Source organism: Stegostoma tigrinum, chromosome 45, assembly GCF_030684315.1.
Source record: "Stegostoma tigrinum isolate sSteTig4 chromosome 45, sSteTig4.hap1, whole genome shotgun sequence".
Lineage (NCBI taxonomy): Eukaryota > Metazoa > Chordata > Chondrichthyes > Orectolobiformes > Stegostomatidae > Stegostoma > Stegostoma tigrinum.
This window is the reverse complement of record NC_081398.1, coordinates 2,120,382-2,262,962: the sequence shown is the minus strand read 5'-3', so window position 1 is coordinate 2,262,962 and position 142,581 is coordinate 2,120,382. Positions and strand designations below refer to the sequence as shown.

Genomic DNA, 142,581 nt, shown 5'->3' with positions numbered 1-142,581 from the left:
AGTCACATCAGTAAGAGCTCAGACTCTTGGTCATCACCCACTTCCAACAGTAACCTGCGCCAGGCTGGGAGGTGCGGAGGGTCGGGGCGGAGGGTGGGGGGGAGTCGGTGGGAGGGTCGGGGCGGTGGGTGGGGGAAGTCGGTGGGAGGTGCGAAGGGGGGGGAAAGTTGGTGGGAGGTGCGGGGGTTCGGGGCGGTGGGTGGGTGGGGGAAGTCGGTGGGAGGGTCGGGGCGGTGGATGGGGGGAGTCGGTGGGAGGTGCGGGGGTCGGGGCAGTGGGTGGGTGAGGGGAGTCAGTGGGAGTTGCGGGGGGTTGGGGCAGTGGGTGGGTGAGGGGAGTCAGTGGGAGTTGCGGGGGGTCGGGGCAGTGGGTGAGGGGAGTCGGTGGGAGGTGCGGGGTGTCAGGGTGGTGGGTGGGTGGGGGGAGTCGGCGGGAGGTGCGGGGTGTCGAGGCGGTGGGTGGGTGGGGGGAGTCGGTGGGAGGTGCGGGAGGGTCGGGGCGGTGGGTGGGGGGAGTCAGTGGGAGTTGCGGGGGGTCGGGGCAGTGGGTGGGGGGAGTCGGTGGGAGGTGCGGGGGGTCAGGGCGGTGGGTGGGGGGAGTCAGTGGGAGTTGCGGGGGGTCAGGGCAGTGGGTGGGGGGAGTCGGTGGGAGGTGCGGGGGGTCAGGGCAGTGGAAGGGAGGGAGTCGGTGGGAGGTGCGGGGGGTCAGGGCGGTGGGTGGGGGGAGTCAGTGGGAGTTGCGGGGGGTCGGGGCGGTGGGTGGGGGGAGTCAGTGGGAGTTGCAGGGGGTCGGGGCAGTGGGTGGGGGGAGTCGGTGGGAGGTGCGGGGGGTCAGGGCGGTGGGTGGGTGGGGGGAGTCTGTGGGAGGTGCGGGGGGGTCAGGGCGGTGGGTGGGTGGGGGGAGTTGGTGGGAGGTGCGGGAGGGTCGGGGCAGTGGGGTGCTGTGGATTTGGACAGAGGATTACCAGCTGGATTGGAATAAAGCCTTCAGTGAGGAGAAATACCGGGACATGTCTCACATTCAGCCGGTCAGATCCACACAGTTCACCAGAAACAACATGGTGCAGGGAGCTTTACTCTGTACCTAACCCCGTGCTCTCCCCAACCCTAGGGAGTATTTGATGGGGTCAGTGTAGAGGGAGCTTTACCCAGTGTCCAACCCCGTTCTGCCCCTGTCCCTGGGAGTTTTTGATGTGGGGGGACAGTGTAGAGGGAGCTTTACCCTGTATCTAACCCCATGCTGTCCCTGTCCTGGAAGCGTTTGATGACATTTACTGACAGTTTACTTTCAGTTTAAAAGTGTTCAGGTGCATTACAACCAGGAGGAGGCCATTCGGCCCCTCAAACTGCTCCCCCATTCAGTAAGATCCTGGCTGACCTTTTCATGGACTCAGCCCCGTTACCATCCCACTCACCATAACCTTAACTCCTTCACTGTTCAACAGTCTATCTCAGCCTTAAAAACATTTAATGAGGAAGCCTCAACTGCTTCACTGGGCAGGGAATTCCACAGAATCACAACCCTTTGGGTGAAGAAGTTCCTCCCCAACTCAGTCCTAAATCTGCTCCCCTGTTATTCTGAGGCTATGCCCCCCACCCCCACCAGTTCTAGTTCCAACCACCAGTGGAAACAACCTCTCTGCTTCTATCTTATCAATTCCCTTCGTAATTTTGGATGTTTCTATAAGATCCCCTTCCATCCTTCTAAATTCCAATGAGTACAATCCCAGTTTGCTCAATCTTGCCTCATAAACCAACCCTCTCAACTCAGGAACCGACCTGGTGAACCTCCTCTGCACCCCCTCCCAGGGCCAGTAACATCCTTTCTCCAGTAAGGAGACCCGAACTGTACACAGTCCTCCAGGTGTGGCCTCACCAGCTGCAGCAAAACCTCCCTGTTTTTAAACTCTATCCCTTTGGCAATGAAGGACAATATTCCATTTGCTGCCTTAATTACCTGCTGCAGCTGCAAACCAACATTTTGTGATTCATGCACAAGGACACCGAGGTCCCTCTGCACAGCAGCACGCTGCAATGTTTCACCATTTAAATAATCATCCATTTTGCTGTTATTCTGACCAAAATGGATGACCTTGCATTTACCAACATCGTACTCCATCTGTCAGACACTTTCAGTTTAAAAGTGGAGTAAGCTTTACAATATTCCCGACTCCCGAGCGGTCGCCTCAGACTTTGTTCCGGTCAGTCGGCGTAAGAGGCAGCGAGAGAGAAACCGGTTCACTCACCGATTTGCTTTCTGCTGTTGGATATCGGACCCGCAACCTTATCTCCAGCTTTGCCAACGCACAGACTGTTTGGTTGTTGGTCACATTGTAGCTTCCACTGTTGGAGGAGGGAGCAGGGCTCGGGTGCACACTGGTGGGCCACACAGTGTGGGTGGTGTGATTGGCCGGGGCGTGGGTGGTGTGATTGGCCGGGGCGTGGGTGGTGTGATTGGCCGGGGCGTGGGTGGTGTGATTGGCCGGGGCGTGGGTGGTGTGATTGGCTGGGGCGTGGGTGGTGTGATTGGCCGGGGCGTGAGTTGTGTGATTGGCCGGGGCGTGGGTGGTGTGATTGGCCGGGGCGTGAGTTGTGTGATTGGCCGGGGCGTGGGTGGTGTGATTGGCCGGGGCGTGGGTGGTGTGATTGGCCGGGGCGTGGGTGGTGTGATTGGCCGGGGCGTGAGTTGTGTGATTGGCCGGGGCGTGGGTGGTGTGATTGGCCGGGGCGTGGGTGGTGTGATTGGCCGGGGCGTGGGTGGTGTGATTGGCCGGAGCGTGGGTGGTGTGATTGGCTGGGGTTGGAGGAATGGTGGTGGTCACTGGACCAATTACAGTTGGTGGCACTAGAGTAGCTGGTTTCCTTGGACTGATGACAGTTGGAGGGAGGAGAGTAGCAGGTTTTGGTCTTGGTGGACAGTGAGACCCATCACACTCTGTGTTCCCATTTGCTGTGAACGGAGAATCCAACAGTTAGTACACGAAGCTCCAGTGCCCTGCAAGATCATGTCGACAATGCCAAATCTCTTTGCTGCTCTCACAAGCTGCTCGGGTAAGGAATGATCTCTCTGAGGACTTGGCTACAAACTGGGCTTGGGCAGCAGCAGGCAAGGACCCGATCCTGCTGACCAGGCTAGGACCAGAGGAGGTGACCACAACGCCAGGCTGGAGAGGCCAGGACAACTCTAAAAGGATCTCACGACTCGGTAACTGGTTACCAACAGATTTATTTGGTTCCCCTACAATTCTTCTCTACCTTTCAAAATTTTATATCTAACCCTGCCCTGCCCCTTGTCCTGGGAGTGCCGGATGGAGACATTTAAGACTATAAGCTATAGGAATAGGATAAGGCCTTTTGGCCCTTCAGGCCTGTTCCACCATTCAACAGATCATGGCTGATTCAACACTCCTCATGTTCACTTTCCTTCTCTTTCCCCATTACGCTCACTGGTCGAGAATCTATCTCAGCCCTAAATGTACACAAGGACTCTGCTCGCACAGCTCTCTGCAGCAAGGAGTTCCAAAAACTTTTAACCCTCAGAGAAGAAATTCCTCCTCGTCCCGTCTATTCTGGGACTGTGCCCTTTGGAGCGAGACTGTCCCCTGAGGGGAAACATCCTCCTCACAACTGGCCCTGCCAATGTTTCAGTGAGGTCACCTCTCATTCTCCTGAATCCCAACCTGTTTAGCTGTTGCTCATGAAGCAATCCCTCCAAACCCATGATCATCCTAATGATCGGTCTCTAAGCTAAATAAGGGGACTACAGTAGTGGTCTCTGTATCTAACCCCGTGCTGTCCCTGTCCTGGGAGTGTTTCATGGGGGACAGTGTAGAGAGAGCTTTACTCTGTATCTAACCCCGTGCTGTCCCTGTCCTGGCAGTGTTTCATGGGGACAGTGTAGAGGCAGTTTTACTCTGTATCTAACCCAATGCTGCCCCTGTCCTGGGAGTGTTTAATGGGGGACAGTGTAGAGGGAGCTTTACTCTGTATCTAACCCCATGCTGTACCTGTCCTGGAAGCATTTGGTGGGGAACAGCGTAGAGGGAGCTTTACTCTGTACCTAACACTGGATTAGCACAAAAGTGATCTTACAATATGATTCAACTCAGCAATGCGAACGTTTGAGTCATCTCATCTGGGAAGGTTGCCCTTTCAGCTTCAAGAGGAAGTGGTGTTTGAGGTTTGGAGTGGGATTTAGAGGAAATAACTGCAGACATGTTGGGGTTGGGGGCATTCAGGCTCCTCATGGTGGCCATTACCTGATTATGACTGCAACAGATTCGGATGATGGGGCTACTTTGGAGAGGTTACAGACTAACGCCATTTGGCAGTGGTTTGGGTGGGAAGTGGGAACATCTCGATGATGCACCTTGCTTTGACAGAGGTTTTTGTTCCTTTGAAACTGTTTAAAATGCCTCGTTACCTTCCTGTAACTGTAATCAAACAGCATGCTACATGGGGAGGGTCAGGGCTCAGAAAAAGATGCCAGTTTTCAGGAACGTCTATAAGGAGGAAACACACAGAGGGACAGGAGGAGCTTTAGGGAGGGGGGGGTTCCAGAGCTTTGGGCCCAGGCAGCCAATGGGGGAGCGATGGGAATCAGGAGATGGTCAAGGGGCTGGAATTGCAGGAGGCGACAGAGATAGGGAGGGGATGTAGGGGCCGAAGGGAGTGACAGAGATATGGAGGGGGTGTAGGGGCTGGAGGGGTTGACAGAGAAAGGGTCTGGAAATGGAGAAGGTGACAGAGATAGGGAGGGGGTGTCGAAGCCAGAGAAGGAGGTGACCAGGAAAGGGAGGGGTGTGTAGGGACTGGAGGAGGAGGTATGAAGGATGGGGAAGGGGGGCCAGGGTTAGGGAGGTGAGTGCGGGTGGGGGCCGAGAGAGGAGGTGACGGGGATAGTGAGGAGGGCCAGGGTCGGGGAGGGGAGCACAGCAGGAGCCGAGGGAGGAGGTTACGAGGATAGTGAGGAGGGCCAGGGTTAGGGAGGGGAGCGCGGGAGGTGGGGGGGTGCAAGAGAGGAGGTGACGGGGATAGGGAGGAGGGCCAGGGTTAGGGAGGGGAGCGCGGGGAGAAGGGGTCGAGGAAGGAGGTGACGGTGTTAATGAGGAGGGCCAGGGTTAGGGAGGGGAGCGCGTGGGGGGCCGAGGGAGGAGGTGACGGGGATAGGGAAGAGGGCCAGGGTTAGGGAGAGGAGCGCGGGGAGGGCTGAGGGAGGAGGTGACGGGGTTTGGGAGGAGGGCCAAGGTTAGGGAGAGGAGCGCGGGGAGGGCTGAGGGAGGAGGTGCCGGGGTTTGGGAGGAGGGCGTGCTATGATTTGTAAACACAATAAGAGTTTGAACATCGAAGGGGTTGGTTCAGCCTGAGGCTGTGAGAATTAGTGAGCGGGAGGATGCTGGGTGAACAGGGTACAGGGGGAAGAGGTAACAAAATGTGGAGCTGGATGAACACAGCAGGCCAAGCAGATTTTAGGAGCAGGAAAGCTGACATTGTGGGCCTAGACCCTTCATCAGAAAAGCTTTTGTGCTCCTGAGGTAATGGGAACTGCAGATGCTGGAGACTCCAAGACAACAAAATGTGAGGCTGGATGAACACAGCAGGCCAAGCAGCATCTCAGGAGCACAAAAGCTGACGTTTCGGGCCTAGACCCTTCATCTGATGAAGGGTCTAGGCCCGAAACGTCAGCTTTTGTGCTCCTGAGATGCTGCTTGGCCTGCTGTGTCCATCCAGCCTCACATTTTGTTGTCTTGTGCTCCTGAGGTGCTGCTTGGCCTGCTGTGTCCATCCAGCTCCACACTTTATTATCTCGATTCTCCAGCTTCTGCAGTTCCCATTATCTCTGATACAGGGTGAAGAGGTTTGGATGAGTTGGTGTTTGCAGATGGTATAATGAGGGTGGATTGTTGTTAACTATCTAATCCCCTGAGGTGAGTGAGAGAGAGAAGACAGAAGGCAGGTTAGTACTGGGGGGAGATATGACATTTATAGATTTAGAGTTGGTTACTTGTGGTAGTTAGAGCAGAAGAGAAAATTGTGACCAAACTGTGTCCCGTGTTGCTTAAATACACCAGGCTGTCACAAATTGTTATGTTGCAACATCTTGGCAATCAGTGTTAACATCAGCGCCAGCAAATCATTCCAACCACACAGATAGCACGAGCTGCTGATGCTGGAGAATCTGATATAACACGGTGTGGAGCTGGATGAACACAGCAGGCCCAGCAGCACCAGAGGAGCAGGAAAGCCTGATGTTTCGGGTCTGGACCCAAGGGTCCTCTGATGCTGCTTGGCCTGCTGTGTTCTTCCAGCTCTGCACCGTGTTATCTCATTCTAACCACACTTGGCCATCCTGCTTCCTGTTTGTCCTTCAACCCTCATCCAGGCTAAATTCCAATGTTCCGGGAAAGGTGGGAGTAGAAAGAGAGAGGATAGACAGTGAGCGAGAGAGTACGCAACAGCAAGAGTGTGGGAGACAGTGTGACGGAGATGGAGAGAGAGAGGGAGTGTGGGAGACAGTGTGACGGAGATGGAGAGAGAGAGGGAGTGTGGGAGACAGTGTGACGGAGATGGAGAGAGAGAGGGAGTGTGGGAGACAGTGTAACAGAGAGGGAGAGAGAGAGGGAGTGTGGGTGACAGTGTAACAGAGAGGGAGAGAGAGAGGGAGTGTGGGAGACAGTGTGACGGAGATGGAGAGAGAGAGGGAGTGTGGGTGACAGTGTAACAGAGAGGGAGAGAGAGAGGGAGTGTGGGAGACAGTGTGATGGAGATGGAGAGAGAGAGGGAGTGTGGGTGACAGTGTAACAGAGAGGGAGAGAGAGAGGGAGTGTGGGTGACAGTGTAACAGAGAGGGAGAGAGAGAGGGAGTGTGGGTGACAGTGTAACAGAGAGGGAGAGAGAGAGGGAGTGTGGGTGACAGTGTAACAGAGAGGGAGAGAGAGAGGGAGTGTGGGTGACAGTGTAACAGAGAGGGAGAGAGAGAGGGAGTGTGGGTGACAGTGTAACAGAGAGGGAGAGAGAGAGGGAGTGTGGGTGACAGTGTAACAGAGAGGGAGAGAGAGAGGGAGTGTGGGAGACAGTGTGATGGAGATGGAGAGAGAGAGTGTGGGAGACAGTGTAACGGAGAGGGGGAGAGAGAGTGTGGGAGACAGTGTAATGGAGAGGGGGGGAGAGAGAGAGTGAGAGTGTGTGGGAGACAGTGTAACGGAGAGAGGGGGAGAGGGAGAGACTGTGGGAGACAGTGTAACGGAGTGGGGGGGGAGAGAGAGAGTGGGTGTGTGGGAGACAGTGTAACGGAGAGGGGGAGAGAGAGAGACTGTGGGTGGCAGTGTAACGGAGAGAGGGGGAGAGAGAGAGACTGTGGGTGACAGTGTAACGGAGTGGGGGGGGAGAGAGAGAGTGAGTGTGTGGGTGACAGTGTAACGGAGTGGGGGGGGGGAGAGTGTGAGTGTGTGGGAGACAGTGTAACGGAGTGGGGGGGGGGAGAGTGTGAGTGTGTGGGAGACAGTGTAACGGAGAGGGGGACAGAGAGTGTGGGAGACAGTGTAACGGGGAGGGGGAGAGAGAGAGACTGTGGGTGACAGTGTAACGGAGAGGGGGAGAGATGCCTTCACAAAGGAAGCCACAAATGTATCTCTCAGAAATGTTCAGGAACCAGGCGTCGAGTGGCAGGAAGAACCTTTAGAAAATCCGTTCCTACAGATAGGACAGCAATAAGTGTCATGTCATTATTTAAGAACAGAGGGAGGAGAGAGATTTAGTGAGCAGTTAACCCAGCAGCAGCAGCACTGCCCGAAAGGCTGAAGGGTGACAGGAGAACATCTGGAAAAGATCGGGCAAGGCCAGCGTAGATTTATCAAAGGCAAACTGTGCATAACAAATTAGCTGGGGGTTTTCAGAGGCTGTGACAAGTAGGAACGATCGGGGGAACCAGTGGATGTGAGCTATTTGGATTTTCTGAAGTTTCTGACATCATTCCTCACGAAAGGTTAGTGGTGAAGATGGTAACAGATTAGCAATGGATGGACAGTTGGTTAACAGACCGGAAACCAGAGAATGGTCTTTTACTGCGTGGGAGGCAGTGACTTGTGGGGTCCAGCGGGGATCGGTGCCTGGACCCCAGCTCCTCCCAATATACAGAAATGACCAGGATATGGGAACTGAATGCAGTGCTGGTGAGTTTGGCATGTACACAGAGCCGGGTGGGACTGAGAGCCCGAGTGGGAGGAGGGGGAGTCACTGAGCCTTCTCAGGGAGTCAAGACAGGCTGAGTGAATGAGCAAACCTATGGCAGACACAGTCGAGCGTGGCGAAATGTGAAGTGATACATTTGGGCGTGAAAAACCAGAATGGCAGGGTCTCACTTAAATGGGTGATCGTGGATCTACAAAGAGACCTGGGCCTCAGGCAATGCAAGGCGAAAGGCCGATGCAGCAAAGCCGCTGGGAATGGAATACCGGCCTCGACTGTAAGACAGCTGGGGTTCAGAAGGCAAACTGTCTTCCTGCCTACAGGTGCGACCCCCTGGGGGTGTGCTGTGTACACGGCTGGTCTCCCTATCAAGGATGTCAGCATTGTCATATTCGGAGAGCTGCGATCAACTGGGCCTGGCTTCACTTGAGTTTCATAGAACATAGATGGTTTAAGGAACAGTTGTTGGGAGTGATGAGTAAATATGTCCCTCTGAGACAGGCAAGACGGGGTAAGATAAAGGAACCTTGGATGACGAGAGCGGTGGAGCTTCTAGTGCAAAGTAAGAAGGTAGCTTACATAAGGTGGAGGAAGCTAGGGTCAAGTTCAGCTAGAGAGGATTACATGCAGGCAAGGAAGGAGCTCAAAAATGGTCTGAGGAGAGCCAGGAGGGGGCACGAGAAAGGCTTGGCAGAAGGAATCCGGGAAAACACAAAGGCATTTTACACTTACGTGAGGAATAAGAGAATGGTCAAAGAAAGAGTAGGGCCGATCAGGGATAGCATAGGGAACTTGTGTGTGGAGCCTGAGGAGGTAGGGGAAGCCCTAAATGAGTTTTTTGCTTCTGTCTTTACGAAAGAAACGACCTGTGTAGTGAATGAAACCTTTGAGGAGCAGGTGTGCATGCTGGAATGGATAGAGATAGAGGAAGCTGATGTACTGAAAATTTTGTCAAACATTAAGATTGACAAGTCGCCAGGCCCGGATCAGATTTGTCCTCGGCTGCTTTGGGAAGCGAGAAATGCAATTGCTTCGCCACTTGCGAAGATCTTTGCATCCTCGCTCTCCACTGGAGTCGTACCTGAGGACTGGAGAGAGGCAAATGTAATTCCTCTCTTCAAGAAAGGAAATAGGGAAATCCCCGGCAATTATAGACCGGTAAGTCTCACGTCTGTCGTCTGCAAGGTGTTAGAAAGGATTCTGAGGGATAAGATTTATGACCATCTGGAAGAGCATGGCTTGATCAAATACAGTCAACACGGCTTTGTGAGGGGTAGGTCATGCCTTACAAACCTTATCGAGTTTTTTGAGGATGTGACTAGTAAGGTTGATGAGGGTCAAGCTGTGGATGTGGTGTACATGGACTTCAGTAAGGCATTTGATAAGGTTCCCCATGGAAGGCTCATTCAGAAGGTCAGGAGGAATGGGATACAGGGGAACTTAGCTGCTTGGATACAGAATTGGCTGGCCAACAGAAGACAGCGAGTGGTAGTAGAAGGAAAATATTCTGCCTGGAAGTCAGTGGTGAGTGGGGTTCCACAGGGCTCTGTCCTTGGGCCTCTACTGTTTGTAATTTTTATTAATGACTTGGACGAGGGAATTGAAGGATGGGTCAGCAAGTTTGCAGACGACACAAAGGTCGGACGTGTCGTTGACAGTGTAGAGGGCTGTTGTAGGCTGCAGCGGGACATTGACAGGATGCAGAGATGGGCTGAGAGGTGGCAGATGGAGTTCAACCTGGATAAATGCGAGGTGATGCATTTTGGAAGGTCGAATTTGAAAGCTGAGTACAGGATTAAGGATAGGATTCTTGGCAGCGTGGAGGAACAGAGGGATCTTGGTGTGCAGATACATAGATCCCTTAAAATGGCCACCCAAGTGGACAGGGTTGTTAAGAAAGCATATGGTGTTTTGGCTTTCATTAACAGGGGGATTGAGTTTAAGAGTCGTGAGATCTTGTTGCAGCTCTATAAAACTTTGGTTAGACCGCACTTGGAATACTGCGTCCAGTTCTGGGCGCCCTATTATAGGAAAGATGTGGATGCTTTGGAGAGGGTTCAGAGGAGGTTTACCAGGATGCTGCCTGGACTGGAGGGCTTATCTTATGAAGAGAGGTTGACTGAGCTCGGTCTCTTTTCATTGGAGAAAAGGAGGAGGAGAGGGGACCTAATTGAGGTATACAAGATAATGAGAGGCATAGATAGAGTCGATAGCCAGAGACTATTTCCCAGGGCAGAAATGGCTAGCACGAGGGGTCATAGTTTTAAGCTGGTTGGTGGAAAGTATAGAGGGGATGTCAGAGGCAGGTTCTTTACGCAGAGAGTTGTGAGAGCATGGAATGCGTTGCCAGCAGCAGTTGTGGAAGCAAGGTCATTGGGGTCATTTAAGAGACTGCTGGACATGCATATGGTCACAGAAATTTGAGGGTGCATCCATGAGGATCAATGGTCGGCACAACATTGTGGGCTGAAGGGCCTGTTCTGTGCTGTACTGTTCTATGTTCTATGTTCTATGTTCTATAGAACATAGAAAAGTACAGCACAGTACAGGCCCTTCGGCCCACAATGTTGTGCCGTGGAATAATCCTAACCCAAAACTAAAATGACCAAACCTACATTCCCCACAATTCACTGCTGTCCATGTGCATGTCCAGCAGCCGCTTAAATGTCACTAGTGACTCCGCTTCCACGACTGGCAAAGCATTCCATGCGCTCACAACTCTCTGGGTGAAGAACGTCTAGCATCAGAGGAGCAGGAAGGCTGACATTTCGAAGGAAGAAAGGGGCAGTCTGATTGAAGTGCATAAAATTCTAACAGGGCTGGACATTACGAGATACAGGGAGGCTGTCTCCCCTGGGTGGGGGTGGGGAGGGGGTGGAGTCTAGAACCAGGAGAAACAATCTCAGGCTCCAGGGCTGGGCCATTTTGGACTGAGATGCAGGAACAGCTGTTCACTCAGTGGTAGTGGCCTCTGTGAAACTCTGTCCAATGGGACGCTGTGGAGGCTGGGACACTGAGTACATTCAAGAAAGAGATGGATCCATTTCTAGATTTGAAGGGCACCGATGGGTGTGGGGAGGAAGGATCCACCATCGGGCTGTAGAATGCAGTACGGGCTCAAAGGACCAACTCTTCATTCATGATGAAACAGAAATGGAGTCAAACAGAGCAAGTGATGGAACTGAAAATAGAGACGGAGAGTGAAAGCACAGAACTAGGGGAAAGTAATACAGAAAGACAGCGAGAGATTCCACCGCAAAAGTTACAAAGCGGTCATGTCAAAGTTTCAAAAGTCCCGTAAGAACGAGCAGGAGGAGGAGGCACCCACTGGAAGAGACTGGGGACTGTAGACAAAGCAAACAATATCCATTCAGAACCAATGTGAACAATCCTGACTTTTAATCTAACACTTTGATCACAAACCGCTTCCTTATCAATGTGTACCAGCCCCAAACCCGTGCCACACATTATATCACACTTGCACAGAATGCCCTGAACTCAGAATGTGCTTTCTTGTTCTAGGTTGGCGTGGGGCATCATTGCAGCGCATACAGCAGGGAAATCAGGCCCTTCGGTCCAACTGGTCTGTGCTGACCCCAAACTAAACTAGTCCCATTTGCCTGCATTTGGTGCCTATCCCTCCTAAAAAACACAGCACCATTCAACAGGAGATAATGCGGTGTGGAGATGGATGAACACAGCAGGCCAAGCAGCATCAGAGAAGCAGGAAGGCTGATGTTTCGGGCCTAGACCCTTCTGAAGAAACGTCAGCCTTCCTGTTCCTCTGATGCCGCTCGGCCTGCTGTGATCATCCAGCTCCACACCATGTTATCTCCAGCATCGGTAGTCCCTACTACCTCTGAAACAATTCAACAGGAACTTTTCAAAGGGGAATAGGGAGGAATAATCAAAGAGCGAAAAGCCTGGAGGGTTGAGGTGTGAGACGAGGTGAGAGAATGGGTTCTCATGAACAGTCCTTTCAGAGAGCCAGCATCTATGGCCAATACTCCAGTCTGTAGGCTGGATAGCTGTTATTTCTTGGTGCTAGTTTGGAGACGTGCAACACATCATGGACAAAAGCTAAAGGTGAGCATCACTGTGAGGAGAAACACCACAATTAATGGTGTGAACACCACAGGGAGACCTGTTTTTCCTGAGGTTCCTTTACCCCAGCCAATAGTTGGGGGGGGGTGGATGGGGTGGGTTAGGGGTTTAATTAAGAAACGAAAACAGAAATTGCTGGAAAAGCATCTACGGGGACAGAAAAAAGGCCATCGAAAAGGGTCCCTGAGCACCCGAAACATGAACTTTGCTTTTCCAGCTGTTTCTGATTCCCAGTTCTCTGTTCTGTTTTCAACTTTAGGTCTCAATTAAGGCGAGGAAACGGGCTGGGGGTTTGGCACGACTGCCAGACGCGCTTTCGAGTTGGACAGCACGGGTCGAATGGCCTCCTCCCGCCCGGAGATTTCCTAAAGATCCTAAAGCACTTCGTTTACCGAGTTAAATCAGTGACCAAAAGCAACCCCCTCCAAATAACTTAAAAATAATCCTAAAACCACTTCCTCCTGCACTTCCACAACGTGCAAGTAAATCCCACTTTTAAGTATCTCTCTCTTGTGAAAACGTCCAGAGAGTTCACTTCGGTAAAGAGAGAGAGTGGGGTAGGGGGGAAAAATCCCCAGTCTGGCTTTTTCTTCCCTTTTGCTGCCTTTAAGAACCGATTGTAAAGCGCCTCTCGCCCTTCCCATTGCAAACCCACCTGCAGAGATGGTGGCTAGGAGAATGCAACAGAGCACGGAGGAAGGATACATGGTCCCCCAGGCGCTGGTTTTCAGCCTCTTGCTCCCGGGAATAGAGAGGTACAAGCCCCTGGCTGGTGGCACAAATTGGGAATTTCCTGGCTTCCTTTGTGCACACCCTAAACCGTTTGCTGCCTTGTCGGTGACAGGAAATGAAAGTTGCTCTGAACCCTTGCAAGCCAATCGCACTGGGGAGCCTGATTCTCAAACGCAAGACGTGACCTTCATAAGATTTCGCTTTCGTTTCCCTTCCCAGAGAGTGAGTCACTGGGGCAGGAGTTCTCAATGATCTCATTGAGAAGCTGCATCGTCGAATCCTGCAACCCCCCCCACCTGTTAGGTGACCACTCACCGCCCCACCCCAGTTAGCCCCCTTTTTAGGATTTGCAGGCTGGGCCCAGCATTTATTGCCCGGTCCCCAGTTGACCCTCACCACCGCCCCCCAACCTTCAGAAGGTGGGGGGTGAGCTGCCTTCTTGAACCCCGGCAGTCCATGTGCTGTAGGTTGACCCTCAGGGAGGGAATTCTAGGATTTTGATTCAGCTGCACCGAAGGAACAATATATTTCCAAGATCAGAGATAATGGGAACTGCAGATGCTGGAGAATCCAAGATAATGAAATGTGAGGCTGGATGAACACAGCAGGCCAAGCAGCTTCTCAGGAGCACAAAAGCTGACGTTTCAGGCCTAGACCCTTCATCAGAAAAAGGGGGATGGGGAGAGGGTTCTGAAATAAATAGAAAGAGAGGGGGAGGCGGACCGAAGATGGAGAGAGGAGAAGAGAGTATGGGTGGGGAGGTAGGGAGGGGATAGGTCAGTCTGGGAGGTGCTTGAGATGGGGTGGGAGGAGGGGATAGGTGAGAGGAAGAACAGGTTAGGGAGGCAGGGGTGAGCTGGGCTGGTTTTGGGATGCAGTGGGGGGAGGGGAGATTTTGGAGTTTGTGAAATCCACATTGATACCATTGGGCTGCAGGGTTCCCAAGCGGAATATGAGTTGCTGTTCCTGCAACCTTCGGGTGGCATCATTGTGGCACTGCAGGAGGCCCATGATGGACATGTCATCTAAAGAATGGGAGGGGGAGTTGAAATAGTTTGCCACTGGGAGGTGCAGTTGTTTATTGCGAACCGAGTGGAGGTGTTCTGCAAAGCGGTCCCCAAGCCTCCACTTGGTTTCCCCGATGTAGAGGGAGCCACACTGGGTACAATGGATACAGTATACCACATTGGCAGATTTGCAGGTGAACATCTGCTTGATGTGGAACGTCATCTTGGGGCCTGGGATGGGGCTGAGGGGGCAAGAGAGGGGGAGGCGCACTGAAGATGGATAGAGGAGAAGAGAGTATGGGTGGGGGGGGAGGTAGGGAGGGGATAAGTCAGTCTGGGAGGACGGACAGGTCAAGGGGGCGGGATGAAATTAGTAGGTAGGAAATGGAGGTGCTTGAGATGGGGTGGGAGGAGGGGATAGGTGAGAGGAAGAACAGGTTGGGGAGGCAGGGGGTGTGGGGGCAAGTGTAGCACTTCCTGCGGTTGCAGGGGAAGGTGCCGGGTGTGGTGGGGTTGGGGGGGCAGTGTGGAGCGAACAAGGGTGTCGTGGAGAGAGTGGTCTCTCCGGAAAGCAGACAAGGGTGGGGATGGAAAAATGTCTTGGGTGGTGGGGTCGGATTGTAGATGGCGGAAGTGTCGGAGGATGATGCGTTGTATCCGGAGGTTGGTGGGGTGGTGTGTGAGAACGAGGGGGATCCTCTGGGGGCGGTTGTGGCAGGGGCGGGGTGTGAGGGATGTGTTGTGGGAAATGTGGGAGACACGGTCAAGGGCGTTCTCGACCACTGCGAGGGAAAGTTGTGGTCCTTGAAGAACTTGGACATCTGGGATGTGCGGGAGTGGAATGTCTCATCGTGGGAGCAGATGCGGCGGAGGCGAAGGATTTGGGAATAGGGGATGGAATTTTTGCAGGAGGGTGGGTGGGAGGAGGTGTATTCCAGGTAGCTGTGGGAGTCGGTGGGCTTGAAATGGACATCGGTTTCTAGTTGGTTACCAGAGATGGAGACAGAGAGGTCCAGGAAGGTGAGGGATGTGTTGGAGATGGCCCAGGTGAACTTGAGGTTGGGGTGGAAGGTGTTGGTGAAGTGGATGAACTGTTTGAGCTCCTTGTGGGAGCAAGAAGCGGTGCCGATACAGTCATCAATGTAACGGAGGAAGAGGTGGGGTTTGGGGCCTGTGTAGGTGCGGAAGAGGGACTGTTCCACATAACCTACAAAGAGGCAGGCATAGCTTGGGCCCATGTGGTACCCATGGCCACCCCCTTTGTCTGTAGGAAGTGGGAGCAAGTGAAAGAGAAGTTGTTGAGGGTGAGGACAAGTTCAGCTAGGCGGATGAGGGTGTCAGTGGGGGGACTGGTCGGGCCTGTGGGACAGGAAGAAGTGGAGGGCCTTTAGGCCATCTGCATGAGGAATGCAGGTGTATAGGAACTGGATGTCCATGGTGAAAATAAAGTCTTGGGACCGGGGAATTGAAAGTTCTGGAGGAGGTGGAGGGTGTGGGTGGTGTCACGGACGTGGGTAGGGAGATCCTGGACTAAAGGGGAGAAAATGGAGTCCAGATAGGTGGAGATGAGTTCGGTGGGGCAGGAGCAGGCTGAGACAATGGGTCAACCAGGGCAGGCAGGTTTGTGGATTTTGGGAAGGAGATAGAAACGGTCCATGAGGGGTTGGGGAACAATGAGGTTGGAGGCTGTGGGTGGGAGGTCTGCTGAGGTGATGAGGTGATGAATGGTGTTGGAGATGATGGTTTGGTACTCGGGGGTGGGGTCATGATCAAGGGGGCAGTAGGAGGAGGTGTTGGAGAGTTGGCGTTTGGCCTCGGCGATGTAGAGGTCAGTGCGCCATACTACCACTGCGCCTCCCTTGTCTGCGGGTTTGATGGTGAGGTTGGGGTTGGAGCGGAGGGCTGCCCATTCTGCGGGGGAGAGGTTGGAGTGGGTGAGAGGGGTGGAGAGGTTGAGGCAGTTAATGTCTCGACGGCAATTGGAGATGAAGAGGTCGAGGGAGGGTAGGAGGCCTGGGGGTGGTGTCCAGGAGGAGGACTTGTGTTGGAAGCGGGCGAAGGGGTCAGTGGAGGGAGGGTTAGGCTCCCGGTTGAAGAAGTAGGCGTGGAGGCGAAGGCAGCGGAAAAACTGCTCGATGTCCAGACGTGACTGGTATTCGTTGACGTGTGGGTGGAGGGGGACAAAGGTGAGCCCCTTGCTGAGGACTGACCGTCTGTCTTCCGTCAGAGGGAGGTCATGTGGGGTTTGGAGGGGAACGTGCAGGGGGGTGATGTTCCCATGTACCTGCTGCCCCTTGTCCTTCCGGATGGGAGTGGGTCGTGGGTTTGGAAGGTGCTGCCTGAGGGTCTTTGGTGAGTTTCTGCAGAGCATCCTGTAGATGGTACACACTGCTGCGACTGAGCGTCGGTGGGGGGAGGGAGCGGGATGTTTGTGGATGTGGGGCCAATCGAGCGGGGGGCTGCTTTGTCCTGGAGAGAGAGCTATTCAATTAGATCCATTATCCTGCTTTTTCTCGGTGGTTTATACAGGGGTTAGCCAGCACAACGTCCCCGCTTTTGTGATATTTATGTAAGTCTTTTTCTCCTGTTTTCAGGTGCAGACTGTTGCATCAGGAGGTTATTTACTGGTCTCTTGGCTATCTTGACACTGACACGGTACAGAGCAGCACAGTCAGACCTGGCAGTAGGAGGGGTGTGGGTGAGGGACATTGGGAGGGGAAGGTTTCCTTTTTGACAGACCTTCACAGAGTGCTGAAGGAATCACAGAGCTTCACCATTCTGCTTCCAAGGCTGGCTGACACAGCGAAAGTCAATGAGGACCCAGTTCCTTCTTGTGACTAACTCATGATGCGCTGACTCATGAGCAGAAACATCAAATATGATCAAACTCACAGTCATACAGCTCGGAAACAGACCCTTCGGTCCAACTCGGCCATGCCAACCAGATATCTTCAACTAATCTCATCCCATTCACTAGCATTTGGCCCATATCCCTCTAAACCCTTCCCAATCACGTACCCATCCAGATGCCTTTTAAATGCTGCAACTGTACCAGCCGCCACCACTTCCTCCGGCAGCTCATTCCATACACGCACCACCCTCTGTGTGAAAAGGTTACCCCCTCAGGTCCCTTTTAAATCTTTCCCTTCTCAACTTAAAGCTATGCGCTGTAGTTTTAGACTCCCCTTGCCTGGGGACCTTGGCTCTTCACCTTGTCTGCGTTTTATAAACCTCTATAAGGTCACCCTTCAGCCTCTGACGCTCCAGGGAAAATAGCCCCAGGCTATTCAGCCTCTCCCTGTAGCTCAAACCCTCCAACCCCAGCACTGTCCTTGTAAATCTTTTCTGAACCCTTTGAAGTTGCACAACATCCTTCCTGTAGCAGGGAGACCGGGATTGAATACCATATTTCAAAAGTGTCCCTAACCAATGCACTGTACAGTCACAACATGACCCTCCCAGCTCCTACACTCAATGCACTGACCAATGAAGGCGAGCGTCCCAAACACCTTCCTCACCGCCCTGTCTACCTGCAACTTCAATTTCAAGAAATTATGCATCTGCAATGAAAAGCAAAACTGCCTTGAGGGGCTGAATGGCCACTCCCTGTTTCATAAGAACATAATGAGGACAGCAGTAGGCCATTCAGCCCCTTTGAGCCTGCTCCATCAACGAAGTGACCATTGCTGTAAATCCATTCCATCTCCCTGCCCTGTTTCCATAACCCTTGGTGTTCTCAATTCGTAGAAACCTATCATTTTCAGCCTCGAATATTCTCAATGACTCTCAGAGCCTTGGTGGGGGGAGATAATTCTAAAGAGTTGACAGCCTGAGAGTAGAAATTCCTCCTCATCTCATCATGGTGGTTCAGTGGTTAGCACTGTAGTCCTGTAGCACCAGGGGCCTGGGTTCAAGTCCAGCTTGGGTGAAGTTTGCACTTCTTCCTCGTGTCTGCATGGGTTTCCTCCTCCCAATCTGAAGATGAGCAAGTGGAATGGAATGGCCAAAGCACAGTTGCTCATAGTGTCCAGGGATGTGTAGGTTGAGCAATGGGGTGGGATGCTCTATGGAGGGTTGGTATGGGCCAATGGCCTTCTTTTACACTGTAATGATGCCATGAAATGGTGGACCTCTTATAGTACCCTAGAGGGGGTCACACACACCTTCCATCTCCCGCGTTGGTTTCTGCAGAGATATTGTATAATTTGACTGAATCTCTGTAAGGTCATATATCAGCCTCCGACGCTTCTTATTGCAACATCCTTGTAAATCTTTTCTGAGCCCTTTCAAGTTTCACAACATCCTTCCTACAGCAGGGAGACCAGAATTGCACGTTGTAGTCTAAACGTGGCTGTAACCAATGCCCTGTACAGCCGCAACATGACCCTCCCAACTCCTGCACTCAGTGTGCTGTACCAAACACCTTCTTCCCCGCCCTGTCTACCTGCGACTCCACCTCAAACAACTATAAACCCACACTCTAAGGTCTCTTTGTTCAGCAACACTCCCAGGACCTTACCATTAAGTGTGCAAGTCCTGCTCTGATTTGCCTTTCCACTATCCTTCATTTATTTTTCAAAATTTATATCGACATTATTTTTAATAATGGAGAGGCTTATCAATATGGCTGATCATTTCATATTCATAGTAATGAAGGGTGTTCGAATCACATACACCTCTTCCTGAAACATTAAAAAAGCAAAGGCAAGACTGGGAATATTAATCAATAAAGTAAGTAATTAATCAAACAGGATGCATGTAGTCTTTTATGGCACAATGCTACTGTCCCTACCTCTGGAGTGGGAGGCCCCGGTTCAAGTCTCACCTACTCCAGGTGTGTGTAAAGCAACCCTGAGCAGATAGATTAAAAATACATTTTATGGAGATGCCAGGGCTGGCGATATGCATCAGCTGCAGAATGCGGGGACTCAAAAACTCTCGTGCATTCACGTTAGCGACTGCAGCACAGTGTATGAGAGCTGTGGTCAGGGAGAAGAGGTTATGACTGCGACCAAGACAAGGATGCAGATCAGAATGTAGGTGTGGAAGAACAATCATTCGGGGTTCCCGGTTCACACAGGCTGTGTGGTCAAAAGTGGGGCTGCAGGGAGGAATAGTGAACTGACCATGCATCATGCTACAGAGAGCCATTCAAGTGAGCACAGTAAATTAAGGGCTGGTGTGAGACACGTTCCTCTGCAGAATACCATTTCACAGATTTCAGAAAGCTACTGATAAGATCCTATGCAGGGTTAATAAGCAAACTTAAGAGCCCAAGATTAGGGATAATACTGGCATGGATTAAGAATCACAGAATCCCCTACAGTGTGGAAGCAAGCCATTCAGCCCATCGAGTCCACACCGACTCTCCGAAAAGCCACAGATTTGAGGTAACTCCATTGCAGAAATTCACCAAAGATCCTCAGACAGCACCTTCCAAACCCACGACCACTTCCACCTAGAAGGACACGGGCAGCAGATACATGGGAACATCAGCCCCTGCAAGTTCCCCTCCAAGCCACTCACCATCTTGACTTGGAAATGTATGTCTGTTCCTTCAGTGTTTCTGGGTCAACATCCTGGAAATTCCCTCCCTAAGGGACATTGTGGTTCTATTTACAGCACACAGACTGCAGCAGTTGAAGAAGGCAGCTCACCATTCTCTAGGGGAAACTAGGAACTAGCAATAAATGTTGACGCAGCCAGCTATGCCCATAACCCATGAGTGAATGTGAGTTAACAGTGTGAAGAGTTGGAACAGTGCTGACAATCAGAGAATCTTCAGCCAGAGAGGGGTGGGCCTGTGGAACTCATTGCCACAGAGTGCAGTGGAGGCCGGGACATTAGATGCCTTCAAGGCAGAGATCGACAAATTCTTGATCTCACAAGGAATCAAAGGCTACAGGGAGAGTGCAGGGAAGTGGAGTTGAAATGCCCATCGTCCATGATTTAAATGGTGGAGTGGACTCGATGGGCCGAATGGCCTTACTTCCACTCCTTATGGTCTTACGGAGAACTCTCCAAAAGCAACTGAGCATTTATTTGGGCTCATGTACTAAGGGGAGAGATAGGCACTGTACCCCAGTGGAACGCCTTCTGAAAACCCATGTCCATGACATTTGCAAACAAATAGTGAATAGATCAGCCAGCACCATGGAATATAATTTCCTCTAAAACCTTAGATGCAATCTTAATGGTGTGGCCTATAAACAATGTAGGATTTTTATATGGAGGAAAAAAAAGTGCGGAGGAAGGAAGTATTAATCATCTGACGATGAAAACATTTCCCTCACCAGCTCTCAGCCTATTCACTCCCTTGTACTATAGATGGCACAAATAGCATACAGATGACCAGGAGAGATTTTCCACACAAGGGTCGGGGAACCCAAAAGTTGATGCAGATCAAAACATAGCGGGACATTTCTGAAGAGGGGCATTTGCCAGGATGTGTCCAAAACCTGACCACTTTTTGCGTTTGAGTGATTTAATGTCAAAATGTGGACGAGGATAGGCTGTAGGGAGAGCTGAAGGGCTGCAAGAGGTTATAATTCAGAATGATGCTACCTGCTTCACTATCAGTACTAAGGGTGCACCAGGTTATCAGACAGGTAATACAATTTAATTGGATTGTTCTATTGTCTTTCATGAGGCGCAGTAGCTTAGTGGTGAGCACTGCTGCCTCACAGCGCCAGGGACCCGGGTTCGGTTCCACCCTCGGTCACTGTCTGTGTGGAGTTTGCATATTGTCCTTCGGGTGCTCTGGTTTCCTCCCACAGTCCAAAGACGTGCAGGTTAGGGTGCACTGGCCATGCTAAATTGGCCTATAGTGTCCAGGAAAAGTGCAGACGAGGTGGGCTAGCCATGAGAAATACAGGGTTAAGGGATAGGAAGGGGGGCGGTGGTGGGAATGATCTTTGGAGGGTTGGTGTGTGCTTGATGGGCCACATGGCCTGCTCCCACACTCTGGGGATTCAGTGAAATGAAAATCTTCTCCCTGTGTCTGTGTGGGTTTTCTCCCACAGTCCAAAGAGGTTAGGGTGGATTGGCCGTGCTAAATTGTCCCATAGTGCCCAGGGATGTGCGGGTTAGGGTGGGTTGGCCATGCTAAATTGTCCCATAGTGCCCAGGGATGTGCGGGTTAGGGTGGATTGGCCGTGCTAAATTGTCCCATAGTGCCCAGGGATGTGCGGGTTAGGGTGGATTGGCCGTGCTAAATTGTCCCGTAGTGCCCAGGGATGTGCAGGTTAGGGTGGATTGGCCGTGCTAAATTGTCCCATAGTGTCCAGGGATGTGCAGGTTAGGGTGGACTGGCCGTGCTAAACTGTCCCATAGTGCCCAGGGATGTGCGGGTTAGGGTGGGTTGACCGTGCTAAATTGTCCCGTAGTGCCCAGGGATGTGCGGGTTAGGGTGGGTTGGCCGTGCTAAATTGTCCCGTAGTGCCCAGGGATGTGCGGGTTAGGGTGGGTTGGCCGTGCTAAATTGTCCCGTAGTGCCCAGGGATGTGCGGGTTAGGGTGGGTTGGCCGTGCTAAATTGTCCCGTAGTGCCCAGGGATGTGCGGGTTAGGGTGGGATTGGCCATGCTAAATTGTCCCGTAGTGCCCAGGGATGTGCGGGTTAGGGTGGGATTGGCCATGCTAAATTGTCCCATAGTGTCCAGGGACGTGCGGGTTAGGGTGGATTGGCCGTGCTAAATTGTCCCGTAGTGCCCAGGGATGTGCGGGTTAGGGTGGGTTGGCCGTGCTAAATTGTCCCGTAGTGCCCAGGGATGTGCGGGTTAGGGTGGGTTGGCCGTGCTAAATTGTCCCGTAGTGCCCAGGGATGTGCGGGTTAGGGTGGGATTGGCCATGCTAAATTGTCCCATAGTGTCCAGGGATGTGCGGGTTAGGATGGATTGGCCGTGCTAAATTGTCCCGTAGTGAGTGCCCAGGGATGTGCGGGTTAGGGTGGATTGGCCATGCTAAATTGTCCCATAGTGTCCAGGGACGTGCGGGTTAGGGTGGATTGGCCGTGCTAAATTGTCCCGTAGTGCCCAGGGGTGTGCAGGTTAGGTGGGTTAGCCATGGGAAATGCGGGGTTACAAGGAACGGGCTCTGGGAAGTGAGGTATTGGAATGATCTTCAGAGGATCAGTATAGGCCTAGTGGCCTGCTTCCACGCTCTAGGGATTCTATGATAATCTGGACTCATTTCCCACCCCCAGCTCCAAATTTAGCCTGTGGCCAATTGAGAATGAAATTGAATCGACTATATGGGGTCCTCCTCACAAACCTACTCCTGTCTTGGCGGGGTTGGGGCTCAAGTTAATGCAGTTGAACAGGACCCTATTCATTTCCCCTGCGTCCTAAATAAATGACCAGGCCAAGGTGACCTAAGTCTCTGGTGTGATGATAAAGCTTTGTTCTCATCTCCTATTTTCTCTACACTGTGATAGAATAGATTGCTAACTCACTACCTGCCATGGGTAGACATGGAACTGAAGACTGGAACATGATTTTATTTGTTATGGTCAAATGTACTGAGATACAGTGAAAAGTGTTCTTGGACATTCACTAGAGAGAGTAGGGTGATCCAGGAATTCACTATATAGAAAATGGCTGCTTGCAGAACTGTTATCTGGAGAACTATAGATGCTGTGGTATTGAGTACATTCATGAGTGAGATTGATTGATTGATTGGATTTTTTCCATGTTAAGTTTGGGTGTAGAACAGGAAATGTGAATTGGGGTCAATTACATGCCTACTCTCTCTATTATACTAAGGACGACTTGCCTTTTGGTTTTGAGTATTGTTCAGCAGTCAGTCATATAGCATGGGAACTGACCCTTCGGTCCAACCAGTCTGTGCTGACATTTCCAAACTGAACGAGTCCCATTTATTTGCACTTGGCCCATATCCCTCCAAACATTTCCTCTTCAGGAACATCATCATGGCTGATGTCAGACCTTTAATGCCATTTGTTCACACCAACCCCATCTCCCTCAGTGCCTGATCACTGACTCTCCACTGCTGCCTGGGTTACAGGATTCTGAAGATTCACCATCTGCTTTGGTGGGGTGGGGGGGGGGGGGGGGGGGGGAGTATTTTGTTTGCTTAAATGGGATCATCTTTCATTCTTCCAAACTCTCCTCAGGACAAAGCCACCATCCCTGGTAAGTCTTGGAAACCTGTACTGCCCTTCCTTATTCCCTTCGGAAAAGAGACCAAACCACAGAAAGCTCCAGTTGCGGTCTTAGTAATGCTCTATACAAGTGCAGTGAGATCTCCAACTTCCTGAGCTGGAGACCGTCCGCTCTGATCATTTTTCTTTTCTCTCTGTGTTTTCTTTTTACCTCCTGTCCTCAGGCAGCATCTGTGACATCCCGTTGAAAAGCCAGCACGCATGCCCGGCCTCAGTGAAGCCCCGTGTGTTATTGCTGGACTTGTTTATATTTTTCTAAACTTTTTCCCCTAAGAATTTGTACGTAAGAATGTGTATCTCGGTACCTTTGTACCAAGATGGTGCCAAAACTGGCAACTTGTAAACTTTTCACTGTAGTCACGTGGGTACGCCTGACACTAAAGCTAATTCTGATTCTGCTCCTGCACAAAATCTTTTTGCACTGAAGTCCAACATGCCATTTATTTCCAGTTGTTTGCTACAGAGGTTGTGAAGCCAGCTCACCACTATCTTCTCAAGGACAGCCAGATAACAACGCCCACATCTCTGACAGCATTCCTTTCTTTTAAAAAGAGTGCTTTATGAGTGAGGACACCCATGGTTCTTGTACATCGACTGCCACAAACTTACCATTTTAAAAGTGTTCAGTTTTCTTTTGTAATGCTCCATAATTTTGCACATTGAAAGACTTTAAGGAGATTTGGACATATCATTTGGAGTGATAAACATGAATATAGACTCCTTCTCACTATTTACATTGATCAGCTCAACTGGATTGGTCACAAACGTGGCTCAGCAGCAGGTCAGAGGCTGGGAATCCTGCAAGCACTTCCCCCTACATGTCCCGAGTTCGCATCCACTCACTCGAATGGGTGCTACCCAGCAACACTCAAGAAGCTCGACACCATCCAGGACAAAGCAGCCCACTTGACTGGCATTACATCCACTGCTGTTTTGCACGCTTAGAAATATTAACATTGGGGCCCCATTTTCCAATTAGCTTGGGAATAGCTGGGGCCAAGCACCCCAGTCATAGTTTTCCAGCCTATGGGTGACCCCTTTATTTCATAGATAACCAAGTGTGGGGCTGGATGAACACAGCAGGCCAAGCAGCATCTCAGGAGCACAAAAGCTGACGTTTTGGGCCTAGACCCTTCATCAGAGAAGGGGGAGAGGGGAGAGGGTTCTGGAATAAATAGGGAGAGAGGGATAGGTGGAGAAGAGAGTATGGGTGGGGAGGGGATAGGTCAGTCTGGACAGGTCAAGGGGGCGGGATGAGGTTAGTAGGTAGGAAATGGAGGTGCGGCTTGAGGGGATAGGTGAGAGAAAGAACAGGTTAGGGAGGCAGGGACGAGCTGGGCTGGTTTTGGGATGCAGTTGGGGGAGGGGACGAGCTGGGCTGGTTTTGGGATGCAGTTGGGGGAAGGGGAGATTTTGAAGCTGGTGAAATCCACATTGATACCATCAGGCTGCAGGGTTCCTACTCTATCTTCAGTCTGCCTCCCCCTCTCCCGATTTATTTCAGAATCCTCTCCCCATCCCCCTTTTCTGGTGAAGGGTCTAGGCCTGAAACGTCAGTTTTTGTGCTAAGATGCTGCTTGGCCTGCTGTGTTCATCCAGCCCCACACTTTATCTGGAATTCTCCAGCATCTGCAGTTCCCATTATTCCCTAAGCTCTTCAGTTGACTATTAACAAATTCTTAAAGGTGGCTGAGTGCTTGGTGCTTAGTGCTCATTCTTAGTCACCCAAGGGTAGAATGTATCTATAATCAAGCCTGCACGTTCTCCCTGCGTCTGTATCGGTTACCTTCCACAGCCCAAAGATGTGCAGTTTAGGTGGGTTGCTGTCACATATACCCAAGTAGTGAAAAAGTTTTGTTTTTGTGAGCAGTACACAGGTGTGCAGACAGGGTAAGTCATAGTTTCATGAGGTGCACAAAAGCAAGATCAACATTAGGTTTGAAATCAGAGAGGTCCATGCAGCAGTCTAATAATAGTAGGGTAGACTCTTGGGGGATGTGGTGCCAAGTGGGCTGCACCCATCCAGGCAAGTGGATGGCTTTGGGGGAAAAAGGGAAGACAGGAGGTGCAGGATTCCCAGCCCTGCTCTTATAGTCACCCACTTTGAGCAGAAACTCAACTGGATTGGTCACATAGTAACACCAATGATGCTGATAACAGCAATTCCATGACAGTAACACCATAGGAACAGTGGTTAGATTATCTCCCTGTGGAGACAGCATTTGTGTGATGTGAATGCTACTTGCTTTGTGTCAGCTCAATGACTGGACACTGGCCAGAGCATGATGCAGTTAATTCAGAAAATGCACTGAATATTGTTCACTGATGATTGAACACCTCCTCCCCCTGCAACCACAACCTTTTGGTGGTTTGGGGGGGGGGGGGGGGGGGGTGTTGTTAGCAGGATATTGTGAAGCAGCTGAAGACTGTAGGGCTGAGGAGACTACACTGAAATACCCCAGTACCCAGCAATTGCGGTTTTGCTAAGGCTCCTTGATGCCACAAAGGCTGATGATGTCAATGGCTATCAAACATCTTCCCACACTTTTGGAATTCAGCTCTTTTATCAGTGTTTGAACCAAGAATGTAATGAAGTCAGGAGCTGGCGACCCAGGCAGGACACAAACTAGCCATTGCTGAGCTAGGTGCTGCTTGATAGGACTGTTGATGACACCTTCCATCACTTTATGATGAGACTAGACTGATGCAGCAGATTACCTGTCCTGTACACAAAATACAGGGCAATTTTCCCCACATTGTACTAGAAGAGGTAGGGTACAGGAGTAGCAAGTTCTGGGGACCACTGGAAGAGGCCAAGATGCATCATCCATTTGGCACTACTTGCCAAAGATTGCTGTTAGGCTGAAAGGGGGCTGCGGGGCACATGCAGGGGAGGAAGAGAAGAAGACGACAGAAGGATTCAAACCCAGGTTGCCAGAGCATTAAGCCAAGTCTCCAGATAAAAACAGTAATAAACAATAGAACTAAACCATCAATACATCACCTGACTGTCAAAACACTTTCCCCAGCAGCTCAAGAAATTCAGCCCTAGGCATATCCAATCTCCCCAAAAAAATCCATTTTGGCCCATTTGTTCTAGCCTGCTGTCCCCTTTCCTTCCAAGGGGAAAAAAACAAATCACTCACACCTCAAAATGCATTTTTAGTCTTTGTACCCCTTTTTAGAAACAGGTTGGAATTATAGGGACCATGCATTCAAACCACATGTCCATTGTCTAGAAAGCAGCTACTTTAATGTGTGGCTGGAATTGGGCCTGATCTGCAGCATGCTGCTGAACAAGTAAAATAGTACCACCTTAAGAAGGTCAGTGAGGCCTCAGCTGTAGAAAAGCAAGTTGGTTTTGTCAAGGAAAATGTAAGTTGAGGTCAGCATCAGGTAGTACATGAAACCTGTAATGAAGCCCGGACTGATTATGTCAAGGGAGACCAAAGCTTCCTCTTGAGCCAGCAGGAATCGATTGAAGACTGTTACCAAGGGACAATGTATGGTCTTTGGCAACATTGGTTCAGAGCTGGCTAATTTGTTTAAAACTGGTCTGGAGGTCACATCCAAAAATTTTACCAACATCTCTAATCTTGCTCTGCACTGGAGCAGTTAGTGAAAGAATGTGAAGACAGTGCTGAATCTTATACCAAGTTTAATGTTCAATAATACATGACTTTATAAAGTGCAACAACCAAATCCAGGCGCACAAGAGAACAGATACAGAGTACTGTGGCCATGAGGAATGGAGTGGGAAGCCCCACCAACAGGCACTGTGCATATGAATCTGACAAGCACATGAGGAGTGAAGATACACAGCCCACAGCACCAACATGCAGAGTAATAGCTCTGTGCAGGCATCATCACCCACTACAGGTTTTCCCACTCTGGGTACAAATCCCACATACATGTCAATTCAACCCCTGTTCCAAAGCCCAAAGTTAAAGACCACTGAAGATTCCCAGGACCATGCATGTAAACAAATACAAATTTATTGAACAGCATTTAATAAATACTATACAGACAATGCAAGATTTGTACATGATCTCTGTCCATGATTAGCACACATTCTAAGAATGATATCCCCCACTGCTCCAAATCCCAAAAACATTATCCTGAAGTAAGCTGGCTTCACATAGTTGGCAGACTTCAAACATCTGTGATACTTCCGAGTCCGCAAATACATCGTTACATGATGAAAAATATCTAATGCTACTACATCTAAGAGAAAACTGGGCCTGAAAAAGTACTTACCCAGAATCTTTAATGACCCCATAAGTATTTCCTCTCCCCCCTTCATTTCCAGTCTGAACCTTTCAAAGAGGAGGAATGCTTCCAAAAGCAAGCTGATCACCAACAGTGTTGTACGCAATATGATCAGTTCTGAGCATCCGGGTGACACTCAACACCGAGTAAAAAGAAAAAAGAACCTGTGACTGTAAGCCAGTCAGCATTCACAGCCTCCAATACCCTATCAGATCAGATCAGCAACATTCATTGGCATCTCATCCACAGTAGTGTTGTAGAATGACTCAATGTCACGGAGTGTTCGCCTGTCCTCCTCAGTGATCAGGTTGATAGCAACCCCTTTCCGTCCAAAGCGGCCTCCACGGCCAATTCTGTGAGGGTAGGGAGTGAGCACAAGGAGGCAGAGTGATGAGAGAGTGCACAGCAAAGTGCCTGCAGTGAGGCAGAAGCACCAGCCAATTGTGGAAAATAATTGCACACACCACTTACCTGTGAATATAGTTCTCACGGTTGGAAGGCAGGTCATAGTTGATGACCAAGGATACTTGCTGCACATCAATTCCACGAGCCTAAAACAAGACCAGCAGTTCTGTCAGTTATGGCAAGCCAGAAAGCTGCACACCTTTCAGACAGAGGCCAGCAGCTCCCAAACACTTCCTTTGACTTAACCAGATTTTAGCAAACTTGTTTTAAGTCCAGAATCTATTGCAGACCACAGTCCAATATTCCAGCAGAACACCAAAATCCAAAGCATATGAAACAAAAGGCCCTCCTCAGTTCTGTTTAAAACAATCCTAGCAGATCACCCCAATAACAAGTCATAGTCCTTCTCTGGTAGGAGGCTGTTACCACTCCGAGCACTACTTGAACTCACCAGTAAGTCAGTAGTAATGAGCACGCGGCTAGATCCAGACCGGAACTCTCTCATAATGAGATCCCTCTCCTTCTGTTCCATGTCACCATGCTGTAAAGAGATGGACCATCAGTTGGACACCAACACAAACTAACTTCTCAATTCATGGGGCAGGGAAGGAGACAGCAAATACCTCAGTGGAAACAATTGCTCCCAGATTTGGTCACCAGAGGGAATGCTAGAAACAGGGGTAAGCTAGTCTAACAATGGAACACAACATTCATGAAGGGAAATGGAATTCCAAGATCATTCCAACATTTGATAATATTTCTCACCAGAGCAGAAACAGTAAAGTCTCGTGCAAGCATCTTCTCAGTCAGCCAATCAACTTTTCTCCTGGTGTTGATGAATATAACAGCTTGTGTGATGGTGAGAGTCTCATATAGATCACACAAAGTGTCCAGCTTCCATTCCTTGAAACAAAGGCAGCAGGTTTAGACAGCAGTACAAAATTAACTTCACACTACTACATTCACATACCCAGCACCGAGACACATGCTGATCTGCTAATTTTCTTGTCAACTGCATTTTAGTTGTGTAAAACCACAAACTGTAATCCACAGTGGAGAGCAGCTTGTCTCTCTACCAGAGAGCTAAAACCAAGTAGGGAACAAAGCCCATGTTGAAACAAAGCTTTCTGGACAATTTCATTAGCGCTTTCCTAGCTGAAGTATAGGTCCCAATGTGTCTCACCTCTCGCTCCACATTAATGTAGAACTGCCGGATTCCCTCCAGCGTCAACTCTTCTTTCTTCACAAGAATACGAATTGGGTCACGCATGAATTTCTTGGTCACTTCCAGCACATCAGAAGGCATTGTGGCAGACAGCAAAACCACCTACAAGAGAGATAGAAGACTATATTCAGATGCACTGACCTGCAGTCAGGGCATTCAGTGATTGTGCCACCACATCAATAGGTGAAAGCACTGGACATTAAGAAAGAGGTCCACTTCCCCCAAATCAATGTGGGTGGGGCATTAATCTATGTCCCAACAAATCCAGCTGTCATTGGTGAGAACATCAGATTTAACCAACATTCCCAGCTTCAGCAGGATGCTTGCAGAGGACAATTTATACTTCAAGAACAGAAACAGCTGGAACGAGGATGAGCAGATCTCAAGCTCTTAATGGCAAACTGATCCTGAAAACCCATGTTACTCAACTCCAATGTGCCTGATATTCCAGATTATCCTGCTCTGCACCTGGAGGGTGGGTCCCACAAATTGTCAGGAGTGCCCAATTTAATCTCCAACTTGTTTTAGAGAAGCCGCAAACATGATTTAAACCGTGCAAGTGTCTCAAAATTGGGACACTGCTCTAGCAAACAGCTGCTGTACCTGAATGGATGTGTTGAGTTTCTGGAAAATTTCATATATTTGGTCCTTGAACCCTCTGCTCAACATTTCGTCTGCTTCATCCAAGACAAACATCTTGATGTACCTTGTAGCTAAAGTAAAAAGGTAACTGTTAAAACCAACCACTCTTCCCCACTAAATGAACCCAATGATATCTCTGAACCAGATAGGAGGCTGAGCTCACCCTACCCCCAAAGCACTGCATCAATAAAGATATATCACTTCATTCAAACGAGTCACTTCACCTTACGAAGGCACAGTGCTCTGAAAGCTTGTGATTTCAAATAAACTGTTCTGTTGTGTGACTTCTGATTTTTCAGTGAAGACAACTATCTGGGCACAGCCAAAAACATGGGCCAACTGTTACTGATGAACTGCTTCTTGCACTGAAGTGTGCAGTTAGAAAGCACTTTGAGGTGTGCAATATACAACTATGCAGCTTCAGCCATTTCTAAAATCCCAATCTCAAAATTAAGCTTCCCACCCGAGTACTTACAAAGGTGCTGCCGATTCATCATATCAAATACACGGCCTGGAGTGCCAACCACAATGTGGGGAGCCTCCAGCTGAAACTTCTGCATGTCCGATCGGATACTGGTGCCACCAATGCAGGAGAAGCAGGTCCCACCCATGTAATCACCCAAAGCCACTATAACTTTCTGGATCTAAAAGTAAAGAGACAGGACTTTACCTAGGAGCTTTCTGCACATTTAGAGTACTCTGCAAAGAGGTCGATAAAGCTAGAGATCAGCAGTGATGGCCAAGTGACTGAAAACTGCACACACAGAAATAATCTCTGCACTGGCCATGGACCTCCACCAATTCAAAGTTGCATGCGCAAGCATTCTGCCAAAAACCAAAAGGAGCCTTACCTGTAGGGCCAGCTCCCTTGTTGGGGCCAACACCAAAGCTTGTGTCTCCTTCAAGCCCACATCTAACTGCTGCAAGATAGAGATGGCAAATGTGGCAGTTTTGCCAGTACCTGACTGTGCTTGGGCAATGACATCATACTCTACAAGAGGGAAGGAAGGGCACAAGTTACTGAGAATTACTTTCTACTGTTCAATGCAACTGCTCAAATCTGGGGCAGAAAGCATGCAGCTCCCATCACCAAACCTAATGTGCTCATCTCTCTTTTTGGCCCCAAACAAATTAATGGCCAGTTCTTCTGTCACTCTGACAAGATCATTCATTCCCCACTATTTTGAAACCTGCTGATTCCACTCCAATGGTTTATTCCTTTAAAAAATGATCAGCTGCTTGCATGCAACTTGTGACCATAATATGAACCAGTACAGATTCACTATTGGAACACACTGGGATGAATAATGGATTCATTAGTATACCCCAAGTCAGATTAAGTGACAGTACCACAGCAAAAAGGTACCTCCTTGCCCATTGACTGGGGATAGAGTCAAACCTCTAAACTGGAAATCAGCATGAAGCAGTGCAATACAGATGGAAATATATCACACTGCATGCTAAAGCAATTCCTCATGTCATGAAACCCAGCCCTTTGCAAGAGGTCTCTGCATAGCTAGGAATAAACTTCCAAACACATGGCAGTGCTAACTGTTCTTGAGAAGCACTCAACGCTGTGATCACCTTGTAACTAAAAATGCCCTTGTGACTGGCCAGGAAACTTCAGTGCAATCCCTACCCCTGATGCAGGGAAGAATGGCTCGCTGCTGGATGGCAGATGGCTTCTCAAAACCATAAGCGTAGATTCCACGGAGCAGGTTTTCCCTAAGGTTCATGTCATCAAAGTTGTCAACAATCTCAGTCCAGTTGCTCTGCAAATGAAGCATTCAAAAGGTCAATGGAAACAAACAGTACTTCAGCACAACTACCACCTTTCAAGCACTGATTGCACGAGAAACATGAAAACACCCCCTTTGGAAGGTACTCTCCAGGGCAGTGTTAGAATACCAACTACCAGAGGAAACAAGACCAGTTAATGTTTTACAGCATCCGTAGACATTTCTTGAAGGAAAACCAGCTTTTGATCCCACAATGGTCCATGAAGACATCGCTCAGTCACACCAAGGCAGTGGAGAGCAAGAACAAAGGGATACCAAAGAGACATTGCAATCATTCTGCTGGGAACAGTCTCCTGCTACACTGCATTTTCACGAAAAATGTTCAGCATCAAACAGATAAATATTGAGTTAGGAATGGAGAATCTAGTACTAAGGGACACATTGCCCTGGATAGGTGTTCACTATTTGGGACTGAGAAGGGAAGAACTTTCTCCAGAGGCAGTGTCTTTGAAATTCTCCTTGCCCAGGGATTACAGATTCACGATGTAACAGATTTCAGCACATATGGTTGCATGCAATAACTTGTGAGCTTAGCATGAACCAGTACAGATTCACTATTGGAACACACTGGGATGAATAATGGATTCATTAGTACACCAAGCCAGATTAAGTCACAGTACCACAGCAAAGGTACCTCCTTGCCCAATGACTGGGGGGACACAGCGTTATGCAACCCAGAGTGTTTGGAAATACCATTCGCTGAGCAAACTGGAAAAATAGTATACATTTCTGTAGCTATGAATTCAAAGCTACTCACCACCACATTCAGCCCATAGCCACGGCTTTACTTCACTCACCTCAATAACACCCTCAGGTTCCATTCTATCAGGACCGCCATGATCATTAGATCTGAAAAATAAAATCACTAACCTCGTTAGATCCTGCAACATTTCAAATTAAGATAACGTTTTAAAAAAGAGGAAAGGCTGAGGAAATGCCAAGGCCCAGAATGCAAGTCCAGACATTACTCTGAGCAGGGAAAAGAAAGCAAGTGACTGTAGCAGTGACATACACAGGGTCACTCCAGATGTCAAATAACAAATCAGCAGCTGAACTCACTTACAAAAGACAAGTATTACACAATTGTAAGAAAAGGGAAGATACTTGTCACTACTGGTCAGAGGGCTCAAATTCCTGACATACAAATGGGATGTAGAATTTAGCCTCAAACTCACCAGGCAAAGTCCACTGGCATCTCCACAGGGTTTGATCACATCTGTAAAATTCCATCACAATCCTAAATCCTGAAACCCCCCCCCCCCCCCCCACAGGATACAATAACACCCCCGTATACCTCCTCAAACCACTTAGCAGCATCACCACACCATTGCATAATTGAAACCCGCACACAATGACAATCACCACAGCCTTATGAGATTCCTTAAATCTCACACCAGGTATCATTGCACTGTTTAACTTCCTGTGGCACCCCACAGGACATCACCCATCATCCCACATCCCTTATACAATTCCTCAAGTCCAAGCTCCCCAATACCCCTATATAAATTGTCAAACCCCCCCTACACTGGGTAGTATCACATGCTGTGTGAACTCAAAAAAGCCCTGTTCACCGGGCATCATTAGGCCATTCATTAAATCCCATCCCGCCCTTGCCACTTCCTCGAACCCATGCGGAACGAATCACGCATGCGCAGAACAGGACCATGCGAAGCCAATGGCGCAGGTATCGGGGGTAAGAAAGCGAGCAGCACGGCGCCTGCGCAGTGACGGGGCACGAGAACCTGCCCAAGACCACCACCCCCCCCCCCCCCAAAATTGGAGTGGAAGCACGGATTGTACAAGAGGTCTGCGCAGGCGCAGTGCGGCGCTTCCTTTCAAAGCACCGACCTAACTCCATTGAGGATTCCCCCCCCCCCCAAATCAAGTTCTCCCCGTCCCATCCACCATCTCTCACCATGTGGCGGTGCCGGTAAATACCACGGGTGAGGGGGGTAAAGTGATTAAAAGACCCCTCCATTTTATCACATGGCGGGGGTTCACGCGCACACCCACACAACCACCCCCACCCGTCAACCTTCGGACAGTCCGCCGCTGGTTCGAAATAAAAATAAAACGACCGTTGGTTCCAACGGACCAACCGCCAGTCGCTCGCGGGCGAGACACAGACACACAGGGTAAGGCCAAATAAAAAGACTCTCCCCTTACTTTATTAAGTATTTTTGAAAAAAAATGCTTTACACCGGCTGGAAATGTAGATGGGTGTGGGATTTAAACAGAAAACCGAGACGACGGCGAAACAAAATCTCCCTATTTTCCTTTAATTCCCAGCGTCCGGCCATTTTGTGGCACGATTTTTCCCCCCTTCTCACTGGTCATTCAACAACGAATTAGGTTTATGAATGGAGACCTATTTCCACACCTAACTCCCTCCCTATCTCTGTTACCTGTATTCCGCGCCGTCTTCTGACATTATAAATACTCCGTGTTTTGGGGAAAGAATTAATATCGACAAGACTTCAATTTTTTTCTCTTTTTTTTCCACCCCCTCTTTGAACGCGCCTTCAAGCCGCCGCGCCCGCCACAGCAGAGAGAGCGGCCTCGCTGCCGACTCTCCTTCTTATAGGCGGCCGGCCGGCGCAGGCGAACCTGCTGGCTGCGCCGGCCCCGCCCAGTCCCTGCGCTCCGATTGGTCGCTGCCCCCGTCGCTCAACAAGTATCCGCGTCCTGGTTGGCCCCGCCTATGCGATGTCCCGCCCCCGCCCTGACGTCAGCACCTTTCCCCGCCCCCGTTCAGCATGTTCGGTTGAGACGTTACAAAGCGATCACTTCCGGAAAGAGAGAGGCAGACAAAAAAATGCCGTTTTAAAAATTATTTCAGGGCCGCTGGTGCGGAGAGGGGCGAAAGTTCACCGTTTTGCAGCCACCTTTTGTTTCGGGTTGTAAACTGTGCCTCTCCCCGGGTTTAGTATGTGATGGATTAACTGGGTATTCCCACTCTGAGGTGACCACGTGTCTGGGACACCTCGTCACAAAGTCCCATTCATTAGCAGACAAAGGAATGCGAGTTGACATTCAGGCCCCATTCAGGTGCAGAATGCCCTACAAATCGCGCAAAATTTACAGAAAGAAAATTTGGTACTCTTCTGGCAAGGGTAGAATTGCCTACCGGAGATGGGGGTACGGTGGAGAGATTAAGAATAATACTTGGAAATTAACATACTGAAACTCCATTTTGAAGTATGCAAGATGAGTCAGACTTGCATGTTTTTTTTCAGTCTTCCTGGTGTATTAAGCAGAGGTTCATTGAAGTTTAACCAGTTTGACTCCCAAAGTAGGGATTAGGCGTTGATGTTTGGCCTAGGAGCACCCTATATCTCGGACTGTTAAAAGGATGTGGAGACTGGCCTAATTTCTTAGAAACTTTCAGTAGGTGATCGACAGGTTAGATGTGCAGTTTCCTGCTCCTCTGATGCTGCTTGGCCTGTTGTGTTCATCCAGCTCTATACCTTGTTATCTTAGATCTGCCGTTCCAACGAAAAGTGGTCTGTCTCCTCCAGCTGTCAGTGTCAGTGCGACTGCCCCAGATTTTTGCATATATGCTACGATTTGACCCTTTGGCTAATTTAGGACCTGTTTTGTCCTGGGCAGTAATCCACACTTTGTTCAAGACCCTGGCTGGCACCCCAACACCCTGTTCAAATTCACGCCAGCATCTCTGATAGCATAGTGCCCCGTTTTCTCAGCCAGAGTTTGTCATCCAGGTCAGAGCTGTGGTGTGTTTAAAACCATGTAAATTAAAAATTAGAACTGGCCAAAATTTGGAGTTTCGATGGAATTTAACATAACAAGTGTGAGGTTATCACTTTTGGTCAGACGAACAGAAAGGCAACTTATTATCTAGAGAAGTGTTTAGAGTGCAGAGGGATCTGGCTTTCCTTGAGCATATATCAGAGAAAAGTAGCTTGCAGTTAATAGGAAAGGCAAATTGAATTTTGGCATTTACTACTAAAGGGTATAAAAGTAAGCAATTGTTGCTGCAGCTGCACAAGCCATTACTGAGAGTGGATCTGGATTATTTTGTATTAATTTGGGCCTGCCTTTAGGAGGGGTGTAATGTATTGGAGGCAGTTCAGATGAAGTTCACTAGATTAATTTCTGAGATGAGCAGTTTGTCTTACGAAGAGATTGAACAGTTTAGGCCTATACTCTGTAGCGTTCAGAAGAACAAGAGGAGATCTAATTGATGTATATATAAAATGCTAAAGGGATTCATGGAGTAAATATGGATAGGATGTTTCCTTATGGGGTAATCTACAATGAGAGGTCATAGTTTTAGGCCAAGTGGTAGCAGATTTAAAACAGAGATGAGGAGAGCGTAGTTCTCTCAAATAGTTGTGAATCTGGAATTCACTACCCCAGAATGCAGTGGATGCCAGGACGCTGAGTAAATTTAAGGTGATAGAAAGAGCTTTTAATTAATAACATATTGAAAGGTTATGGAAAGTGGGTAAAAAAAAATTGAGTCGAGGCCAAGATGATATCAGCCATGATTTTATTGAATGGTGGAACAGGCTTGAGGGGCTGAATGGCCTACCCCTGCTTTTAATTCTAATGTTCTTAGAAGTTATTTAGCCCCTCAAGCCAGCTCTGTGATTGGATAAGATCATGGTTGATCTGAAGGTACCCTCAACCACCCTGTCTTGATAACTATTGATTCCCTTGTCCATCAAGAATCTTTCTAAAGTAGAAACAAAAAGTATCAAGCAGCATCTGTGAATAGAGGAACAGTTAATGTTTCAGGTCTGTTCCTGATGGAGGCAGAAATATATTGGGGGTTTTATGTTGTAGAAGAAAAGGGGGAGGATCAAGTGGAACAAAACAGTAGCTTGTGGAGGGAAAAAAAGGCAATGGTTGTAGAGAAGCAAATTAGATCTAGAGTAGGTATTAATAGCAGAAAATTGATCGGCTCTTCTGAATGCAAAGCCACAGAAATAAAACATGGGGCTGACGTGGGGTGCTGAGTTAACCAATATGGTGGACAGAGTTCACATCTGACGTTCTTGAACTCAACACTGAATCCAAAAAGCTGTAAAATGTCCAAATGAAAAATGAGGTGCCGTTCCTCCAGCTTGGTACTGGACTTCACTGGCACACTGCTGCAGACTGAGGAAAGATGATAGCAGGATTGGACATTGAAATAGTAAGCAGCCAGAAAGTTGGGGTCATGCTTGCAGACTTTCTACAAAGTGGTCACATAGTCTGCTTCTGGGTGTGGCCAATGTTGAGGACATCAGTTTGCTCTCTGATGAAGGGTCTAGGCCTGAAACATCAGCTTTTGTGCTCCTGAGATGCTGCTTGGCCTGCTGTGTTCATCTAGCTCCACACTTTGTTATCTTGGATTCTGCAGCATCTGCAGTTCCCATTATCACTGAGAACCAAGTCCAGATCCTTCCTTTTGCAGCCCAGCACATCCAGGCATGTTTCTTCAGTCTGTGTTTAAAATCCAAGTTGGTGGTGGAATATGGGAAACAGTTGCAAAAAGACTGCTTACAGCAAACCCTTGTCCCAGGAGTCTGAAAGAGAAGTGAGAGAATATTAAGACCGTGCTGGTACATTAAAAGCAGTTCTACATAAATCCTCTCACCCTCTGAAAGGCACATGTTTGTTGTAGTACTGATGAGGGAAATGGTGATGATAATGGCTGAAAGCATGGTCTGAGAACCTCTTCTTGTGTCACCAGAGTTTGACGTACACAAGTCTCAGAGGAGAAAAACCTGTTGTTGAAGGCCTTAATTCATATCTGTGAAACCATATGATCAGGAGATGCTGCAAATATACTCACATCTCCAGAGTGTGTGGTACTGCTTACTGCGCAATTCCTGTCCACGCAGCAAGTGCTCACATTTGCACTGATTAGATGAAACAAAGAAGCAGGCGGAGACCATTCAGTCCCATAACCCTGCTTCAGCATTCTAGATCATTTTCCTGCACTGTCCATATCCTTGACAGCTTTAATAACTACACATTAATTAATCTCTGTTCTGGGTATTCTCAAGTACTGAACCCCCACAGTTCTCTGAGGTAGGGAAATCCAAAGATTCATCACCCTGTGACATTTCTCACCTTAATTCTATACAGCCTGCCCTTTAATTTGAGACTGTTGCTTGGTTCTATTCATTCTGCTTCTACTCTGTTAAACCAAACTAACTAATGACTACTGGATTAGCCTACATAGAGGCAAGGGAAGCAAAAGTTCCAAGATAAATGAGGCAAAATTGCAGCTAAACCAAGCCTTTGAGGTAGACCTGTTCATGTCTGTTGATTCCCAAGGCGATAAGAACAGTCAATTGATGTGCCTGACCGATTAGATATGGATGCTCTCTAATTACCGGTTTCTTGTATAGTACACACTTCAGCCTCAGCCTTTATCAAATTGTTTTTCCTAAAGCTATTTGGACTCAGTGAAGTGGCTCTGTTCCTCTGTCAACAAAAAAAATCAATGACTCCTCATCACAGAATCTATCAATACCTTCAGAGAAACCAAGGCTTTGTAATACAAAAGTTCATTTCATGTTATCTTTGTGAAAAAAAATTACAGCATGTGAATATCATTGAGCAGGCCAACATTTACTGCTCATACTTAATCCCCCATGAAAATGGCAGCAAGCTGTCTTCTGAACCACTACAGGCCCTGTGGTGGAAGGACACCTATGCTGCTTTTAAGAAGGGAGTTCCAGGAATTTGACCCAGTGACAGTGAAGGAACAGCTGTTATCATTTAAAGTCAGGATCGTGGGCAGCTTGAAGAGGAACTTGCAAGTTTCGGTGTTCCCATGCATCTACTATCAGAAGAGCTTTGGTGACTTGCTGAGGTACATCTTGCACAGGGTACACACTGCAGCCACTGGGCATTATGATAGAGGAAGTGGATTTTGACAGTGGTGTATGAGATGCCAACCAAACTATATGAAATTTCCTGAGCATTTTTGGCACTTTACTCAGCCAAGCCTTTAACACTAATGGTAGTCCCAGTCTATGTTTGGAAAACAAAATCTCCTACCACAACCACCCTATTAGTCTTACAAATAATTGAGATCTCCTTACAAATTTATGGTGCACAGGCTATGAGGGGACAAAAGGTGAGTTACCCACTGCAGGATTTCTAGCCTCTGACCTGCCCTCATAGGCAGAGTATTTATATTGTTGGTTCAGTTCAGTTTCTGATCAACAGTAAAGTGGGGAATTCAACAATAGTATGATAAGGGGCATTAGAGATGGTCATTGACTAGCATTTGCAGCATATGTTACTTAGCCCTTTATCAGATGAATCTGAATGTTGTCCAGATCTTGCACATGGACTCTTTAGTATTTGAGGAACTGTAAATGGTGCTGAACCATTAGTAATAAAAGCCACACTTCTGACTTTAACAGTGGAGGGAAGGTCATTGATGAAGCAGCTAAAAATGGCTGGACCTACAGTCCAACTGTTATAACGGTCTGAGGAGAAATATAGTAAAAGCCAAATTTAAAGGCAAGTAGAAACAAAGATAAGCCTTTTGTTGTCCTCAAATTAAAAATGCTTGTAGCAGAATGTTCAAGTGTTGACATACTGAGTCATTAAATGTAGGTTAATTTTAATGATTTATGGTATGCTTTGCCAGACAAAATTGAGTTTTAAAAGGATCTAAGCAATAGAAACCAGGTAACTCAGCAGAAAGAGAGACAAGTACACTGACAGATGATTACAGAACAATTTTTCTTCCCCTCACTGCAAATTGCAAGTGTAAAATGCCCACATACTCCAGGTTAGAGACCATACTTCCAGGAGGCCAGAAATTGTAAGAAAAACAGCACCTTTCACTACCCATTATCAGAAGTTGAGAAGCAGCAGTGCCATTTCAATATCAGAAGCACAGCAGCCAATTTTCAGACAAGGTCTGATAAACTATATGATGCTAACAGGTATAGTCAGGGTAAAAATAGGGAGGATGTTCCTGATGACTGGGTTGCCCAGAACTAGGGGTCACAGTTTACAGATAGAGGGTAGGCCATTTAGAACTGAAACTAGGAGAAATTTCCTCATTCATATTATTGAGTCTGTGGAATTCTCTGTCACAGAAAGCATTTGAGGCCAAAACATCATACTTTCAAGATGGAATTAGATATAGTTCTTAGACTTAAGGAATCAGAGTGCAGGGGAAAAGGTATTCATCAGCCGTGATCATATTGAATGGTGGAGAAGGCTCAGAGGGCTGAATGACCTACTCCTGCTCCAATTTTGTATGTGGCAGTGAGTTCTTGGTATCCACCACCCTTTGGGTGAAAACATTTTTTCTTCAATCTTCTTTAAAACCTCCTCCATACTTTTAATCCATGCCACCTGGAAACTGAACCCTGTACTGAGGGGGAAAAAAATTTATTTCTATCAACTGTATCAGTGTCCCTCATTTTGTGCACCTCAGATTCCAACCATCACAGCCTATGTGATCTCTCCCTTCAGAGCTGTGAGGAATATCACAACCAATTAGGACAAGAGAATGGTTTTTGTAGATTCCCAGTGACTTGCATTCCTAAGAGTCTCTGTCTCAGAGAGGAGTACTAGAGGGTAAAATGGTTCAGCAAAAACAGCTTAGGAGCACCAGAGAAGTTTTTGGGATGTGGGGAACACAATGTTCTTCCATCAGCAAAGATACCCCTCTCATCATACTGGACACTGCTAAATAGATCTCACCAGAAACCACATTTCAGATTCTTTATATGCTCAAGACTCAAATCTTTATTGTGTCAATACAAGGGATAGGAAATCCAATTCAATACAACTGTGATACTCATACATGAAGAATATTGGCAGCAGGAGATTTAAACAACAATCAACCTTCATGTCTGCATTACATCGGATATACTCAAATGTAAGAGAACCCGTGTATAAGATGAACCCACGCCATCCCACCATCTCCCACAATCAGTACTCAAACAGCATGAAAAGTAACTGATAATCTCTCACACTGACATGTCGATAGGGAACTGCATCCCAAGAAAGGGCTTCAGGTTTGTTGGGGAATAGAGAAACAGAGGATTGTTTTGAACGAGTATGAAGTGACGCTATTCAGTCTAAGAGAGACAGAGGTCAGAAGCAGATCCCTATACTCCCCACAATGATTAGAACATCTGACGACTCCTCTCCAACCCATTTTCAACACCCTATTAACCAGTTTCTCAATTTGTCGAGTAACCAATGCCAGTCTGGGATACAACCTGAACACTGGGCGTTGGGCTTACATAGACATTTTTGGCTTTGGAAACATTCCCAAGTCAAAATTTCCATCACCACTGGGAGTCCATCCATCTCGGTTTAATTTGAGCTGGCAGCAAACACATTATCACATATCAGGACGAGCAATGAGAGAATTTCTTTCCGTGGGGATGGAGGGGCTGATGGGATTAGCAAAGTGGGGTGAGAGAATTCTTCCCCTTCCTCTAGCTCCTGTTTTACTAAGCTCCTAGAGCAATGGCTCCAACATGCCAGGACTAAACTGGGTGCACTTATACCTTTGGATTGTTCAGCTTATTGTTGACTGCATCAGTTTCTGAATTCTATTAATCCTCCCTTCCAGAATCCCATTTCAGAAAATGAACAAGGTCACATGTTGTAGTGTTGGAGGGATAAAGCTTGGAACGTCATCCTTAAAATACTGGTGGAAAAAAAATCTCAGAATCCCATGGAACACAAAATTGCTGTTTGAAATCTTCAGTCTTTTGCATCTGGAGATCCAATTCCTTCAGTTAAAGGGCAGTTTTAGTGAAGAGGACTTATAGCATCTAAGCCATCTCAAGCACCATGCCAGAAACTGTTTCCATCGTTGCTTTTCTCCAGATGAAGACCTTTCAACTTGTAGCGTTCCTCTTTCTCCTCCCTTACTCCCTCTCCTGTCCCAGAAGTGAGTCAATGGTATGATTCGATTCCAGGATCAGCATGCAATTAAATCAGTCACATTTTCATCAACACAATAACAGCACATAAATCCAGACCACAATTACATTCTGGCTCTAAAGCCTAAAGAGACCAAAATATCTTTGAGAACTTGACAGAGTAAAGTGCGACTCCAATACAAAAGTAAAATTCTGCAGATACGGAAGGCTGATATCAAACAGAGATGGCTGGAAATACTCAGGTGGTGGTGGTGGGGGTGGGGGGGGAAGAGGAAAGAGAGAGAGAGGGAGAGAGAGAGTTAATCCAAAGATTATTTACCTGAAACGTTCATTCTGTTTTTCTCTCCATAAATGCTGCTGAGTATTTACATGCATTTTCTGTTTTATTAAAGTGTAATTTGAGTCGTGAGGGGGTGGCTGGGTTTTAACTCAGTGCTCCAATAGATCTTATAGGCACTTTGGAATCTCACTCCAGAGTTTCTCTGAAGTTGAGAAAGCAGCTGCTCCTACCTGCACTTTCAAACATAGAACATTCACTGACCAAGTCCAGTGTGTATGCACCGTAATCTCAAATCACCAGGCAAGTGTCTTGCTGACACTCTATAAAATCGACAGCACCAGCAACACAATATCATCAACAGTTGTTACAAATCTAACAGAACAGTGTGTTACTGTGCTTGCACAATAGTCACAAAACCCCAGAGATGTGAAGATATGTTTTTGCAACCTCCACCTTCAAAGGCCACATCAGCTGCAAACCCATCCCCCTTATCTTACAATTTTCTTGACTTCCATTTGGACAGAGATTTGACAAATAGAACAAAACAGAACATACGGTTCTCACCCTTCCAGATTCAAAGGGCAAACTCAACACAAAACAACAAGGTCCTTGACTGTGTATTTCAAAAACATATCACTCCCATCATTTAAAGTGGATGTGAACACTACAGAGCTGGATTCACTAAAGCACTCAAATGTAAACCAGGTACAAGTTACACTGCTTATTAAAAAAAATCTGACAAGACAGGTTTAATGTGAGCCAAATTTCTGCATATGATAGTAAGTGCTGGAAATCTCTCACCTTAATTAGTTTCCATGTTTGCTTGTTCCACAACAAAGTTATCACTTAACTAGAGGCAGATTCAAATGACACACGAGCTGAAAAAAATCAACTCACTTCTGTGTAGTAATTCCATTGATTCTGACAAATTAAGATGCAGTTCCACAGTAATGTGTTTCAGAGATAGTAGGAACTGCAGATGCTGGAGAATCTGAGACAAGGTGTAGAGCTGGATGAACACAGCAGGCCAAGCAGCATCAGAGGGGCAGGAAGGCTGACGTTTCGGGCCTAGACTCTTCTTTCTGGAGGAGGGTCTAGGCCCGAAACGTCAGCCTTCCTGCTCCTCTGATGCTGCTTGGCCTGCTGTGTTCATCCAGCTCTACACCTTCCTTGTTGCCACAGCAATGTATCCAGGTTTCAGTTTGAAACTCCAAAATATTATGTTTGTAAATGTGACCAGAGTTCGAGGGAGGATAGAAATGTAAGAGCAGGTGGAAGCATGCAAACCATCAGTAACCTCCCAACAATCCAGCGAGAGGTTTGACTGTTTATAGATTTTCTTCTGCATGTTCTATTTTTAACCATATGAGGATCACACTTTTTAGTGAAATGATAGGGTGCTATACAACAGCAATTAACTTACCAGACAGAGGCATGGGGAGGAAGGCTGACACAGAAATCAGTTTCACACACAAAATTCCACTGGCTTCAAAACTAATTGCTCACTACATTACATGGAGGCAATTAACATGAAACAATTCGACTGAGGCCAAGTAGATTACGGCAATCCCCCCCCCCGCCCAACCATGCCAATATTGGTGTTTACTGCCTAAACATAAAACCTTGACTCCAAACCAGGAATACTCCTGCTTGCCTCCGCGCCCCCCGCCAACAAAACATATGGTAAATAAACCAGATCAAAAGTTTGCAACAATTCAACTGTTGCTTTCTTCTACTCAGCTATAGGATTGTCATGTTCACATCTGAATTATGTTGCATGTAGTTGCAGGAGTTAAGGAAATCCTTGTGTTATGAAAATTAAGGTGACAAATGATTGCGATTGCAAATGCAGGAGAATTAAGACTTGTCCCCCAAAACCCCTATAATTAGGCAAGTGAATCTGCTGTTTAATTCTCCAATCAAAAACTAAGGTCATTAATAAAATGTCATTTAGAGTATTAGGGATGTAAGATCAGTATCAGTTTTCGCAGATTTAGCCCAAAATAAAATCTCAAGCCTTTGAATCATCTCACTTACTGAGCCTTCACCTTTCCATCTCTAGATGTAAAAAGGTTTCAAGATTAACTCAGTGTCTTTAAAAGTACCTTTTAAACCCTTCATTATATTCATGAAGCAGCCAGATAGTACAGTGAATGCACAAAACAAACATAAGGAATCACACCACAGCATGTTAAATACATGCACTGAACACTTTCCAAGAACAGCTGACACTGCCTTTCTACAATTTTAAATTTCAATGAAGTATTGAGGGGTGGAATATTTTCCCAACATCATTATCATCAACATCAAGAACTCAAGTTAGGTACAAATGGATTTATACCAAGCAAAGTTCCCTCAATCCTGTCCCAACAGAAGTCCCTTCAATCCAAACACAGAACAGTAATCCCCACTGACAGTTTCATTTCCAGTTTGAGTACGGCTGTTGATTAAGTAGCAATCTATAGTAAGAACCCATGGTCATTCATACCTGCTTTGCTCCACTAAAGTGCTTTATATTCTTGTCTGTTGTGGATTTGAACTTGAGACCGAGAGATGAAAACGTAAAGTGAGCAATGTTGCTCTGTAGCTCTGCATTTGGGAGTGACAATAGGAATAGGTGCTAGCAATGCCCAAACATCTCAAGGAACTGATGTTCAGATTGGCAATGAAGGCACCATAAAACACATTTCATAAATTAAATTTAAAGAAACTAATTTTGGGAAGGAACTTTCAGCTATCCATTACCACATACCACAAAGATGGATGAGTGCAATCATAGCTGAAATGCCACCATATCATTCTGAGTTCCCACTTTAAATAAAAGATGAAAAGCTATCCAGTATTTTATTCTTTAGACCCATACTAAGCAATGAGAGATAGAGGTACAGGCAGAAGGTAATCCATTTAATGCTTATCATGCTGAATTCATTTGATAACAAAGATTTCAAGTAAAACCGATATTCCATCAAGTTGCAACTCACTACCCCCATCCCAACTAAGTGCCCTATATTCTTCATATAGAAACACAATTACTAATAATGGTAAAACTGAACTGTGTGGACACTTAGAAGGATGCTTGGCAAGAGTACTACAGTTGTTATGACATAACCAATCAGATTTTTACCATGGGTGTTGGGAGCATCATATTGTTGCACATTGCTACTAGACACGCATTTAGTGAGGTACATGAGGTTTATGGTGTCAGGCTACTGCAGTTTACTTCTCCATTCAAAAACAAACCCAAAGGCTTTACAAATCCACATTTTGGTCACAATATTAAGTCCCAGCTTTTTCTTTAAACATACAAACTGAAAAGGACATCATATAGAACATAACATCAACGTCTTTAATAGGATTTGGTGGATTTGGACAGTGACTAACCATCACTTTCAAGTTAATTTAACTGAATTTCAATAGACGCAACCTCTTCTTATACTCAAAAGCTTCACAGGTATTGAAGACAGCCTACTCTCCTCCTAATGCCACTCCACACAGCAGTAGGCCACAACCTTTCTTTGACTATCAGGGGCAATAATGTCAGTGTAGCCATACAAAACAGGCAGCACCATGTTCCCTCCCCTAGCCATCCAAAAATGAGAGACTTCTCTGCACCAAGCCACTTGGTTTAGGCTGCTGACTGAGAGCTCCTAGAAAATAGTTCCAAGTGACAAGCAAGCCTCGGAACTAAAACCTGACAGTCCACATGGAGAGTCACCGATCCTGCATAATCACTTTCTCCCCTAATTCACAGGCCAGCTAATGGACAGCTTTAAAGATGCTAAATATCCAATGCCTTTATGTGAATCCATTGCTGCCTTTTAGTCCTGTGATCCTGGTTTAATAATACAACATTGTTAACCAGAATTTCAAATTTGAACAACACTTAAATAATTGAAAAAATATGGCATAGAAAAAAAAGTTTGCTTGTTTAAAAAAGGAAAAAGAAAACAGTTTCATGTTTCAACACATTTGAAGACTGGAATTGTTGAATCAAGCCTTCTTGTGCCATCTTTGTAATGTTCACAAAAGGATGCATTTTATCTGGTCGGTCACCCAATGTTAGGCTTGTGTCAGCCAATTTCTGGGAGCAGGCTCTTCACACAGTCAGCTTGCAGTTGCAAAGTTCCTTGTAGATCTGGCGCCGGAGCTTGGGCATGTCCTGCTGGGTGAAGCTGAACGGTTGTCCCAGAGCCAGACACTTACAGAACTGAAACAACAGACATTACTTTAGCAAAGCTGCGCATTTAGATTTTTAAGTATTTTGAACATGTTCCCTTTGGCACCAAAACTCCTATCTGTCCTCATTTAAAGTGACCATTGTAATCTTTTGCTGACGTTTCGGGCCTAGACCCTTCATCAGAGAGGGGGATGGGGTGAGGGTTCTGGAATAAATAGGGAGAGAGGGGGAGGCGGACCGAAGATGGAGAGAAGAGTATAGGTGGGGAGGTAGGGAGGGGTTAGTAGGTAGGAGATAGAGGTGCGGCTTGGGGTGGGAGGAAGGGATGGGTGAGAGGAAGAACAGTTTAGGGAGGCAGAGACAGGTTGGACTGGTTTTGGGATGCAGTGGGTGGAGGGGAAGAGCTGGGCTGGTTGTGTGGTGCAGTGGGGGGAAGGGACAAAGTGGGGAAGTTCCGCCATCTACAATCCGACCCCACCACCCAAGACATTTTTCCATCCCCACCCCTGTCTGTTTTCCGGAGAGACCACTCTCTCTTCGCTCCACACTGCCCTCCAACTCCACCACACCCGGCACCTTCCCCTGCAACTGCAGGAAATGCTACACTTGTCCCCACACCTCCTCCCTCACCCCTATCCCAGGCCCCAAGATGACTTTCCACATTAAGCAGAGGTACACCTGCACATCTGCCAATGTGGTATACTGCATCCACTGTACCCGGTGTGGCTTCCTCTACATTGGGGAAACCAAGCGGAGGCTTGGGGACTGCTTTGCAGAACATCTCCGCTCGGTTCGCAATAAACAACTGCACCTCCCAGTCGCCAACCATTTCCACTCCCCCTCCCATTCTTTAGATGACATGTCCATCATGGGCCTCCTGCAGTGCCACAATGATGCCACCTGAAGGTTGCAGGAACAGCAACTCATATTCCGCTTGGGAACCCTGCAGCCCAATGGTATCAATGTGGACTTCACCAGCTTCAAAATCTCCCCTCCCCCCAGTGCACCACACAACCAGCCCAGCTCTTCCCCTCCACCCACTGCATCCCAAAACCAGTCCAACCTGTCTCTGCCTCCCTAAACTGTTCTTCCTCTCACCCATCCCTTCCTCCCACCCCAAGCCGCACCTCTATCTCCTACCTACTAACCTCATCCCACCTCCTTGACCTGTCCGTCTTCCCTGGACTGACCTATCCCCTCCCTACCTCCCCACCTATCTTCTTTTCTCTCCATCTTCGGTCCGCCTCCCCCTCTCTCCCTATTTATTCCAGAACCCTCACCCCATCCCCCTCTCTGATGAAGGGTCTAGGCCCAAAACGTCAGCTTTTGTACTCCTGAGATGCTGCTGGGCCTGCTGTGTTCATCCAGCCTCACATTTCATTATCTTGGATTCTCCAGCATCTGCAGTTCCCATTATCATTGTAATCTTTTGTTCCCTTCCATTCACCTGAACCAGTTCCAATGGTAATGAGGTGACTACCTCACAGTGACAGTCTCTAGTTAATACTCTTCCTCACAAGAATAAGCATTCTGCTCATTGCCACTCTGTAATGATCTTGATTCTATTGACGGTCTGAGTTTAAACTATGAGTCTGACGTCAGCTTATTGCATAAAGGATTTCACGAGTGAGGCTGGTGGATCTGGCTTCAAAACAAATTGGAATGAAGGAGGCAAGAACTGAACTTAGTCAGTTTTCTACAAATAAATCGTTGGCCATTCAACATGCTCTTAACACTATGCCTCAGGCATCTTCTAACTACAGTGAAAGGGTATTAATTAGTTGGATACTGCACTCATATGACCAGATGATCCAAAAGATCCAAAAGATTCCGTGCCCATCTTTATAACGGGACACGTCACCATTGACACTTTTTATAAGCCAGGCACATTATCTGCTAATTGGGCCTCGGCATCTGAGCTGTTGTACGTGGAGTTTGCTTCCGTTTAAAAAAAAACTGAAAAGTCAGTCAATAAAGGCAGATATAATTTGCAACAGTGACCATAATATTAATAGAATAAACTTGGATTTGACAAGGGCATAAGGAAAACTTGTGGGTATTTGGAAATTGCTGCCTGGTTTGGTGGTGGAGGCCTAAGCCCACACTTTGTTTATAAGGTACCTGGAGTGGTATCTAAAAGACTGTAATGATGCCTTCAGCTGCTCCAAACCATTTCAGTGGCTCTTTGGTTGAAAGCAAGGCTGCTGAACATGTTATGCTACCACCAGATTTTAACATATGGCAACGAGTAAATTTGCAAAAAAAACAGTAGATGAGTTGAAAATTGTTGTTATAGTCCTGTAAGGAATAGTCCTTAAAGAAGAGTGGATTGACCTCAATCATCATTATGCAATAAGAAGCTAAGCATGCCCTTCAAGTAAAATCAATACATGGTCAAACCAAACCAAACTGGTCTTCTGCTAAGACAACAAATTATACGATGAAATATTTTTATTGGCTTATAGCAAGCTCTCTTCAAAAGAAAAATGGCTAGCTATGAATAGCTGCAGAAGTCAAAGCTGCTAGTCAAGAGGAAGAAGGAAGCTTACTTAAGGTTGAAGAAGCAAGGATCAGAAAGGGCTCTAGAGGTCTACAAGGTGGCCAAGAAGGAACTGAAGAATGGACTTAGGAGAGCTAGAAGGGGGTATCAAAAAACCTTGGTGGGTTGGATCAAGGAAAACCCCAAGGCGTGCTACCCTTATGTGAAGAACAAGAGGATGGCCAGAGTGAGGGTAGGGCCAGTCAGGGATAGTGGAGGGAACTTGTGCATAGAGTCAGAGTAGGTAGGGGAGGTCTTTACTGAATACTTTGCTTCAGTATTCACCAGTGAGAGGGACCTTGACGTTTGTGAGGACAGCATGAAACAGGCAGATATGCTCAAACAGGTTGATGTTAGGAAGGAGGATGTGCTACAAATTTTGAAAAACATGAGGAAAGATAAGTCCCCGGGGCCAGACGGGATATACCCAAGGGTTTCTACAGGAAGCAAGGGAACAGACTGATGCCCCTGTGGCGATGATCTCTGCATCCTCACTGTCCACTGGAGTACTACCAGATAATTGGATGGTGGCAAATGTCATTCCATTGTTAAAGAAATGGAATAGGGATAATCCTAGAAATTACAGACTGGTCAGTCTTACTTCTGTTGTGGGCAAATTATTGGAGAGGATTCTGAGAGATAGTATTTATGATTATTTGGAAAAGCACAGTTTGATTAGAAATAGTCAGCATGGCTTTGAGGGGGGCAGGTCATGCCTCACAAGCCTTAATGAATTCTTTGAGGATGTGACAAAGCACATTGATGAAGGCAGAGCAGTGGATGTGGTGTATATGGATTTTAGCAAGGCATTTGATAAGACTCCCCATGATTGTTTAATTCAGAAAGTAAGGAGGCATGGGATTCAGGGAAATTTGGCAGTCTGCAAATTTGCTGATGACATGAAGGTTAGTAGAGTTGTGGACAGCATGGAGTGCTGTTGCAGGTTGCAACGGGACATTGACAGGATGCAGAGCTGGGCAAAGAAGTGGCAGATGGAATTCAACCCAGAAAAATGTGAAGTGATTCATTTTGGAAGGTTGAATTTGAATGCAGAATACAGGGTTAATGGCAGGATTCTTGGCAGTGCAGAGGAACAGAGGGTTCTTGAGATCCACGTCCACATATCCCTCAAAGTTGCTACTCCAAGTTGATAGGGTTGTAAAGAAGGCATATGATGTGTTGCCTTTCATTGGCAGGGGAATAGAGTTTAACAGCCATGAGGATATGCTGCAGCGCTATAAAACCCTGGTTAGACCTCACTTGGAATATTGTGTTCAGGTCTGGTCACCTCATTTTAGGAAGCTTTAGAGGGTGCAGAGGAGATTTACCAGAATGCTGCCTGGACCGGAGGGCAGGTCTTATGAGGAAAGGTTGAGAGCGCTAGGGCTTTTTGCTTTGGACCAACGGAGGATGAGAGGTGACTTGATAGAGGCGTACAATATGATGAGAGGCATAGATAGAGTGGATAGTCAGAGACTTTTTCCCAAGTTGGAAATGACTATTACGAGGAGGCATAATTTTAAGGTGACTGGAGGAAGATATAGAGATGTCAGAGGTAGGTTCTTTACACAGAGAGTGGTGGGCTTGTGGAATGCGCTGCCAGCAATCCTAGTGAAGTCAGACACTTGAGATTTTTAAGCGACTCTTGGATAGGCACATGGAGGATGGCAAAATGTAGGGTATGTAGGGTAGTTTGATCTTTGTAGGGTAATAGGTCAGCACAACATTGTGGGCCGAAGGGCCTGCACTGTGCTGTACTGTTCTATATTATATGCTACTGGAGCAGCTAAAGGGAGATTGGGAAGAATAGCAATTAGACATGCTGGTAACAAAGTCATTTTCAAGCACGTTAGGGATTCATAGGCTTGCTGAGAACATGGAGTGACAGTACAGCCCTCACAAAACTAATGGGCTGTTGCCCCTGACAGATTTCACCTAGGACATTGACAAACTTTTTTTAACAGCATTACTGTTAATGGATTGACAAGGGACCTATGCGATACCTTTACTACTAAAAGACAGTCAAAACTGGGAAATCACAGGCTGCAGACAGGAGTGTGGAAGTATGCAGAAGTCACACCATGGCAATATAAGACAAGATTGATGGGCCAATATGTCTTTTCCTAAACGTTGTTATATTGTATTACAAGGTCAGGTCGCACAGACTAAACTTGTATTTCCTTGAAGATTGAAAGTTGAGGGATAAGTTAATTGAGTTTGGCAGATTATTGTTGTATAGGGGCATTGAACTAAGGTAGGTAGATGGAGTCAAAATACAGAATAGCCACTAACACTGTGGTTGAATAGATCTGAAAGGCTATTAACAAACTGTTGTTTCACACACCTGAAGTACAAAGGCTCCACAATCACTGTCATTGTTTTGCCTTGCAACATTCTGTAAAAGAAAGTGAAGAAAATGAGTTTATAGTTGCAATCCTAATGTTAAAAGTAACTTTATAACACATGCGGGGAATATTCCTTAAGTGCACATCACAAATATTAAAATGCCTCCTACTAACAGATTGATTTCTTTACTAATCAGGAACCTAAGGTTACAGGGAAAAGGCAAGAATTGAGAAACATATCAGCCATGATCAAATGGAAGAGCAAACTTGATGGGCCCAGTGGCCTAATTCTGCTCCTAAATGTGCAGAATCAGAAAGCTAACCAATCAGGCAAAAACAACAGAATTGTTCTTTCAAAACATGATTTGCTTTAAATGAACACAGTCAGTAATACACTGGATTTCGTAAACAATCTCAGTATGGGCCTAACCTTGTTCTGACAACACACTCTCAGAAATCCTCAGACACTATGGTGCATTAAAGCCCAAGGCTGCAGCCACGATTTTACATAGTGACCTCCAGATTTCACTGTCATTGTGGGCAGTTACCCAAATGGAACTTCCCAAAGGACTAATTACATAGTTCACATTTATTTCCCGCAATTGCTGAATTACCAAGTTAACAGCTCCCTTTACAAAACAGAATTCCATAAAAGACAGGAGGAATAGCTGGAGCTACAAATGTACCACAAACCCCACAAGGGGAAGTCTGATGCACTCCTTTTAATTATGGAAGCGAATGATGGAACAAACTGGCATGGGAGGTCCCAGATATAATTGAGTTATCACCAATTAGGGATATCTTCTAAACGGAATACTTGAGAACACAGTTTGTAACACAGTGCATGCTGTGCATTCCTATAGACAATGAATGTAATCATCTTGGCACCCTAATCAAAATCTCAGTATCCAGGACATTAGAATCTTCTTTTATAGTCTGACCACTTGTGACAATTGCTCTTTTTGTTCAAGAGGATGAGGTTGGGGGGGGGGGGGGGGGGGGGGGGGGGGTGAAGGGAGCAATCATGGTTCTTCCAGCAGAAGTAGTTACAATGCACTGTATAGGATGGAGAAAGTAAAACTCTATTTGACGGCGTTTAGAGTTTAGGTGTTTAGAGTTCCATCAAAGTAATAAAGCATCTGACCAACCACCCACACTAAAGTGGAAGAAGGTATTTGCTTTAAGAAGTTGACATTTTCATTTTGGGCAAAAAAATATTTAATGCAAATTTCCTGGTGTATTTTTTGCCCACATCATTGTCCAGCACTATTCTATTAATTATCATACACTGATACAGCACAGGATATCAGTCAGCCCATTATGTCTCTGCTAACTCTTTGAAAGAACATCCAATTAATCCCACGCCCCATTGCCCTGTAAATCCTCTCCCTTCAATTATTTATCCAATGCCCTTTTGAAAATTACAACAGAAACTACTTCCACTACCTTTCAGGAGTGCATTCCAGATCACACTTGCTGTATGAGACAGTGTTTCTTCAAAACTGCCCCTAGTTCTTTTGCCAATCATCTCAATCATCATAAATGATGATTTTTAATCAGAGAGTGCAGCATTAAATGAAACAGTCTGATCTTTTACAGCCTAGATTCAACAAGGTTAAAGATTGTCAGTTGGAAATGTATCACCAGTTCCTTCCAAGTCACTGGCTGAAAATGTTGCAACTCTTTATCCAAGGGCATGGTAGCAGTACCAACACTACATGCACACCATAGCAGTTTACAAAGATTGCTCATCACTTCATCCTTAAGGCCAATTCCAGATGGACAATAAATGCTGGCCATCTCATTGACAAGTCATATGCTACAAATAATTAATGATCAACAAAACTGATATACTTTACCCACATTTCAACAAGGTCAATAATTCTTTGAAGTCTTTCATGTTTGAAATGTAATTACATCATCTCTCTCTGCCAGACACCGAAAGCAGATCAGTTCACTGCAACTCTCAGTTGAGAGGTACCAAAGGACGAGAGATCCAATAAATACTAGCAGGTCCCAAGCAACTCTTTGCAGAAAATTGGAAGGGGGGGGGGGGGGGGGCGGAATTCTCTTTCAGAACTGGATCAGCTTGTAATGTGACACAAAGTGGTCCTCTCCAACAACCCACACCCAAGCCCAAAAGCACAAATGATATGAGTGTCTTTATCCTGCTGGCACACACCGATCCCAATTGGGCAGTAAAGCAACTACCTTTTACAGCATCTGCAGAATGGTCAGTTAAAGGAGGAAAGAGCAGTTTCAGAAAGAAGCAGGGAAAATACAGAAAGGAGGGATATTTGAAGGAGACCTTATAGCATTAAAGATCTTGTGTCCTCACCTAGATTTTTCAGGCTAAAAACTAAGACTTTATTGCATATTAAAAGCTGCTGTAACCATCTTGGAAGTGTTTTATCTATCCATGTGCTGTCGCTGTCCTGGGAGAATTTGATGGGCAACACTTAAATGCAGCTTTACTCTGTATCTAATCCCCTGCTGTACTTGTTTTTGAAATGAAAAACACCAACATGTCTCATCTCATTTGACAATCGTTGAAAATTCCTTTTTCGTTCTCCTGGGTACTCTGTCAACAATCTTTCAGCTAACTCTTCCTTCATATATTGCAAAGATTACCTACTCACAATCCATGACATGGAATCTGCAGGCTACCCACCATTTTGAAATATCCTTTCCAGTCATCGTAGAAGTCCTGGCGGTTCTTCTTGATGGCTTCCGCCTGGAGGTACTTCCCAATATGCTAAAAGGGAAACTGAATTTCAGATTGCTTTAAAATATCAGCCTCAGATCTGCTATTATCAACCTCAACCAGTTCACATCACTACTTAGCTTCCCAATAGTTAGACTCTGCTTGCTAGAAACTGGGTACCACTTCCAGTATATCACTGGGATATAGTACTGACAATGACAGGTCTGTCCCTGTATAACACCGGGGTACAGTACTAGCAGAGTGAAGTCTGTCTCTGTATAACAGTGGGGTACAGTACAGGCAGAGGCAGGTCTGTCACTGCATAATGCTGGGGTGCGGCAGTACTGACAGGTACAGGTCTGTCGCTGCATAACACTGGGGTACTGTACTAGCAGGGACAGGTCTGTCACTGTATAACATTGAGGTATAGTATTGACGTGGACAGGTCCATTGCTCTGTTGGGTACAGGTCCAAGACAGAGTACAGTGAAAACAGGTTTGTCATTGTAAATGCCCAGGTCCTCTTGCAACGTACTGGCCAGACAGGGACCACAGTCGACCTGGCCTGCAAGCTCCTACTCAGTCGTCATCGTCTGGTTTGTTTCAAAAAAATGGGGAAGGAATGGGGGAAGAGGGGTTTGCGGCAGCAGCATCCAAGGATTTGCCTTTTTGCTGCTTTCCATGTGGATATTGGGAAAATAAAGCCATCAACATTCAATTTTACTTTGCCACACATGAGACACTAAGAGAGTGTTTTGACTTTCACAGAGCTGGATGTTAGGAACCATTTCCTTGTCCCTGTACCTTGGGGCACCTCCTGTTCAGGGTTCGCTGCGAGTCAAAGTACGTTATTGTCTTCTCACGCACGTCAACAGAGATCAGTGACCAGTGGACCTCCAGGTGAATGGGAATCAAGAGCAGATCTTTATTAAAGATGTCAACCTACAAAAAGAAAATACAATAAATACTGTGATAAAGAGGCAAATGAATAGACCTTAGAAAAGGATCAACAATTTCCAAACTCTTCTCCTGTAAGACCCTCTGGGAAATGTACATGCCGTTAACAGGCAAGGCCATTATTGGAACTATCCCATAGCATTCCCCGCTCCTGCTAATAGCCTGGTGTCATTATCAAGTGCAGACCACTTCAATGCAATATCAAAAACGTTTCTGATTCCACGTTCTGATTGCAAGGTAAGAGTCAATGGCTTCAGATTAGGAGACAAAGTAAAGAGACTGGAAAAGAAAGCCACAAAAACTTTTATTTTCTTTATTCTTCTATGGTGTCTGGATGTCCTTAACAAAACTAGCATTCGCTGCCCATCTTTAATTGCTTGTTAGGCGAGCATATGTCCTTCCCTAAAGGACGTTTAGGGAACTAGATGGGTTTTTTACAGCAATCAATATGGATCCCTGCTCTCCCTGAATGACTCCCTGCTGATTTTAAACTTTCAAATGAACTGAATTTAAATTCCACCAACTGCAATGGTGGGATTTTAAACTCATTTGCCTAGTACATTTGTCCAGGCCTCTGGATTATGATCCCATGACTATGCCATCTTCTCCCTTGGCGTTAATGAAATGAAGCAGGATATCACATCTGAGTAGTGGGAACTCTTTTGGACGTTTGAGAAAAATCAAAATATTCCATCCAATCCATATCAGGGAATACTACAATGGGTTATAAGGAAGCTTCATCCTCCAGTCAGCCTTGCATGCAGCCGGCTTGGCAGCTGAGGGTCAGGTCACAGGGAGTTTTGCTCTGTTTTCAATCGATGCTGAACCTAAAGCTCACATTAGGTGGGAAATCTTACATTTTTAGTCCATCTCTTCACGCCATCGTACCCCTTGGTTCTCAGTTTGTCGTAAAAAAAGCTGTTGAAGAAGTGAACCTGAATATAGAAAACAGATGTGAAATTCTTATAGACAGCTTCACTTGTGATTGATCTCCCTGCATTACCAAATCCACACACTAAACTCGATCACTCACCACACTCGATCACTCACTACACCTCATCCTCACTACTATTTCTCATGTATAACATGTATGCCAAACAAATTTCTCTTTCACTTCTCCTCCAGACTAATCTACACTGCTCCCTAATGGACCTTTATAGCAGGATGTTTAGCTTCAGAATAAGGAAGCACAGGAGATTTACCAGAAGATCACAGACCTGAAATGTTAACTTGGACCTTTCCACTGATGCTGTCTGACCTGAGCTTTTCCAACCATTTTTTGGGTCTTATTTCAGACTTCCAGCATCCACATAACCAGAACGGTTCCAGGGAGGAGGGACTCTGGCTATGTGGACAGACCAGAAAAGTTGGGATTTTTCTCCTTTAAACAGCAAAGCTCAAAAGTAAGACTAGGAGGGACATTGATAGAGAAGGCAAGGAGAAGCTGTTTCCACTGGCAGGACAGTCATTAAGCAGAGACACAGACTGAAGATGGTGATTGGCAAAAGATGGAATTAGAAGATTATAACATTGCAGTTTCAAGAGGCAAAGATGGCCAATGATGTTTATGAAAAGGGATGTTTTAATTTTGGTTCTCACTCCAAACCCATTCACCTCATACAGAACTTCTAGAAGTCTATAACATCATGAGAGGCATAGATAAGATAGGTAAGGCAACAGTTCTTCCCTACAGTAGGTGAGTCTAAAATTAGGGGGCATAGGTTTAAGCTGAGGGGGGAGAGATACAAAAGGGTCTACACAGAGGCAATGTTTTCACACAGATGGTGATGTGTCTGTAGTGGTGGAGGCGAGTACAATTTTGTCATTTAAGAAATATTTGGACAGGTACATGGTTGGGATAGGTATGGAGGGATATGCATCAAACGCGGACAAGTGGGACTTGCTTAAATTGTGAAAACTGGGCATCATGGGCAAGTTGAGCCAAAGGGCCTGTTTCCATGCTGTAAACCTTTATGATTTCAACTGGTTGTAAAAGTAGACCTTTTCATTGAGAATTATCTGGGATTAGGCAGAACAATGGAAAATAGAAATCTGCATTCCCAAGATTGGGCTCTGCAAGTAGGATCCACTAACCTGAATTTCCCTTAATTTCTTCTTCCATTCTCCCTCGCTTCGGATTTTCAGAGTAAAGAGCAGGAACTTGCCAGCAATTTCTATCTTTATTTGAAATATTACTGTTGCAAGTGTTTAAACTTAACACACACCCCGCCAATTCAGACAGCTTGGGTCACTGAGTGAACTGTCTCACCTTATCAGGGACTGTGTCCATAACGAGATCTCCATACATGTTCATAACCTGAAGTGCAGAACAAGGAAGAGTACTTCATTTCTCATCTCTAACACCAAGAACTCCAGCAGCAATTACTTTAATAACATCCCCTATCAACACCCTACCATTGACCAGAAACTCAACTAGGCTAGTCATATTAATATAGTGGCTACAAGAACAGGTCAAGGTGGAGGAATCCTGCAGTCACTAACAACTCCTGACTCCCCACAACCTGTTCATCTACAAGGCACAAGCCAGGAGGGTGATGGAATACTCCCCACTTGTCCTGCATGGGGGCAACTCCAACAACACTTAAGAAGCTCAACACCATCCAGGACAAAGCAGCCCACTTGATTGACAACCATCCACCAACATTCACTCCCTCCACCTCAAGACAGTAGCAGTAGCGCGTACCATTTACTTCATGCATGGCCGCAACTCACCAAACTCCATCAAAAGCACCTTCCAAACCTGTGACCAACTACCACAAAGGAATAGAGCAACAGATACAAGGGAACACCACCCCCTGCAAGTTCCCCAACAAGCCACAGGAAATAGATTGAGCTCTTTCAATGTCACCGGGCCCAAATCCTGAAACTCCCTCCCTAGCAACAGTATGTGTGTCCCTACACCACACGAACTGCAACAGTTCAAGGACACAGCTCACCGCCACCTTCTGTAAGTCATCTCGGGATCACAACGAATGCTGGCCCAGCCAGCAACACCCACATCCCATGAACAAATTTTTAAAAAAGCTCCATTCATTCTCCTCCTCCTCACCCCAAAAAAGGGTCCCAGTTCTATTTTCTGCAGGTTCCTGTATTCAAAGCTATTTTTTCTTCCAATGGTTGTTTAGACGGGGACAAAGCACTTTCAATCATATTCTGCCAAAGATCGAGAGAGGTACCTGCCCGTTTATGAGGTAAATATAGAATGTGCTCCTTTGTGTTCTTTATTGTGTGATCCTACCACCATCATCACTACGTCCATAATAACATCAGCAAGCAAGATATTAATACCTATAATAGCATTAGTAGTTTATATCCAATCCTCCCCCTCTTTCAGTCATCTAAAGGCTTTCCTATACTTTCTAACTGCTTCCAATAGCAGGACTTAAATAATCGCCTTGCTAGTACCATAACGCAGCCAATACTTTACCTGCTGCTGCTGGCCTTGATTCATGCTTCTTCAGGAGGTACAGATTCACTGTAGTGTTTGATTTCCCAAACACTCTCTCTTCCATCTCGGCTTCTATCCCCTTCATCAGATTATTATTACATGGTCACATCACTCAGAAGCATGGCTGTTAGCCCTCTCCTAGCCAACCTCCCTGCTTTAACTTTCAGCTTTCAACTTATCCAAAAACGGTGGGAAACCACCCCGATCTTCGGAGGATGGGGTACCTGACCCAAAACGTTAAAACTGATTTCTCTCCACAGATGCTGCAGACCTGCTGAGCTTTTCCAACATGTTTCTGATCTTCAAGGAGTCAGCTCCAAGTTCTTGCCTTTCGAATTTCTCCAGGGCATTGCCTCATTTTATTTTGCTGACTCCCCCTGCCTTAAATTCCACTGCCTTCCCTAACTTTTAAAAAAAATTCATTTGTGGGATGTGGGCATCGCTGGCTGGGCTCAGTATTTATTGCCTCGTCTGTGTTGCCCTTGAGAAAGTGATGGTGAGCTGCCTTCTTGAATTGCTGCAGTCCACCTGTTGACCCACAATGCACTGGGGAAGGGACTTTGTGAAATAAATGGCATTTTTTTGAAGCAACTATCATCTTTACTTGTGACTATCTAGACCAGGTTTTACTACATTATTTAAACTCTCTAACTGGCATAAGGCGTTGGGTTTACATTATACCACAATACCACCTCGTACTGGTATTAATATATGCACAGTCATAGCCCACTGATCCTAAATAATCAACTAAAGAAATGTAACCTGGTCATTCAGCCAGTTCTGGCCATACAATGTGGAGAGGTCATCCATAGTGAGCACATGCCTCTTGTATGTGACTCGAAAATTTCGAACAGCATTATTCCCAATCATTCGGTGGTACGACTGCATCACGTGCTGAATCAGGTTCTTTCTGTGTGCAAAGCCAGGAAAAATTGCAATCAAAACTCAAACCAAATAATCCTGCTCAGTGCCAAAAAGTTCTGACTCTTGGCAATTTGCCCCCGCACCCCTGCAACCGCCAACCTCCCTTGATTTACTCGGAGTCAGACAGTGGCTCAACCTTCACACAGGTCAGGTAGTGAGCTGCCTTCTTGAACTGCTGCAGGCCACCTGCTGTGTGTTGACCCACAATGTACTCATCAACATTCACAAAGGTCCTGTCAATCTATTCATGGGCACATCTCCATTCTAGAGACAACAGCCCAGTGCCCGAAAAGCCATGGATGACTGTATTGCCTGCCTGAGAGCATCTAACTCAACCAACAGGGAATCAAACCCAGAACCTCCGCTGATCTGTCGGTACCCAGGCTGTACTTTTGGTAGTGTGTTTACCATGCAAGAACTCATGGTTAAGTGAAATTACTATTTTTGGTCCCTCTTTGTAACTTGTGAGGAACACGCTATCCACTGACTGTCTATACTTCCTGCTGCCTCGGGGAGGCAACGAACATATCAAAGTCCCTTCCTAATTGGTTATACTCTGCTTCATCCTCTTCTGTGGGGCACTACAGAAGTTTGAATACACATACAAACAGATTCAAGAACAGTTTCTTCCCCACTGTTATCAGAGTTTTGAACAGAGCTCTCAAATATTAATTCTGATCTCTCTCTCTCTCTCTCTCTGCAACACTGTATTCTGCACTCTGATGCACTTTTGAGTGGTATGATCTGCCAGTATAACACTCAAAATAACACTTTTCACTGGATCTTGGTACATGTGGCAACAATAAATCAATCAGCAGTGAGCCAGTCCTCTGATCTTGGGATGCTGAAAGGGGAATAAGAGTGACAAAGCAGCAAAAAAAAAAGGGAGCCGTGTGGTTAAAGAGTAGAAAGAAAATGGAGAGTAGTGCTCCCAAAGTAAATGGGATGGGGGAACAACAAAGTCACCGCAATAAATCTGCATTCTGTCATTTAACCCAAGGTCAAGCTTCAAACTGCCTGACAGTAATCTACCTCCAAGCTGGTAAAATTAATGTCACGAGTGTACCTGTGTGGAGTTGAGAAATCTTCTTCAAAAACACCCTGCAGCTTCTCAATCACATCATCAGTGTTCAGGGGTATCAAACTGCCATAGGTTTGGATATACTCATCCAGGAGCCCTGAAAAGGAAGGTTACTATCAATGTACTTGGAAGCTCCACACATAAAACATTGAATCCTGTAGCTTAATTTCTCAGAATCTTTGGCTTCCAAGAAATCACCCCTTCCAGGCCAACTGAACACAGTGAGTATGAGCAGACCACTAACCACCAAGTAAAGGTCAAGCCCAAATTTATCCTCAGTCAGCATGAAGCAGCTGGATAAACTCCAGAGAAAGGAACTATGACCGACTTCAGTCCGAGATTAACCCACATCAGCACAGACCACGAATGAGCATAAAACCCTCTTGGGTCAGCAAGGCTGGTTTCGAAAACAAACATGGGTTGGGGTAGGGGTACCGGATACTAAGACCGAAGACATGATAACCCTGTGCCCCTCTCCCAAGTCCCTTCCACCAACCCAACCCTCAGTACAAGGGAATCAGACTCCCAAAAAAAAAGTACTCCCAAATCCTGAAAACAATCCCTGGAATTCCCCGAGGAGCGGCTGCCAATGTTAACAGATTGGGAGGTGGCCAGGCTACAATGAGAGGTCACATACTCTGACCAACTGGGAATGGGTTCCTTACCATGAATGCAAGCTATGTGCTCATTGCTCATTGCTGACACATGGTTTGCACTGGCTCGGTCGCTGGTCTTGCACTGCCCCGTGGTAGCTCCGTCTGTCTCCGATTCTCCAGTGGCACCTGCTTGGCTGTCGGACTCACACTTGTGCTTGCTAAGACTTGCCGAGCTGCCCTCTCTGCTGTCATCCTCGCTGCCAAACAGCTGCTCCACCATCTGTGAGCCAATGCTGCACACATGACTGATGACGATGCCATCGTCCTCTCCAACCACCCGCTGGCATTCAACGCCACTGTCCGAGGGGAGCACTTCATCCGGGTCACTCAGGGGGTGACCGTTTACTCCCAACATATCTGCAACATTATCCCAAAGGGCAGAACGAGCAAGATCAGCTGCAATAAAACAAACCATGTCCGGACTAGAGAATGTAATAGGTTAAGCACCGGGCATTTTAATTCAGAAACAGGAGCTTAAACAGTCAGCAACAAGAGGCGAAAATGCCCACAATCTGGAAAGGTCCTTTGTAAAACAGATCTGGTTCATCACCCACAGAATAGGTGACACAGACACAAGATCACTAAGCCCAGTGGCTGAGGGCTAACCTTATAGAAGTTTATAAAATTATGAAGGGCATGGATAGAGTGAGTAGTCAAGGTCTTTTCTCCAGAATAGGGGAGTCCAAAACCAGATGCATAGGTTTATGGTGAAATGAAAATGATTTAAAATGGGGCTTAAAGGGGCAACTTTTTCATGCAGAGGGTGTGGCAAACTGCCAGGAGAAGTGGGGAAGATTGGTACAATTACTCCACTTAAAACACATCTGGATGGGTGTATGAACAGGAAGGGTTTACAGAGATATGGACCAACTGCTGGCAAATGGGTCTAGATTAATTTAGGATATCTGGTCAGCATGGAAGAGTTTGGACTGAAGGGTCTGTTTCTGTGCTGTACATCTCTACAATTCTATGTAAGATGAAAACTCAAATCAGTTGGATATTTGGTTTGCATTGTCAGTTCTGTTAAGATTTGCTAATATGATTAAAAGTCAGACTCAGACACTGAACTTTCAAATTTTCAGTTACACAGACATGGCAGTGCCTAGCAATGACCATTTTTTGTCAATCAACTGCCTTCAATATGCATGGTTAGCATAGCTGGGAGCTGAACTAGAGAGGGTCAGCAGAATCTCCAAGATAAACAAGACAGGCTTACAGCCGCATGGAGGTGCCACATGAGATGTGGACCTAAACAGTAAATGGACAGCGGAAGGGCAGAAGGACACAGTGTTTGCATGGGCCTAGGGTTTGGAACATCTTCTTGGGAATGGAGAGGAGCTCACAATGGAAAGGGCAAAAGATGGAAAATTATAGGCCGATTAGCCTAACCTCGGTTGTTGGTAAAATTCTAGAATCCATTGTCAAGGATGAGATTTCTAAATTCCTGGAAGCGCAGGGTCAGATTAGAACAAGTCAGCATGGATTTAGTAAGGGGAGGTCGTGCCTGACAAACCTGTTAGAATTCTTTGAAGAGGTAACAAGTAGGTTAGACCAGGGAAACCTAGTGGATGTTACCTACCTGGACTTTCAAAAGGCCTTTGATAAGGTGCCTCACGGGAGGCTGCTGAGTATGGTGAGGGCCCCATGGTGTTTGAGGTGAGCTACTGGCTTGGATTGAGGATTGGCTGTCTGACAGAAGGCAGAGAGTTGGGGTAAAAGGCTATTTTTCGGAATGGCAACCGGTGACACGTGGTGTCCTGTGGGGTTCAGTGTTGGGGCCGCAGCTGTTCACTTTATATGTTAATGATCTGGATGAAGGGACTGGGGGCATTCTGGTGAAGTTTGCGATGATACGAAGATAGGTGGACAGGCAGATAGTACTGAAGAGGTGGGGAGGCTGCAGAAAGATTTAGACAGTTGAAGAGAGTGGTCCAGGAAATGGCTGATGAAATTCAACGTGAGCAAATTTTGCACTTTGGAAAAAAGAATACAGGCATGGACTACTTTCTAAATGATGAGAAAATTCATAAAGCAGAAGTACAAAGGGATCTGACAGTGTTGGTCCAGGATTCTCTAAAAGTTAACTTGCAGGTAGAGTCCATGATTAAGAAAGCGAATGTAATGCTGTCGTTTATCTCAGGAGGGTTGGAATATAAAAGCAGTGATGTGCTTCTGAGACTTTATAAAGCTCTAGTTAGGCCCCATTTAGAATACTGTGTCCAATTTTGGGCCCCACACCTCAGGAAGGACATACTGGCGCTGGAGCGTGTCCAGCGGAGATTCACATGGATGATCCCTGGAATGGTAGATTTAACGCACGATGAACGGCTAAGGATCCTGGGACAGTATTCATTAGAGTTTAAAAGGTTGAGGGGAGATCTAATAGAAACTTACAAGATAATGTATGGCTTAGAAGGGGTGGACGCTGTGAAGTTGTTTCCGTTAGATGGGGAGACTAGGACCCATAGGCACAGCCTTAGAATTAGAGGGGGTAAATTTAAAACAGAAATGAGGAGACATTTCTTCAGCAAGAGTGTGGTATGCCTGTGGAATTCATTGCCACGGAGCGCAGAGGAGGCCAGGATATTAAATGCCTTTAAGGCAGAGATCGATAAATTCTTGATCTCACAAGGAATCAAGGGCTACGGAGAGAGTGCACGGAAGTGGAGTTGAAATGCCCATCAGCTATGATTTAAATTGCAGAGTGGACTCGATGGGCCGAATGGCTTTACTTCCACTGCTAAGTCTTATGGTCTTATGGCAGGTTCCACCAGCTCCATGCAGATGCAGCAGCATAGAATGCCCTAGGAAAGAGGTTCTGCTGACAGAGTATAAGCAGTACCATTGCTCAGTTAAGAAGTAGAGCCTCAAAAGTAATAATCTCTGATTAATACTCGAGGCACAAACAAATTGGTGTGGGCTAAATAAGACAAAGGGAGGTGAATCTGTAGGTCAGAGATTGGTGTGGGAGGTTGACGGGCCACTGTCACCAGTATCAGGGAAACCTGGAGGTGTACTGTTGGGATGGTCTTCACCTGAACTGTACTGGGACTACTGCCCTGGCAAGTGACAACCCTCTTTATATACCATAACCTTTGACAGTAAACCATCGCTCCTTTTGTACATGCAATCAGCACCACATTACCGCAGGAAACATTAGAAGACCATTGCTGTAAAACATCCCTCAATTCTTTCTTGTTCTGCTATACCCCCTCCCCTGCACTCTGCCAAGTTTGCCTATTTCATTCACTCATGGGATACGGGTGTCGCTGGTTGGGTCAACATTTATTGCCCATCTCTAGTTGCCCCTTGAGGTGATGCCAAGCTGCCTTCTTGAACCACTGCAGTCCACTTAGCGTAGGGACACCTACAATGCCCTCGAGGAGGAATTTCCAGGATTTTGACCCAGTGACACTGAAGGAATGGTAAGGTCAGGATGGTGAGTGCTCAGAGGGGAGCTTGCAGGGGCTGGTGTTCCCATGTATCTACTGCCCTTATCCTTCTAAATGGTAGAGATCATGGGTATGCTGTTAGAGATGTCTTAGTGAGTTGCTGCACCTTGGATATGGTACACTGCTGAGACTGGTGAATGGTGAAAACATTTGATTGGCACTCCATCTAGTGGCTGCTTTGTCTTGTTTTCTTGGATGTTGTTGGAGCTGCACTTATCCAAGCAAGTAGGGAGTATTCCATCACACTCCTGTCTTGTGCTTTGTAGGTGGTAGACTTTAGTGGTTCAAGAGGCGAGTTATTCACTGAAGAATTTCCAGCCTCTGAGGTGCCATTTTAGCCACAATATTTCTACGGCAACCACCAGAAGTTATTGATGGTGGGGGTAATTCAGCAACAGTAACATCATTGAATGTCAAAGGACAATGCTTGAAAAGGCTGCACTTGTGTGTCATAAATGTTACTTTTTGCATATTAAAGCCTGAATGTCATCTAGATCTTGTTGCATTTGGACAAGGGCTTCTTCACTTCACAGGAATCATGAATGGTGTCCAACATTCTGATGTGACCAGCGAACATACCTACCTTCAACATTATGAAGGAAGAAAGATCACTGAAGAAGCATTTGAAGATGCTTGAATCTAGAAACGTATGCAGTGATGCCCTACAGCTGAGGTAACTGATCTCCAATAACAATTACTATCTCACTAGTATGCTATCAATAGATAGCTTCCCACTCCTCACCCTCTTTCGCATCAACTCCAGAGGTTCTTAAATGTCACACACAATCAAACGTGAGCTTTGACATCAAGAGCAGTCACTCTCCCCTCAAATGGAATTCACTTCTCATGTCGACATGTGAACAAGGCTGCAATGGGGTCAGGAACAGAGCCCAAACCCAGTTATTGCTGGGTTAGTGCTGCTCAATAGTACTGGCCCTTTGATTACCCTTTTTATCACTCTGAGGATGATCAAAAGAGACTGATCAATTGGTCTGGTTGGATTTGTCCAGTTTTAATGGACAGGATACGCCTGGGCAATTTTCCACATTGTTGAGTAGATGCCAGTGTACTGGAACAGCTTGGCTAGGGGAGTGGTTAGCTCTGGAGCACGAGTCTTCAGTATTATTGCCAGATGTGAAGTGGAGTGAATTGAATTGGTTGAAGATTGGCATCTCGGAAGCTGGGGATCTACAAAAGGAAGCTGGGATGATGATCCACTTGGCACTTTGCAACAAAATGAAGATTGTTACAATTGCTTCAAGCCTCATCTTTTGTACGGATATGCTGCCGCGCCCCCCCATCATTAAAGACTGGGATATTTGTGGAAACTTCATTTCCATTGAGTTAATTGTCCGCTACCAATCATGACTACATGTGACAGGGTTGCAGAGTTTAGATCTGATCCATTGATTGTGGAAACATTTAGCTCAGTGCTGACAGCCACTTCCACTGTTCTGCACACACACAGTCCCATGTCTGGTTAAACACGGGCAAAGAAACCTGCTGCTGATTACCACGTAACCTCTTCCCTCAGCTGATGAATCCGTACTCCTCAATGTTGAACAAATCTTGGAGGAAGCACTGAGGACGACAAGGGCACAAAACATCCTCTGGGTGGGGGATTTCAATGTCCACCATCAAGAGTGGCTCGGCCGCAGTGCTACTGATCGAGCTGGTTAGGTCCTAAAGGACATAGCTGCTAGACTGGGTCTGTGGCAGGAGGTGAGGGAACCCGGGGGAAAATCATACTTGACCTCATCCTTAATCTGCCGGCTGCAGACCCATCTGTCCATGACAGTGTCGGTAAGAGTGATCATCGCACAGTCCTTGTGGAGATGAAGTCCCACCTTCACACTGAGAATAACCTCCATCGTATTGTGTGGCATGAGTAGCATGTTATATGGGACAGACTTTGCACAGATCTAGCAGCTCAATACTGGGCATCCATGAGGTGCTGTGGGTCATCAAAAGCAGCAGAATTGTACTCCAGCACAATCTGTAATCTCATGGCCTAGCATATCCCCCACTCAACCATTACCATTAAGCCAGGGGATCTACCATGGTTCAATGGAAAAATGCAGGAGGGTGTGCCAGGAGCAACACCAGGCATACCTGAAGAAGAGGTGTCAACCTGAAGCCATCAAACAGCACAAGCAGCAAGTGACATACAAAGCTAAGCGATCCCACAACAATCGGATCAGATCTAAGCTCTGCAGTCCTGCCACATCCAGTGGTGAATAGTGGTGGACAATTAAACAACTCACTGGAGGAGGAAGCTCCACAAATATCCTCACCCTCAACGATGGAAGAGCCCAGCACATCAGTGCTGAAGGAAAGGCTGAAGCATTCGCAGCAATCTTCAGCCAAAAGTGCCCGGTGGATGATCCACTGGTCCCCAGCATTACAGACACCAGTCTTCAGCCAATTCGATTCACTTCACGTGCTATCAAGAAATGTTTGGAGACAATGGATTCTACAAAGTCTACAGGGCCATGACAACATTTAGGGAATAGTACTGAAGACTTGTGTTCCAGAACTCGCTGCTCCCCTACCCAAGCTGTTCCAGTACAGTTACAACAGTGGTAGCTACCCAACAATGTGGAAAATTGCCCAAGTATGTCCTGTACATAAAAAGCAGGACAAATCCAAGCGGGACAATTACTGCCCCATCAGTCTACCCTCAAACAGCAGTAAAGTGATGGAAGGTGTCATCAACAGTGCTATCAAGTAGCAACAGATCGGAAATAACCTGATCAGTGATGCCCAGTTCGGGCTCTGCCAGGGCCACTCAGCTCCTGACCTCATTACAGCCTTGGCTCAAACATGGACAAAAAGAGGTGAGGTGAGAGTGTCAGTCCTTGACATCAAGGCTGCATTTGACCAAGTGTGGCATGAAGGAGCCCTAGCAAAACTGGAATCAATGGGTATCAGGGGACAAACTCTCCAATGGTTGAGTCATATCTGACACATAAGAAGATGGTCATGGTTATGAGAGGTCAATCATCTCAGCTTCAGGACATCTCTGCAGGAGTTCCTCAGGGTAGTGTCATTGGCTCAATCATCTTCAGCTGCTTCATCAATGACCTTCCCTTCATCATCAGAAGTGAGAATGTTTACCGATATTACACAATGTTCAGCACCATGCGTGACTCCTCAGATACTGAAGCAGACCATGTTCAAATGCAAGATCTGGACAATATCCAGGCTTGGGCTGAGAAGTAGCAAGTAAAATTCGTGCCACACAAATACCAGGCTATAACCATCACAAATATGAGACAATCTAACTACCAGCACTTTGCATTCAGTGGTACTACCACTGAGTACCCCACTATCAACATCCTGGGCATTACCATTAACAAGAAACTCAAGTGGACTTAACACATAAGCATAGTGGCTGCAAGAGGTCAGAAGCTAGGAATACTACAGCGAGTAACTCACCTCCAGACTCCCCAAAGCCTGTCCACCATCTACAAGGTGCAAGACAGTAGTGTGCTGGAATACTTCCCATTTGCTCTGCACGGGGGCAGTTCCAACAAGACGTAAGAAGCTCAACTCCATCCAGGACAAAGCAGCCCCCGTTTGCTTGGCACCACATCCACAAACATCCACTCCCTCCACCACCGACGCTCAGTACACACTGCTGCTACTGTTAACAAGATGCACTGCAGAAAGTCAAAGATCCTCAGACACCACCTTCCAAACCCATGACCACTTCCATCTAGAATGACAAGGGCAGCAGATACATGGGAACAACACCCCCTGCAAGTTCCCCTCCAAGCCACTCACCATCCTGACTTGGAAACATATCCCCGTTCCTTCACTGTCGCTGGGTCAAAATGCTGGAATTCCCTCACTAATGGCATTGTGGGTCAACCCACAGCAGGTGAACTGCAGCAGTTCAAGAGAGCTGTTCACCACCACCTTCTCAACGGCAACTAGGGACAGGCAATAAATGCTGGCCTAGCCAGCAATGCTAACATCCCACAAATAAATTTTAAAAAAATAGACATAACAACCCTGACACAGCCTCTCTGACTGATTTCAAACATTCTCAAAGATTGACACTGTAGAGCTGGAGGAACACAGCAGGTCAGACAGCATCAGAGGAGCAGGAGAGTTGATATTTCAGGCCAGGATCCTCGTCGATTCTCCTGCTCCTTCAATGCTGCCTGACCTGCTGTGTTCCTCCAATTCTGCACTGTATCAAATGACTGACTCCAGCATCTGCAGTTTTTGCTATTCTCAAAGGTTTGTCATGTCCTCTGGTTCCTGTTCATTGTTATCTCTGTGCACAAGGCCCTGAGTGAGCCTTGTCCATCTCCATCGTTATTTTCAGGTTAAACTCAGTCAAACATTCCTGTCACAAACAGTTCCCTCCTCGAGCTGGCCAGTCCCTCCTCCCTGTTTTCAAAATCCATTTGGCCCCCAGTGCCCCCTCTCCCCCATTCATACCCCATTGCCCTGCCCCATCCACATCCCCTCCCACCCCCTTCTCCAAGCCACACACCCTCCCTCCAACACCCTTCCCTCATCCAAATATCCCTTCCCCCAGTTGCCCTACCCCATCCATATCCCCTCCCTCCATCACTCTCCCTTCGTCCACACACCCCTGCCCTATTGGCAGCTCCCTTCGTCCACACACCCCTGCCCCATTGGCAGCCCTCCCCTATCCATATATCACCTCCTTCCATTGCGCCCCCACCACCCATCCTGCTCCCATTATCCTCACCAAATCTCTACCCCCTCCCTATCACCCTCCCCCCATCACCCTTCATTCACAACTCTCCCTCCACTGCTGTCCCCTGTCCACACACCTTCCCTCCATACCCCATTGCTCTCCCCCACCCACAAACCCTCCTCCCATCGTCCTTTTACCATCACCCTCCTCCCCTCACTCTCCTCTCATTCACACCATGTTCTCCCGCTTGCCCCCTCCCCCACCCTATCCCACATCACCCTCCAATTGTTCAGTCTCAGTACCCAACCAGCTGCTTTTCCATATCACAGCTCCATCCATGCTTGATTCAGAGACAGTGGGAACTGCCAATGCAGAACAATCTGAGATAACAAGGTGTAGAGCTGGGTGAACACAGCAGGCCAAGCAGCATCAGAGGAGCAGGAAAGCTGACGTTTTGGGTCTGAACCCTTCTTCATTTTCTGAAGAAGGGTCCAGACCCGAAACATCAGCTTACCTGCTCCTCTGATGCTGCTTGGCCTGCTGTGTTCCTCCAGCTCTACATCTTGTTATCCCTCCGTGCTCAAGACCTGATTCACCACAGTATCTTCACCCAAGGTCATTTCTCTGCACAGGAGGAGCCTGAATTGTCCCAAGTGATTGGTGCCAGGAATGGAGATTTCCGATCAACCAGCACCCACCTTTTTGCCAACCAGGCAGAGAAAACCACTGCCCACCTTCGTCACATCCAGGTGCAGAATATAATCAAACATACAAACACAAAGAAAAAGTTTCTCACTGACTACAATTACAATACAAAACGCACACACAAATACATCCTGACTGCTGCTTACAAAGGGCAGTGGCTCTGCTGACAGGAGCAGGCTAAGAGGGCTTCAAATATTTGAGGTTGTGAACAGTCAAATGAATTGGAGCTTTGATGAGATTGTATTGAGGATTGTTGCAAGTATGAATACCAGGACTGGTGAAAGTGGCAGATCAGGTTAAGAAAGTGGTTAATAAGGCGTTCTGTAAATTAGATATGGATGCACTAAGGAAGGAGGTTACTGAGGACGTTTACAAAACACTTGCGCTGCCTCATTTGGAGTACTGTGCCTTTTTATTGGTGGTGCTGCACTTTAGGAAGGACGTGTCTAGGTATAGAAAAAAAATTCAAGAACTATTCCAGAGATAAGGCCTTTCAATTATGAGGTGAGAATCTGGCACTCTTCTGCTGAAAGTGCAGATGTGATTTGATTGAGCTGTTCAAAATCACGAGAGGTATCGAGCAGGTTTGCTAGGCAGGGGGCTGGGGCAGGCTCGCTAGGGAGAAACTGACCCCATCAGCAAAAGGATCAGGCTCCAGAGGACAGGGATTTTAGGTGAAAGACAACAGGACTAGCAACAATATGAGGACAGCAGTATCTGTGGTCCAACCCTGATTATCCTTGGGAAGATGGGGTACATGGCCTGACAGTGGGGTGGATGGAGATCCAACTGGAACCTTTCAAAAGGAAACTGAATATCTATTGAAAAGAAAAGGTCTGCAGGCAGGGAAAGAGAGCAGCTAATGGGCTGAATGGCCTCTATTCACATTGTATCTATTCCACAGAACGGCATACTTGAGGATATTTATTGTTTTGTTAATTATTTCACAATGTGGAAGCCAGCCATTTAGTCCATTGAATCTGCACTGACCCTCCAAAGATAATCCCACCCATACCCCCACCCTATCCCTGCAACCCTGCCCTTCCCTGAATACTGGGACAATTTAGCAATCCACACTAATCTGCACATCTTTGGACTATGCAAGGAAATCCATGCAGACACAGGGAAAAAGTGCATATTCCACACAGCCTGTCACATGAGAGTGCGAGGCAGCAGTGCTAACCACTGAGCCATTATGTCACCCTATGGCATAAATACATTTAAGGGAATGAAAAGAGAAATTACTGTAGACACTCAGCAGGTCTGGCAACATGTGTGGAGAATCAGAGGAAAGCAGAGTTAACATTTCAAGTCCAGTGACCCTTGCTCAGAACTTTGTTAACATTAACTCTGCTTTCTCTCTCCACAGATTCTGCCAGAACTTCTGAGTTTCCCCAGCAATTTGTTTCAGATTTCCATCATTTGCACCTCTCAGTCTCATTTTTTATTGAAGGGAAATTGGGTAAGCACATGAGGGAGAAAAGAATCTAAATACTTGTTAATGGGTGAGATGAGCAGGTGTAGGAAGAGGCTCAGGTAGTGCCTGGACCAGACTGGGAGACAGTAGCAGGTCAAATGCCCCATTTCTGTGCTGCACGTTCTACAAAAGTTCTCTAACTTTCAATTTCAGGCACAAACTCATGGGCTTCGTACTGGTACTCAGTGCACCATTCAAGAGGTTTAAACAACTGCCAAAGCTCTTCCAAAACAAACCCGCAGTTACCTCCAATGCCACCGAATGTTGAGTGACCAGCAGAGAGGTCTGTCTCCTCTGACTTTGTCCGGCTGGACTGATGGCCTCTCGCCTGCTCCTGAGCACTGAGATTAATCGAGCTGTGGCTCAAAATGTCCCCAGCGGCTTCGTCTCGGCAAACGTGAACTGCCTCCTTGGGCCGGGCCACATATCGGGAATACAAGGGGTGGTCTCGGTCCAGGGACAGCTTTCCCAGCAACGTTGCTCCTTGGTGAGTATTTTCTCCATGGTCCATGCCAGCCAGTGGCCGACCAGCTCTGGAAACCGCGTGGCTGTTGGTCTGCGCCAACATGCCCAAACCTTCCTTTGGCTTCTCTGAGAAGTCAGCTGCAGCGCTGCCCCTGAAAGAACCGGATGTTGCTGCCACTGCCAAGTTGGTGGCATTCTCCATGGCGCTCCCTTGGTTTGGGAGCCGGAAGTCCTTGGGCCAGGATTGACAATTGCTGGAGGGCAGACCCTGCAGCCTCACATTGGGACTTCTGTTGCCAGACTTCATCCACACATTGCTGTTGCTGCCTTCCAGCGAACGGGAGGCCCGGTGACTCTCTGAGCACAGGATTCCCGGCACAAAGTCAGGAACCACCCCGGAGCTGAACATCTCACCTGTCTCCAGACACTCTGGATGGGCTTTCCAATCCCTTGCATTCTCCAATGGCTCACCCGCCAACTGCTGAGTACTGGATGGGCTGTGCTTGGCCCCGTGAAGGCGGGGCACACGTCTCTTCCTGAACAAGTTCCAGACCCTCCAGTGGAAGGTCAGCGGAGAAATCCGGCGATACAGGAGCATCTGGAAGGCCTGCATCAACTTCCACCTCTTCCGAAACCGCCTCCGCTTCATTCCTCGGCAGGATTTAGTGGCTGGTGAGACCCTGCACCTGTTCATCAGGGTCCGTTGTTGGTCTGCGCCTCCAGCCACAGCATACAGACCACAGCCCACACTGTTGGAGGAGAAGGTACAATTATTGTCTGACTGATTAGAACTAACCCAAGACTCCGTGGCCTTCTGAAAGGGAACGCTGCACCCCGCCATTTCCCAGTCGGGTGCCAGCCCCCAGTCAGTCACTGCCTTTTCTGACAACTCTTCAAAGACCGCTTTCCTCTTTTTTGACAGGTTGTTGCAGGTACTGTGATTAGCCGAGGAGGGGCTTCCATCCTTCTGTACCCTCCCCTCTACCAAATTTGAAGCTGCGTATCCCTTGTGTTCCTGGAACCAGCCCTCCATCGATGGAGGCTTCTCCCTCCTACCTTGGAACTCCATTTCCCTGCTGAGCAGTCACTCTTACTTGGAGGATAATGGGATGGGATGTTCGAGAATCAATCAGCTGCTTGTGTTTCCCTCCTTGGGCGTTATCTCGCATACTTCCTAGCTACCTGGAGGTGAAAAATTGTGGATTTTAGTACAGATTTTATACTTTCCCACTTTGCAGCACAATTCTAAAAGGTCTCCTGGTGCCTCACTCCATCCTTCCTGTGGCAGCAAGCAATATCAACTGCAGCTGAAACAAGTCTAGGCCCGAAATGTCAGCTTTTCTGCTCCTAAGATGCTGCTTGGCCTGCTGTGTTCATCCAGCTCTACACCTTGTTGTCTAACATTTGACACATTCATTCTCCTAGCCTCCCAGCAGAGCCTGCTAAACACAGACAAGCAAAAGGAATTTCACCCACACCATACCCATTCTGGTAACCTTGGATTAAAATCAGCTGCATTCAAATAGAGAAAGCTACACTTTATCCTGATCTGAGGAATGGACAGACTAAAGTTCAGATCAGTTTTCAACCTTTAATTGCTTCAGAGTTCAGCTGCAGCTGTCAGGCAATTCTGGACTTCATTCATTCAACTTCTCACTGTATCTCTCCTGCCAACACCACCTATCTCTGTAACCACCTCCTTCAGCACTACAGAACTTACAATCTCTGTGCCACATCCCCACTCCTGAGAACTTATCACAGACAAATTGGAGCCTGGTTGAGCATCCTTTTTCAATCACTTCATCATTAGTGGCACTGCCCAGATGCTGAGCTCTGAAGGTCCCTCTTGAAACCAGATCAAGGAACATAAAAAAAACTCAAACAAGTCTATGTCATTCATAATGCCAAGGCTGTGCTGCCATTTCAATTAATTCATGGCCGACCTTCAGCATCATCCATCCTTCCAACTGGTAACTGGGTTCATAAACTCGACCTATCTCCACCTTGTATATACTTAATGACTAAGAATCCACAGCTTGCTGTGGGACAGGGAATTCCAAATATCCACAGCTCTCTCTCAGACTGGGAATTCCAATCACTTTACAACTCTCTTTGGGTGAAAATCTCTCTCATCTCAGGCCAGTCCTGCATTCCTTAAGCTATGTCTCCTATCGTTTTAAACTCTCTCTATCCACCACTTTCCTCCTTTAAGACAAATCCACCCCAATTGAGCAAGCTTTCAGTCACCTGTCCTAATCCACGTGGCTCACTGTCAATTTTTTGCCTGATAACATCCTTGCTGGGAAGCTATATAAACACACAAGATTTAGCTGCTGTTGCTCTCCATCTCCTCTTCCACATCATTGATGCCAAAGTCAGCAAGAAGTCAATCTGCCAAATCAATGCAAGATAGCCACTAAAATGTTTACAAGATAACTTCCCTCCTATCAATTACCTCTCTCTCTCTCTCTCACACAAGTGCTCCAGAACAGACGGCAAGCACTTCGATGAGGTCATGCCTTTAAAGGAAGAAACATTAAACTGTGGTGAGAATTCATGCTAATTCCATTGAAGATTATTCTACATTTGAGATTTCTTGCTGAAGTTACACGCTACATAGACTTTACAAGAAACAAACCCAGACCAGGACCAATACTGATCCCTGACCAACACCAACAGAAACAGACCACCTGGTCAGCACATTGCTGTTTCTGACAGCTTGCTATGCACATTGTCACAGCTGTGTTTCCTACCTTACAAAGGTGAAACATTTAGCACTTCATTTGCTAGAGCGTGTGTTGAGATTTTCTGGCCCAGTTCTACCCATTTCATTGATATCAACTAACTCCATGTAGGTCAATGTTCTAACCAGGCACCTTGCTGTCCGTACAGTTCAGTACCATGTTGCAGTGTAATGCTACAAGTTCTCTAGTGCACAAATAGGTGTCACAATTTAAAAAATAAGGAGCTATCCTTTTGAGGCAGAGATGAAGAGTCCTTGGAAATCTCTTCCTCAAAAGTTCAATTCTGGTCTCCTTGCTACAGGAAGGATGTTGTGAAACTTCAAAGGGTTCAGAAAAGATTTACAAGGATGTTGCCGGGGTTGGAGGGTTTGAGCTATGGGGAGAGGCTGGATAGGCTGGGGCTATTTTCCCTGGAGTGTCGGAGGCTGAGGGGTGGCGTTATACAGGTTTATAAGATCATGAGGAGCACGGACAGGGTGAATAGTCAAGGTCCTTTTCCCCAGGTTAGGGGAGTCCAAAACTAGAGGGGCAGAGGTTTAAGCAGAGAGGGGCAAGATACAAAAGGATCCTCAGCGGCAACTTTTTCACTCAGAGCATGGGGCATGTATGGAATGTGCTGGAGGCTGGTACAATTACATTTAAAAGGCATCTGGATGGGTATATGAATAGGAAGGGTTTAGAGGGAAATGGGCCAAATGCTGGTAAATGGGACTAGATTAATTTAGGATATGGACAAGTTGGACCGAAGGATCTGCTTCTGTGCTGTATGACTCTATGACTCCAAAAGCAGAGTCTTAATTTCTTTATAAGGCATTGGTGGATAGAGTCTTGAAAAGCAAGGGAGTGTACTTTATTGGAGATGCGTGAACTAACCAGATCAGCCTCAATCACAGGAAAAGGCAGTGTAGATTTGAGGGACTGAATGGTATACCCACTCCTAATCTGTATAAAATCACAAATCAGGGTACAGACAACTGGGATCAAGTGAATACCCAAAGGAGTATAAGGGCATATTCCTGAGTAGATTTGCAGCTCCGGTTGTGGTTGCTGTGCTTGGTTCACTCACTGAGCTGGTTATTAGTTTGCAGATGTTTCATTACCCTGATGGGTAACATTGTCAGTGCAGCCTCTGATGAAGCGTAGTTGTATTTTCCCGCTTGTTATTTAAACTCTGGGGTCCATTGGAGTTGATTACCTCATTTCCGGTTTTTCTTTGCAGTGGTGTGTATATAGGGTCTAATTCTGTGTTTATTGATGGCCTTCTTGGTGGAAAACCAGGAATTCCCACACTTGTCTCTGTTTGGGTTGTCCTAGGATCCTGACATTGTCCCAATCGACCACAAAACTCCTACGGCCGAGCATCAGAGTGGCACACAAACCTACAACAATCCTATGCTAACTGCTAACAAGAGCTAAAGACTCCTTACCCAATATGGACTCAACATTAGGAGGTGATGGCCTAATGGTATTTTCACTGGACTATTGATCCAGAGACTCGGATAATATCGTGGACCCAGGTTCAAATCCCGCCATGCCAGATGGTGGAATTTGAATTCAATAAAATATCTGGCATTAAGAATCTAATGATGACCATGAATCCATGGTTAAATACAATGCTTCATAAGAGATGCACTGTTGATGTTACCCAACAGGGTAATGAAACATCCGCAAATTAATGAAACAGCTCGACGTGCAAACCAACCAGAATAAAAGGGCATTAGGAGTATACTTGGGGGAAATCAGGAGGGCAAAATGGAGACATAAGATATCATCTGGAAATTGCATATTAATCCTTTCTAACTGATTAAACATTTAACAGCCATCTTAGGTTTGTACAACACATTTGCATTTCAATTCTACAACCCTTTGATCTTTTGCTTATACTCTGTGTGTCTGATGCCACCTCTCCCACTGACACTTTGGGGGTGGGGGAGGTGCGCTCCGGAAGCTTGCGTCTTCAAATAAACCTGTTGGACTATGACCTGGTGTCATGTGATTTTTAACCTTGTACACCACAGTCCAACACCAGTCCCTCCACATCATTAAAACACATAAAGGTGGATAAACCCTGGGACCTGATCAGGTGTTTCCCTGAACTTTGTGGGAATCTAGGAAAGAAATTGTTGGGCCCCTTGTTGAGATACTTGTATCATCGATAGACAAGGGTGAGGTGCCAGACTGGAGGCTGGTTGATGTGGTGCCATTATTTTTAAAAGGTAGTAAGAAAAAGTAGGGAAGTGTAAATCAGTGAGCCTGACATCATTGGTGGGCAAGTTGTTGGAGTGGATTCTGAAGGACAGGATTTACATGCATTTGGAAAGGCAAGGACTGATTAAAGAGAATCAACGTGGCTTTGTGCATGAGAAATTGAGTCTCACTAACTTGATTGAATCTTTTGAAGGAGCAACAAAGATGACTGATGAAGGCAGAGCAGTAGACATATGGTCTACAGCAAGTGTGGTGTAGTGGACAGTGAAGAAAGTTACCTGAAAGTGCAATGGGGACTTTGATCTAATGGGCCGAGGAACGGCAGATGGAGTTCAATTTAGATAAATATGAGGTGTTGAATTTTGGTAAGGCAAATCAAAGTAGGAATTATATACTAAATGGTAAGGTATTGGGAAATGTCGCCAAGCAAGGAGGGCCTTGAGATGCAGATTCATAGTTCCTTCAAGGTGGAGTCACAAGTAGACAGGATAGTGAAAGTAGCATTTGGTAGAATTGCCTTTATTGGTCAGTGCAGTGAGTATAGAATATGGGATGTCATGTTGCAGCTGTACAGGACATTGGTGAGGCCATTTTCAGAATACTGTGTTCAATTACGGTCTCGGTGCTATAGGAAGGATTCGTGAAACTTGAGAGGCTTCAGAAAAGATTTACAGGGATGTTGCTGGTGTTGGAGAGTTTGAGCTATCGGGAGGGCTGAATAGGTTTTCCCTTGAGCGTCAGAGGCCAAAGGGTGACCTTATCGAAGTTTATAACATCATGAGGGGCATGGATTGGGTGAAGAGCCAAGGTCTGTTTCCCCAGAGTAGGGGAGTTCAAAACTAAACAGCATGGGTTTGAGATGGGAAGGGAAACTTTTTCATACAGGTGGTGGTGCAAGTACAGAACGAACTGCCAGAAGAAATGGTGGAGGCTGGTACAATTACAATATTTAAACGGCATCTGGGTAGTTACATGAATCGGAAGGGTTTACAGGAGTATGGGCCAAGATTAATTTAGGATATCTGGTCGGTGCGGACGAGTTGGACCAAAAGGTCTGTTTTCATGCTGTGTAACTTTACAATTATTATAGGGGTTTAAGAGATGTAGCTACTTCTAATCATAACAGAATCTGAGGCTACAGATTCAAGACAATTTGGAGAAATCTTGGAGAGGATGTGAAATTTACTCCCACAGGCAAATTTACATTTAAAGAATATGATAAATACATGAGGGGGAAAGGGACAGAAGGATATCCTGACAGGGTGAGATGGTGAAGAGGAGGTGGGAGGATGCTCCTCTTCCCCTGATCACAACACTTACATGTAAAATTGGTATGAAGGTCAATAATTCCAAAGAGAGATTTTTATCAATCTGAGGGAAAGCTCAACAAAAAGTCAATCCTCTCCCTACCACAACACACAAGTAAACCACAGCAGATCCAAATATAGCACTTTGGAAGGTGAGTCTTCAGAGAATATCAGTCTTCACGCTTTACTACCCACCTCCTCTCACCTCCCCGCCAACTTCCCTCAATTGCTCCCTCACCCAGCTCTCCTGTCCCTTCGCCTATTCTCTCTCACTCTCTGCTGACTTAACCCCCCACTGCCTCTCCTGCTTCTGACTCTTGACCCACCCCTTTCTCCCCCAGACGTCCAGAACATTCTGTCCTTTCGTCCCCAGATTTGCATCTCTTTCTCCCCACGGCTCCTGTTACCTGTCTTATCCTGTCCGGCGTAATCCGCTCTCACCCCTCTGCACGAACCATTTCTCCTCGCTCACTACACAATGCGCCACAATACACCTTCTCCCTCCTCACACCCCAGTTTTACCAATACCTCTGTTCATTCAGTCTGCTCCCGTCATCCAAACCCACTGCTCCCACTCTTCACCTCCTCCCCAAATCCCTCCCTTCACTCCCCGCACCACAGCTCCTCCCCCCACCCCACTCCCCCAAACACCTCTCTCCCCACTTCCCCCACCAACCCCCATTCCCCGAAACCCCTCCCTCAGGCACCTCTCTCCCCGACGCCCCTCCCTCACGCCCCTCCCCGACGCCTCTCCCTCACGCCCCTCCCTGACGCCTCTCCCTCACGCCCCTCCCCGACGCCTCCCCCTCACTCCCCTCCCTCACGCCCCTCCCCTCACTCCCCAACGCCTCTCCCTCACGCCTCCCCCTCACTCCCCTCCCCTCACTCCCCGACGCCTGACCCTCACGCCCCTCCCCGACGCCCCTCCCTCACACCCCTCCCCGACGCCCCTCCCCGACGCCTCTCCCCGACGCCCCTCCCCGACGCCTCTCCCTCACGCCCCTCCCCGACGCCTCTCCCCTACGCCCCTCCCCTACGCCCCTCCCCGACGCCTCTCCCTCACGCCCCTCCCCTCACTCCGCTCCCTCACGCCCCTCCCCGACGCCTCTCCCTCACGCCACCACCCCTCACTCCCCCCCACCGCCTCTCCCTCACGCCACCACCCCTCACTCCCCCCCACCACCCCTCACTCCCTCACTCCCCCCCACCACCCCTCACTCCCCCCCACCACCCCTCACTCCCCCCCACCACCCCACCACCCCTCACTCCCCCCCACCACCCCTCACTCCCCCCCACCACCCCACCACCCCTCACTCCCCCCCCACCACCCCTCACTCCCCCCCCACCACCCCTCACTCCCCCCCCACCACCCCTCACTCCCCCCCCACCACCCCTCACAACCCCTCACTCCCCCCCACCACCCCTCACTCCCCCCCCACCACCCCTCACTCCCCCCCCACCACCCCTCACTCCCCCCCACCACCCCTCACACCACCCCTCACTCCCCCCCACCACCCCTCACTCCCCCCCACCACCCCTCACACCACCCCTCACTCCCCCCCCACCACCCCTCACTCCCCCCCCACCACCCCTCACTCCCCCCACCACCCCTCACAGCACCCCTCACTCCCCCCCCACCACCCCTCACACCACCCCTCACTCCCCCCCCACCACCCCTCACTCCCCCCCCACCACCCCTCACTCCCCCCCACCACCCCTCACTCCCCCCCCACCACCCCTCACTCCCCCCCACCACCCCTCACTCCCCCCCCACCACCCCTCACTCCCCCCCCACCACCCCTCACTCCCCCCCACCACCCCTCACTCCGCCCCACCACCCCTCACTCCCCCCCACCACCCCTCACACCACCCCTCACACCACCCCTCACTCCCCCCCACCACCCCTCACTCCCCCCCACCACCCCTCACTCCCCCCCACCACCCCTCACTCCCCCCCACCACCCCTCACAGCACCCCTCACTCCCCCCCCACCACCCCTCACTCCCCCCCCACCACCCCTCACTCCCCCCCCACCACCCCTCACTCCCCCCCACCACCCCTCACTCCCCCCCACCACCCCTCACTCCCCCCCACCACCCCTCACACCACCCCTCACTCCCCCCACCACCCCTCACTCCCCCCACCACCCCTCACAGCACCCCTCACTCCCCCCCCACCACCCCTCACTCCCCCCCCACCACCCCTCACTCCCCCCCCACCACCCCTCACTCCCCCCCACCACCCCTCACTCCCCCCCACCACCCCTCACACCACCCCTCACTCCCCCCCCACCACCCCTCACTCCCCCCCACCACCCCTCACTCCCCCCCACCACCCCTCACAGCACCCCTCACTCCCCCCCCACCACCCCTCACTCCCCCCCACCACCCCTCACTCCCCCCCCACCACCCCTCACTCCCCCCCCACCACCCCTCACAGCACCCCTCACTCCCCCCCCACCACCCCTCACAGCACCCCTCACTCCCCCCCCACCACCCCTCACACCACCCCTCACTCCCCCCCACCACCCCTCACACCACCCCTCACTCCCCCCCCACCACCCCTCACACCACCCCTCACTCCCCCCCCACCACCCCTCACACCACCCCTCACTCCCCCCCCACCACCCCTCACTCCCCCCCCACCACCCCTCACTCCCCCCCCACCACCCCTCACTCCCCCCCCACCACCCCTCACTCCCCCCCCACCACCCCTCACTCCCCCCCACCACCCCTCACACCACCCCTCACTCCCCCCCACCACCCCTCACACCACCCCTCACTCCCCCCCACCACCCCTCACACCACCCCTCACTCCCCCCCACCACCCCTCACTCCCCCCCACCACCCCTCACTCCCCCCCACCACCCCTCACTCCCCCCCACCACCCCTCACAGCACCCCTCACTCCCCCCCCACCACCCCTCACTCCCCCCCCACCACCCCTCACTACCCCCCCCACCACCCCTCACTCCCCCCCCACCACCCCTCACTCCCCCCCCACCACCCCTCACTCCCCCCCCCACCACCCCTCACTCCCCCCCCCACCACCCCTCACTCCCCCCCCACCACCCCTCACTCCCCCCCCCACCACCCCTCACTACCCCCCCCACCACCCCTCACTCCCCCCCCACCACCCCTCACTCCCCCCCCACCACCCCTCACTCCCCCCCCACCACCCCTCACTCCCCCCCCACCACCCCTCACTCCCCCCCCACCCCCCACTCCCCCCCACCACCCCCACACCACCCCTCACTCCCCCCCACCACCCCTCACACCCACCCCTCACTCCCCCCCCACCACCCCCCTCACACCACCCCCACCCCCCCACCACCCCTCACACCACCCCTCACTCCCCCCCACCACCCCTCACCTCCCCCCACCACCCCTCACCTCCCCCCCACCACCCCCTCACACACCCTCACCCCCCCCCACCACCCCTCACACCACCCCTCACTCCCCCCCCCCACCACCCCTCACTCCCCCCCCCACCACCCCCTCACACCACCCCTCACTCCCCCACCACCCCTCACTCCCCCCACACCACCCCTCACTCCACCCCTCACTCCCCCCCACCACCCTCACGTCCCCCCCCACCACCCTCACTCCCCCCCCCACCACCACCCCTCACTCCCTCCCCCCCCCACCACCCCTCACTCCCCCCCCACCACCCTCACCGTCCCCCCCCACCACTCCCTCCACTCCCGTCCGCCCCCCCCCCCACCACCCCTCAAGCCCCCCCACCACCCCTCACTCCCCCCCTCTCCCCTCACTCCCCCCCCTCACTCCCCCCCCTCCCCCCCACCACCCCCTCACTCCCCCCCCTCCCCCCCCACCACCCCCTCACTCCCCCCCCACCCCCCCCCACCACCCCTCACTCCCCCTCCTCCCCCCCCACCACCCCTCACTCCCCCCCCACCCCCCCCCTCCCCCCCCCACCACCCCCCTCCCCCCCCACCACCCCTCACTCCCCCCCCACCCCCCCCCTCCCCCCCCCACCCCCTCACATCCCCACCCTCCCCCCCCCACCACCCCTCACTCCCCACCCTCCCCCCCTCCCCCCCCACCACCCTCACTCCCCCCCCACCACCCTCACTCCCCCCCCACCCCCCCCCTCCCCCCCCACCACCCCTCACTCCCCCCCCACCCCCCCCACCACCCCTCACTCCCCCCCCCTCCCCCCCACCACCCCTCACTCCCCCCCCACCCCCCCCCCCTCCCCCCCCACCACCCCTCACTCCCCCCCTCCCCCCCCACCACCCCTCACTCCCCCCCCTCCCCCCCCACCACCCCTCACTCCCCCCCCCCTCCCCCCCCTCCCCCCCCCTCCTCCCCCACCACCCCTCACTCCCCCCCCTCCCCCCCCTCCTCCCCCACCACCCCTCACTCCCCCCCCTCCCCCCCCCTCCCCCCCACCACCCCTCACTCCCCCCCCTCCCCCCCTCACTCCCCCCCTCCCCCCCTCACTCCCCCCCCTCCCCCCCACCCCCCCCCTCACTCCCCCCCTCCCGCCCTCACTCCCCCCCCTCCCCCCCCACCACCCGTCACTCCCCCCCTCCCTCCCTCACTCCCCCCCCTCACTCCCCCCCCTCCCCCCCACCCCCCCCCCACTCCCCCCCCTCCCCCCCTCACTCCCCCCCCTCCCCCCCCACCACCCGTCACTCCCCCCCCTCCCCCCCCACCACCCGTCACTCCCCCCCCTCCCCCCCTCACTCCCCCCCCTCCCCCCCACCACCCCTCACTCCCCCCCTCCCCCCCCCTCCCCCCCACCACCCTCACTCCCTCATCCCTCCCACCACCCCTCACTCCCCCTCCTCTCCCCCCTCCCCCCCCCCCCTCCCCACCACCCCTCACTCCCCCCCCTCCCCCCCCCTCCCCCCCTCACTCCCCCCCTCCCCCCCCACCACCCCTCACTCCCCCCCCTCCCCCCTCACTCCCCCCCCTCCCCCCCTCACTCCCCCCCTCCCCCCCCACCACCCGTCACTCCCCCCCCTCCCCCCCCACCACCCGTCACTCCCCCCCCTCCCCCCCCACCACCCGTCACTCCCCCCCTCCCCCCCACCACCCGTCCCTCCCCCCCCACCACCCGTCCCTCCCCCCCCACCACCCGTCACTCCCCCCCCTCCCCCCCTCACTCCCCCCCCTCCCCCCCCACCACCCTCACTCCCCCCCCACCACCCGTCACTCCCCCCCCTCCCCCCCTCAACTCCCCCCCCTCCCCCCCCACCACCCCTCACTCCCCCCCCTCCCCCAGTCACTCCCCCCCCACCACCCGTCACTCCCCCCCCTCCCCCCCTCACGTCCCCCCCCCTCCCCCCCCCACCCCCCCACTCCCCCCCCACTCCCCCCCCTCCCCCCCCACCACCCCTCACTCCCCCCCCCTCCCCCCCACCACCCTCACTCCCCCCCCACCACCCCTCCACGCCCCCCCCACTCCCCCCCCCACCACCCCCCCCCACCCCTCACTCCCCCCCCCACCCCTCACTCCCCCCCTCCCCCCTCTCACCTCCCCCCCTCCCCCCCCACCACCCCTCACTCCCCCCCCCCCCCCCTCACTCCCCCCCCTCCCCCCCCACCACCCCTCACTCCCCCCCCTCCCCCCCACCTCCCCCCCCTCCCCCCCCACCACCCCTCACTCCCCCCCCTCCCCCCCTCACTCCCCCCCCTCCCCCCCACCACCCCTCACTCCCCCCCCTCCCCCCCTCACTCCCCCCCCTCCCCCCCACCACCCCTCACTCCCCCCCTCCCCCCCACCCCCCCCCTCACCCCCCCCTCCCCCCCCACCACCCCTCACTCCCCCCCTCCCCCCCACCACCCCCCACTCCCCCCCCACTCCCCCCCCACCACCCCCCACCCCCCCCCACTCCCCCCCCACCACCCCCCACTCCCCCCCCACCACCCCCCACTGCCCCCCCCACCACCCCCACTCCCCCCCCTCCCCCCCCACCACCCCCACTCCCCCCCCACTCCCCCCCCACCACCCCCCACTCCCCCCCCACTCCCCCCCCACCTCCCCACTCCCCCCCCACCACCCCCCACTCCCCCCCACTCCCCCCTCACTCCCCCCCCTCCCCCCCTCACTCCCCCCCTCCCCCCCCCACCACCCCCACTCCCCCCCCCACCACCCCTCACTGCCCCCCCCACTCCCCCCTCACTCCCCCCCCTCCCCCCCTCACTCCCCCCCCTCCCCCCCCACCACCCCCTCACTCCCCCCCCACCACCCCTCACGTCCCCCCCCACCACCCCTCACTCCCCCCCCACCCACCCCTCACTCCCCCCCCACTCCCCCCCCCACCACCCCCCACCACCCCTCCCACTCCCCCCCACTACCCCCCCCACCACCCCTCACTCCCCCCCCTCCCCCCCTCACTCCCCCCCCTCCCCCCCCACCACCCTCACTCCCCCCCTCCCCCCTCACTCCCCCCCCTCCCCCCCACCACCCCTCACTGCCCCCCCTCCCCCCCCACCACCCCCCACTCCCCCCCCACTCCCCCCCACCACCCCCCACTCCCCCCCCACCACCCCCCACTCCCCCCCCACGTCCCCCCCCCTCCCCCCCCACCACCCCCCACTCCCCCCCCCACCACTCCCCCCACTCCCCCCCTCACTCCCCCCCTCCCCCCCCTCACTCCCCCCCTCCCCCCCCTCACTCCCCCCCTCCCCCCCTCACTCCCCCCCCTCCCCCCCTCACTCCCCCCCCTCCCCCCCACCACCCCTCCCTCCCCCCCACCACCCCTCACTCCCCCCCCACCACCCCTCACTCCCCCCCCTCCCCCCCCCCACCACCCCTCCCTCCCCCCCCACCACCCCTCACGTCCCCCCCCACCACCCCTCACTCCCCCCCCACCACCCCTCACTGTCCCCCCCACTCCCCCCCCACCACCCCTCACCACCCTCCCTCCTCCCCCACTACCCCTCCCCCACCACCCCTCACTCCCCCCGCCACCACCCCCCACCTCCCCCCCACCACCCCTCACTCCCCCCCTCCCCCCCACCACCCCTCACTCCCCCCCCCTCTCCCCCCTCACTCTCCCCCCCTCCCCCCCCACCACCCCTCACTCCCCCCCCTCCCCCCCTCACTCCCCCCCCTCCCCCCCCACCACCCTCACTCCCCCCCCTCCCCCCCCACCACCCCTCACTCCCCCCCACCACCCCTCACTCCCACCCCACACTCCCCCCACCACCCCCTCACTCCCCCCCCTCCCCCCCCACCACCCCTCACTCCCCCCCTCCCCCCCTCACTCCCCCCCCTCCCCCCCACCACCCCTCACTCCCCCCCCTCCCCCCCCACCACCCCTCACTCCCCCCCCACCACCCCTCACTCCCACCCCACACTCCCCCCACCACCCCTCACTCCCCCCCTCCCCCCCCACCACCCCTCACTCCCCCCCCCTCCCCCCCCACACCCCTCACTCCCACCCCACACTCCCCCCCACCACCCCTCACTCCCTCCCCCTCCCCCCCACCACCCCTCACTCCCCCCCCTCCCCCCCCACCACCCCTCACTCCCACCCCACACTCCCCCCACCACCCCTCACTCCCCCCCCTCCCCCCCCACCACCCCTCACTCCCACCCCACACTCCCCCCACCACCCCCTCACTCCCCCCCCTCCCCCCCCACCACCCCTCACTCACTCCCCACACTCCCCCCACCACCCCTCACTCCCCCCCCCTCCCCCCCCACCACCCCTCACTCCCCCCCCACACTCCCCCCACCACCCCTCACTCCCCCCCCCTCCCCCCCCACCACCCCTCACTCCCACCCCACACTCCCCCCACCACCCCTCACTCCCCCCCCTCCCCCCCCCCCACCACCCCTCACTCACTCCCCACACTCCCCCCACCACCCCTCACTCCCCCCCCCTCCCCCCCCACCACCCCTCACTCCCACCCCACACTCCCCCCACCACCCCTCACTCCCCCCCCTCCCCCCCCACCACCCCTCACTCCCCCCCCCTCCCCCCCACCACCCCTCACTCCCCCCCACACTCCCCCCACCACCACACCTCCTCCCCCCTCCCCCCACCCCCACCCCACACTCCCCCCCTCCCCCCACCCCCACCCCACACTCCCCCCCCTCCCCCCACCCCCCACCACACTCCCACCCCACACTCCCCCCCCTCCCCCCACCCCCACCCCACACTCCCACCCCACACTCCCCCCCTCCCCCCACCCCCACCCCACACTCCTCCCCCCTCCCCACACTCCCACCCCACACTCCCCCCCCTCCCCCCACCCCCACCCGCACACTCCCACCCCACACTCCCCCCCTCCCCCCACCCCCACCCCACACTCCCACCCCACACTCCCCCCTCCCCCACCCCCACCCCCACACCCCCACACTCCCCCCCCTCCCCCACCCCCACCCCACACCCCCACCCCACACTCCCCCCACCCCCACCCCCACCCCACACTCCCCCCACCCCCACCCCACACTCCCCCCCACCCCCACCCCACACTCCCCACACTCCCCCACCACCCCCCCACACTCCCCCCACCACCCCACACTCCCCCCACCACACACTCCCCCCACCACCCCTCCACACTCCCCACCACACGTCACCTCACTCCCCACCCCCTCACTCCCAACCACCCCCACCCCCTCACTCCCCACAGCCCTCCCCCCACGCTCGTCCCCACGCACCCTCCCCCTCCCCCATGCCCCCTCCTCACCATGCCCTGGGTGTTGGTGTGGATGGGGGTGGGGGGTCCCACTCCGCTCTGGCGGAGGACGGGAGGCGGTGAGCGCTCTCTCTCTCTCTCTCTGTAGCTCGCGCTCTCGTCACCATCACCCGCCGCCGCTGCAGACGCGCTCCCTCTGACGTCACGACCCTGCGTCTGATGGCGGCCACGAGCACGCCGTCAACGGTGCGCGTGCGCGCAGCCCCCGCGTGTATGACGCGGGAGCGCGCGTTTGCAGGGATGGTGGGAGTGAGGAGAGGAAGTGTGTTGAGGATGGAATGGGGAAGGAGGAGATGGGGTGGAGAGGGAGGCAGTATTTATTTGTTTCCTTGATATAATGTGCGAACCTGAATGGCATTTGTGCCTATGTTCACGTACACAGATATTTTTATGAATAAAGTATATTTTTACCTAGCCACACAAATACCATGGATCATACTATTTATTCAGTGACTCTTAAAAGCCAGTCTACCTTCTACAAAACACAAATCTTGGGAATGATAGAAAGCTGTTTATCTGCGTGGCGTAACCAGCGTGATTTATTTTTATTTACACATTAACTGAGAATTTGGAGTTATGAATGCTGAATGCATGTGAATTTTCTTTATATCTGAAGTAGTTCAATGTTTAACTTGTAGGTATTTCTGTTTCCAGGCAGTTTTCTTTTGCAACAGAGACTTGCCAGTGAGTAATAAGTTTTTGTTTGCATTTTTTTAAAATAAAAGAACAATATAAATAATTGCACATTAGGTTACAAGTTGAGATTTGTATGGATTAGGGAAAACAATCATTGCTTGGGGGGAGAAATGCCCCAGTTTCACTTGGCAGTTCTGTAAGAGTCTTGGTTGCAGCAGTTTCCCCTGAGAAAGGGAGTTAGTCAATCATGTTAAGAAACAAAATTACATCAGTATCAGAAATTTATTGAAAGTTTCAGCCCAGAAGTGTTCAGTTTTGACAGAAATCATTTGAAGCGGAGAACGTGTAAGCACACAGTTGTATGAAGGCTCCAAGGAACAGGCTACCAGATTCTCAAGATATGTCAGTGGAAGTCACAGTTAAATTAAGTCAAATAGATGTAATGGAGAAGGGAATTCTCTATGCTGTGAGTAAAGGTATTTTGGGGGTTTTAATTGGATACTATTGTACCATATGTTGTTTCAAAAGCTTTAAACTGTGTTATCAGTGACTTGATGGAGGTGTACAGAATGATCAGAGGTATAGATAGAGCAGACAGCCAGAGACTGTTTCCTAGAGTGGCAGCAGCTGTTATGAGGGGGCATAGTTTTAAAGTGAAAGGAGGTAGATATCGGAGAGATGTCAGGGGTAGGTTCATTACTCAGAGAGTGGTCGGGGCATGGAATGCATTGCCGGAGGGTACTGGAGTCGGTCTCATTAGGAGCATTTAAACAGCTATTAAATAAGCATATGGATGGTAGTATAAGGTAGAGGTGGAGGTTAGATAGACCTTAGGTTTAGGGTAAAAGGTCGGCACATCATCATGGGCTGAATTGTGCTGTATTGTTCTATGTTCTAAGTCAACAATTTGGTTTATTCTATTTTAGCTTCATTGTATTGCATAATACACTTGTTTTATTAAACCAGAATCTGCAACATGTGCTTTTGTTTCTTCGCTTTTAAACATAAATGTGATCTTGCAATGTCTATCAAGCCAGATTTCAGTTTAGGATCTGAAATGTCCGGTATTCATATCAGCTGGGATCATCCAGCTACATACTATTATTAGAACTGAAACAGCAGAAGAATCTCTCAAATCTTCCAAGTAAAGCAATCCTCTTGACTGGCACTAAATTTCTGAAGAAGGGTCCTGACCCAAAATGTCAACTTCCTTGCTCCTCTGATGTGCCTGTCCTGCTGTGCTCCTCCAGCTCCATGCTTATCGCTGACTCCAACATCAGCGGTTCTTATTATCTCTGGCACTGAGTTTTTCATTTGCTCCCTTCATGACAAATGCATTATGGCAACAACATAATGGACAAGGCTCCCAGACAGCACCTTCCAAACCTGCTGCCTCTACCACAAGAGGATAAGATCTGTAGCAATACCACCCACAAGTTCCCCTCTATGCCACACACCATCCTGAACTTGAACAGTATCATTGTTGTTTGAAAGTGGGGTAGCAGGTAGACGGGCTGGTGAACACTTGCCTTTACTGGTCAAAACGTAGAGTATGGAAGTTGGGATTCATGTAGCATCCCTACAGGCCACTGGCTAGGCCACTTCTGGAATACTTAACATCGTTCCTTTAGCAGGGAGACATGAACATAGAAAAGCAGTACAGGAAAGATTGCTAAGGATGTTGCCAGACTTGGAAAGGTTTGAGCTGTAGGGAGTGGTGAGGCTATTTTCCCTGGAGTCGTAGAGGCTGAAGGGTGAACTTGGAGGTTTACAAAATCATGAAGGGTATGGATAGGGTGAATAGTCACAGTCGTTTCCCCAGAGTAGGGGAATCCTAAACTAGAGGACATAGGTTTAAGGGTAAGAGGGAAAGGATCTAGAAGTGACCTAAGACCTAAAAAAGGCAGATCCCCCCCCCCCCGGGGGTGTTGAGAATAAAGCTGCCAGAGGAAGTGGCGTGGGCAGGGGGAAGGAAAGAAAGAGGAGGAGGCTAGTACAATTACAGTATTTAAAAAGGCATCTGGATGGATACATGATTAGGAAGGGTTGAGAGGGATATAGGATTCTTGATCAGCCTGGTCATGTTGGACCAAAGAGTCTGTTTCCATGCTCTGACTGAAATACTGGAACACTCCTACTAATTGCACTGTGGGGGTAAGAGATACAACATTAAAGAAATTTGGATAAGTTCAAGAATAGGAAAGATTTGGAGGTATAATGGGCCAAATACAGGCAAGTGGGACTGGTTGACATGGACTAGTTGGATGAAAGGGCCTGTTTTTGTGCTGTATGACTAGTGGGAGCACTCAGGTCTCCTTGTACATGGATGACAACCCCTTGCAAGGCAGATTAGCATCTGGAATCAGCTCCACAAAAAAAGTGAAGTCAGCTAAGAGTAGGTATGGAGCTGACTGATAGTTTCTACATCCTTTCAGTCAGGTCATAGAACGTTGCTTGCATTAAACTACAAGGAAGGGGCAGCCATGCTCCTACAAAGACCAAGCCTACTCTATTTGTCCCAGTAAGAATCTGTTTTAGGTACAATATGTTCTTGGTGCTGCTGTACAGCATGCCTCTCCTCAGTATGAGCAGGACCGTCTGTTTTGTCAGGAGTCTTTGGAATGCAGCAGGACACTGCCTATTATTTTAGGCCAGATAAGATTGTGACTGAGTCAAGAAGGAATGCGTGGTTTCAGGAAAACAAAAGTCAGGCATTAGAATCACAGGAGTAGCTCAGAGGTTCCACTCATGGCTTCCTGGTGTTAAATTGCATTAACTGAGATTTTCACCTCCTTTATATCTGGTTATTTCTGAACTTTAGGAGCACCTCTGGATCAAGGGAGTTTGGGCCTCCTGGTCCTGAGGTAGGGATATGACCTAGATGCTCCAACCTGAGGGCTTCCAACAGTGATTCTTGTTCATCCATCATCCAAATCCATCCTTTAAAGTGGATCAACTGTCCCCTCAGCCCCTGGAATTTTCTCACCAAATTCTCCCCTCCCAGTGTAACCAAACCTGGGAAATCTCCTCGATGTTCCCCTTCCCCACTGATTGGGGCAACGCAAGCCTTTCAGGCTTGAAAAGTACAAGATGTCAGGATGATGGATGGATGGATGTCAGGATGATGGATGGATGGATGTCAGGATGATGGATGGATGGATGTCAGGATGATGGATGGATGGATGTCAGGATGATGGATGGATGGATGTCAGGATGATGGATGGATGGATGTCAGGATGATGGATGGATGGATGTCAGGATGATGGATGGATGTCAGGAGCGGGGCGGGAGAGATGAGTGGGAGAGAAGAAGAGAAGAGAGGGGGAAAGGGAAAGGGGAATTTAAAAACACTAGAAACAAGATTTAGTTTTAAAATCTTAAGATCTGCAGTTCAGGCTACTAAACCCAGATTTAAAGCTGTGCTTTAAAAACACAGCCTGTATTGCACTAAAGCTTGTTGGTATTTTATTTTAGAGAGTCCACACATACAAAATGACACAAGACAGACATTAAAGGTAGAGAAAAGAACACACAGTCAGTTGCACATGGTTCAGGCATCAGTCTGTATATTACTGGTGAGGAACAGTTTTCTTGCAGTTAGTTGCCCAAGTTTTGACCTCAGACAGATTCTCAACCTTTCAATTGTCAGTTGAATGTGTCTGAAGGTTATAGACTCCTTCATTAGGAAAATTTCTTATAATCTAAAGAGCTGTGACAGCCTGACCCCAGGCTGTCACTCAAAACAGCTATTACTGCACCAACTACAACATTTCACTGGTGCTGGCTTAACAAAGTTTAGACTTGACTTTAGTCAGGGATCAGAGCTGCCTTGGACCCAGGTGGCTCTGCCATCCATTGCATCTATCACAGTGCAGTTAGTCACAACTGAGCTTCACTCAAGTCAAGCCTGCCACAGCTGTATGAAACTTTAGTCAGGCTACATTGGCAACCAGAATGGTGCCACACTCCCAATGATGGCTTTGGAGCAAGTGAAAAAAGGCTTTACCACCATCTTGCCTGGACTGAGGCAGGCACATTAGCTACAAAGGGGGAGTTGGACAAACTTGTGCTTGAACAGAGGAAGGGGTGACCTGACTGCATAAGAGAGTGAGGGGCATGGATAGGGTGACTGGTCAGTGCTACCCCAGCCTGGGGGGGAAGGTTTCAAATACTAGGGCCATGGGTTTGAAGGCAGGGAAGTTGAGGTGAGTGACTATTTTAAATTTTAAGGTAGGTATCTTCTGTATGCTGCTACCAGTGGGAGATGGTTGCCCCATACAATGTTTGAGGCATTTAGACATGAATAGACAGGGGGAAAAAAAAAGACAGACAGATGATGCAGTTTTCATTTTTAATTGTTAACCCCTTCATGTAATCAGCTCATGGACAAGATTACAGAACCAGACTTAATGTGTTTCCGATAAGTAGCCATGACTGCAAATCCAGCTACTGGAATCATTAAAGCACCCAGCAGAGCAAGGCCAACCAGAAGGTGTCCATCTGTTTTAGAAAAAAGTTAAAATCCATGAACAGAATTTTGCATTTATTCCCTGCAAGTCAAAAACACCAAAAACTTAAGCAGCTCATGATCAGAAAAAAGTGTTGATCATGCCAGACAGTTTTCAACCCATCTTTAAGCTTAGATACATAGGGTGGGATAGGTGCCAGGGAGAAAAGAACATGACACAGGCAGATATTCAGTAGGTCAAGAATATTTCATACTTACAGCTTGATCTGATGTTTCAGATCAGAATGCATGAGTACAAGGAAGAGACAGTGACAAGAGAGATTGACTGAGCCCCTCGGTGTAGGTAGGTCAAGGTGATGAGTAACAGGAAAGCAGGTTTTAGGAAGACTGTTTTGAGTTAGAGGGTCAAATCAAAGATGGTGTTAGAGGGAGTGATTGGTGATTAGATTGTGGGGGGGGGGGGGGGGTGTTTGAGTGAGGATGAGAATTTCTTCAAATCTGAAGTTACTGATGATTAGTCTGATGTTTGAGGAAGGTCACTGGACCTGAAACATTTGCTGGAAGAGTTAGTTTTTGTTCCTGATTTACAGCTCTTTTGGTTTTTATGTTACTGATTGCTTTAGTGATGTGCCTAATTGAATATGGGGCATTAGGATATTTCCAGGGTTTGAGGTGTGAACCCAGATTTTCTAGCCAGGGTAGGGGCCCTAGCCACAGTACCAGAAGTGGTGTGGTGAAGAGGCAGGTTTAACAGAACAGTTAGTGATAAACTAGATTGTGAGGACTTCAACATTGAAGTCACCTTAAAAACAGCAAGGGTCACTGGAACCAAGTGCAGTTTACACAGGGATAAATCACAATATTCTTACTAGAGAAGAGTTGGTGCTTTTCAGCAAGACCACCCACTGAAGATACAGGCTTGGCAGCTCTGAAGCCATTAGGATCCACAATGACCAAGGGTCCAAGTGTTGAATCTGCTTCCCATGCCTCTTGAGAATATTCTGGGGAAAACAAAGTAACATATGGGAAAATGGAATAAGTGACTGGGAAGATACAGGGCAGGGGTGATCAGTCTGATGTTCAGTGAGCTAGAGCCATGTTTGGGGAGGTATTGATGGGGGAAGCTATTTGGCAGTGAAGGAGCATCATAAATTTGAAAGCTCAAGACAGAAGTTCCTTTGCTCATTCAAGGCTGACTGAGTTGGGGGGTGCACAAGTGGGGAACTTCACAATAATCAGATCAGCTGTGACCTCCATCTAAGGCTTGGTCAGTGTCCTACTTCTGTTCCTACATAGTCAGACAGCAGGAAAGACCCTTTGGTCCAGCCTGCCTGCTCTTGGCCCCTATCCCTTTAAACCTCTTATTCTTCATGTCCCACATCCATTGCTCACTCAGGAGATGCATTCCACATGAAACTGTGCTACCCCCCAATCTTAAAGTCTCTTCCCACCTTAAGTGAGCTTCCTAGTCTTTGAGACCCATTCATGGAGGTCACCCCCTATCTGCAGGGGACAAGATTGAGGGGGGTAATGTCACCTCTCAACCTCATGCACTCCAGTGGAGGGAAGTCCCAGTCCATCCTCAACTCAAGCCTTCCATACTTGACAACATCCTGGTTAGCCTCTTATTAGAGATAGTTTGATTAAAACTTCTACTCTTGTAGGAAGCCACATCCCAGCTCCTACCTACATGAGACTATTGCTTCACATTTGCACAGGTTGGTAGCGGACAACCTCCCCAAACCCTCTCAGTACCTGCTTCCCGTAAATATCTCTTCATGCCCTGAGGTCGTGATCCACATCTGCCAGTGTTGCAGCAGTGACAGATGGCTTGTCCATCACTCTCCCCCATTGGGGCCACCCAGCTCTCATTCACCAGGGACCAGCTAAGAGACAGAAACAAAGTTAATACAGCCACACTACAGCAGAGTAAACTCCATGTGAAGCAGTAACCCACCTTCTGCTGGACCTTTGAAACCAACAAGCTTTGTTCAGTGCATTTGGCTGCTGCTGGAAGGCAGAAACTCTCAGGTGACAGGTGATGAAAATCTGGAAGATTCGAGAGACAGGCATCACAGACCAACATGTTGTACCTGGGCTTTATTGACCATCTCCACTGCCCCAGCACCCACACTGCTAGTTCAAGGGGACTATTCCCACCAGGAACATGGGAAGTATTTTCCAACTAGGACATCCCACCACTTCCTATTTCAGCATTCTGGAAATAGTCTCTGGATGAGCAGACTCAGATTCCCAGCAGTCTACAAACTGGCCTTCAGCCCATCAAGTCTATACTAACCCTCTGAACAGGATCTCTCTCAGACTTAACATCTAAGGCTGAGGGGTGACCTTACAGCCTTAATCAGGGGCACACAGTCAAGGTCTTTTCCCTAGGGTAGGAGGCCAACCCTGCAGGCTATGGGTTTAAGGAGAAGGGAAGTTTAAGGGACCCAAGGGACAAGGTTTTCAACATAGTGGCATGTATGGATGGAATGAGCTGCCAGAGGAAGTGGAGGCTGGTACAATTACAACATTTAAAAGGAGTCTGGATGGAGCCACTAATAGGAAGTGTTGAGGGAATGGGACTAGATTCATTCAGGATACCTGGTCAGCATGGACAATCTGGGCCAAAGGACTTGTTTCCACACTGGAACACTAACCCATTTGCCCACATCTTACACTGGCTAATCATCTAGCCTACACATCCCTGGATACTATGGGGCAGCTTATCATGGCCATCTAACCTGCACAGTCCAAAAGAAGCTAGAACACCCACTAGCAGTGGCAGTAACATAACACCAGACACCCACCGAAGGTCAGAATCAAACCTGGGTCCCTGGCATGGAGGTAGCTGTTATTAGCTACAGCCATAATCCAGAACCCCAGGGAGATGGGTTCTGAGGTGGCATATTGGAGTCTTGCTGTTTGTGTGAGAAAGAGGTGGGAGTCCCATGTCTTTTACAAGCAAAGCCCAGATTTTTCAGCAAGAAGTGGAAGAGAGTCAAGAATGTTGGAATATCTATTAGCCAGGATTTAAGGAAGCACCTCAACAGCCCTTCCCTAAACATCATTCCCTTCTCCATACCAAGCTGCTGGGATTCTGGTAGAAACGGAAAGCATCTACAACAAAATGTAGTGTGTCTGGCTTCACTCGTGGGGAGACAAAGGAAGAGGTTGAGTAACCAGCTTTACTGTCCAGGAGGCATCTGAAAGAGAAGGAGGGGGGTGGTGAAGCAGGAAGAATAATCAATGGGGGAAAACATGATAAACAGATTCCACTAGCAGTTCCAGGCACTATGCTTACCCATTGTGGTCAATGATGGTGTAACTGGAGTTGGAGCTCCATTCAGAGCCTACGGTGGCCACACAGCGATCAATGAAGAGTTTGAGTGGTACATGGTTCAAAGTTGCAACAGAGGCCTCAATGTGAATCTCATCACCCAGATAGTAGACATTTGAATCTCGCTTTTCTGTCCAGTTCTCTGGAAGATGGAGAGGGAGAGTGACCCTCCACAAATCCAGATTGCTAAATATCCAGCTTTTATATTTCAGTGCAGAAAATCCACCAAGGATCAATTCTTGGGGGATGAGCATTGGCCCAATGGGAGATTGGCCTATTCTTCACAACTTAGAGATTTAGACTCAAAGAGAAAAACTTCTCATTTGGTTCCACAGCAGAAGTAAAGCAGTTTCTCTCGCCCCCCCCCCCCCCCCGCCAAGGAATGGAGAACTCTGGATGATCCAGATCTCAATTAGGAGCCATTCGTGTCCCAGACAGAAGTTTATTCTGAGGATTGGAGCTATTTCAAAATTCTCTACTAGTCTGAGATATGGAGTGTTTGCTATGAGAGGAGTGGGCCTGTACTCACTAGCATTTCAGAGAAGATTCTCTCAAAGCACAGAGTATAAGGTAGATATAAGAGGAAGTCCTAGTCCCCTCCCCCAGAAATTTCTGGAAGATGCCAAGTCTTTGGAATTCTCTCCTGCGGGGAGACAGCAGCCAAATCACTCAGGGCCATGATCAATGGACTTGCAGATATTAAAGAGGGCAGGGGGAATATAGTCTGGGAAAGGGCAGGGTTTTTAACAAAGTCAGACATGGTTGGATGAGAGCAGTCTTGAAGGCATCTGCTCCTATTGTTTTGAAAGGGGGCAAAACTGGACCAGTCTCAAGAGCTGAAATCAGCTCAAGGGGCCTAGCATTCACCATCTTTTGCATACCAAAGACCTACCAGTCATGAGGGTGAGGAAGAAATTCAGGGAGTTGTATCCAACACGAGTGGAGCGGAATGGCACCCAGGTTGGTTCAATAGCTGCACCACTGACATTCCCCTTCCTAAAGAGGGAGAAATCAGAGATGAGTGCATCAGCCACACTGAATTAAAAACAAGAGTCAGGAGACAGGGCACAGAGAGACACATACCTGGAATAATGACACTCAATGGGAATGGTGACTGGATTGCTGCGAACTATAGTCTGTTCCATTGAGGGTAGGTAATGCAGGCTGGTCTTGTAAATAAGATCATCCACATTCAACTGCAGAAATGCAAACAGTGCCACTTTAGTGAGGGAGAGCGTGGGGAGTAAAACCTGAAAGACTTCTGAAAAGCAACATCCATTCTACATGGAATGGAATCTACTTGGAGTGTTTTAACTCCCAGCAGTGGGGAACGTAGTCACAAGAGCAGAGAGAGTCAGTTTAACAGATTGAGGGTTTGTAGTGGGCCATGGGCCAATTCTACTGTGCAGTGGACAGTTCACTCAGTACGTTTGAGATTACTCCATAGTTGGATTGGAGATATTGGGACATTCTGGAGTATTGTGTGACGATGGGAAAGGATACTTAGAAGTAGTTTTTCTTAATGCTTTGGTGTTTCAAAACGCGTGATTTCATTCGATGATGAAGTGAACGCGACAGAGAGAGAGGTGGAGATGTATAGGAAGAAATGGTCCTCCCTCACCCCGCCAAACTCCGGCTAGGCGGTTCTATATTCAGGGGGACAATTCCAGAAGAGAAAGCTTTAGACCAAGATAAAGAATCGAATTAGTGCGCATAGAGTTCGGAGCGTTTCCCCTACAAACGGGAGAGCGCAGAGTTAGTCCCTTACCATCCAAGTGGCGCCACACTGATGCAGGGGAGTGCGGAACAGCAGCGTCCCGTTCCGAGGCTCCACTCGGCTCAAACTGCAGCTTCCCAGCCTCAGGTGGCCAGCATTAACCAGGTAACCCGTCCCGAACAGGTCCAGGGGTACAGCCACCGACATAGAGCCCTCCTCGCATCGCACTGTAACCCGGGGCTTCACTCCAGCGGCGGCGCTAGCACGGAGCGTCAGGGCCGACCGGCTAGCTGGGGCCAACTTATCACCCCGAGGCCTCACACCTCTCCGGCCGTTCGCAGCCTGGGCTGCGAGAACGAAGAGCAGTCCCAGGAAAACACTAAACTCACGAAAGAGCCACATCATGGAAAGCCTAATGATGGGATGAAGGGATAGGGCCGAATGGTCAGTATATATGGAAGTCCTGCAGCCCCCATTACTACTCGTTTCGGCTTAACTCAGCTTAAACCTTCGTTTAAAGAAAAGCAGGCCTTACCTGGCCAATCACAACATGAATTGATTGAGATTTGGAAATCCTAAATCATTCCGATATTTCCTCCTCATTGCTTCTCACGTGGAATCCCTGAGAATCTAAGGAGGAAATTAAGGGCTATTATGGTGCAACGGTAATTTCCCTCCATCTGAGCCAGGAGGTTCCAGTCCCTCCTGCTCCAACTCTGAGCAGGTTCATTCATTAATTTCAGGGAGGAAACAAAACCGAAACATGCTGGAAGATCTCAGCAGGTCTGGCAGCATCTGTGAAGAGAAATCAGAATTCCAAGGAAGGGTCATTTCTCTCCACAGATGCTGCCATGCCTGCTGAGCTTTTGCAGCACGATTCTGTTTCTGATTTATAGCATCCACGGTTCTTTCAGATTATTTTAAGGAGGAAATTTGGACACCCACCTCCAAAGAAGACTTTTCTTCCAAGATTTATTCATCTCAGCAGTTAGGGGTGGCACAGTGGCTCAGAGGTTAGCACTGCAGCTCCAGGGACCTGGTTCAGTCCCACCCTTGGGCAACTGTCTGTGTGGAGTTTGCACACTCTCCTCGTGGGTTTCTTCCAGGTGCCCTGGTTTCCTTCCATAGTCCAAAGATGTGCAGGTCAGGGTGGATAGACCATGCTATAGTGCCCCATAGTGTCCAGGGATGTGGACGTTAGGGTGAATTGGCCATGCTAAATTGTCCCATAGTGCCCAGGGATGTGCGGGTTAGGGTGGGTTGGCCGTGCTAAATTGTCCCCTAGTGCCCAGGGATGTGCGGGTTAGGGTGGATTGGCCGTGCTAAATTGTCCCGTAGTGCCCAGGGATGTGCGGGTTAGGGTGGGTTGGCCGTGCTAAATTGTCCCGTAGTGCCCAGGGATGTGCGGGTTAGGGTGGACTGGCCGTGCTAAATTGTCCCGTAGTGCCCAGGGATGTGCGGGTTAGGGTGGATTGGCCGTGCTAAATTGTCCCATAGTGCCCAGGGATGTGTGGGTTAGGGTGGGTTGGCCATGCTAAATTGTCCCGTAGTGCCCAGGGATGTGCAGGTTAGGATGGATTGGCCGTGCTAAATTGTCCCATAGTGCCCAGGGATGTGTGGGTTAGGGTGGGTTGGCCATGCTAAATTGTCCCGTAGTGCCCAGGGATGTGCAGGTTAGGATGGATTGGCCGTGCTAAATTGTCCCCTAGTGCCCAGGGATGTGCGGGTTAGGGTGGATTGGCCGTGCTAAATTGTCCCGTAGTGCCCAGGGATGTGCGGGTTAGGGTGGGTTGGCCGTGCTAAATTGTCCCGTAGTGCCCAGGGATGTGCGGGTTAGGGTGGACTGGCCGTGCTAAATTGTCCCGTAGTGCCCAGGGATGTGCGGGTTAGGGTGGATTGGCCGTGCTAAATTGTCCCATAGTGCCCAGGGATGTGTGGGTTAGGGTGGGTTGGCCATGCTAAATTGTCCCGTAGTGCCCAGGGATGTGCAGGTTAGGATGGATTGGCCGTGCTAAATTGTCCCATAGTGCCCAGGGATGTGTGGGTTAGGGTGGGTTGGCCATGCTAAATTGTCCCGTAGTGCCCAGGGATGTGCAGGTTAGGATGGATTGGCCGTGCTAAATTGTCCCGTAGTGCCCAGGGATGTGCGGGTTAGGGTGGATTGGCCGTGCTAAATTGTCCCATAGTGCCCAGGGATGTGCGGGTTAGGGTGGACTGGCCATGATAAATTGTCCCGTAGTGCCCAGGGATGTGCGGGTTAGGGTGGATTGGCCATGCTAAATTGTCCCATAGTGCCCAGGGATGTGCGGGTTAGGGTGGATTGGCCGTGCTAAATTGTCCCGTAGTGCCCAGGGATGTGCGGGTTAGGGTGGGTTGGCCGTGCTAAATTGTCCCATAGTGCCCAGGGATGTGTGGGTTAGGGTGGATTGGCCGTGCTAAATTGTCCCATAGTGACCAGGGATGTGCGGGTTAGGGTGCATTGGCCGTGCTAAATTGTCCCGTAGTGCCCAGGGATGTGCGGGTTAGGGTGGATTGGCCGTGCTAAATTGTCCCATAGTGTCCAGGGATGTGCGGGTTAGGGTGCATTGGCCGTGCTAAATTGTCCCGTAGTGCCCAGGGATGTGCGGGTTAGGGTGGATTGGCCGTGCTAAATTGTCCCATAGTGCCCAGGGATGTGCGGGTTAGGGTGGATTGGCCGTGCTAAATTGTCCCGTAGTGCCCAGGGATGTGCGGGTTAGGGTGGGTTGGCCGTGCTAAATTGTCCCGTAGTGCCCAGGGATGTGTGGGTTAGGGTGGATTAGCCGTGCTAAATTGTCCCGTGGTGCCCAGGGATGTGCGGGTTAGGGTGGATTGGCCGTGCTAAATTGTCCCGTAGTGCCCAGGGATGTGCGGGTTAGGGTGCATTGGCCGTGCTAAATTGTCCCATAGTGTCCAGGGGTGTGCGGGTTTAGGTAAGTTTTAGGGGGATGTGTCTGGTGGGATGCTGTGTGGGTAGATGTGGATTTGTGGGGCCAAAGGACCTGTTTCCACGCTGTAGGGATTCTATGATATATTTTTCTGCTATCCCACGGGGAATTCAGGAGAAATGTCTTGCCCAGAGACTGGGAGGAATGTGGGACTCCCTCATGGGGCGTGGTTGAGGGGAATGGTGTCAATATGTTGAAGTGGCTGGGGGGATCTGGTTAAATGCTGAGTGGAGCAGGAACAGCACAGAGGAGATGGGCCAAATGGCTTGGTACCCCTGAGTCACAATTTCAGCCTTGAGACTGCGCTCCCACCAGTATTCTCATTGGAAACTGAAAGTTGTGAGTTGCTATGAATAAACATTGTCCACATATCTAACTATTTCACATGAAGGCATAAAGATACCACCAGCACAGTCTCATTGCTCGGGATCAGCGGGAACAATGGGACTGATGGTAATGTGGGATTCGGAACACAAGCAGGCTCCTTTGTGATCTTACTGAATGATGTAGCAGGCTCGAGATGCTGATTGCCACCTTCTGGTTGCTAATTCATCTCTCTGTAGGATCTTTACTGTCGTGTGATTAACAGTGCAGAACTATGAAAACGGCCATGGGATAATTTCTTGGATGATTTGCACAGCTAATCATTATTCTGATTGAGTCAGCTCGATTACTTTAAAGTTCTTTTGCTATTATTTACTGGTTTGGGGTTTTGTCAAGGTCAAGTGGATGAGAGCATTTGTAAAACTCACTGAAACAGCAGGAAGAGTAGAATGTGAAATTCTGGGGAAGATCGCAAAGTACAACATATGGAAATTAATACATATATATATGTTTAGGTGTGGATTTAGAGCAGAACAGAGAAGGTTCACTCAAATGATTCCTGATGCGGAGGGACTGTCTTATGAGCAAAGGTGAAACAGGTTGGGTCTGTACTCACTGGAGTTTAGGAGAGTGAGAAGAGATCTCGTTGAAACATATTGGATTCTCAAGGGGCTTGGCAGGGTCAATGCTGAGAGGATGTTTTCCCTCATGGGAGAGTCTAGCTCCAAAGGGCACAGTCTCAGAATAAACATACATAGAACATAGAACAGTACAGCACAGTGCAGACCCTTTGGCCCAGGATGTTGTGCCAACCTATTGTCTGACTAAGATCAAACTACCCTGCATACCCTACATTATACTATCCTCCACGTGCCTATCCAAGAGTCGCTTATCAGTCTCTAAAGTATCTGACTCCACTCCCACTGCCAGCAGTGCATCCCACACGCCCACCACTCTCTATGTAAAGAACCTACCTCTGACATCTCCCCTCTACCTTAGAATCACCTTAAAGTTATGACCCCTTATAATAGTCATTTCCGCCCTGGGAAAAAGCCTCTGATTATCCACTCTATCTATGCCTCTCATGATCTTGTACACCTCTATCAGGGAACCTCTCATCCTTCTTTGCTCATTGTTAGTCAAGGACAGTATTACAGTGGCAGAAAGGACGTTTGATGAAGACTCGTCGACTGAGGTCAGTATGGGCTGAGGTTAGAAACAGGAAAGGAGAGATCACCGTGTTGGGAGTTTTCTGTAGGCCTCCGAGAAGTTCCAGAGATGTAGAGGGAAGGATTGCAAAGCTGTTTCTGGATAGGAGCGAAAGTAACAGGGTCGTCGTTATGGGAGACTTTAATTTTCCAAATATGTGCAGGAGGGTTTCCTGACACAGTATGTAGATAGGCTAACAAGGGGCGAGACCACATTGCATTTGTTACTGGGTAATGAGCCAGGCCAGGTGTTAGATTTGGAGGTAGGTGAGCACTTTGGTGATAGTGACCACAGTTCGGTTACGTTTACTTTAGCGATGGAAAGGGGTAGGTGTATACCGCAGGGCAAGAGTTATAGCTGGGGGAAAGGCAATTATGAGACGATTAGGCAAGATTTAGGATACACAGGATGGGGAAGGAAACTGCAGGGGCTGGGCACAATTGAAATGTGGAGCTTGTTCAAGGAACAGCTACTGCGTGTCCTTGATAAGTATGTACCTGTCAGGCAGGGAGGAAGTGGTCGAGCAAGGGAACCGTGGTTTACTAAAAAATGTTGAATCTCTTGTCAAGAGGAAGAAGGAGGCTTATGTAAAGATGAGGCGTGAAGACTCAGTTAGGGCGCTTGAGAGTTAAGAGTTAGCCAGGAAGGATCTAAAGAGAGAGCTAAGAAGAGCCAGGAGGGGACATGAGAAGTCTTTGGCAGGTAGGATCAAGGAAAACTCGAAAGCTTTCCATAGGTATGTCAGGAATAAAAGAATGACTAGAGTAAGATTAGGGTCAGTCAAGGACAGTAGTGGGAAGTTGTGCATGGAGTCTGAAGAGGTAGGAGAGGTGCTAAATGGATATTTTTCATCAGTATTCACACAGGAAAAAGACAATGATGTCGAGGAGAATACTGAGATACAGGCTATTAAACTAGACGGGATTGAAGTTTACGAGGAGGAGGTGTTAGCAATTCTGGAAAATGTGAAAATAAGTAAGTCCCCTGGGCCAGATGGGATTTATCGTCGGATTCTCTGGGACGCTAGGGAGGAGATTGCAAAACCTTTGGCTTTGATCTTTATGCCGTCATTGTCTACAGGAATAGTGCCAGAAGACTGGAGGATAGCAAATATTGTCCCCTTGTTCAGGAAGGGGAGTAGAGACAACCCTGGTAATTATAGACCAGTGAGCCTTACTTCGGTTGTGGTAAAATGTTGGAGAGGATTATAAGAGATAGGATTTATAATCATCTAGAAAGGAATAATTTGATTCAGGATAGTCAGCACGGTTTTGTGAAGGGTAGGTCGTGCCTCACAAACTACATTGAGTTCTTTGAGAAGGTGACCAAACAGGTGGATGAGGATAAAGCGGTTGATGTGGTGTAAATGAATTTCAGTAAAGTGTTTGATAAGGTTTCCCACAGTAGGCTATTGCAGAAAATATGGAATATATAGTGTGGAAGGATGTTGCAGGTTTCAGAGGGACATAGATAAGCTGCAGAGCTGGGCTGAGAGGTGGCAAATGGAGTTTAATGTGGAAATGTTTGGGGTGATTCATATTGGAAGGAGTAACACGAATATTGAGTACTGGGCTAATGGGAAGATTCTTGGTAATGTGGATGAGCAGAGGGATCTCAGTGTTCATGTACATAGATCCCTGAAAGTTGCAACCCAAGTTGATGGGGTTGTTGAGAAGGTGTACAGTGTGTTAGGTTTTATTAATAGAGGGATTGAGTTTCGGAACCATGAGGTCATGTTGCAGCTGTACAAAACTCTGGTGCGGCCGCACTTGGAGTATTGCGTACAGTTCTGGTCACCACATTATAAGAAGGATGTGGAAGCTTTGGAAAGGGTGCAGAGGAGATTTACCAGGATGTTGCCTGGTATAGAGGGAAGGTCTTGTGAGGAAAGGCTGAGGGACTTGAGGCTGTTTTTGTTAGAGAGAAGAAGGTTAAGAGGTGACTTAATAGAGACATACAAGATGATCAGGGGATTAGATAGGGTGGACAGTGAGAGCCTTTTTCCTTGGATGGTGATGGCTAGCATGAGGGACATAGGATTAAATTGAGGGGTGGTAGATATAGGACAGAAGTCAGAGGTAGGTTCTTTACTCAGAGAGTAGTAAGGGTACGGAATGCCCTGCCTGCAATAGTAGCAGACTCGCTAACTTTAAGGGCATTTAAATGGTCATTGGATAAACATATGATAATGGAATGACGTAGGTTAGATGGGCTTCAGGTCGGTTTCACAGGTCGGCACAACATTGAGGTCTAAAGGGCCTGTACTGCGCTGTAATGTTCTACGTTCTATGTTCCAAAGCAAAAAGCGCTCTCAACCTTTCCTCATAAGACCTGCCCTCCGGTCCAGGCAGCATCCTGGTAAATCTCCTCTGCACCCTCTAAAGCTTCCTAAAATGAGGTGACCAGACCTGAACACAATATTCCAAGTGAGGTCTAACCAGGGTTTTATAGCGCTGCAGCATATCCTCATGGCTGTTAAACTCTATTCCCCTGCCAATGAAAGGCAACACATCATATGCCTTCTTTACAACCCTATCAACTTGGAGTAGCAACTTTGAGGGATATGTGGACGTGGACCTCAAGAACCCTCTGTTCCTCTGCACTGCCAAGAATCCTGCCATTAACCCTGTATTCTGCATTCAAATTCAACCTTCCAAAATGAATCACTTCACATTTTTCTGGGTTGAATTCCATCTGCCACTTCTTTGCCCAGCTCTGCATCCTGTCAATGTCCCGTTGCAACCTACAACAGCACTCCATGCTGTCCACAACTCTACTAACCTTCATGTCATCAGCAAATGTGCAGACTGCCAAATTTCCCTGAATCCCATGCCTCCTTACTTTCTGAATTAAACAATCATGGGGAGTCTTATCAAATGCCTTGCTAAAATCCATATACATCACATCCACTGCTCTGCCTTCATCGATGTGCTTTGTCACATCCTCAAAGAATTCATTAAGGCTTGTGAGGCATGACCTGCCCCCCTCAAAGCCATGCTGACTATTTCTAATCAAACTGTGCTTTTCCAAATAATCATAAATACTATCTCTCAGAATCCTCTCCAATAATTTGCCCACAACAGAAGTAAGACTGACCAGTCTGTAATTTCTAGGATTATCCCTATTCCATTTCTTTAACAAGGGAATGACATTTGCCACCCTCCAATTATCTGGTAGTACCCCAATGGACAGTGAGGATGCAGAGATCATCGCCAAAGGGGCATCAGTCTGTTCCCTTGCTTCCCGTAGAAACCCTTGGGTATATCCCGTCTGGCCCCGGGGACTTATCTTTCCTCATGTTTTTCAAAATTTGTAGCACATCCTCCTTCCTAACATCAACCTGTTTGAGCATATCTGCCTGTTTCATGCTGTCCTCACAAATGTCAAGGTCCCTCTCACTGGTGAATACTGAAGCAAAGTATTCAGTAAGGACCTCCCCTACCTACTCTGACTCCATGCACAAGTTCCCTCCACTATTCCTGACTGGCCCTACCCTCACTCTGGCCATCCTCTTGTTCTTCACATAAGCATAGCATGCCTTGGGGTTTTCCTTGATCCAACCCACCAAGGTTTTTTGATACCCCCTTCTAGCTCTCCTAAGTCCATTCTTCAGTTCCTTCTTGGCCACCTTGTAGACCTCTAGAGCCTTGTCTGATCCTTGCTTCCTCAACCTTAAGGAAGCTTCCTTCTTCCTCTTGACTAGATATTCCAACATGTCTTGCCATCCAAGGTCCCTTCACCTTACCATCACTTCCTTGCCTGAGTGGGACAAACCGATCCAGTATTCACAGCAAATGCTCCCTAAACAACCCTCACATCTCTGCCGTGCATTCTCCCTGAGAACATCTGATCCCAGTTCGTGCTCCGCAGTTCCTGCCTAACAGCATTGTAATTCCCCCTCCCCCAATTAGATACTCTCCCATACCTGGATGTGAGTTTGCTCACTGAGCTGGAAGGTTAGTTTTCAGACGTTTCGTCACCATTCTAGGTAACATCATCAGTGAGCCTCCGACGAAGCGCTGGTGTTATGTCCCGCTTTCTATTTATCTGGTTAGGTTTCCTTGGGTTGGTGATGTCATTTCCTGTTCTTTTTCTCAGGGGATGGTAGATTGGCTCCAAATCAATGTGTTACACATCTTCTCAAAACTCGCTAACTCTCCCATACCGCCTGCTCCTATCCCTCTCCATGACTTTAGTAAAGTTGTGATCGCTGTCACCAAAACGGTCTCCCACCGAGAGATCTGACACCTGGCCAGGTTCATTGCCAAGCACCAAATCCAACATGGCCTCCCCTCTAGTAGGCACCAATTTAAAACTCAGGTGTGGAGGAATTTCTTATCTCAAAGGGTTGTGAATCTTTGCCACAGAGAGCTGTGGGAGAGAGTCCTTGTGCATATTGAAGATGGATTCTTGATCAGTCGGGAAATTGAGGGTTACAGGGAAAATGAGGAATGGACTTCAGGAAGGCATTTGATAAGGTTCCCCACGGCAGGCTCATTCATAAAGTCAGGAGGTATGGGATACAGGGTGATTCGCTGTCTGGATTCAGAATTGCTTGGCTGACAGGAGGCAGAGAGTGGTTGTAGGTGGTAAGTATTTTGCCTGGAGGTCAGTGCTGAGTGGTGTCCCGCAGGGCTCTGTTCTTGGGCCTCTGCTCTTTGTAGTTTTTATCAATGACTTGGATGAGGAGGTTGAGGGGTGGGTTAGTATGTTTGCTGATGACACAAAGGTTGGAGGTGCCGTTGATAGTATCGAGGGCTATTGCAGGCTTCAGCGAGACATTGACAGAATGCAGAGCTGGGCTGAGAAGTGGCAGATGGAGTTCAACCTGGATAAATGCAAAGTGATGCATTTTGGAAGGTTGAACTTAAATGCTGAATATAGGATTAAAGGCAGGATTCTCACCAGTGTGGAGGAACAGCGGGATCTTGGTGTTCAAGTGCATAGCTCCCTCAAAGTTGCGACCCAAGTGGATAAGGTTGTTAAGAAATCATATGGTGTTTTGGCTTTCATGAACAGGGGGATCGACTTTAAGAGCCGTGAGGTTATGCTGCAGCTCTACAAAACCCTGGTGAGACCACACTTGGAATATTGTGTCCAGTTCTGGTTGCCCTATTATAGAAAAGATGTGAAGGCTTTGGAGAGGGTGCAAAGGAGGTTTACCAGGATGCTGCCTGGACTGGAGGGCTTGTCTTACGAGGAGAGGTTGACTGAGCTTGGACTTTTCTCTCTGAGGAGAAGGAGGAAGAGAGGTGACCTGATTGAAGTGTACAAGGTAATGAGAGGCATGGATAGAGTTGACAGCCAGAGACTTTTCCCCAGGGCAGGATTGACTGCCACGAGGGGCCATAGTTTTAAGGTGTTAGGAGGAAAGTGTAGAGGAGACGTCAGAGGGAGGTTCTTCACACAGAGAGTTGTGAGCACATGGAATGCTTTGCCAGTGGTAGTCGTGGAAGCAGAGCCATTAGTGACATTTGAGGGGAACGTAGGTTAGGTTATTTTTGGATTGGGATTATTCCACGGCACAACATTGTGGGCCGAAGGGCCTGTACTGTGCTTTACTTTTCTATGTTCTATGTTCTATGTTGGATCAGCCATGATCCTGTTGAATGGTAAACCGAGCATGAGGGGCCGAATGGCCTACACCTGCTCCAATTCTTATGTCTATCAATAGACTGAGAGTTTTCCTTCACGCTACTGACATTTGCTTGTTTGTGTAGATCCATGAATGCTTTGTGAAGTTAACTGTACTGCCCCCCGTAGTTATAGCCTTGTAGTTTACATGCTGGTATGGTAAGGTGGGAAGTGCTGTAAGACTAGCTTCTGTTTATACTCAAGGTCAGCATTTATTTTCCGCCCCTAATTGCCCTTATACTGAGTGACTCACTCAGCTTTTCCATTTTGGCTGTGGGTCTGGAGTCACATGTAGGCCAGACCAGGTAAGAACAGCAGATTTCCCTCCCTAGACAACATCAGTGAACCAGATAGAAACTAGGTTTGATGGAGGAGTTCGAGAGGGACGTTAGATGTCTATTTCGGTAGAAATGGTGAGCACAGATAGATACAAGGGGAAAAGGCAGGAGATTGGCACTAAGTTGTTTTTCTTTATAATTTATATAGATGATTTGGAGTTGGGGACAAAGTCAAGTGTGTCAGAATTCACAGTTGACACTAAGGTGAGTAGTAGAGCAAATTGTGCAGGGGACGCTATAAGTCTACACAGGGATACTGATAGGTTAAGTGAGTGGACGAGTGTCTAACAGATGGAGTACGATGTTGGTAAATGCAAGGTCATCCATTTTGGTCAGAATAACAGCAAAATGGATGATTATTTAAATGGTGAAACATTGCAGCGTGCTGCTGTGCAGAGGGACCTCGGTGTCCTTGTGCATGAATCACAAAATGTTGGTTTGCAGCTGCAGCAGGTAATTAAGGCAGCAAATGGAATATTGTCCTTCATTGCCAAAGGGATAGAGTTTAAAAACAGGGAGGTTTTGCTGCAGCTGGTGAGGCCACACCTGGAGGACTGTGTACAGTTCGGGTCTCCTTACTGGAGAAAGGATGTTACTGGCCCTGGGAGGGGGTGCAGAGGAGGTTCACCAGGTCGGTTCCTGAGTTGAGAGGGTTGGTTTATGAGGCAAGATTGAGCAGACTGGGATTGTACTCATTGGAATTTAGAAGGATGGAAGGGGATCTTATAGAAACATCCAAAATTACGAAGGGAATTGATAAGATAGAAGCAGAGAGGTTGTTTCCACTGGTGGTTGGAACTAGAACTGGTGGGGGTGGGGGGCATAGCCTCAGAATAACAGGGGAGCAGATTTAGGACTGAGCTGAGGAGGAACTTATTCACCCAAAGGGTTGTGATTCTATGGAATTCCCTGCCCAGTGAAGCAGTTGAGGCTTCCTCATTAAATGTTTTAAGACGAAGAGAGGTAGATTTTTGTACAGGTAAAGGAATTTAAGGTAATGGTGAGTGGGATGGTCTTTGGAGCTGAGTTCACAAAGAGGATCAGCCATGATCTAATTGAATGGTGGAGCAGGCTCGAGGGGGCTAAATAGCCCACTCCTGCTTCTGGTTATTTCAAAGTGTTTCGGCCCTATAGGCCTCCTGCTGCATTGTAACAATTGTGAAATAATGTCAGCAGACAATGTTCATGCAGTTCTTCCTTGGCCAGGTTTCTAATTTACCAGTTCAAATTTCATCAGCTGACTCCACAGGTTTCAAATTCATATTCTTGAAATATTAGCCTAAGCTTCCTGCTGACTGGTTGAATGACATTGCCCACACCTCACCAGGAGGTCCTTCTGCCCAACTAATGGCCCTATCCCACAGTGACAGCAAGAATTGTATACCCAATTATGCCAGGCCTCGCACAGCACATGGGGCTTACTCAGAATTCACATGGTCACCACTCAAACAAGAGGCTACCCAACCTATTGAATATTTGCATCAGTTTATGTTGATCTTTTACTATCTGCAATTTTCCTTCACTCATGTTTCCACACCTCGGAGCAGAGTGCACAGTAAAATGTTAATTCCTGCAATATCAGCCAGGCCAGTGTCAATTGCCTGTTGCGAACATAGTGGAGATGAGCTGCCTTCTGGAACCGCTGCAGTCCATGTACTGTAGGCAGACCTCAGACCTACAATGCCCCTTCAGGAAGGAATTCCAGGATTTTGATCTTGTGATACTGAAGGAATAGCAATATATTCCCAAGTCAGGATGGTGAGCAGCTTGGAATGGAACTTGCAGGAGGTGGTGTTCCCATGTATCTGCTGCCCTTATTCTTCTGAAAGATGGTGAAAGTTTGGAGGATCTTTGAATTTCTGCAGTGCATTTCATTGGTGGTACACACTGCTGCTACTGAGCATCAGAGCAAGTGGGGTGTTTGTGGATGTGGTACCAGCCAAGCAGGGGCTGCTTTGTCCTGGATGGTGTCAAGATTCTTGAGAGTTGTTTGAGCTGCCCCCATCCAGGGCAAGTGGGGAGTATTCCATCACCCTCCTGACTTGTGCCTTGAAGATGGTGGGACAGGCTTGAGAGTCAGGAGGTGAGTCATCTTCAACAGGATCACTAGCTACGACAGCAGGTCAGAGTCTCTTGTCTCTAAAGGACTGGTCCAGTTCAGTTCTGGGTCGATAGTAACCCCCAGGATGTTGATTATGGGGACTTGCAGTCAGGATGATGTTTGATGGCATTAACAGCAAGTGGTTTAGGTGATTGTCCAATCAGTCATGAGGATGTCTGACCAGCACAAATGAATGCAGCTTTTTAAAATATAAAAGGACACAGAACCCACGCTCCACAAAAATTAGTAAAACTTTATTTAAGTATATTTCCAACATTTCCAAAGAAAAAACAGGAAAAGACTAGTAAATGTTCTGTACATAATCAGGCAGGTAAATGCTGCCCGTTTTTAAACACCTTTCATATCCTGTTTTTACAGTTAAGTCACAACAGTCACATCAGAATAAGTCTGTTTTAAGAAACATCCAGTACCCCACCCTACCCTAAAAAAGGGCCCATTCGCTGCTGAATGTGGGAGTGGAGGGGAACAGGGAAATGGTCATGTATTTCACACATCCATCCAATTGGTTAGTCACTCATGCCCACCCTCTCAATGAGAGTTACGCAGGCACAGGCTCCTCAGAAATAGGGTAACATACTCTCCGATCAGCATCCATAAAGCACTTCTAATGTCCATGTATAAAGAAACCCATTAGGAGCTTGACAGAGAGCCTAGGTTACCCAGGGAACGTCTGACAAAAAAAGAAAAATGGCAGAGGAGCATTTATTCCTGACAGAACACAAGAATGGAAATTCACACTGGTCCAGGTGCAGTGGTGGCTAAACACAGCCTAAAATTCTCACTGTGCCCAGAATTCAAAAGAAAGGTCCAAAACAAAGTATATATATTCAAATTATACAGTTTAGATTTTTCCTTCTTCTGTATCTTGCATTTATTTTTAAAAACGTTCCAGAATTGTCCTGCTCCTTCATTCCCCCAACAGCGAACATGAAACATCAGTAAGTTTGAGTCCAGTTGAAACCGGGCGAGAGCCTTGATAGTAAGAGGTGCAGATGGGTGCCAGCTGCACACACAGGCCATGGAGGAGCCACGTTCTCGCTCAGTCCCCCTCTCAGCCTCAGTTCTCCTCGTCGCTGTCCTCGGGGCTGATGGCTGGACTGGTGAGGCTGTAGGTCGGTGAAGTGGGAGAGTAGCCCGGGGAGGTGGGAGAGTAGGTTGAGCCCTTGGGGCTGGTGGGAGAGTAGGTGGGAGAGGTGGGTGAATATTTTGGGGAGGTAGGAGAATAGGTGGGAGAGGTGGGCGAATACTTGGGAGAGGTGGGGGTGTATACTGGGGAGGTAGGGGAGTAAGTGGGGCTGGTGGGGCTGTACTTGGGTGTGGTAGGAGAGTAGGTGGGGGAGGTTGGGGAATATTTTGGACTGGTGGGGCTGTATTTAGGGCTGGTGGGGCTGTATTTGGGAGATGTAGGTGTGTATTCTGGAGAGCTGGGGCTATAGGAGGGGCTGGTGGGTGAATATTTGGGGCTGGTTGGGGAGTAACTTGGGCTGCTGGGGCTGTAACTGGGAGAGCTGGGAGTGTAGGTAGGTGACTGAGGGGTATAGCGAGGGCTGGAGGGAGAGTAACTGGGGGAGGTAGGGCTGTAACTGGGAGAAGTGGGACTATAACTGGGGCTGGTGGGGCTGTAGTTGGGAGAGGTGGGAGTATAACTGGGAGAAGTGGGGCTATAACTGGGGCTGGTGGGGCTGTAGTTGGGGGAGGTGGGAGTATAGTTGGGGGAGGTGGGAGAATAACTAGGAGAAGTGGGGCTGTAAGACGGTGAGGTGGGGGAGTAGGAGGGGGAGGTCGGGGAGTAACTGGGTGAGGTAGGGCTGTATGAGGGACTGGTTGGGGAGTAACTGGGTGAAGTTGGGCTGTAACTTGGACTAGTTGGTGAGTAACTAGGGGAGGTTGGTGAGTAACTGGGGCTAGTGGGGGAATATGAAGGGGAAGTAGGTGAGTAGGAGGGACTGGTTGGGCTGTAGCTGGGGGATGTCGGACTGTAGCTGGGAGATGTCGGACTGTAGCTGGGGCTGGTAGGACTGTAGTTTGGGCTGGTAGGTGAGTAGGAGGGTGAGGTGGGACTGTAGGAGGGTGAGGTGGGTGAGTAGCTGGGACTCTGAGGAGTGTAACCACCAGGAGACCTTGGCTCATAAGCAGGAGAGGTTGGTGAGTAACTGGGAGACATTGCCCCACCTAGGGAGAGAGCGCGCAAAAGAAAAGTCAATTACTGCTCAGAGAACATCTAAACATCACATCTTAGCCAAACAGATGTCACCATGATTAGGAAAGACCAAATAGGGTGGATCTTTTAGCCTTTAGAAAGTACAACTAGAAACCTGGCTTTTGAAGGTTCCTAAAATTCAGAGCAGATTGGAAATGGAAGAGGAGGCAGCTTGAATCAGTTACACAACAGGCTAAGATCACAGCTACCCACTCCCTGTCATTCGTCAATCTGTCTCCAATCACAGGCACCGGTCCCTCCCACTGCACTCTGGGAAGACAGAGCTTCCTCGGCCTGCGAGAAGCTCTCCTCATCCTGGTCTTAAAAGGGAGAACACTGCGCCCCCCCACCCAATGTCCAAATTTCACCCTCTGGTTCTAGTCTCTGCCACAAGGCAGGATTCAGCATTTCACCCCGTCCAGTCCCTTCAGGAGCTGTTCAAAAAGATCGATGATCGTTCTTCTAAATACCAACAAGGACAGGCCCAGCCCAATCCCCAGAAAGGCAGAGAGAAGGACTCCATTATTGGAACCAGAACAAACAACTGATAGACATTGGACTTGTTTGAACTGCTGTCTCTTATTCGACACCCCTCCACTTTATCCAGAGCACCAACCACTCAGGCCTGTACTGTCTGTAAACCCCACGGTTAATCTGCTCTTTGTTCACTCAATCACCATGGTTAAGCCTCCCAGGACCAGACATATTACTAGGGGGATCCATCACTGACCTGGAGAAGGAATGTAGGGACTGGATGGACCGGGTGATCCAGGAGAGCCGGGGGTGGGGGACCATGCTGGAGAGTATCCGGGACTGAAGCCACTAGCATCGGATGCTGCACTGGGAGAGAAGCCGGCAGCTCCCGGGGTCATTCCACTGCCTGTAACACAAGGAATAGGACAGAGAAAAATTATTAGTCTTTTCAAATGGGAAAGCCACAGCAAATATTCAGTATCTGTGCAGCTTGTGGGCACTCAGGAGAAATAGCCTCTACACTTACCAACACTGGGGGACCAGGCTCCATAAGCCGGAGTTGCCCCCTGATTCCATGGGGTCATTGCTGGAGACATCCCTCCCATTGGGCTGGGGGCAGAGCCAAAGAACATGCCAGTAGCTGTAAACAAAAAGGAAGTGTTACTCAGATACCTAGACCGGATCCATGCTGCTGGCCTCCATTAGCTCCTGGGCCTTAGCTTTTAAAAATTTGCATCTTTATTTTCAAATCCCTCCATAATCTCACCCACCATTGCCAACTTGTACCCTCCTCCTGTTCCAGTCTCTTGCACATAACTCAGTTGCCACCATTAGTGCCCACTGGAATCCCTTCCCTAAACCTCACTCTTCTCCTTCTGCCTTTAAGCATACAATGTTGCCATCACCTGACCATTCCTACACTCACCTGGCACAGCTCATCACCAGAGTCAAGTGTTCACACCAAGTGAAATCCTCAGGGCTGTAACAAAATCAACCCCCCACCCCCACAACATGGAATCAAACTACTGCCTTTGGGAGGCACAGTCCAACTTACTTCACTGGCAATTTCAATGCCAAGAATTTGGGGCTGGATTTGTCCAGATACAAGGTTATTCGAACAAATGTTCACACACTGGCTGGGGCTACTCCTCAGTGATCACAGACAAGGAAGAACATCAGTGTTGAAAATTGCTTTCAATTAGAGATTTGGAATTCACAAGCTCAGGTGGAAATGAGAACCTGGGACACTAACTGGTGGCATTGAGCTGCTTCAAGTGGTGACAGGGTCTTTCTGACTCGGATTACTGAATTCCATTTGCTCCATTGCTCAGTTATTGATGTGAACACTAACTTCTGCCAAGCAAAAACAAAAAAAGGTCTCAGCAATAAGCTTAAAACAAAAGCCTGAAATCTCCCTCTCGACTCAGGAGAGAATTACTGCCTTGTGACTATTCAAAGAGAAACCTGGGAGATGGCCCAGTGGCTGAGAGGGGAGCTGTGGAAATGCAAGACTGTACATTGAAATTAGTCTGTTACAGTGAGCACATCTCAGACAGGGTCGCACTCAACTCCATCAAGCCCCTCTGTCTCTGCTGTGATCTTTAGCAGCCCTGCCTGTAAATCAGTGACATCCCACCTACATCCCCCTCACAAGGTTCTCTATTCCTCAGCCAGGAGACAGATTTCAATGGCATCACTTGCTGTACATTGGAGATTTTTGAGTAAGAAAAGTGTGAAAACTCACGGCCTCCGACTCCCAGGCCCCCGATGTTGGTTGGGATCTCCATGCCGTACTTGCATTTCTCAGCATCAAGCAGCAGGTCAAACGATCCAGTTCCTGCTGGGGCGAGCTGGCCCAGCATGATGTTCTCAGACACCCCCTTCATTGGGTCCATCTCACCATGAGCCGAGGCCTCCATTAAAACGTCCACCTGGTGGGAGAGATAGGCAAATGGTTAATAACAAAGGGAGGGACACGCTGGATGGGACTGCAAGCGAGCAGCAAGCCAGAAGGATATGCGTGGGATCTATTCCTTCAGCTTGCTATTGCAGATGCCACTCTTTTAGCCCTGAACCTCCCAGACCAGCTTTCAGTATCACCTAGGATTCTGCTCACTGCTAGGGAGCACCTTGACTCAAGGAGAGAGCTCTTTGTAACCTGTTCCCTCAAGTTCACCATCTTTCCTTGGATACCAACAGGGACATTGCCCCCTTATGCTGGTTAGACTGTATGGAACAGAGAAGCTCCCCCTGCTGGTATACTGAAGGCAGCACAATGCCCTATTTGTACACAGGTCAGCACTCCATAAAATAGGAGACTTATATGCCTACCTCGGAAAGATATAAAAGCAAAAGGAGGGCTGAGTCAGACATTGTGGCTTCCCAGCAACACCATCCCCCCCAACCACACAGCACACAAGTGTCTGTGTCACTGCAGAGTCTATTCTCCCCCCACTACGACAGCACTGCCCCAACAGTAGTGTCCACCAGCACCAACCCAGTGACAGCTGCACTCCCCTTCATGCTCACGTAGCAACCCTGAGCCTGACTGTACCATCGCACCATTACACACTTACCGTCTCCTCAAAGGAACACTTCATCAGTGGCCCGGTATCCTGCCTGTTCACTCCGTGACGGGTGATGGCCATCAAGTGACCTCGGCATGTCATGGTGTCACACAGCAGCGACAAATGGCGATAGTTAACGTAGGAGCCATCAAACGAGATGACGTGATACAGCTCCCGCTCCAAGGCTTTCCGCACGGCTTCAATTCCCAGAACCTGGGACAGGAGATTCCATGAACAATCAGTAGTTTAACTTTGCAGCCTACAGCCTCAAATTATGGTTAACAGTCAAAAGCCCAGAGAAACTGAAAATCAACACCTTTTAAGGAGCCCCTTTTACAATCAAATGCCCCAAGGTCCCCTGTGGGAGTATTTACTGACAATGTGACACTGCCATATCTGGAGGGCAAAAGATAGGCAAAATGCTTCATTAATGAGGAGGCAAGTTTTATTAAAAAAACTCTGTCTTCATTCAAAGAGGAGTTTGTGCACAAGGCTGGAATTCAAGGAAAGCCGTGGTCTGTGGCTGAGTTGGTGTGGGGGGGAGCGGGGAGGGTCGAGGCATTGAAATCCTGGCAATGGTGATTTAAAAAAAAACAGAACATTGCTGAACTTGGGAGCTGGTCTAGAACTACCCCATGATGGCAGGGAGCAGTGCTGGGTTAAAGCAGAACCCTGGACAGTTACCGTGAAGATCTCCACAATGTCATTAGATGTTGTACGGACTGGATCCACATCCTTCTCACTGAGCACCCTCATCAGGCTGACTCCATCTGTCTCCAGAATCCACTCCTGGAGAGCCTTAAACTCCCCATCGTCTGTAATAATGATCTTCTTTTTGTTGTCAGTCTGAGGGAGATGCATGTACACCTGGAGTGGGCAGAGACCATAGCACAGCGGGGGGAGAGAGAGAGAGAGAGAGATTGGGGAGAAAAAAGTGTTAATAATGCAGAAACCCAGGCAGTTTATACAGCAAAGTTAATCATCATTGCTACTCAAGAATGCCCCAGAGTAGACTACGGACACCAGGCGAAGATTTAAGATTGGGGTTAACTAGCAGCCATGTAGGGTAATTCAGGGCAGGACAGTGTCCTGAAGCTGTAGTAAATACACAGTAAGTAGGTATTCAGGAAAAACATCAGGCTGATAGAACCCAAATCCTGCTTTTTGTAATTTTCTATTTATTCCACTGTGATCTGTTTTGTTTAAAGATATTTTGCCATTTTGTTTCAGTTTAGAAGCAGCCTTTGGGGGAAAGACTCCTGCTTTTTACAGAGTGTACTAATGATTGAATCACTGGCCCACAGCATCCAAACAGGCCACGAATTGTTCTGTCTGTGCTGACATTTCAGACAAGCCCCCTCCCACCCCTTCAGTGGGTCTGTCTCTTTCCTCCCTCAAATGTTTATTTATTAGCCTCAAGGGTATTGGAGTTACTGCCTCAGCCACTTCCTGGTGGGAACAGAGTTCCACATTTACCCACTGAGTGGAGTGGTTCCTCCTCATTCCCAATTGGATGGACTAGTCACTGCCTTATCTCGAAGAAACTGAAAAAACAGGGTATTAAATTAGGTATTAGCCATGGTCCTACTACAGGGCAGAGCAGGCTAAGTTCAAAAGACCTAATTTAGCTCCCATTTTCAATATTTCCTTGTAGTGTGTCTCTTTATCCACTCCCTAATCCAGAAACCAGACATCAGGCCAACTGCTGTCACTCCATCCAGGGTCTCACCTTGCTGATCTGTTCAATCCCCTGTAGTGTCATGTCTGTCAGCATGTTCGATTCAATACAGCGCAGGAACACGTCATCATCCATCTTATCCACCACCTCCTCCTCTTGCTGCAACAAAACAGACAACATTACAGTGGGTCAGTGACAGTCACGCCAAGGCAAAACCACAGGGGAATCTATTACACTCCGGACAGGAAAGGCAAGATCTCCTGTTTCACTAAAGCTCCACTACACAAACATTCCCAGGGAAGGGAGAGTATGGGGTTAGATACAAGGCAAAGCTTAGTCTACACTGTCCCCCAAACACTCCAGGGTGGCTCAGTGGCTAGCACTGCTACCTGACAGCATCAGGAGCCTGGATTCAATTCCACCCTCAGTCTGTTTGGAGTTTACACCTTCTCCCCATATCGACATGGGTTTCCTCTTGGTGCTCTGGCTTCTGTCTCAATGTGCAGGTTCGGGTGGATCAGCCGTTAGCGTGCAGGGATGTACAAGCTAGATGGGATAGCTATGGGAAATGCAAGATTACACGTATAGAATGCTCTTTGGATGACTGGTGTGGACTCAAATGGGCTAAATGGCCTGGTTCTGCAGTGTAGGGATTCCACAACAGGGACAGCATGGGGCTAGATACAGAGTAAAGCTCTCTCTACAGTCTCCACCCCCCCCCCCCCCCCCCCCCAATCAAACTACCAGGGACAGAGTAAAGCTCCCTCTACACTGTCCCCCACATAACTGGTACATTGCTCCCAGGGTCCCACACCTAATCTCACCTCTTGAAATTTATTCTCGTCACTGTTCATGATCCGAATTCTGAGAACCAGTTTTTCTGCGTTGTCATCATTAAAGATGCAGTTTAAATCATCACCGAAACCTGTTGGGTACAAAGTACCATTGGGTGTTATACTGTGCGATGGCATGGAGCTAGCGATTGACATTACAGTGACAGTGAGATTAGCAAAACAACTGGCCACATTTCACTGCTCAGCAAGCAACCCCCAACTAGCATCACTTTCAGACAGACCGAAGTTACAGCACAAGCTGCCAAATTTCTCACCAGCGTTGATTTTCTCTGCAATCTGCTCCATGGTCAGCTTTCGGTCAGTCATATGCTTACGGTCAAGCTCAATGCGCAGAAGCCAGGGGGAGATCCTTGTCACATCGAAGTCTGGCATTTCATAGTAGACATTGACCCACTCCTGGTCCTCTGAGACCACAGTGTTCTGGGGGTCAGGGTCATAATAGATGGCAGTGTTGGCTGTGACCTTCCTCAAGGTGGTGTGCTCCAGTCGGCACAGGATATCCTGCAAGAACAGGCACCAGGCATCATGACACAGGAAATCTGCTGAACTGGGGACCCCTCATGTTGGTACAGTGCTCCCTGGATGTTCTGCTTCACACACTTCGCCTAGACTGACAACATGCATGCGACAGGGACAAATAAACTGTGTGTGTGTAGCTCAGGATGACCCTGCAGCACCTTTCAGGACATCAAAATACTGTTACAACCTTGGTACTTCAGCAGTGCAGTCACTGTTGTATTATCAGCAGTAGAAGCTGATTTACACACAGCAAGCTGCCAGAAGCCTGACCCAGATCCATTTAAACAATAGCAATTAACCATCCTTTCTAAAGATGCCTACAACCATACACAGTACTCAAACCGGGGTCTAACCAGTGCCTTATACAAGTTCAACACCATCTCAGCCTAAAATAGTTAACACCCTTACTCCCGGTCAAAGAGGCTCAGTCACAAACCTTGGCACGTTCTGCATCCCGGGCAGACTGGCCCAGCAGGAAGACTGTGAGCGAGGGGGTCTTTGGCTTCTTCGAGATATTGATCAGCTCTTTCAGACGAGGGACACCCAGTGTGACATTCTTGGCTGACACACCAGCGTAATGGAAGGTGTTCAGGGTCATCTGTGTGGCGGGCTCTCCCAGCGACTGGGCTGCCAAAGCACCCACCATCTCCCCAGGGTGTGCCTACAAAGCCAGGAGAGAAAGAAAGAAAACGAGAGTTAGCAAAGCTTCAAGCACAAACTTCCAGCTCGCTAGCCTCACCATTACTTTGGTTAAACAGTCACCATCTCTATTGTCAATTCCAAAAGACCTGCTAGAACAGCTGAGTAATGGATAACCCTGCCTATCCCAGTACACCAACTGCTAGCTGGTTTATACTGGTGACTAGTCACCAGTATATCACTCATTATTCACCTGAGATTTCTGTCAGTGACCAGTTACTTGACTGCAATGGGCATCACAAGACAGAGTTGGTCATACAACACAGAAATAGACCCTTCAGTCCAAGCAATCCATGACAACAGTGCTCCCAAACTAAACTAGTCTCACCTGCCTGCACTTGGCCTGTATCCATCCAAACCCTTGTCGTTCATTAATTTACCCAAATATCTTAAATGTTGTGACTGAACCCACATCCATCACTTCCTGACAGTTCATTCCACAAACTAACCACTCAAAAATTGCCCCTCATGTCTTTAAAATCTTTCCCTCCCCACCCTAAACCTATGCCTTCTAGTTTTGGACTCCCTCTCCGTCCGCCCCCCCCCACCCCAACCCCCAACCAGCAAAGAGACTGTAGCTATTCACCCTATCCATGGCCTTCATGATTTTATAAACCTCCAAGGTCACCCCTCAGCCTCCTTCACAGGCTGAATCAGCGTTCTCAGGGTGACAGCAATAGTGCACAGGCCATCTAGAAACTTGATAGAAGACGAGACGCATCGATCAGGCTGTTGTCAGAATCTTCTGCACCCCCCCACAAAGAGTTGAAACGTCTAAAACATGGGGTGGGGTGGGGGGCATGCATTTATGGTGAGGGGAGAAACTCATGGATATGAGGGACAAGTGTTTTTTTTTAAAACTGTGGAATGCACTGCCAGGGGTGGTGGACCAGTCAGATGCAACAGGGGCATCTAAGAGACTTTCAGATAAGCACATGAATGTGCAGGGATGGAAGGATATGGGCCAAGGGCAGGCAAAGGAAATCATTTAATCCAGTGTCGTGTTTGGCACAAAGGGTCCATTCCCGTGCTGTACTGTTCTATGTTGTACCCAGCGAGAGAGTACAATTAACAATAGCAGGGTCCCCAAACTGTCACTGAATGGCCACCACTGAATTTAGGCAGATTCCTGGAATAAGGGGGATTGAGTAGAGAGGGTCTCAGACTCTCTGGAGAGTGTGTAGCGGAATGAGGGCTGGTTGAATTGAAACACACCAGGTTCAGAAAGGAGCCGACAGGTAGGTAATGAGGGGAGGTTTCACCACAGGGTCACAGTCCCAGGACAAGGGATCAGCCATTTCAGAATGGAGACTGCTAGAGAGGTGTTAGGGAATGATTACAGATTCAAGGTGTGTCAGAGTTAACTATACACAGATGTATTGAATGGATTGGTCAAACTGGTTCAAGGAGTGGGCCACCTCTTCCTGTTAAAGTCTCCAGTCTACACAGACTCCTCCCAAATGCATTAATCCCATCCGCTCGCTTTAGCCCACCAGGTGACAGAGAGGCCAGCCAAATACATACGATGGACTGGTTGAACTTGGCCTCGATCTCCCCCAGCAGCCACTCGAAGGCCTCTCCACTGAGCCGGAATTCCTCAGTCATACGCCGACTGCAGAGGGTGGAGCGCAGGTGGATGTTAAATAGCAGTGTAGCGTTCTCCTGAGCCTGGCAACTCAGGGGATCTTCACCATTCACAATGATCAGCTTCTTACTCAGCTCCTTCACCCCTAGAACAAAAACAGTGTTTTCAGAAAGGAACCCCCAGATGGGTACAGAACAGAAAGTAGCTGCTTGACCCACTCTCCATGCACTGGCTGTGAACAAGCACTTCCCTCCTACGCTTTCAATGGAATCAACCTGCAGCTCAGCCTGAGACTCTGAAAAGCAATGCAATTAAACCCTCTCCTCCTCTGTCAACACTGCAAATGTCTCCTTCAAGGGGGAGGTGCTGGTGCAGTCACTGATCTAATAGCCCAGAGCTCCAGACCAATCCTCCCAGTCACAAATAGTGAAACCTGAACTCAATAAAACAGTCAGATTAAACACTAGTTTAATGGCAACCCGTGAAACAGCTGTCAATTGTGACAAACATCCATCTGGTTCACTAATGTCCTTTGGAGAAAGGAAATCTGCCATCTTTACCCAGTCTGACAGACTATGAAAATGGCTTGGCTACAGCACTCGGGAACAGCAGGGGAGGGGCAGACACTGGCCTTGTCAGTAACACCATATCTCAAAAGTTTATTCTCTGCCATTAGGGAGAACCAAGAGCAAAATTCAACAATCATAGCCTAGTGCAAATCTTTGGGTCTCATCCCTCTTCCATCTCTAAGCTCTGCCAGTCTTACATCAATGCCTAGGTCTCTGCAGTCCTCAGTTCACATTTTTAAAATCACCCCTCCATTGAAGCCATAGCTTCACCTGCCCACACCCCAACATTGGGATTCTACAAACCCCCAATGTCATTTATATTTTCACAAGAGTTAGGTGCTGGTTTTCAGCAGGAAGAGGGCAGAATAGGATTGTTCAGTAACACCAGCTGGCCTGATGGAAGCTGAATAAACCACTTGTGCTGCACAATTCTCGCACGAAGCCCTGGGAGACAAAGGCTGCAATGGTGGAGCTGGTTCACAAAACACAGACCTTCAATCACACGGATTGGATGTAGATCAGTCACCGTCCGAGTGTTAATGTGGAAGATTTTTTGAGCATTCCAGATCATTCTGAGGAGGTTACAGGGCAGCACCACCTAAAGACATGGGATAGAAAGTTAGCAAAAAGCAACCCTGCACCTAATCATCTGGCTTAGACATGGTCTACAGAGAATGCCAACTTGCATCTCTCAAATACCCTCTATTGTTCTGGGATTTTATTTTGGAATGAACCTGTTCAGGAATGTCACGTCTCACCCTGGAGCAGGTGGGACCCAAGTCCAGGCCTCCTGGTCCAAAGGTTGGGACACTGCTACTCCACCACAAGAATCCCATTGCCAATTATTCAGAGCGTAACAATTTGATTGATTATTGTCACATGTACAGAGATAACGAAAAGTATTGCACTTCATACTAACCATACAAATCATATCTTACATGTACATCGGGGAGACAAAACAGAACGCAGAAGTACAGTTGGTTGATAGGTCTCAAGGACAGCAAGGCAAATGACTGGCTAATTTTATATTACCACAGTATGGATTGCAAAACTAAACACCACTCAGAAGTTTGAGGCGCAACCACCCACCAATGACATACCAGGGTGGCGTCCTGGACTGTGGGACAGCAGTACTGACAAGGTAGCAACGCACAGCAAGCCAGGACGATGTATTAGAAACAAACACTAGCTCCCTGGAAACTCCCAACAAGCCAATCGGTCCTACCTTGCTGTCTCCAGTGGGGAACACAGCCCTCAGAACCTCGCGGTCTTCCTTCATCCTCTCAAATTCCACTTCCAGCTCATTCTGAATGGCAGCATTGCTAAGGATCTCCTTCACAATGTCTTCCTGCAGGGTCCTGCGTAAACTTCGTTCATTGTTGTACTCCAGTTTGAACCTGTTAGGGTTGGGGGGTGGAGATCAAAACAGGCATATCAGAATTTCCCCAAAATCAGTAATGTCCTTCATCCACCCAACTAACCTGCCAAAGCTTTCACCCACATCGCCCTGATCCAAAGTGATGGAAACCTTACACTTTTGGCAATATTTCAATAGGGCTGAACAAAATCTAGCATCTTGTGCAGCCGAGACTGCAGTAGTGCCCCAATACGGGGCCCTAACCAGAGCAGGTCAGACTTGCATCCTGCTCATCGTTCAGGTTAGAAGGGTCATGACTTAAAACACAAATAGGTTTCTCTTTCCTATTTCTGACAGCTCTGTTTGGCCTCCTGTTCTTTTTACTGTTGTCTGTTTCCAACATAAAACATCGCGTACGGGCTGAATGGTGCTACCACCTAGTTGGGGGGTTAACACAAGAGAACACTCACTTCTTCTCGAAGTTTTTGTGGGAGGGTTTCACTGATGCCAGGTTTTGGAACTCCACACACTCCCCTGCCAGCCCATCTTCTCCGTAACGCAGCTGGATCACTTGGTTGATGGAGTTGCGGACTGTTGCATCATATTTCACCATCACCGACTCCATAGACTTGATTAACCGTCTCTGGATGTAACCTGAGGGGCAGCAGTGGAGAAGAATACCCTCCGTTACAAAGTGTTTCTTGACAACAGCAGCATCAACCCCCGAGGCCTCAACGACAAAAGATGCACGGCAGCAGGAGTCTAGTGCAACACCTGACAATTATCTATCACCCAAAAGCTCTTCACAGCCAATTAGGTGCTTCCACAAGTGTAGTTACTGTTGTACTGTAGGGAAGGCAGTAACCAGTTTACGTGCAGAAAGATCCAGGGCCTTCAAGGGCCCCTCCTGGGTGGGCCATCTGTACAGAGGGAGAGCTGCTCGGACCAAGAGGCAACCTCTGAGGGAAGACAACCTTCACCCAGTTTTTGTTTGCGGTGGGGGGGGGGCAGAGGAAGGGGGAGAGAACACACCCTACAGCTACAACCCAAAGAGCAGGGGGACTCACTTGTATCTTCCATCCCAGCACCAAAAGCAGAATTATACACCCTTGCTTAAAATTACCCAGTGCCTCCCCTTTATTTCCACAGCAAGTGCATTCCATCAGTCAGGGAGGGGTTACAGAAAACCCTGAAGAAGGGTGCAACAGGAAGCATTTTAAACCCAAGATCATAGTCAGGAAAGGAGGATTTATGGAATTCTACCTCATCAGTTACAGAATGGTACAGCGTCTGGAAAGGTTTCTACCCCCTCAAAAAGGCACTGGCTGGGAGTGAGATGGTTAAACAATGCATTACCAGTTTCTGCAGTCTTCACAGCGGTATCAATCAGACCCTCTCGGCCTCCCATTGCATGGAAGAAGAACTCTGTAGGGGTCAGGCCAGCGAGGTATGAGTTTTCCACAAAGCCTCTGCTCTCAGGACCGTAGTCATCCTTAATGAAGTGCGGCAGCGTACGGTGCTTAAAACCAAAGGGAATTCGCTTCCCCTCCACATTCTGCTGTCCGACCACAGCAATAACCTGGGAGCATCAAGGAGATCTGTTACTCTGTAGGTCACCCTGATCTGTCCCTGTCCCGGGAGTGACTGATGGGGGAATTATGTAGAGGTAGTTTTACACTGTACCTAACTCCACGCTATGTATAGCAAGTGTTCATTGGTGATGGTGTAAGGAGAGCTGTAGTTTGAGTTTAATAGAGTAGAAGCTTTATTCTAGTGGTCCCCATGTTGGCACTTTACTGGGAAGTCCCATTTTCTACCTCATATGTTGAGACTTAGAAGTGACCAACACTGGGTATGGGACACCCAATTTCCAACTGGATTAAAATGTACCTGTGAAATGTTAATCTTTGATCCTTTGGAGCCAGCCACGACCATAGATTTGAAGTTGTTGTATTCAGAGAGGGATTTCTGTGCAGAGGAGCCAGTCTTATCACGGGCATCGTTCAGGATGCGGTTGACCTGGTTCTCAAAGGTTTGCCTCAGGGTGTTACCAGGAGTGGGCTCCAACTCATTGTTGTGAGCTTTCTCAATGACCTGCAATGACAAGGAGATTGTTTCCAGGCTGTCAGTTGGTAAAGATCACACCATAGCAAAGGACTGCTCACATCTAATGGAAGGATTGCAGCAGCAAACTCACCTCAATCACATCCTGTTTGGCCTTTTTAATGGTGTTCTGAATGTCCTGGTAAGTTTTAGCATCAGCAATGGAGTCTCCAATACCAATTGTGTGCCCTGTCAGAGTAAAGTAAAATATGGCTCTTAAATAAAACTTCCACTAAAAAATTTCCAATGTGGTAATTCTCAGGCACAAACAAGACTCCAAAAATCACTCATTACCCCCACTGACTGCAAAGCTGCAGCTTTAAAGATGTCAGGTTATTGAGATAATACTTCGGGAGAGTCCAGTCCCCGTTTCAGTCATTCCTGCACAGGCCATGCATCCTGGTCTGCTGTGTCAGTTAGCAAAAACATTCAGCTCACTCCAATCTGCCCCTTCAATTAGGTCTCAACCTCACTTTGCATCCTGAAAAACAACCCTTGATAGGATCAGTCAAACCACCCCAACACTGCTCCAGTGTCCATTATAGGCTCACACACATGCAACACATCAGATCCAGATGGCAAGGTGAGCACAGATCTTGAAATTTACTAGAGTACAGATCAGAAAATGTTTGCGATCAAATAAAGGCCATATCCTTTATCCTAAGGGCCCCCACGCCACTGGACATACAAAGTTTAATAGAGTTGTATAAAACTACATTGAACGTAGTGTAATCTTAATGTGGGCAAGAGATTGAGGTTATTCTCTTCCACAGAACACATTGCTAAAAAAAAGACAATAAAGGAGTTAGGCAAGTCACACCTGTTGGTCTATACCCTGGTGTGAAACAACTTCCGACTTTGTCCACCCCAGTCCAGCACCCTCATGAAGGAGTTGATCATTTAGAATTGAGATAAGGAGATATTGCTCTGGAGCACTGGAATCCCTATCCAAGCAAGTTGTGGACTCTTCAGCGTCAAGGCAGAAATAAAAACAATGCCGAAGAAACTCAGCAGTTCAGGCAGCATCCAGAGAGAAAAAAACAAACATTGTTAAGGTTTAAACACGTCTCTTCTGAACAAGTGTCAGACTCAGCAGTAACTCTACCTTGCAAAGACAATGCCCGACCCACTGGGTTTCACCAGCATTTTGTTCTTATTTTCGATCTCCAGCATCTACACAGTTATACTTTCTCATCGTATAAATTTTTGATCCCAAGGGTTCAGATTGGCACATGGGACAGGTATTAAGAAAGGAAGCCAACTGTGCTTGCACTGAGTAGTGGAGCAGACTCAAAGGGCTGAATGCTCACCTTTCTACATTAATTACTACTCAGGACTGATCAGTTGACTGGGGAGAGCAAGCGTGAGAGCAAGACACAGAGAAAAGAAGGTGACAAGAGACAAGTAGTGCAAATCTGTCTCCTCAAACTGAAAGGCCTCTCTCTCCCAGCTCAGCCCTAACAACAGGTGAACACAGTTTGAATTTTCCAAGCTGTCAGAGTAACAGATTTGCTGATCACAGGTGGGATTCTGTCAAGCAGCACAGTCACTTACTCCAGTATTACTGTACCTCCTGTATGAATCTACACAGATATGATTAAAACACAGCCATGTGAGGGAAGGAGGATTCACTAGACTCAAATCTGTCAATGCAGAAGGCTACCACGTAGTCCCTCAGTCTCCCACTCCTATTTTCATAATAAAAAAACAACTGGAGCTGGAGTAGGCCTGTTACACTATACCATAAGATTGATTTAACTGTAGCTTTATCTCCACTTTCCTGTCTAGTTCCCAGTAACCCTTTCAGTCAAGGATCAGAATATATTCAGGACAATGATCTAGCCTTCACTGCTTCTGGGGAGGAGAATGCCAAAGATAAGCCATCCTTAAAGTCTTTCCTTCCCACAGCCCTACACAAGTATTTTTATCAATACTGTGAAAGTGTACCGGCTTTCACCATCCCTGGTGCCCCTCTTCTCACTTGGCCCCAGCCCTGATGCCCCCATCCCAGGGGAAGAGTTTTGTACAAGATGGCTACCAACAAGAGAAATTTAAAATCTGCCCAGCGGCCAGGAGAGGACTGACAGAGCTGAACGCTGAGATATGTTGGCAGTTTCATTTCTCCAGTGTGCAGTGAGCTGTTACCTTCAATCAATAACCAGTTATTGATGACCGTCTGGATGTTGCTGTAGAACAGCCGTGTGATGTCATGGCCCATCTCTAGGAAGGTGATATGTACCAGGGACCCAGCTGATGTACCCAGCGACTTTTTGCACAGGATGCCCATGATCAGCTCTCCATTCTCCACAACCACCTGCACGAGGAGGGGGAGGAACCAGAGGCAGCTTGTCAGTCAAATCCACAGGCAGCCAACACTGCATGTATTTACTGAAGCTACCTTCCCCTTCAATGCATTAGGCACAGATTCTGCACTACAGTGCCAGGGAACAAATTCAAGACTGCCTGATGTGTTAATACTTTAAACAAGTTGAATGGTTTAGCTTTGTCCAACTGATACCAGGACATCTCAAAACTGAAGGCAGCTGCTAAGATTCAGGCATTTAATGTGTTAATCAGCTAAGGGACTAACTAATTTAATCTCCCAATGTTGACAGGTATGCTTTGCTCACTAAAATGGTGAAGAATTGAGCTTGGGTATATTGTAACCATGTCAATTTTTTTGTATGATCATACTCCATACATGGATGTACTGTGTACAGCTCCACTTTAGGGTGTGGAGGCAATAGAGACATACAGGAATGTCTCAAGAACTAAGGGAATTTACTTCTCGAGAAGGAAAGAGATTGAAGTGTGACTCTGTAGGAAATGCTCACAGTTGGTGTGGAGTTTGAAGTGGAAACATTGTCTCAGTCTATCCTTTGAGATAGTGACCCAAAACAAGGACCGTCAAATCCTCAGGAATTCGAGAAAAGCTTCTTCACCCAGAGACAATGTCGACAAACGTGGGACTTGGTCCCACAGTCATGGCAAAAGTGTTGATACATTTTCTTTAAAAAAAGAGGAAGTTGGACAAGGAGGATATGCTGATAGGTGACAGCAAGAATGCAGATGCTGGAAGTCAGAGTCGATACGGTGTGGAACTGGAGTAACAGGCAGCTTCTGAGGAGCAAAAGTTTATGTCAGGACCCTTCAGGGCTGTTGATAGAGGGAAGATGATTTTGAGGGAGGTGGTGGTGGAGGATTGTGTAGAGTGAATGGCCAAGTTGGCTACTGGAAACACTACACAACTGTCTCCCTTGTTGGCTCTTGTACAGCATTTGATTAGTCTAGGAATATTACAATCAGATTATTGAGGAGGTACAAAAGCAGCACCATTCTTTTTATGGGGAGTAGGGGATGCCAGGAAGAGAGAGAAGAGAGAAGCTGGGCTGACCTTTGTGTCACCTGGTGAGATGTGTTTGTAAGGGCCATTGTCCTCTTCGTCTGGGTGAGTGCTATGGGTACGAATACAGTTGACATGGCCTGGGATGACCAGGGTGAAGATCTGCTTGCCAGTCCAGAGCGGCCTTGGTTTTAGGATGGAAGGTTGGGGAACTTTCCCATCCCAGGTTGAGAGATGCATCAACAGGTTCATGACTTCCCCCTGGGGCAAGGAGGAAGAACAAACAGGTCAGAGGTTTCCTGCAATCAAATATCAACAGCATTACCACTTACACTCCCCAAGGGAGACAGTGTTCCAGATATCAACCCAACTTAAAGATACGGAAGACAAGTGATTATTCTACCAGAAAGCCCATTACAGGCACCGAGTGGTCACTGCTCCTGACCACCAGGAGTAACTGGGCACTCCCTCCATTAGGAAGCTCCACACGCACATTAGTCAGCTTGAGAAATGGCTTTCACTCCCAAGAAGCTGTGCCCGAGTGCACTCACCAGCAAAACACTGTAGGAAGCATCAGTAACTGTTTGTGACACGGATGATAATTACTATCTTCGATTCAGAGTCCTGACTGTGGCAGGTTCGCTCAGCGCGAACTGGGCACGGAATTGGGGGGTGGGGGGGATATAATCAGAGGAGAGTTCCTAAACACAAATTTAGAACCCAGAACTTTAACAGTCTATTTGAAAACAAACCACACTTCTTACCCGGTCCATGAAGACGTCCCGCTTGGTGAACTTGCGCACAGCTGTCAGTGTGTCCTGCACAATGCCCATGACGGGCCTATTGGACTGAGGGGTGACTATCATCCTGGGCACCATGGCCAGCTCCTGGATCTCTGCTCGGGTTTCCAGGGACTGGGGCAAGTGAAGATTCATTTCATCACCATCAAAATCAGCATTGTATGGAGTGGTCACGCTGTATAGAGACGGGGAAAAAGCTCCTGTTAGTCATTTTTTAAAAAAAAGGGCCGATCCTATGGAACGATAAACTGCCAAAGCACACTGGCTTGAACAGTTCAGCCTATGACAGTCAGGACTCAGTACTGTTCCATCACCACCTGGTCCTTGCCCACTTTTACTGCACAGATATTGACTGCTACACCTGGTTTTTGTTTTAGTTTTAGCTCAGTTCCTCCTTGATGCATCAATCCTGAATCAGAAACACAAGCCAACTAAAGTATCACAATAGTGAGTTAAACCAGACTCAGCTCTCACAGGACAGTGGGAAAGGTGTGTGTGTGTGTGTGTGTGTGTGTGTGTGTGTGTGTGTGTGTGTGTGTGTGTGTGTGTGTGTGTGTGTGTGTGTGTGTGTGTGTGTGTGTGTGTGTGTGTGTGTGTGTGTGGGGGGGGGGGGGGGGGGGGGGGGGGGGGGGTGCAGATTCAGCCATCAATTCAATTGAGGACAATCTCAGTCAGCTTAAGCTCCCTGGACACCCCAGGCTGGTCAGCCTGACAAATACAGGTCGAATGGAGACTTAAGACATTGAACAACCAGCCATCCGCAAAGCGCTTGCACAGGGAGGATAATGGCAGAGGGTTGCAACGACCAGGACACACACACCATCAAATCCTCAGGAATTCAAGAAAAGCTTCTTCGCTCAGAGACAGTGATGACAATGTGGGACTTGCTCCCACAGACATAGCAAAAATGTTGATACATTTAAAAAGTAGAGGTAGTTGGACAAGGATATGCTGACAGGTGACAGCAAGGCAGCAGAACACTCACCTGAGATTGAGACGAAAGGTTGACCAGGGTAGGATCCGCACTTTGTGGCCCATCATGGACATTTTGTGCAGCGTGGGCTGTCGGTTGAAGATGACAATGTCACCATCGCACATGTGCCTTTCCACCTGGAACGCAAGGACAGCAGGCATACAGTAAATGGCTGGTGCAGGCAGAACCCAAAGCAGTTTTTGACAAGACCTTCCTCCTCTCCCATACAGCACGCTTGGCCTGGTCTGAGCTGCAGCTTCCATGTACAAACTCCCAAGGAACAGGATCATTTACTCTGGAGTACAAGTAATGGGGTGACAGGGCATGTATCCTTCCTGATGACCAAGTTAAAGCAACAGCCTCAACAGGGGCTAAAGGGTCTAAAAACAGGGGCAGGATGTGCTTTTGTGTACTACCTTTTCCAGCCACAGCAAGAACACATTTCAGAACTGGAGGTAACTACAGTTTGGCAACAGCAGTGACAGTATAACTGCACCCCACCTACAGGCACCTTGCACTTACCCTGTAGCCAATTTGAAGATGAAGATCACTGGGTTTTGGATGAAAGCGCAAATCAATTCGATCACCGTTGTCCCGGATGATGTACTTGGCACCCGGATATTGGTTGTTCCCTCTCCTCACCAACTCCTGGAGCCTGCAAGAAGGAAGCACCACAAGTAACGGTCAAGCTACTGCCAGAGACTCTGATGCTGCTGAGTAATGAGCCTGGCCTTGCTGGATTAAATAACAGTGAGCTTCCAATGCAGTGCTATTTGCCCCACATGCTTAGGGCATTTAAGGGACAGAGGGCAGGTCCCTATTCAACATCCCTCCAAAACGAATGACAACAGGCAGCCAACCAGTCTGCTGCCCCAGTAAGGTGCACTAACCTGTCAATGTTGAATGGCGTGACGATTTCTGGGAAGGTCATATTCGCAGCAATGGACCGTGGCACACCAACCTGGTCGATGGAGAGGTTGGGATCAGGCGTGATGACTGTACGTGCTGAGAAATCCACACGCTTCCCCATTAGGTTTCCACGGACACGCCCTTCCTTCCCCTTCAGCCTCTGTTTGAGGGACTTCAGTGGGCGGCCTGACTTTTGCATTGCCTGAAGTTTAAAATAAAAAAATCAGTAGAACTGTGCAGCACATGAGCAACATCACTGACTTGTGAAACCCCTGTACTTGTTTGCACAATTGGATGGAACAACTTCAAACTGCTGCTTGTTTGGAACAGGACAGGTTTTATCTCAGCAGCACTATAGCAGCAGTGAAAGTTTTGCTCCTTAAATGGACCTCCGCTAACCTCGCACATCCTGAAGCACAAATTCTAAAAAGTGTCAGCACTGTATATTTTAAAATATACATTTTTAGGCAGCATGGTTCCACAAACATCAAGTCATCAGACAGCAACAATTCAAAGTGTCAGCCCACCACCTTCTCAAGGGGCACTTAGGAGCAGTCAACAAATACTGGGCCCAGCCTGCAACACCCACATCTCAAGAATGCTTTAAGATGAGAATCCAGTTTAATGACAGAAATAAGCTCTTTTCTATTATGGCTGGGGACCCGCCACACCACACTGCAGCATGGTTTAATGCTGCATTGAATGGTGCCAGCTTTGACTGGCAGCACTCCCTTGAGCACTATGCTGTTCATGCCAGATCCAGCATGGACATTAGCACGTCAGTGGGGTAAGTCTCCATGGACACTGACACTCCTCCTTTAAGGATGTCACTCCCAAGAGGGAAGCTTTCAGGTTCTCCCCTCCTCCCCCAAACAACTTGCTGGATAGGAATGGAGTGTCCATACTGTAGGAGTCTGAAACAGACCCTTCGGTCCAACCAGTCCATAATCCCAAACTAAACTGGTCCCACCTCCTCTCCCTGGTCCATATTCCTCCAAACCTTTGCTATTCACGTACTTATCCAAATGTCTTTTAAACATCATAACTGCACCAGCACCCACTACCCCCTCTGGAAGCTCATTCTACATATGAACTAGTGTTTAAAAAAGTTGTCTTTCATGTCTTTAAAAATCTTTCTATTCTCACCTTAAAAATATACCCTCTGGTCTTTAAACCCCCAGCTTAGGGGGAGGAAACCTGCCACTCACCCTACCCATGCCCCTTGTGACATTATAAACCTCTATAAAAAGGTCACCATTAACTTCCCACACTTCAAAGAAGTTCCAGCCTATCCAGCCCCTCTTTAATAACACAAACTTTCCAGTACCAGCAAGATCCTGGTAAAGCTCTTCTGCACCCTCTCCAGCATAAGAATACCCTTCCTATAACAGAAGGCCAGAACTGGACACAGTACTCCACAAAGAGGCTTCACCAATATCCTGTACAATCTCAACATAACATAGCTAGAGGTCAGGCTTGAAATCCAGTAGGCAACCACTCCCACAAGAGGACTCTTGTGTGAACCAATCTCTGCTTCCTACCCTCCTATCCCTCTGCAGCAGGCACCAGGGCACCTTTGCCCTTAGTGGTGACACTGCCCAGCCCTACTTACCCTTGGCAGTCCAGGCAGCTCATTGTCAACCATGGTGGCCACGTGAAACTGCAGGAGTTTGACGTCCTCAGCAATGACGTGAGCGGCAGCTCCGTTTTGTTCATTTCTCCTCAGCTGATTGTTAATTTTCACAATGTCAGCCAGTTTGTGGGTCAGGTCATCCTGAGATGGAGGAAAAACAACTCCAGTTGTATATTTACAAAGAAAGTCACTGAGAAAGCAAGACCTGAGTGGTGTCAAGCAGCTGTGTTTACCTCTAATGCTCACTCCCTTTCTCTGTGGCCCCCAAATGTCTGATTTTCCATCCTGCTGGGATACAGCTGCCTTGTGATTCCCCCCACACTAATACACAGCCTGAGCGTACACCAGTACTTGGTAATCCAAAGCTGAACTGGATCCAGACTCCAGCCATGTGCCTAGATGTTCCAACTGGGATCCCACACAGAATTCCTACTCATACAAACCTCTTCTTCTGCACTTAATGCTGCTACTTGAACTTCAAGCCTTATCACTTATCTTGTACAACCCCCTACCCGACCATAACCCAAATCCTTAAGCCCATCCTTTCTCACATCTCCCCTTCTACCTTGGTCTGTTCCTCCTCATCCCCATTGCCTCCCGACCACGTGCTCGCCTGTCGCCCATTATATTCTGCTTTCCCATGGAGTGCCCACAGTACTCTGATAGTGATCCAACAAGGACAGTACCTGGTTTCGGGCAGAGCCCTGCATGACAACTGCAGGACGCACAGAGAGCGGCGGCACAGGAAGGACCGTTAGAATCATCCATTCTGGTTTTGCATACTTGGGATCCATACCCAGGATCACACACTCCTCATCCGTGATCCGCTTGAAGATCTCGTACACGCGCTCTGGATTCAGCAGGATCTTCTTCTCCTGAGAGTCTTCATTCACATGTTTCCACTCAGCATACAACTCCAGGCCCACCCTCCGAATGCGAGGCTGGTAGCGACCACAGCCTCCATGACCCTGGAGCAAGGACAAACAACAAATCATCACACTCACCAGTCACAAGCACGTTACACTCAGGTTGATATGGGGAAGATGGGGGTGGGGGGGGGGGGGGGGGGGAATATAAAGGCAGTCACTGATAACACATTGAGATGTTAGAGGGTTTGAACTACAGCAAGAAGCTAGATAGGCTGGGAATTTTTGTCCCCTGGAGCACAGGCTCAGGGGAGACCTTCGAGAGGTCTATAGGATCATGAGGGGCATGGATAGAGTCAATAGGTGAGGTCTTTTCCCCAGGGTGGGGGTTGCAAAGGTTTGAGGTGAGGGGAACAATTTAAAAAGTGACCTAAAGGGCTAACTTTTTTCACACAGAGGGTGGTGTGTGAATGGAGCAAGCTGCCAAAGGAAGTGGTGGGGGCTGGTACAATTACAACATTTAAAAGGCACCTGGATGGGGACATGGATAGGGAGGGTTTAGAGGGATGGGGCTGAATACTGGCAAATGGGACTAGATTAATGCAGGATATCCTGATCGGCATGGACAAGTTAGACCAAGGAGGTCTGTTTCTGTGCTGTACAGCTCTATGATTCTATAGACCCCTGTCAAGGGATTCAAGAGAAAATGCAGTAACGAGAACATGGAACATGAGGCAATGGAATAGTTTGACAAGTTTAACAGCAAGGAACAAAAACTGGATACAGAAAGCCATTCGTGGAGAAGTGACAGAGGCTGAGGTGTAGGGGAAGGGAGACTAATTGGATTGCTCTCAGTGAGCTGCAGCCCAGTGTATGGATGGCCAGCTCTTACACATTGCTTTGCAGGGATATGGAGTAAAATGCTCAGGGGAATGATTACCTTCTCCTTGGTGAGATCTTCTTCACCCTCCTGTTGCTCCACTCCAAACTTGTTGTCCATCTCCTCGCCCCCCTCACAGATGTTCTTCCCTTTGCACAGGTCATAGACATGAGTGAGGCGTTTCCGGGGCTGCCCCTTCGATTTGATCAGAATGTCTTTGATTTTGGGATTATTCTGGTAATGACAGGAGACAAAAGAGATTTCCCAACGATTAGACCATTTCACACGTTTTTCTCTGCCCAAAGCACAGATACATCCAGTCAACAAACTGTGCCCCCCTTCTGCCCGTTTTCTGATCAAGTGATATCAACAGTTCAAACCCTCATGCCCAGGTGTAAACACCAGGGAGGTGCAGAGCAGTGAGGGATCCACAACATGAGGAAATCCACTACTGCATGCCCTCATTTAGATGCACTCAACAGATTCTGCAGTGACAGATGTATTGAAGGGGAAGCTGGGTAAACATAAGGGAGGAAGGAATAGAAGGATAGACAGAGTGGCAAAAGGAACACAGGGAGCTGAAATACCAGCATGGACCCAGCCTGAGAGGCTGGAAACATGATGCAGAAAAGAAAAAAAAACAAACAATGTTACTTACGGAATCTACCAGCAACTTGGAACAGAAGAAACAGACACACCGGAGAACTTTCATCGTCTTTGTAAGAAAGCCAACATGAAATACAGGCTTTGCCAGTTCGATGTGTCCAAAGTGACCAGGACATTCGGTCATGTTACCTACAAAGTGGACACAACGGACTGTCAGATACTCCAGAGGACATGGCTCTAGTCTGATCCCCTCAGGAAATATCAGCCAGGGGTCCTTACCCCTCAACATGAGGGCCTCCACAATAAACTGGTGTAGTTGAAGAAACCATATGAACACAGAGGGGCCATTCAGTCCATTCCACAATGAATGGCTTTAAAAGGTCCTGCCCTCTTTTCTGAGAGGCATTTCATTACATTACCATTCTCCCCATTAAATCCCTCCACCTAACAGGAGGTTAGAGGCAGGGAAGGCTTATGGGCTGGAGGTTTCCTACTCAAATCCACCTCACCCCAACTCAGCCTCATCAATTCCCACCCAGAAATCTCCTATCCAGAGAGGGAAACCACAATGAACAAATTCTTCAGTGTCAATGATTCGGGCTCTGCACAAAACCAGGCAGGTTGATATTTTATGCAGTATCCCTCCATCAGAAACTAAGTGTTAGAAAGGACAGGAGGTCATTTCAAACTCTGAGCACCAGACATAATTGCAGGAAGTGAGGCTGAAAGTCCGAAGTCTTGTCAGACTTTTCCCTCATCCCCAACTCTGAGGGTGCAAAACAACCAGAATATTTGGGGTTTGAAAGATCTGGAGGGTGCTGGAGAGAGCAGAGACTGGAGATAATGTTGAGACCATAAAAACAGAAATCACCTTTTGATATCTTTGAAAGCTACTGATTAAACACAGAAAAGCCTGAAGAAACAGGGAAGGTTAGAAGACTATAACATTAGACTGAACTTCAGAGCGCCGAATGTCACTCCTGGTTTCACTGATCCATACTGGCTCCTGGTCCAGCAATACAGTTTAAAATTCTCAGCTGGTTTCTAAACTCGTGAGCAGGCACCTCCTCCCTTTCTCAGATCACAACCTTAAAATCTGAGCTCCTCCAATTCTGCTCTGTGGCTTCTCCCCAGTTTCCATAGTTCCACCATCTGTGGGCCTAAGGTCCGGAACCCCTTCCCTTAATAGTCATTTCTCACACAAGCCTCCTTCAAAAGATTACCAACGAGCAGGCATTTGGCTACTTGCTGTGACATCTCCTTTAGTTTGGACAAATATTTTGCATTGTTAGCAGCACCATACAAAATGCCTAATAGAATTAGAGTCGAGTAATACCACACAGAAAATCAACCCTTTGGCTCAACTCCTCCATGCCAACCACGTTTCCCAAATTCAACTAGTTCCATTTATACAGTTAGCGTTAAACAGAGTTATACAGCATGGGCACAGACCTTATTGGTCCAACTTGTCCATGCCAACCAGATATCCTAAACTGATCTAGTCCCGTTTGCCAGCCTTTGACCTGTATCCCTCCAAACCCTTCCTATTCATGTACTCATCCAGATTTGCTTTGTTTGTCCCATATCTCCCTCAACCTTTCCTATCCATTTCACTGTCCAAATGTCTTTTGAATGTTCTAGTTGTACTCCCTTCTGGTAGTTTGCTCCATACATGCACCACCCTGTGAGAAAACACTGCCCTTCAGGCCCCTTTTAAATCTTTCCCCTCTAACCTTAAACTTATCCACCTCTGGTTTTGGCTTCCCCTATCCTGGGGAAAAGGGCCTCAGCCATTCACCTTATCTATGACCCTTATGATTTTATAACCCTCAGTGTCCTACACTTCAGGGAAGTTGTCACAGCCAGTCCACACTCTCCCAGTAACTGGAATGAAGTGGAGTGCAGACGTGGATCAGACAGTCCTGTTTAGGGAAGAGGGCAAGCACCAAAACAGGAAAACGCCCCCACAATCGTCACTTCTAACTAACTGCGTAACTGGATCTTGTCACAAGACAATACTAACTAGAGACTGGAGCATTATCCGTCAATCCTACATTTCCCTCCGAAGAGCTGAACTTGCTTCCTTCAGGCCTGAGATCCATAATTCAGAAATTTATGACATCTGATACTTTCACTGTTCCTGATCAACACTTTTGCCGTGAATTAAATTCATTAACTTTGAATTCGAGCTTTCCGAGTTCGAGCTGGACCTGTGGCTCGTTACATTACTGAATCACAACTCGAGTATGTTACGGGATAGCAACTATATGCAAAAATCTGATTAAGAGAAGGACAACACAAATAAAGGGACCATCGCACAAACTAAAGAGATGTTACTGAGCCAGCCATCAAGTAAGGATACTACAAGAGGAGTCTGACACATTTTGCTTTAAACACAGACAGGAAGGCACAACGGAGCATTGTTTCCGGGCATAATCACTCACCTGCACAGGTCTGGCATCTTCCAGTTCTTTCAATGACACCTTGGCGAGGGTCCATCAGGCCACCCAACTTCGGCCGGCCTCCCTCTGTGGTCTCGGAGTACTTTATGCCTCCCTCAGTCACAGACATTCGTTTCTGGGAAGAGGCAGTAAAACAAAGTGAGAGGAATTCTCTAACTGCAGATTTACCACACAAAGAGGCCAGTTTCCTGCAGATGGTCCATGCAAGTCATCTTGCACACTCTCCATCACATTATCTTCATCTCACCCTGCCAGCATGCTCTCCTGTCCTTTTCTCCCTGGTTTATGCCATACCCAGGAATGCAAACTACTTCCATTTGATTTCTACATGAGCACCACCAGCTTGTATTGGTGTAATGTTTCCACCATAAAATTCCCCAAGGTGATTTACACAACTAACAAACAAAATTTGATACCAGCCCACGTAAGGAGATTAGCAAAGACGACCCAAAGGCTTAGTCAGAGGGACAGGAATTCAAGAGGGAAGCAAGCTCTGGGTAAATAAATTTGCCTTAAATCCTGATCAGATTTATTAGAACCAGCAAGGTCAAAGGTGTGGTTTTGTTCATTTGCTGTCCACAGGATCTTGCTGTGTAGCAAATGATTTTCTTTCATTGCAATAGATCCACACTCCAACTGTCAACACAAGCTACCTTGGCTAGCTGAATTGCATGGGCATCTGTTGTGGAAGGTCACAGAAGTCAACACAAGCTGGTTGAGGGAAGAAGGGCTACAGGCAAACAAGTGAATACAGTCAGAATGTAAATTTGCATTTAGGCCTCTGTGCCACCAGTGACAGCATCACCTAAGGGACAGGTACCTCCAAGCAGCATTGTGGCCTTTTGGATTAAGTGCTGGCTTGTAACCACTGCCACCTTTTTCAAAAATTCTCATCTGATAACTGCTCCTTTGGGCCATCAACCAACTGGTCATACAATCACCCATACCTAAGGCAGATTTTATCTCCCTAAGCTCATCTCTACACCTGTGATAGGGTTAGGGTTACATTACCATTGATCAGATTAAAAACAGACTGGAAAAGAAAGTTACCCAATTCTCTCCAATCTCATTACTGGCCAGTTGAAGTTTAAGAGGCTATGGGCCTGTGCTCAAAATACCAACTACACATTATATTAAATCAAAGTCTGGGTCAGGGATAGAGTGAGACATTTCAACACATCTACTTCTAGTGACAGAACTGCAAAGGTACAAGATCATGTGATTATTGCCTTTAAAGGGGTCTGAATAAATCGTCCTGCCAGGAAAGAGTGGGTTTTAAATGGAAAGCCCATTTTTGAAGAAGGGTCCTGATCCAAAACATCAGCTTTCCTGTTCCTCTGATGCTGCCTGGGCTGCTGTGTTCCTCCAGCTCCACACTTCTGACTCTAGCATCTGCAGTTCTCATACCTCCTACAGGCAACTCTGGCTCCAAGTCAGGACACATTGCCCTCAGATCTACTTCACAAACCAACTCAGAGCACATTCTTGTGCTCATTGTACTTAAGGGCCTTAGGGGTGTTGGGTTAGAAACCTCAATGATTAGCACCACCCACAGAATAGGTATGGTCAATTTGCACATTATGCCTACACCTGCTCAAAACAGCAGCCTAGCTGGCCTGTTCACCTTGTTCTCTCTAAAGTTCTCCCAATTTCCTTTGGAAACTTGCTAGCAAACCCATTTCCAACATCCATTCAAACAGGATGTTGAGTCACCTCCCTTCAGCTTCATGACTGGTAAGATTAGCACCCCCTCCACTTCCAACCCTGCAGCCAGTGGAAACAGTTTCTCCAGGTTTACTTTATCAAAGCTACTCATGATTTGAGCACATCTATTCAGTCTCCCTTGGGCTTCTCTGTTCAATCCCAGCTCTGCAACCACTCAATGAAGTTACTCATCACTGGGAGGGGCATTTGGTAAACTTCTGCAGCCTCAAAACAGAGCCAACTAACATGGAGTGAGCTATGACTCACTGGGTAGGGATCTGAAAGGCAGAAGACATGCAGGAAGTTAATTGGATGGCATGGATGAAACCCATTTGCCACCTCAAACCAAATAACTTTTTTGCAAACATTGTGGCCAGGGAAGATCATGAATTTAAAGGTAAGTTAGGCTTAATTACAAATGGCTGTATTAAAGCAGTCTACCGCTATCATTAAAGCTGGTCACCACTATACGGTGAAAGTTCCAGGCAGATTCTTAACTTGTGTAGAGCTGGGTTTTTACTTTGGGGGAATAAGTCGCAGGGCTGTGGGATCAGAGGGATTAATGTGAGGAGTTGTCACGAGAAGCTGACAATGATCAACTATGCTGCAAAGTTTAATAAACGCTGCACTGGCAACATCTCAAATTGCATAAAAAGCATTTACTACAAAATAACAGAACGCAAACCGAGCTTGGAGGTTTTGCAAGTTTACAGCCAAGCTTCTACTGCCCGTATCTATGGCAGCATCTTCCCAACACCCACTTCTCCCCTTCACAGGCCTCGGTTAGGCTGTGGCCCATCAAGATCTCAACTTTAAAATGGTCATCTGCTTCCACCATCACTAACAGCCCCAGCCACTACACAGTGGGAATCCATTCTCCAAATTCCATCACTCCACCATTGGCAACAATGTCCTCAACTGTCTGAGCTCTGAAATTCCTCCCTAAACATCTAAAACCCAACTGGTCAATGTGCTGAGAGATAACAAGGTGTAGAGTTGGAGGAACACAGCAGGCAAAGCAGAGGAGGAAGGCTGACGTTTCAGGCCTAAACCCTTCTTCAGAAGAGTGTTCTATGAACTGAATTTCAACTGAGATTCATTCCAGAATGATGGCTGTAGTATTTCCATAATGCATTTTGCATGTAGTAGATATGGGAACCAATCAGCACTTTCAGAAGGCTGGATACAAAGAACAGTTGCTGATTATCCTGCACTATTGCCCTGAGTATGGAGAGCTAAGCTGGAGTGAGGGAAAATGTGCACTCCACTTTAATGGATTCTGTCCAACAACAACCATAAAGGGTTATTGTTCTGAAACTAGCAATGGTGCAGGTAAGAAGAGGGAAAAATAAAACAATTACAACATAAAAAGTCCAATTAGCAATTTCTGCTTTATTATAAAATATTGCTTCACAAACTCAATTATACAATCATGTTAATATGCCCCATGAAGAACAGATCTTTGTGCATTTACCACACTTCATACTCAGCAGCCATGACGAACATTCCCAGAATACCTCAAGCAGGACAAGCATCAATCCATAACTGTTGCTTGGATTTCAGCAGGTTTGGGTCTGGCTTGTACACCAATCGAACTGAGCTGTGCAACTCTATGTATTATTCTTGCCCACATCCCTGGTGTCAGGATTGTACTGGGACTGTACAAGACTCAAGAGAGGCACACAGATAGGAGGAGGTCCAAGATACCAGGTGCAATTGAGGGCGCATTGCAACATGTTAAAACCACAAAGCAGTCTTTCATTATACACTCTACATCAATATACAGCTGTTGATAACATTCCAAACTTTCCCTGCTAAACTGCAGCACACACATTTCCAGTCTTCTGATTACTGTTGAAACACCATTTCAGACACTCGCAGGCAGCAGTGGAAGGTCCAAGGTGGAGGATTAGATCACCCTGCAGAACACTGGATGCCGTTGTGGTGGAACCCCATTTGTGGTCATTAAAAGGGGGAAATGAAAGGTCAGGATGGAAAAACAAAGCATTTTACTCAACACTTTCAAAATTCCAAGCAACTTCAAAAGAAACGTTGAGATTATCCAACTGGAAGAGCACTGTCTGCAATTCAGGCAGGAGTCTGCTCCAACACTCAATTAGGTCATGTTGGCACCTACCAGTCAGGTTTCTATAATCCTTGAAAGATCACAAAAAGAACGCAGGTAAAAGGACAGCAAGGTTTGTAGCAAGTCTAAAAACCATCTAACTCCAGCCGACATCTTCACTGCTTCAACGAGGAACAGGCACCGTCTACAGAGAACAAGGTGTTGAGCTGGGTGAACACAGCAGGCCAAGCAGCATCGGGGAGCAGGAAAGCTGACGTTTTGGGCCAAGACCCTCCAGCATCTGCAGTTCCTATTATCTTGGGTACCATCTACATCCGGTTTTCTGGATTGAAATGGCAACTATGATTGAAGCTGGTTTTACGGCTTGATTCGTAGTACATTACAGAAAAAGGTGGGTGACTGAAACTAGAACTTAGGTGGAATCAGCTTGTTGCACCAAAAGGAGAGAAAATTATACAGTCTGCCAGCAAACACAGCTTACTTGACTTCAAGAACTGGGCCCAGAGGGCTTTGTGTGGTATTAATGTGGTTGGGGGGGGGGGGGGGGGTGCGGAAAACAATATTTTGTGGCATTATAAGTTAACACTAACATGGAAAAACTTAGTGAGCACTTTCATAGGCCAAGTTCAAGTGAAATAGGAAATGCTCAAAAACTCAACAGGTCAGGCTGCATCTGTGGAGAGAAAGGGTTAAAAATTTCAGGTCATGTCCTATCAGAACAGCAGCATCTAAATTAATAATAGCTTGCAGATTGATTGCTTTTAAAAACTGGGAGAGATATTCTGAAAAGGTGGGTTAAGAATGAGACTCTTTGCATAATATCTTTAACTATTTAAAAACAAAAACCCTTCTGTGACACAATAACTGAATTCCACAAGTCTGGGCAATAATTCATGGGCTCAATAAAAAGAACATTCGCTGGTCCAAGACAACATCCCTTTAAACCTGCTATGAAAGGGGGATTATACAACTGGATGGGTGAAGTGTACAAGGCGCCACTTTCTCCAGAAGTTTAAAAAACCAGCACTGAACTGGCAACAGTCCAAAACCATGCCACATGTAAAGCTGAGCACTATAGTGAAAAGAAGGTCTAGAAGAAATCGGGGGGGGGGGGGGGGGGGGGGGGGAGGAAAGAATGAGGAGAGAAGGGGGAAGGTGGCACAACTGAGGAAAAGGCAGAAAGACAACAACAAGAGGGAAGGCATTCAGTACAAAAAGGCACTTCAAACATCAGTTATAGCCCAAGAGTGATCCAGGGAATAGCTTGAACATGCAAACCACAATCTACTTAAAAGTCTCAAATATAAAAACATAAAAGCTGTAAAATGCATGCAAACCCTTGGTCTGAATTATCTATGGAAAGGAATTAAGAGGAAAACTAGAAGCCAAGGCTTCCTACCCTACTTAGTAAAGCATATTACACAAATTAAAACAAAAAACACAAATGCAATTAGTTAGCAGTCGTAATTTGAATTTTAAAAGAAATTACAATTCAAAAGGAATAGAAAGAGTCTTTAGAATTCCCTCTTTGCACCTTTAACAAGGGAGAAAGCAAACCCAGTACATACCATCTCATCTGGACTGAGGATGCCAAACTGGACCCTTCTGATGGTGCGCAGTGGGCATGCGCTGTCTCCGGAAGGAGGTCCTTGCATGGTTCAAACTCCCAGAAGCCAAGCGACGTCTCGTCAGGGGTGGAGGGAGAGGGAAATAAAACCTTATATTTTTTAAAAACGATAACTATTAAAAACCCCTAGTCTCGGAGACGAAACAGGCACAATCGCACCGGCAAGCCTTCCCAACTGTAGGCTAGCCTTTGAGGTGACTAGCCTGCCCCGGCAACAGTTTGTCACCGTCCCGAATTTTCCCTTCTGCTCCGGGTGCGCTCAAAGCGCATCTGAAGGCTGCGGCGCTTGTGCGGCGCTTTATATAGATTTCAGGCGGCCGCGGGGTTACCTTCCCCGGTACCGCACGGGCTCGAACGCCGGCGTATGGAAATATGTCGGCCCGGACGCCGGCGATTGGTCGGGCTCGTCGCATCTCATTAATCATCGGGAGCCCGCCCCCTTCACGGGAGGGAAGGAGCCGTGACGGAAAGACCCGAGCGCTGCCGAAGTTTTTTGTCGACCTAGAGAGAGAGTGCGAGAGAGACAGCGAGTGTGCGCCTGGTGGCTCGAGCTGCTTGGATGCGTTTGTGGAGCCTGAGGCCTAGGCCGCGTTTGCTCTCGCCGGGGCCTTTTCCTCACTCGGTCACCCGATCCAACCCATGGATCCCACCCTTCCGCTGCTCAGTCTCCCCGCCCGAAGTCGACCTGTTCCTTCCCGCCCAACCTCCCCAAAACGTCGCCGTCGGAGGGGAAAAAATCCGGTGCCTCAGCGAAGCCTCGGCCTGGCGTAAAGAGGCGCCCCGGGCCGGACCGTCGATGAAGTGGCGAGGCGCCGCTAGGAAAACCCGCTGGAAGCCTCGACCCGAGGCCTGACTGGAGGAGGTGGGGGAAGGTGGTGGGATGCCGAGCACCGGGGTGGGGGGAGAGTGTGAGTTGGGGGGGGTGTGGGGTGGCGAAGCGCACCTACCGCCACTTTGTAAGTGGCTGCGCTTTGTTTGTTTGTTTGCCTTTGTGCGGAGTTAGTTTCGGATTTTAAAAAAAAATTGGAGAGACATTTTGTGGAAATGT

At 48.6% G+C, this 142,581-nt stretch overlaps 5 protein-coding genes and 1 long non-coding RNA gene across 13 annotated transcripts in view; 1 reads left to right on the top strand and 5 right to left on the bottom strand.

The window, feature by feature from the left end:
* The window catches only part of LOC125448647 (macrosialin-like), a 31,653-nt gene extending 18,477 nt beyond the window's left edge, over positions 1–13,176 (bottom strand). Inside the window, exons 1-2 of the mRNA XM_059642553.1 lie at positions 12,946–13,176; positions 2,246–2,949 (exon numbers count right to left, since the gene is read on the bottom strand). Of these exons, the coding sequence (XP_059498536.1) occupies positions 2,246–2,949; positions 12,946–12,997 (756 nt within the window). The 5' untranslated portion in view covers positions 12,998–13,176. The remainder of the gene's footprint in view (positions 1–2,245; positions 2,950–12,945) is intronic.
* Positions 13,177–26,849: 13,673 nt separating this feature from the next.
* On the bottom strand, positions 26,850–34,112 carry LOC125448781 (eukaryotic initiation factor 4A-I-like). Its single transcript, XM_048524312.2, has 11 exons — positions 33,954–34,112; positions 32,346–32,397; positions 31,389–31,521; positions 30,601–30,740; positions 30,225–30,393; positions 29,711–29,820; positions 29,066–29,209; positions 28,648–28,785; positions 28,334–28,423; positions 27,949–28,028; positions 26,850–27,830 (listed from the first exon to the last, which is right to left on the bottom strand). Exons 1-11 carry the CDS (start codon positions 33,977–33,979, stop codon positions 27,686–27,688), a joined length of 1,227 nt encoding a protein of 408 aa, XP_048380269.1. The 5' UTR covers positions 33,980–34,112; the 3' UTR covers positions 26,850–27,685.
* Positions 34,113–36,079: 1,967 nt separating this feature from the next.
* Positions 36,080–86,424, bottom strand: LOC125448721 (uncharacterized). 5 transcript variants are annotated; one of them, XM_048524200.2, is made up of 11 exons: positions 86,277–86,424; positions 73,802–73,865; positions 71,128–72,528; positions 60,579–60,965; positions 59,899–60,010; positions 58,671–58,818; positions 56,709–56,756; positions 55,297–55,374; positions 54,287–54,424; positions 53,451–53,534; positions 36,080–37,082 (listed from the first exon to the last, which is right to left on the bottom strand). In XM_048524200.2, exons 3-11 carry the CDS (start codon positions 72,413–72,415, stop codon positions 36,879–36,881), a joined length of 2,487 nt encoding a protein of 828 aa, XP_048380157.1. In that variant the 5' UTR covers positions 72,416–72,528; positions 73,802–73,865; positions 86,277–86,424; the 3' UTR covers positions 36,080–36,878. The 5 variants fall into 5 exon arrangements, with proteins under 5 accessions (XP_048380157.1, XP_048380156.1, XP_048380158.1 ...); XM_048524203.2 differs by lacking the exons at positions 36,080–37,082; positions 73,802–73,865 and adding exons at positions 40,258–41,435; positions 50,779–50,829; XM_048524202.2 differs by lacking the exons at positions 36,080–37,082; positions 73,802–73,865 and adding exons at positions 42,852–45,925; positions 50,779–50,829.
* Positions 86,425–91,296: 4,872 nt separating this feature from the next.
* On the bottom strand, positions 91,297–96,848 carry LOC125448648 (zona pellucida sperm-binding protein 3-like). The gene is made up of 9 exons (XM_048524075.2): positions 96,498–96,848; positions 95,813–95,925; positions 95,622–95,725; positions 94,694–94,871; positions 94,475–94,595; positions 93,347–93,438; positions 93,145–93,275; positions 92,259–92,390; positions 91,297–91,421 (listed from the first exon to the last, which is right to left on the bottom strand). Exons 1-9 carry the CDS (start codon positions 96,846–96,848, stop codon positions 91,297–91,299), a joined length of 1,347 nt encoding a protein of 448 aa, XP_048380032.2.
* Positions 96,849–109,251: 12,403 nt separating this feature from the next.
* On the bottom strand, positions 109,252–141,792 carry polr2a (RNA polymerase II subunit A). The gene is made up of 29 exons (XM_048524161.2): positions 141,475–141,792; positions 136,099–136,231; positions 133,707–133,843; positions 133,109–133,282; positions 131,989–132,270; positions 131,282–131,443; positions 129,651–129,871; positions 129,283–129,415; positions 128,773–128,897; positions 127,752–127,962; positions 127,039–127,248; positions 125,790–125,958; positions 123,739–123,833; positions 123,432–123,635; positions 122,898–123,120; positions 122,012–122,195; positions 121,410–121,581; positions 120,677–120,782; positions 119,555–119,760; positions 117,768–117,992; positions 117,067–117,313; positions 116,783–116,883; positions 116,010–116,117; positions 114,965–115,147; positions 114,290–114,493; positions 113,458–113,644; positions 112,240–112,353; positions 111,970–112,119; positions 109,252–111,211 (listed from the first exon to the last, which is right to left on the bottom strand). The coding sequence occupies exons 1-29, from the start codon at positions 141,559–141,561 to the stop codon at positions 110,097–110,099; spliced, it is 5,868 nt and encodes a 1,955-aa protein (XP_048380118.1). The 5' UTR covers positions 141,562–141,792; the 3' UTR covers positions 109,252–110,096.
* A 259-nt stretch (positions 141,793–142,051) lies between these two features.
* Positions 142,052–142,581, top strand: part of LOC125448608 (uncharacterized) — a 16,707-nt gene continuing 16,177 nt past the window's right edge. For all 4 annotated transcript variants that reach the window (XR_009443439.1, XR_007246751.2, XR_007246750.2 and 1 more), the window contains exon 1: positions 142,052–142,395. This is a non-coding gene — a long non-coding RNA (uncharacterized LOC125448608). The remainder of the gene's footprint in view (positions 142,396–142,581) is intronic.

Excerpts from the sequence above, each read along its gene's own strand:
- LOC125448781 (XM_048524312.2), bottom strand. The coding sequence starts at position 33,979 with ATGTCAGAAGACGGCGCGGAATACAG. Across the intron at positions 32,398-33,953 it reads GAAGACGGCGCGGAATACAG|ATCTAATGATCATGGCGGTC; the intron begins GTAACAGAGATA and ends TTTATTTTTCAG. Across the intron at positions 30,741-31,388 it reads CATTCTTCCCTGCATCAGGG|AGTATGATGTCATTGCCCAA; the intron begins GTAGGGATTGCA and ends TCCCTCTTGTAG.
- LOC125448721 (XM_048524200.2), bottom strand. The coding sequence starts at position 72,415 with ATGGAGTTCCAAGGTAGGAGGGAGAAGCCTCCATCGATGGAGGGCTGG. Across the intron at positions 58,819-59,898 it reads GATTTCTCAACTCCACACAG|AAAGAACCTGATTCAGCACG; the intron begins GTACACTCGTGA and ends CTTTGCACACAG. Across the intron at positions 53,535-54,286 it reads TGAACAGGAGGTGCCCCAAG|CATATTGGGAAGTACCTCCA; the intron begins GTACAGGGACAA and ends TTTCCCTTTTAG.
- LOC125448648 (XM_048524075.2), bottom strand. The coding sequence starts at position 96,848 with ATGTGGCTCTTTCGTGAGTTTAGTGTTTTCCTGGGACTGCTCTTCGTT. Across the intron at positions 94,596-94,693 it reads ACCATCATTGACCACAATGG|ATGCCTCCTGGACAGTAAAG; the intron begins GTAAGCATAGTG and ends CTTCTCTTTCAG. Across the intron at positions 91,422-92,258 it reads AAAGCACCAACTCTTCTCTA|ATGGACACCTTCTGGTTGGC; the intron begins GTAAGAATATTG and ends TTTCTAAAACAG.
- polr2a (XM_048524161.2), bottom strand. The coding sequence starts at position 141,561 with ATGCAAGGACCTCCTTCCGGAGACAGCGCATGCCCACTGCGCACCATC. Across the intron at positions 132,271-133,108 it reads AAGATCTCACCAAGGAGAAG|GGTCATGGAGGCTGTGGTCG; the intron begins GTAATCATTCCC and ends TCCTTGCTCCAG. Across the intron at positions 127,963-128,772 it reads ACCTTTCGTCTCAATCTCAG|CGTGACCACTCCATACAATG; the intron begins GTGAGTGTTCTG and ends GTCTCTATACAG.